The sequence below is a fragment of the Lithobates pipiens genome, unplaced genomic scaffold (genome assembly GCF_037356315.1).
Source record: "Lithobates pipiens isolate NorthernLeopardFrog02 unplaced genomic scaffold, aLitPip1_a1.2 Scaffold_23, whole genome shotgun sequence".
In the NCBI taxonomy this organism is placed as follows: Eukaryota; Metazoa; Chordata; class Amphibia; order Anura; family Ranidae; genus Lithobates; species Lithobates pipiens.
In genome coordinates this window covers 218,401,477-218,545,655 of record NW_027507785.1, presented here as the reverse complement: position 1 = coordinate 218,545,655, position 144,179 = coordinate 218,401,477, and positions in this window count along the sequence as shown.

Sequence of the window (144,179 nt, the reverse complement as noted above, 5' to 3'; positions counted from 1 at the left end):
CCAATACACTGCAATGCAACCTTCGGCCGTGTAAATCCTTTCTGAGCATGCGCCATACTTAGTCCGTCCAACTAGCCTACTCACGAGCGGACTGTCCGCTGAAACCAAAGTTGGACGGACAATATTACGGAAATTCCGAAAGACTTAGTCCACCAGACTGTCCGCTGAAAAAGTCAGCTGAAGCCCACACACGAGCGGACTGTCCGCTGAAACACGTTTCAGCGGACTAAGTTGGACAGACAGTCCGCCCGTGTGTACGCGGCCTAAGACTGGATCTCCTGGACCTTCCTCTAAGGAAGAGAAACACCACCCTGATCCGTGTTGAATTGTACTCCTAAATACTCCAACATTTGGGTCGGATGCATCTGGCTCTTCCAATAGTTGAACAACCAAGCGAAAACAAGCTTGTGTTTGCAGGTGAAATTCACATGAAGTAGAAGGAGCTCATTTGATGGACCCAGAAGTAGCATGTCAACTAGATAATGGAATATTTGCACTCCCTTGACCCTGAAAGTCACGACGACAGCAGACAGTAGCTTTGAGAACATTCTCAGAGCCGTGCAGAGACTGAATGGGAGACATTAAAAGTGAAAATGAGAGCCTTCCACGGAAAACCTGAGAAAGCGATGCTGAGATGCATCTATGGAAACAAGAAGATATGCATCCGCCAAATCGATGGAAACCATCCTGTCTCCTAAGTCCACAATGGAAATGATCATTTCCCCTGACTCCATTTTGAATGGTGGAACCTTCATGAAAGAATTCAGGACTTTGAGGCCAAAAAACTTGTCTGAAACCCCCTGAAGCCTTTGGGACCAAAAACAGAGGGGACCATACTCTTTGACCCAATTCGTGCCTTGAAACCGGAAGGATGGCCTATATAGTCTCTCAAATATCTGTAGGAAGCCCAGTTTCTATGAACAAGGTCTGATGGGGCCTTGTTCTGAACTCGAGACAATAATTCAATCCAGGCATCCTGTAATTTGACTACCCAAACCCCCCCCGAATTAGGCTAGTCTTGCTCCTACTTGAGAGGGTTAAGTGGAGACACCTTCAGAAGGACTTATTTGAAGCCTTAGAAGCTTCGTTGGCCCTGGGCTTGGAAAGTTGAACCGGCTCCCTTCCATGAAAAACTGTCTGTAAGTACTGGCCTCGCTGGACCCTACTTTAGATATGTTGTTAAACAGAAAAGGGATGCTGTTGTCTTTTTCTCTTCTGCAGGATTAGGCTAGATCTGCCACCAGAAACCCGCTGAATTACTGATTCTAAGTCTTCCTGAAGAGTATCTTCCCGTTGAATGGAATTGAACTGTGCTTGGAAGCCTTATCAGCCGACCAATGCTTCAACCATAAGGCTCTGCGTCTGTGATGGACTGAGCCATTATCTTTGCTGTGAATGAATGAATGAATAATTTGTATAGCACACAACGCGAACTGAATCGCCTCATAAATCGCTGTCACCTTTTGAACCGGCTCCCTGACCTGGTCAACAGCCACTTCAGCCACAAACTCTAGAGCAGTCCTGAAAATTGCAAAGGAGAAGAACTGCCACGTCCCAGACTTTCATCTGGACATCCATCCACCAGCTCCGCTACCCACAGCCTAAGGCTGGACTCAGACTAATGCACTCTCCCTGCATTCCGCAGATCCGCACCACCGAACATGCCCCATAGGAGACCATGGTAAATCAGCGGTAGCGCAAAACGGCAAAAAGCACCAAACACGCACAGGTGCGAATCCAACCCAAGTGCTGCTGCCACAGAAGTGAGCACTACCGCCAGCCTGCAGGCTGCTTCGGCCAAACTATACAACCTATTTAGGTCTGAGTTTTTATTCTGCGATCCATAGGATCCCTAAAGGAGACCGAATCCTCCAACGGAAGCGGAATGTGGCAGGCGAATCTAGGTAATGAAGCATCCATCTTAGGCATAGTGTCCCAAGGGTTACAGCTTCGAAACTCTATTATGCACATTCCCAGGCCCCGCCCAGTCACTTTAATTTCAGAAATGAATGGGAAGGAAGGTAAAGATTTCTTTAAATACGGGTAGTATCTCTGCTGTTTCTTTGAGGCCTCCACCAAGGGGGGAACCAGTGCAAAAATGAAACGTATGCGATTCCGAGACCATCTCAGCCAGATGGATCTGAATCGCTATTGACGTCAAAGTTAAAACGTACTGAAAACACATGATCTGAATCTGCAAATGCTGAAGGTACAGCAGGATGAGCAGGATTCCTTGAAACACTGCTCAACCCTTCATTGACTGTGTGCTTAATGTAGGATTTAACCTGGCGTGCATTCGCAGCATTGTCCTGAGCCGCCTCCTTGAAGCAAGATGCACACCCACTTTCCTCTGATGACCTCAACTGAGCAAGCCCAACAGGATCTTTCTTCTGCCTGGGCCATCAATGAAGACCTATCTGAAGAAGAGGACCTTCTCTGTCTGCATTCAGATTTCCTCTTTCTAGAGGCTTTCTGATGTCTTGACCTCTCCTGGCTCAGGTCCGAGCGATTAAAGTGAGGTAAGGGCGAGGGAGATCTGGAATGCTGTGACAACAGGCCTAGCCTTTTTACTCCTTTGAGGCTGGAATGCTGATGAGGAACCTCTTTTCGTGCGTTTAGCTCACACTGGGCCCTTCTCTCTGTAAAACAGAGGATGTGCTCTCTTTTAAATAAACAAATAAATAAAATAAATAAATAAAATAAACGTCTCCATCTGAATCTTCAGTGCTAAGGCAGCTAGGCAGGTAGGCAAAACTCCCCAGATCTATAAAGGCACAGGATAATAAAAACACTCTGACAGACAAGTAACACAGCAGTAAGAAATGAGAGGCTTGGAAATCAGGCTTACCAGAGCAGAGTAGCAGATTGATCAGCTGGAGACTGAGATTAGCCCTAGAGTACAGAGCCTGCTGCAAATCAGCAGTGAACATTCTGGTGTTTGCAAGGTAATTCAAGAGGAAGCTACCTCTGACCTCACCTGCTCAACTGAGATTCCTGAAAGGAATACATGTGGAGGTGGTGAACTACAAGACACAGCGAGCCAAATCACTGCCTGAACACACAAAACATGGAAGGAGAGAGTGCCAACACCTGCCTAACGAAGGTATATACAGTCATTTATACTGCCAGTGACCTTTGCCAGTAATACAGTCATTTATACTGTACCTTTTTATCCCAGCACCAAGGGAACCCACCTCCTCAGGAGATTTACTGCCTCTATGGGGGAGGGGGGGGGGGTCTTCTGATACAGGAGAAGCTGAACCCGAACAGGATGGATGGTGGATGGAGAAAAATAAATAAATAAATAAAAATAAATAAATAAAAAACAAAATAAATAACTAAACTTTAAAAGGCATCCGGAGCGAGGACGAAAAAAGAACACTGGTGTGGGCAGACAGCCGCCCTTTATGGGCTAGGAAAAAGGTGGTCCTGGAGGGGTCAGAGGTGGGGCGGAGCTGACCAATAGTAGGCTGACATGGGGAGGTCCAAGAAATATATATATATTTCTTTTTTTTTTTAAATAAGACATGAGTGATGTGCACTATGCAAGTTTTTCTCTTTAAATGTTTTTTCTCTCCATTGATAGCTTTGTGGGTAATACTGGGTTCAAAGATCAAAAGGATGGATGGTGCATGGATTAATAGACATCCTGCCTAACCATATTCATATGTGTACATTGGCCTTTTTAATGTCTTGAGGTCTTTAATGTGGCAGGTAGGGATGAGCTTCGAGTTCGAGTCGAACTCATGTTCGACTCTAACATTGCCTGTTTGGCTGTTCAGCGAACAGTGAACAATTTGGGCTGTTCACGGCAAATTCGAAAATCCGGAACACCCTATACAAGTCTATGGGAGAAATCTAAAGTGCTAATTTTAAAGGCTAATATGAAAGTTACTGTCCTAAAAAGTGTTTGGGGACCCCGGTCCTGCCCCAGGGGACATGGATCAATGCAAAAAAAAGTTTTAAAAATATACTTTTTTTCAGGAGCAGTGATTTTAATAATGATTAACGTGAAACAATAAAAGTGTAATATTCCTTTAAATTTCATACCTGGGGGGTGTCTATAGTATGCCTGTGTTGGGGCGCATGTTTCCCGTGCATAGAACTGTCCCTGCACAAAGTGTCATTTCGCAAGGAAAAAAAATCTTTTAAAATCACTTTCCATTGTCGGCTCCCGTAACACAGATATGGATATTTAGGGGGACCCCCACGTCAATTTTTTTTTAAATTTGACACGGGGTTCCCCTTAATATCCATACTAGACCTGAAGGGCCTGGTAATTGAATTTAGGGGAACCCCCACGCTTTTTTTTTTTTTTATCAATGAATGAATTGTCGGCTAATACAGAGAACACTCATTGAGTGTTCTCTGTATTACGGGAGCCGACAATGGAAAGTGATTTTAAAATACTTTTTTTCCTTGCGAAATGACACTTTGTGCAGGGACAGTTCTAAGCACGGGAAACATGCGCCCCTTCACATGCATACTATAGACACCCCCCAGGTACGAAATTTTAAGGAATATTACACTTTTATTGTTTCACTTTAATCATTATTAAAATCACTGCTCCTGAAAAAACGTCAGTTTTTAAAACTTTTTTTTGCATTGATCCATGTCCCCTGGGGCAGGACCCAGGTCCCCAAAAACTTTTTAGGACAGTAACTTGCATATTGCCTTTAAAATTAGCACTTTAGATTGTGAATGTTCAAGTCCCATAGACTTTAATAGGGTTCTAAAGTTCACACGAAGTTTAGGTCTGTTCACAGGTTCTGGTGCGAACTGAACAGGGGGGTGTTCGGCTCATCCTTAGTGGCAGGTGTGAGGTTCAGTTAAAAGGATGTTGTACTGCCTGCACCAGCGGACATTTGAAGTGTTGCATTGTATAATTGTTGGTTTATTAGAAGTGTATATATAACTTAAGTGCTGACTGCTGGATATGAAGGATATAGATTAGTGCAGGACATCTTTGTTTTTGTTTTTATATCAATCATGATGAAAGTGATGGTTGTAACATTAGGTATGCATTTTGAACATTTTAGTAGTAACTTCAAAGTGAATGTATGGCTAAAACTACATTTTTGTTTTTAGATAGCATAGGTAAGACCTAAAACTCCTATAAGTTAAATTTTTGCTTCATGTGTCCTGCTGAGAAGATTTCCCTTTACCCTCTGTTCTGGAGATGATTTATTTCCTGTGTCCTGCTGAGGAGATTTCCCTTTACCCTCTGTTCTGGAGATGCAACAAGAACTTATAAGGAATCTCCCCAGAGTGAGGGGAAATTCTGTCTTAGAGAACTGTCACAGGAACAAGTGTTCCTATTTGTGAATTTCCACCCATCTTTTACTTTCATGTCTCTAAAATCTAGGATTTCCAATTACTTTCTGTCAGACAATGAAAGGGGTAAATCTCCCCAGCAGGACACAGGAAGCAGGACAATTCTATACAGTTCTACTTTTACATACACTTTAATAGGACATACATAATCTTATACATTTTTTATATATTTTTTTTGGTGTTGTGTATATAACTGAAGTTAAAATGTATGAACACAGCTAAATGAGTCATCAAGTCTATTTTTTCACACAAGGCCATATGGAGCTTAAATTAGAATGATATAGTTTAAAAGAACATTAGCGCTTGTTTACTGTTGGATTCAAAGGACAGTACATATAAGCAAATTGGTTTTACTGCCCCCAGACTGCCCACCTTGAAATAACATGGTGGCTGGAAGAAGATGTATATATGCCACAGGTGGGATGCTTTGCTTCAAAACCATGGCAAAAATTAATCATACCCATTCTAAAGTCTGAAAATTGCATACTTAAGCAGGCCATACACTGCTAGACTAGACTGTTTGGTTGATTTTCTAGTGGGGTCAAAGTGAAGATTTTTTTCTACCATGGTAATGAGAAAAATAGAAGGAGCAGGACAAAAAATTCTTATCAAATGAAATTTTAGCTGTGAACATGATTTTTATTCAGGAAAATTCATACATATTGAATGTGCACTTTCTTGGCACAAAATTAAATTTTTTATATGCGTGGGATTACATTGAATGTCACAACCCACAACCTTCCTGTACCAACCGCAGGGGTCCTCGCACTATCAGCATATCAGTCCTTGGCACTCTTGTTGGTGGCCTATGTCCTGTGGCACCCCCGTGTGAGTATAGTGAGGCCTCTAGCACATGCCTGATGGCATCCTCATATCAAAATGACAGCACTGTTATAGACAGCAATTTCATCGCTTCCACCACACCCTCTGGAGGTCATTTCCTGTTTAAACACTATAAAGCTGAGAGGTTTCAGAAAGAGAGTGCTCAGTTGTTTTAGAGCTACCCACGGTGTATACCTGTTCCTTGCCATGTGATATCGCTACCTGACCTTTGCTATTTTTATTGACTCTGATCCTTTGCTGCCTGCCCTGACTTTCTGCTACATTTGACTTTGATTATTGGACTTTCCCTTTTGTACCATGTTTTGGGAAACTGTGCTGGATTCACCTCTTGAGTATCCTTATCCACGGTGTGTACCCCTGCTGTTGGGCTCCCATAACCAAACACTGGCATTGAAGCAACAAGTCTGGATATAATTTTAGGGCTTTCAAACAAAATTAGTTGATGCTTTTATAACATCAAATTGTCTTGCAAAATATTTTTTAGAATTTCTGTACAAATCTTCAAACAAATCTCTACTGGTGTATGCCCAGTTTTAAATCCAAACCCCATTCTTTGGAGGTGGGGGATAGGTTGGGGATCTTGAAAATCAATTTGGGCCATTTTCACGGTTAATAGGCAAGGGTTGTAAAAGAAAGTGTATCAGACATGGTATAAGTACCAGACATTTCACTACTGCACATGATTATCCACTTAAGCCCTGGACTTAAGCTTCCTAAAGACTTTTTACAATTTGGCACTGTGCTGCTTTAACTGGTAATTGTGCGGTCATGTAATGATGTACCCAAACAAAGTTTGTGTCCTTTTTTCCCCACAAATAGAGCTTTCTTTTGATGGTATTTGATTGCCTCTGTGATTTTTATTTTTTGCGATATAAACGGAAAAATACTGAAAATTTTGAAACAATTATATTTTCTATTTTGTTATAAGAAAAATTCAATAAACTCAATTTTAGTCATACATTTAGGCCAAAATGTATTCAGCCACATGTCTTTGGTAAAACAAAGTTAAGCGTATATTTATTGGTTTTCGCAAAAGTTATAGCGTCTACAAAATAGGGTACATTTTCTGTCATTTACACAGCTTTTAGTTTATGACTGACTATCTCATTTCTTGAGGTGCTCATTTTCTTGAGGTGCTAAAATGGCAGGGCAGTACAAAACATAAAAAAGCAATTTTTTATGTTTTATTCGAATTTGTGATCACATGTTGTTTTTATGTCATGGCTTTTATGACCCTTCCTAAATAAACCCAATGGTTACCGTCTGACCTGCACCATTTGGAGCCTTTTTCTTTTCTTTCTTTTGAATACTCACCGCACTTGGGGTAGCACCCCAATGTGAACAACTGGACCCTGTCAATCCGGGAGACGCATGTTCCAGCCTCCAATATTGGAAGTCTGTGCAAGTTGGAGACAGCGTGGTGATCCATGAGAACTATCATCAACCCATAACACCGGATTGGCATTACTTGGGATTACAAGCGTAGTTGACCCACTGTCATACGACAGATGAGTCCACTCTCTCTGGTAAGAGTATTTATTTATTCTTTTTGAAGTCACTTCAGACAAGCTGTTATTCCCGGTCCAACCGAATTGTGCATTATCCGATCCTCTTGTTGGGAAGACCGACACTGTTATTTGTCCATTATTCAACACATATGGACTGTTTTCTCTGGGACTCACATTTTAAGCCACTAATATTCACTTGTAGTTGCGTGTTTTTATACACATGTTGTGTACCAAGCGAACTAATATTTATACTTTTGTTCACCAATTTTTTTATATTTTGTCATTAGTATGTGGTATAGTATTGGTTTCATTACTAATACTTCTTAAATATTCCTTTTTCTTTACTCACTCACCTAGCGCTACACTATTTGTTTCCTTATTTTCACTGAACTTTGTTTGTTTGAGTGTCAGCTGCTGTTTGTTTCCTTTAGCTATAGCGCAGTGTTTTCCCTTTAAAACCCCAAGAAAATTGCTGAGAGGCATTTTGTGCCCATTGAATATTTTTTTTTCCCCAAGTGATTGAATAATGACAAAAAATTTTTTTTACAAAAAGTTGGCACTAAATTATATATTGCTCACACATGCCATGGTTATATGTGGAATTGCACCCCAAAATACATTTTGCTACTTTTCCTGAGCACGGGGATACCACGTGCGTGGGACTTTTTGGGAGCCTAGGCACGTACGGGGCCCAGAAAAGCAAGCAGTGCCTTCAGGATTTCTAAGAGCGTACATTTTTGATCTCACGCCTCACTACCTATCACAGTTTTGAAGGCCATAAAATGGCAAGATGGCACAAATCCCCCCCAAATGATCCCATTTTGGAAAGTAGACACCTCAAGCTATTTGCTGAGAGGCATGTTAAGTCCATGGAATATTTTATATTTTGACACAAGTTGCGGGAAAATGACAACCTTTTTTTTTTGCACAAAATTGTCACTAAATTATATATTGCTCAAACATGCCAGGGGCATATGTGGAATTACACCCCAAAATACATTCTGTTGCTTCTCCTGAGTATGGAGATACCACATGTGTGGGATTTTTTGGGAGCCTAGCCACGTACGGGGCCCCCGAAACCCAAGCATCACCCTCAGCATTTCTAAGGGCGTACATTTTTGATGTCACTCCTCACTACCTATCACAGTTTTGAAGGCCATAAAATGCCAAGATGGCACAAAACCTCCCCAAATTACCCCATTTTGGAAAGTAGACACCCCATGCTATTAGCTGAGAGGCATGTTGAGTCCATGGACTATTTTATATTTTGACACAAGTTGCAGGAAAATTACAAACTTTTTTTTGCACAAAGTTGTCACTAAATGATATATTGCTCAAACATGCCATGGGCATATGTGGATTTATACCCCAAAATACATTCTGCTGCTTCTATTGAGTATGGGGATACCACATGTGTGGGTCTTTTTGGGAGCCTAGCAGCGTACAGGGCCCCTGAAAACCAATCACCGCTTTCAGGATTTCTAAGGGTGTAAATTTTTTATTTCACTCCTCACTACTTATCACAGTTTTGAAGGCCATAAAATGCCACGATAGCACAAAACCACCCCAAATGACCCAATTTTGGAAAGTAGATACCCCAATCTATTTGCTGAGAAGCATGGTGAGTATTTTACAGCTCTAATTTGTTTTTGAAAATGAAGAAAGAAAAGAAAAATGCATTTTTTTCAATCTTCAAAACTTTGTGACAAAAAGCAAGATCTGCAAAATACTCACCAAATAGCTTGGGGTGTTTACTTTCCAAAATGGGTCATTTGGGGGGGTTGTGCAATCTGAGCATTCCATGGCCTTCGAAACTGCGATAGGCAGTGAGGAGTGATTCAAAAATTTACACTCTTAGAAAGCCTGAAGGAGTTGCTTGGTTTTTGGGGTCCTGTACATGGCTAGGTTCCCAAAAAGTCTCACAAATGTGGTATCTCCGTACTCAGGAGAAGCAACAGAATGTATTTTGGGGTGTAATTCCACATATGCCCATGGCATGTTTAAGCAATATATCATTTAGTGACAACTTTTTGCAAAGAAAAAAAAATGGTCCTTTTCCCGCAACTTGTGTCAAAATATAAAATATTCCATGGACTCAACATGCCTCTCAGTAAATAGCTTGGGGTGCCTACGTTCCAAAATTGGGTCATGGGGGGGGGGGGGGGGGTTGGACTGTCCTGGCATTTTATGCACAGCATTTAGAAGCTTATGTCACACATCACCCACTCTTCTAACCACTTGAAAACAAAGCCCTTTCTGACACTTTTTGTTTAGATGAAAAATTATATATTTTTGCCAAAAAATTACTTTTAAACTAAAAGGCACAGAGCAGCAATTTGCCTTTCTAGTTCTGCTCCTATGTCCTTTTATTCCCGCTTTTCAGTTAGTCGCGCCATGTCCTTGCCAACTGGCTGTAAGGTGTTGGTGAAAAAAAATTTGCAGCTATCCCCAGGGCTGGCCCACAGACCAGTGCTTCTGCAGAAGTGGACGAACATGTTTTTGTCCAAATCACCCCTGTAAAACAAATGATAAAACAAGTGTGTACTGCTGCTGTGTTTGTACACCAAATAGTGTAAAAAAGAGAAATAAACATAACAAAACGGTGATTTCACGTAATGAAAATAAAAATACATATAATAAATGTACAATAAAGTCTTGATTAAAAAGTCTTTTGTGCTGTGTCTTTATTCACCCACGTGCTTCTAATAAAATTAAATAAATAAGCCTGCTCCTTTCCATCATTTCCTCTGCAAATACTCCACACTCACAGGACCAATTTGAGTCCTTGTATAAAACAAGAGACTCAAAATGCGCTTGTTGATGGTACCATACACTAATGGGATTAAAGGAAGCCTGAATCATAATACAGCCAGCAAAGGTGCCAATGGTTATTGTTTTCAAGACCACTTCAACCAGTCCCACTTTGCCAACCCTCATGCAACAATATTAAAAAGAAAAGAAAAAGCCTCCAATTGTGTAAAACTGTTTATTTGCATCAAAGGTGGTTAAAAATTGCACTTCCAGAGTTAAAAGAAGTAAACCATTCACTGTGTACTACACGTTCTGATTATACACAGTAAATCATTTACTTCCTTTAACCTTGTAAGTGCAATTGTTAGCCACCTTTGATGCAAATAAAGCTATGGGAGGCTTCTCCTTTTCTTTTTAATATTGCTGCCATGAGGGTTTAGAGCTTAGGAAATGAGATGTAGATCACACTGGACTGACTCAATCAGTCACTGCTGTAGGCTATGTAGGGTGTGTGCAGAAGGAAAGAGTTGGTTTCCAGAGGTTTGTGCCCCATGGAGGTAAAGGTGGTGGTGAGCCCTATTAGGGCCTGGGCTGCTACCTCAGGGTACGGCCTTGTGGCTGACTCCGCGTTTGCTTGGAAAGAACTGAAAGTAAAGGAATATCCTGTAAATGCAGGAATTAAAGATGTTTTATTTGAAGTCTCAGGAATAAAATTAGGAGAACACGTTTCGGGAGACTAATGATTCCCCTTCATCGGGGCTACCAATAAAAGTTGTTAAAAAAATGGTCCTGTTGGGGGGTGCCTTTGGCATATAAATCAGACCAATAGAGGTCCAAATGAGATTCTCAATGCTGCCTCTGAACACATAGTCAGCGTTTGGAAATATATCAGTCCGATCTATGTGCCAATTTTTTTAACAACTTTTATTAGCAGCCCTGATGAAGGGGAGTCCTTAGTCCCCCGAAACACGTTGTCCTCATTTTACTGCTGAAACTTCAAATAAAACATCTTTAATACCTGCATTTACTGGATACCAGGCGCTCTTTTACCTTCACTTCTTTGCTCTGAGAGGACCGATTAAAGGTGAAGTAGGACCGTTTGAAGCAGTCTTGAAAACATTATCCCTTGGCACCTTTGTTGGCTGTATGATGATAAAGGCTTCCTTTCTTCCATAACCCATTGGTGTATGGTCAGATTAAGGAGCGCATTTTGGCTTTCTATTTTTATACAAAAAGTCAAATTGGTCCAGTGAGTGTAGAGTGTTTGCAGAGGACACAGTGGAAAGGAACATATTTATTTATTTTATAGAAGCACATGAGTGAATAAGGATACTGCACATTCCATGAGGCGATCTGGCTGGGATGTGAATAAAGGCTATATATACTTCAATGGTGGGCATGCCAATTAACCTCCAGGTCACCAGAACTATTGTCCCCATTGGAAGATTCACCCTCTATTACTTTTCTGCTAACAACATCAAATTTTGGCTTTTCTTTTACTTTCACTTTCAATGATACTGGTAAACAGGATATATATATATATATATATATATATATATATATATATATATATATATATATATATATATATATATACAGTGCTGTGAAAAAGTATTTGGCACCTTACAGATTTTTTATTTTTTTTTGCATATTTCTCACACTGTATTTATTGGCGTATAACACTCACTTTTTCACAATAAAAATCGGGTGCAAATAGCAGGTGCGTGTTATACGCCAATACTTCAATTTTTTCAATTGTCCTCGGAAGGGACAAGGAGAGGGGCGTGGCGAGCACCTTCAGATTACATACAGTGAGAATCTCCTGTTTACTTGGCGGCCTCTGTAATAGGAAGTTCCGTCTCCCGGGCCACCATTGGACCACTGTTCTGTCTATCATAGGAGATTCTCACTGAATGTAATCTGTCAGCGCTCATCCTGCCCCCCTCCTTATCCCCTCTGGGCTGCAGATGGGCATCGATCAGGCTGCATTGATGGCAATGGTGAGGCTGCTGCATTGATGGTAATGGTGAGGCTTCTGCATTGATGGCAATGGTGAAGGTGCTGCATTGATGGCAATGGCGAGGCTGCATTTATGTGGACTGATGAGGCTGCATTGATAGCAATGGTGAGGCTGCAGATGGGCACTGACCCTTATTTTGCTTCAAAGTTCCTTATTTAAAATGTAAGTTTTTTTTCCTGAAACTTCCCTCTTAAAATGAATGTGCGTGCTATACACCTGTGCGTGTTATACGCCAATAAATACGGTAAATGATTCAGATCATCTAAAAAAAATTTTTTATTACACAAAGATAACCCAAGTAAATCCAAGATGCCGTTTTTAAATTATTATTGCATTTTTAAGGGAAAAAAGCTGTTCAAACCTGCCTGGCCCTATGGGAAAAAGTAATTGCCCCTTCCCATGCTATGAACAGTGATTAACCACAATTTTTTGGAAAGATGAGTTAAATTTCACTTGCCACACCCAGGCCTGATTACTGCCAGACCTGTTGAATCAAGAAATCACATAAATAGAAGCTGTCTGACAAAGTGAAGCATGCTAAAAGATCACAAAAAGCCACACATCATGCCAAATCTAAAAAAAAATTAAGAGCAGATTACAAAGAAAGTAATGTTCATGTATCAGTCTAGGAAAGGTTTCAAAGCCATTTCTAAGGCTTTAGAACTCCAGTGAACTATGGGGAGAGCCATTATCCACAAACGGAGATAACTTGGAACAGTGGTGAACCTTCCTAGGAGTGGCCTACAAAAATGACTCCAAGAGCATGATGACGACTCATCCAGGAGGTCATAAAAGAACCCAGAACAACATCTAAAGAACTACAGGCATCACTTGCCTCAGGTAAGATCAGTGTTAATGATTCAACAATAAGTAAGAGACTGGACAAAAATGGCATCCATGGGAGAGTTCCAAGGCCAAAGCCATTGCTGACCAAAAAGAACACAAAGGCTCATCTCACATTTACCAAAAAACATTGTGATTATCCCTAAGACTTTTAGACAAATATTCTTTTAGACAAAAATGTAACTTTTTGGAAAGTGTGTGTCCCGTTACATTTGAAATAAAACAAATACAGCATTTTAAAACAAAAACATCATACCAACAGTCAGACATGGTTATGGTAGCGTGATGGTCTAGGGCTGCTTTGCAGCTTCAGGACCTGAACGAATTACCATAATTAAGGGAACCGTGAATTCTGAGCTCTACCAGAAAATCTTAAAGGAGAATGTCCGGCCCTCAGTTTGTGACCTCAAGCTCAAGTGCACTTGGGTTATCCAGCAGGACAATGATCCGAAATACAATAGCAAGTCCACCTCCAAATGGTTCAAACAAAGCAAAATTTAGGTTTTGGAGTGGCCTAGTCAAAGCCTGGACTTAAATCCAATTGAGATGCTGTATCATGACCTTACACAGGCTGTTAATGCTGGAAAACCCTCCAATATGGCTGAATTAAAACAATTCTGCAAAGAAGAGTGGGTCAAAATTGCTCCACAGCAATGTGAAAGACTCATTGCCAGTTATCGCAAACACTTGATTGCAGATGTTGACGCCAAGGGTGGCACAACCAGTTATTAGGTTTAGGGGGCAATTACTTTTTCACACAAACCTAGGCAGGTTTGGGCAGCTTTTCTGCCTTAATAAATGAAACCATCATTTAAAAGCTGCATTTTCTATTTACTCTGGTTATCTTTCTTTGTGTAATAATACAATTTGTTTGATGATCTGAGTCATTTAAGTGTGACAAATATGCAAAAAAAGAAAAAAATCAGAAAGGGGCAAATACTTTTTTCACAACATTGTACATATTTTTTTTTTTTTCCAGAGAGCAACACGATTATCCTGGGAGCCCCGGATCCCTTGAGTAGTGTCAATTTTATGACATTTAGATTAACAATTTTGCAAAAAGGTTTATGTAGGGACTATGGAGCCCTCACATGGTCAAATAACAGAACAACGGACACTCCAATAAGCTAATGTAGAACATATATTAAAAAATAAGAAATTTGACTATCTCCTGCCACCATCAATATGGTATAAGCATTAATACACTCCCCCTGCACCCCAGAGCATGCACCTGGGAGGATAAGACTGGCCAGGATGAGAACCAAGCTTAGTGGAATTAACCTTGTATGGATCAGACCAAAAAAATAATCATGCTTACAGTCTCCCAGACACAAAAGACAGCCATATACTTCTCTAGAGTCCACTCCTACCTTCTGGAAAGCTAAAACAATAAATGTTGCTAGAAATAGCCAGTGGAGTCTGGCATACTCCAAAAAATAAAACTGAAAAGCATGAAAATAACTAGTGATCAGTAAAGCTAACAAACAAACCATACAAATGTGTACCTCCACTGCCTGCCTTCCATTTGCCTTCAGAACTTTAGACCATTATTGCCTGTACACACAGACTCTAGTATTTATCATCCTATTTTTTTCAACTGTCTTTCCTGGTGTTTATCATTATTACACATCTTTATGGTTTTGATTGACACTTTACTCATGATTGCCACTAGTGATTTTTGTGCTTTTCAATTTTTTTTTTTCCAGGCACAAAACAGCACATAGATACACATATATATATAAAAAAAAAACTTACATCAGTTCATTACTTGATGTCTTACAATGCAAATCTGAGGATAGCAATGTGATACAAATTCTAACATATAAATTTAACACTGTACTAAAAAAAAAGTCTTATAGGACATCATTCAGGCCAGGAAACTGTGTAGCCTTAAGGGTATAGAAACAACAGGCTTTTCATTGCACTATATTGTGATTCAGTGCAAAAAAGAAATGAATGATAGGTCAAAGTTATGTTTCAGACCTAGATGTCTACAGTTAGGGCTGGATATATGTCCACTATCAATAGCATACATGTGATCGTATATCCACCTTCCAAATTGGCATTTGGATTTACCAATGTAGAAGGCATCACATCAACAGACTTGTTGTGCCCCACTGTATGTGAACCTGTACCTTGGGAGTAAAGAAGCATGAACTATTTGCCAACAAATCCCTCTCAATACACCTGTGCCACATATTATTGTGGCACAGGTATATGGATGACATGCTCATGCTCTGGACAGAGATCTTGAATGAACTCAATCAACTTCTGTCATTGATTGCATTGAAATGATGATGATGCCCCTAAGTGAAGGTCATTCATTCTATCTAATGCCCTACCTTTAAGCCCTTTCACTTCACTTCTTGTGGCCCCATTGGTTTTGTATATTTGATGTCATGCCGGCATGGGACCTTCTACATTGGCATATCCAAACGCCAATTCAGAAAGTGGATATACAATCATTTGTATATTATTGATAGTGAAAGTATTTCAATCCCAATCTGTAGCCCTCCATGTTATTTCCCCTAAAACAGCGGCTGAACTTGGCTCTCATTCTGACTGGTCCTTCCCCAGGGGGACAAATGGCAGGAGCCTAGCTAATAAAATGGAGGAACTGAAGCTGCTGACACAGGAGGAGTTATTTCCACTTCATGGGAATATCAGAAACGTAATTTGGCAGCTCACACAACTATCTGGCAACTATCCAGGGTATTCCTTGTATTGAAGGGAGATAGAGGGTAGAAGAGGGGGAGGGGTGTGCCTGTTTTTTTAATAATAATTTACTGGTGAATGTGAGGGACAATATTGCAAATGGGGCAAGGAGGGAGGTGGAGTCCCTATGGGTAGAACTTCAAAAAGAAGAAACAAGTGGAAAAATAATAGTCGGGGAATCCTACAGGCCCCCTATCCTTAAGGATGAGGAGAAGTAGGATTATTTATCACAGGTAGAAATAGTGTTGCGGCAGGTAACATGATCGTAATGGGGAACTTCAGCTATTTAGATATTGACCGGGCAGAAGGAACTGCTCACTCATTCAAAGCTCATCATAACTTAGATGTCTTACAGGACAACTTTAAATGCCAACTGGTGGATGCCCTAAGTGGAAATAATGCATTGCTAGACCCATTAAATACAAATGACACAGATCTGATGGTGGATATGGAAAAAAATGGGCAACTTGGGATCCAGTGATCACAGGATAATTATTGTATTTATCGGCGTATAACACACACTTTTTTCCCCTTAAAATCAGGGGGAGATCAGGGGTGCGTGTTATACGCCGATCCCCGCTGTTTCTAACCCTTCCGGGTATTTTCGGCCGCACTCAGCCGTTCTCGGCTATCATAGGCCATTCTCGGCTATTTTCGGCTGTTCTCGGATGTTCTCGGCTATTTTCGGCCACACTTGTCCATTCTCAGCAGCTTTTGGAAAGCCAAAAGCCGCTGAGAACAGCTGAGTGTGGCCAAAAATAGCCGAGAGTGCCCGAAAATAGCCAAGAACGGCCGAGTGCAGCTGAAAATACACAAAAGCCGCCGAGAACGGCCGATAACTACCGAGCGCCGCCGAGATACACAGGACATCCGCTCTGTATCTCAGCTGCAAATGACTGACAAGGCTGCAATGGACGGCTGCAAATGACTGACAAGGCTGCAATGCAAGGCTGCAAATGACACTGAAGTCTGCATTGATGGGCTTTTAAATGTAAGTTTTTTTCCTTAACTTCCCTCCTAAAAGTTTTTCTCTTTTAAATTTCCTCCTAAACTTGGGGTGCGTGTTATACGTCGGGGCGTTTTATATGCTGATAAATACAGTGCATTCAGTATAAATCATAGGAAAAGGAGGCACATGGGTAGTGCAAGAACACTAAATTTCAAAAAGGCCAACTTTTCTTTTTTTTTTCAATTTCTTTATTGATTTTTTATGTATCAAATATATAGGACATTTTTCAGCACAATAACAATTTACATTTATTTAAATCCCTAATCCCGCCCCCCATCCTCTTTTTTCCTACCTTTTGTTACTGGTCTTATCCCGTTTCTCCCTGTCTCTCCCCTTCCACTGCTCCCATCACTTCTGCATATCTCCTTGTCTGCTTAAATTCTATCCAAACTTTCCACTTATTTTCAAATCCTTCCATTTCCTCTTCTACACTACATCTTAAGTATTCCATGTTATATATATCTTTTATTTCTTTACACCAACTTCCCATAGTGGGGCTTTCCAATTCTTGCCACTGTCAAGGTATTAAACTTTTGGCTGTGTTCATCAGATGGGGTACCAATTTTCTCTTATATTGTTTTGTTGATAATTTAACCCCATGAAATAAACACCTACAAGGTTCCTCTGGTATTAGTTAGTAATCTCCTTTATCACCTGCAACACCTCTTTCCAGTATTTTACATTTTTGGGGTATTTCTAACATATGTGGGCCATGGTTCCCATAGCACTGCACCCCCACCAACAAAGCTGTGATACCCCACTTTGGTATTTGTGTGCTATATCTGGTGTTATATACCAACATGATATACATTTATAGTTAATTTCTATAGTATTACTATCATTGCCATACTATGTACCATCTTCAGTATTTTCCACAGATGTAGATCTTCCTCTAGCTTTCCCAGTTCTTTTTCTCATTTTACTATGAACGGCGGTATTTCTAGCCCCTTCACTCCCACAAGTATTTTATATATCCGAGAGATCCCATTCTTTGTACTTGCCACTGAGCATAAACGCTTAAATGGCAGTAGGTTCTCCCCGGATTCTATTGGTTGTGGCAGTGTTGTAACAAAATGTTTCAGCTGGGAGTACCTCTATCACCATTAACTCTTTTTTTGTGTTTTAATCCCTGTGGTGTGTGTATTTTCCCTTTTTCCATGTCTTTTAATTGTGCATTTTCTTTTTTTTATCTATTCCCCAAACCATTTCCCTTTCCCATTTTCCCATTTTTCCTGTATGTGCATATAATCCCATATACTGCAAATACTTTCTGTGTTATTTTGTGTGTATTCTCTCTCAGTTCTCTAAATTGTGGTGGTATCAGTAAAATCTTCCCCAGTGGTTCATTGATAGTGTTTTCCAATTTCACCCATCTTTTTCTTTATTATTTTTAAGGATAAGCCGAACACTCCCGGGTTTGGTTCGCCCCAGAACTTGTGAACAGGCAAACAATTTGGACAAACACACAAACACTGTTAAATTCTATGGGACACGAACATGAAAAAGTGCTAATTTTAAAGGCTTATATGCAAGTTATTGTCATAAAAAGTGTATGGGGACCCGAGTTCTGCCCCAGGAGACATGTATCAATGTAAAAAAAAGTTTTAAAAATGGATGTTTTTTCGCGAGCAGTGATTTTAATAATGCTTAAAGTGAAACAATAAAAGTGAAATATTCCTTTAAATATTGTGCCTGGGGGGTGTCTATAGTATGCCTGTAAAGTGGCACAGTTTTCCCATGTTTAGAACAGTACCACAGCAAAATTACATTCTAAAGGAAAAAAGTCATTTAAAACTGATCCCGGCTGTAATGAATTGTCGGGTCTCAGCACTATAGATAATACTGAAAAAACTAAAATGGGGTCCCCCAGTCCATTACCAGACCCAAAGGGTCTGGTGTGAACATTAAGGGGAACCCCTAATCAAAAATACAATTACGTGATTGATATTAAGGGGACCCTGTGCCAAATTTTAAAAAAATGGTGTAGGGGCCCCCCAAAATCCATATCAGACCCTTATCCGAGCACACAACCTGGCAGGCCACAGGAAAAGAGGGGGAGAAGAGATTAACCCTCCCTCCTGGACCATACCAAGCCACATGCTCTATACATGGGGAGGGTGCTTTGGAGTAGCCCCCCAAAGCATCTTGTCCCCATGTTGATGGGGACAAGGGCCTCACCCCCACAACCCTTGCCCGGTGGTTGTGGGGTCTGCAGGCAGGGGGCTTATCAGAATCTGGAAGCCCCCTTTAACAAGGGGACCCCCAGATCCCATTATATTACATTACAATTACATTGTACCCCTACCATTTCACAAAAAAGTGTTAAAAATAGTAAAGAAGAATGGACACACTTTGGGACAAGTCCTTTATTAAAAAATAAAAAAATAAGAATGTCCTGTGATGTAGATCCACAGCGCCCAACAAACCAAAAAAATGAAAAAAAAAGCTGCAACAGCTCCGCCTCCATTGGAGGCTCCCACCGAGTGATGCTTCTTCTGGGTGACAGTTGTTATATAGCTGAGGACGGGGCCACCCAGTGATGTAAACGGGTGACCTCGCCCCCCCTCTGATGCTATGTGACATCAGAGGAAGGTAGGGTCGTCCGTTTACATCACCGAGTGGCCCCACCCTCAGCTATATAAAAGCTGTCATTGATAAAAAGCATCACTCTGCCTCCAAGGGAGCCTCCCTTGGAGACGGAGCTGTTGTGGTTTTTTCTTTTTTAGGCTTGCCGGGTAGTGTGACATGGTTCTACATTGCGGGACATTTTATTTATTTATTTTTTAAATAAAGGACTTATCTCAAAGTGTCATTTTTACTATCTTTGACACTTTTTTGTGAAATGGTAGGGGTTCAATGTACCGTTACCAATTCACATGGGGGGAGGCCGGGATCTGCGGGCCCCCTTGTTAACTTCCTTGCGACGATATACGTCGGCAGAAGGGCTCGTACAGGCAGAATCACGTACCTGTATGTTGATCTTTAAGAGGCAGGCCGCGGCAAGCTCCGTGAGTCGGGTCATGGGTCCCGTGGACTCGATCGGGGATACCCGTGATTGCCTCACGGGGAGGAAGAACAGGGAGATGCTAATGTAAACAAGCATCTCCCATTATAATTAGTGACAGTGTCACTGATCTCTGCTCCCTGTGATCGGAGCAGAGATCAGTGACATGTCACACACAGCCACACCCCCCACAGTTAGAAACAGGACACACTTAACCCCTACACTGCCATCTAGTGGTTAACCCATTCACTGCCAGTGTCATTGACATAGGAATCAGTGCATTTGTATAGCACTGGTTGCTGTATAAATGACAATGGTCCCAAAAATGTGTCAAAAATGTCTGATGTCACCCTAATGTCGCAGTTACGATAAAAATTGCTGATCGCTGCCATTTAAAAAAAATAAAAATGCCATAAAACTATCCCCTATTTTGTAAACGCTATAACTTTTGCGCAAACCAATCAATAATCGCTTATTGCGATTTTTTTACCAATAATATGTAGAAGAAAACTAAATGGCCTAAACTGAGGAAAAAAATTTTTTTTTAGATATTTTTGGGGGATATTTATTATAGCAAAATGTAAAAAATATGCGTCTTTTTCGAAATTGATGCTTTTTTTGTTTATAGCGCAAAAAATAAAAACCGCAGGGGTGATCAAATACCACCAACAGAAAGCACTATTTGTGGGAGAAAAAGGAGGCCAATTTTGTTTGGGAGCCACGTCGCACGACTGCGCAATTGTCAGTTAAAGTGACAGTTCTGAATCGCAAAAAGAGCTCTGGTCAGGAAGGGGGTAAATTCTTTGGGGGCTGGAGTGGTTAAAGGGGGCTTCCAGATTCCGATAAGCCCCCGCCCGCAGACCCCCACAACCACCAGGCAAGTGTTGTGGGGATAAGGCCCTTGTCCCCATCAACATGGGGACAAGGTGCTTTGGGGGGCTACTCCAAAGCACCCTCCCCATGTTGGGGGCATGTGGCCTGATACAGTTCAGGGGGGCGCTCTCTCACCCCCTCTTTTCCTGCAGCCTGCCAGGTTGCGTGTTCGGATAAGGGTCTGGTATGTATTTTGGGGGGGCCCCTACGCCATCTTTTCTTTTAATTTGGCGCAGGGTTCCCCTTAATATCCATACCAGACCTGAAGTTTTTGAAGTCTGGTACACCTAGTCCCCCTTGCAATTTATCCTTGTTCAAGACCAAGAGACTAATGCCCCATACACACGATCAGAAATTATGTCAGAAAAAACGTGGATGTTTTTTTCCAACAGAATTCCACTCAAGCTTAGATGCATACACACGGTCACACAAAAGTTCTCTGAACTTTCGACCGTCAAGAACGCGGTGAAGTACAACACTACAATGAGCCGAGAAAATTAAGTTCAATGCTTCCAAGCATGCGTCAAATTGTCTCTGAGAATGATTTTTTTGAGCATCCGAATTACATAAAAACGAGCGCATTTTCAGATAGGAACTTTTTCCGACCGAAAAATAGAGAACCTGCTCTTAGTCTTTTGCTGGCTGGGATTCTGCCAGCAAAAGTCTGATGGAGCATACACACGATCGAAATTTCTGACCAAAAGCTCACATCTGACTTTTGCTGGCAGAATTTCTGATCATGTGTATGGGGCATTATTCTTGGCTTCTTTCTCTGCCATATAAACCTTAATATTATAGTTTTTAATGTCTTAAAATAAACCTGTGGGAGAGGGATTGGTAAAATTTGCATCTTATACATAATCTTGGGCAATATTATAGGTATAATGAGATTTATTCTTCCTATCCAGGAAAGATTGTTTTATTTATTTCTGTTTTTATTTAGTTCAATAGCGGGATGACATTTATTTGATATATTGTCCCCATAGAAGGTGCTATTTTTACTCATAGGTATTTTAGTTCTGTTTTTCTCCATGTAAATGGGAACTCTTGTTTCAAAATCTGCTCATCCTCTTTCCTCACATTGATGTTCAGGATCTCTGATTTAGAGGGATTAATTTTAAGATTTCTACATAAGATTTTAATAGCTTCATCAGGTTGAGCAATGTTACCCTGGGCCTGTCTACGTAGAACAATATATACTCAGCATAAGCAGCTATTTTATGCTTTTTGTCACCTATCTCAATTCCCCATATGTCTGGGTTCCTTCTAATCCCTGCTAAGAGCGGTTCCAGTGACAGTACAATCAATAAAGGGGACAAGGGGCACCCTTGTCTTGTTCCGTTATACATCTCAAAAGGTAATGATGATATCCCATTGATCTTTACTTTAGCTGTAAGGTGATTATATAATGCCTTAATCTAGTGGCTCATCTTTGGGCCTACTCCCATTGCCTCCAGCGTATTCATCATAAATCCCCAGTCTACCCCATCAAACACTATTTTTTGGCGAGAGGAATAGTCCTGGGGATCTACCTTATTTCGTTATCTGTAGCAACAGTAGTGTTATTACCCCATTATCTCGCCCTTCTCTAGTTGGAATAAATCTGAATTGGTCAGCATAGCATTTGTTCATTACAACTTTCATCCTACTGGCCAACACTTTAGCAAATAGCTTTGTGTCTGCATTTGATAGTAAGATGAGTCTATAACTTGAGCATAGGGTGATATCCTTTCCTTCTTTTGGAATAACAGTAATTGTGGCCATTAAAGCTTCCCTTCTCATTTCCCAACTTGTTCCTATCCCATTCATATAAGAGCATCATTTTGGAATTAGGATTTCCTTTTACTTTTTATAATAGTATATTGTGAGCCCATCTGGGCCTGGGCTTTTCCCAGATGCTGTTTTTTTAGGGCTCGGCTGACCTTTCTTTTATTATAGGTTCTTCAAGGGCACCTTGTTTATCTTCTGGAATTTTATTTAGTCTTGCTTTCTTTAATAAATCTTTTATTTTTTCTACCCCCTCATTTCAGAGTCCTGTTTTCCCCTCTGTTTTACTGAGTACAATTCCCTATAGTATTTCTGAAATACTCCTGCTATTTCTGCTGTTGTATATACCATTTCCCGGGTGCTATTCTGTATTTTCTCTATATAATTTGCATTTGTTTTCTCCTTTTTTAATACTTTAGCTAAATACTAAATACCTCTCCTTCTTAAATCTATTATAGATTATATAGATCTTTCGTGTTTCCTGTTCCATTAAATCTTTTAGTTCGGTCCCCTTTTAGAACAGCATAATATACTTCCAGTTCATCTCCCTTTTATGCTGCTGTTCTAATTCATACATTTCTTTTGTTAATACTTCCATTTGCCTTATTCTCTCCTTTTTTTGGCTCACATATCCCAACAGAATAACTCTTATATTGGCCTTATGGGCCTCCCACAGCGTGGCTTCTGTTATTTCTCTGGTATAATTTATTCTGAAGTATTGCTCTAATTCTTTTTTTTTCCTGTTCTCAGCTTCTTTATCCTGGATAAGTTCTTCATTTAATCTCCATATATTTAACCTATTTTGGACACCGGATATCCTCATTTTTTGATCATTACTGGGGAATGGTCTGAAAAGGTTGTTACTTCAATATTTGTACTAATCACTGACTCCAATAACCTATGCTCGATCATTAAATAGTCAGTTCTTGATTATGTCCCGTGCACAGGGTGTGGAATGTATAGTCTCATGTTTTAGGATGCTGTACTCTCCATAAAGCTATCATTTGATTGTAATGTAACTTCTTTTTTATCATCTTTAGTTGTACATTTCCAGTTCCCTCTAGTTGGGACGTATGATCCATCTTAGGTTCCATACAGAAGTTAAAATCTTGTGTCGTGATTACTCCTCCCTAGTGATGGACGAACTTCCGACGGGACGTTTCGCGAACGCGAACGCGGCCGATGGTTCATGAACCAGAACATTTCGCGGCGGGCCCCATTGACTTCAATGGGAGGCGAACTTTGCAAACCTACAGGTCAAATTTGCAGCCACAAAATAATTAATAGCTGTGCAAACATAGTCCCACCACATGGTCAATGACATAAAACATGTATGAGGTGAATCTGGGATCGACAACTACAAGCATTCTTTTTTTTATATGGGAAATTGTTGTGACAATTCAGGACTGTGGAGCGCATGAAGGCAATGGAGGAGAGGGAAGGTCAGGGACCAGGGTAGGCAAAGAAGAGGGTGCAGGAGATGATCACCAGCAGCTTGACATACAGCAATGACACCTGCACCGTGATAGAGTCATCTGACACCAGCACCGTGATAGAGAGCACTGACATCAGCAGCGTGACATAAAGCACTAACACCAGCACCGTGATAGAGAGCACTGACATCAGCAGCGTGACATAAAGCACTAACACCAGCACAGTGATATACAGCACTGACAGCAGCACCATGATAGAGAGCACTGACATCAGCAGCGTGACATACAGCAATGACACCTGCACCGGGATAGAGTGATCTGACAACAGCACCGTGATAGAGAGCACTGACATCAGCAGCGTGACATAAAGCACTAACACCAGCAACGTGATATACAGCACTAACAGCAGCACCGTGATAGAGTACTGACATCAGCACTGTGATATACAGCACTGACACCTGCACCGTAAGCAGCCCCAGGAGGAAGTCAGCATAGCACAGGGATGGTGGGAGCCCCTCATAATGAGCATAGCACAGGGATGGTGGGAGCCCCTCATAATGAGCATAGCACAGGGATGGTGGGAGCCCCTCATAATGAGCATAGCACAGGGATGGTGGGAGCCCCTCATAATATGCACAGCAGAGGTACAGCCCCAGGAGGAAGTCAGCACAGCACAGGGATGGTGGGAGCCCCTCATAATAAGCAGCACCAGGAGGATGTCAGCATAGCACAGGGATGGTGGGAGCCCCTCATAATAAGCAGCCCCAGGAGGAAGTCAGCACAGCACAGGGATGGTGGGAGCCCCTCATAATAAGCAGCCCTAGGAGGAAGTCAGCACAGCACAGGGATGGTGGGAGCCCCTCATAATAAGCATAGCACAGGGATGGTGGGAGCCCCTCATAATAAGCAGCCCCAGGAGGAAGTCAGCACAGGGATGGTGGGAGCCCCTCATAATAAGCAGCCCCAGGAGGATGTCAGCACAGGACAGGGATGGTGGGAGCCCCTCACAATAAGCATAGCACAGGGATGGTGGGAGCCCCTCATAATAAGCAACCCCAGGAGGAAGTCAGCACAGCACACGGATGGTGGGAGCCCCTCATAATAAGCAGCCCCAGGAGGAAGTCAGCACAGCACAGGGATGGTGGGAGCCCCTCATAATAAGCAGCCCCAGGAGGAAGTCAACACAGCACAGGGATGGTGGGAGCCCCTCATAATAAGCATAGCACAGGGATGGTGGGAGCCCCTCATAATAAGCAGCCCCAGGAGGAAGTCAGCACAGCACAGGGACGGTGGGAGCTCCTCATGATAAGCAGCCCCAGGAGGAAGTCAGCACAGCACAGGAATGGTGGGAGCCCCTCATAATAAGCATAGCACAGGGATGGTGGGAGCCCCTCATAATATGCACAGCAGAGGTACAGCCCCAGGAGGAAATCAGCACAGCACAGGGATGGTGGGAGCCCCTCATAATAAGCAGACCCAGGAGGAAGTCAGCACAGAACAGGGATGGTGGGAGCCCCTCATAATAAGCAGCCCCAGTAGAAATATGACACCGCTCAACCTCTTCAAAGAGGAGGGTATGGGCATATAGTACGGTGTGCTTTTTTTGGATAAGGGAGTGAGCCAAATGAAGAAAGAAGGTCTGTGTGCTCGATTAAAAAAATTGTTTATAGACATATACATGGTCTACTGGTCACATGTGTTGAATTCCTCCGAGATCCATGCCTCATTAATTTTTAGAAATGTGAGGTAGTTAACACTGTCGTGAGCTAGGCGAGTACGCTTATCGGTCACGATCCCCCCCTGCTGCACTGAACGTCCTTTCGGACAGGACACTGGACGAGGGGCAAGCCAACAGTTCGATTGCAAATTGGGCAAGCTCTGGCCAGAGGTCAAGCCTGCCCACCCAGTAGTCCAGGGGTTCATCACTCCTCAGAGCGTCCACATCGGCCATTAACCCGATGTAGTCAGACACCTGACGGTCTAGGCATTCCCTTATGCTGGATCCGGATGACACCTGTCGATGGGTCGGCTGAAAGAATGACCTCATATCCGAAGTCACCAACACATCTTCAAACTGGCCTCTTCTTGCAGGCGCTGTTGGATTGGTACCCGCAACTCCTTCTCTGGGAGTGGGAATTGCTCCTCTGCCAGCGCACGCAAAAGCAAAATGCCGCATTTCTCGAAGCAAGGCCTGGAAGTGCTGCATTCTGACAGCCCTCTGTGACGGCGGTAGCATTTCTGCTATTTTGTGTTTGTACCGGGGGTCTAAGTACGTTGCCACCCAGTACTGGTCCTTGACCCTTATGCTTTTATATATATTAAAACACTGGAGCATGAAGGCCCCCATTTGCACTAAACTGGAAGTGGTGTGGTGGCCTGGCTCCTGCTCATCATCCAGGATAATGTCGTCCTCTTCATTCTCCTCTCCCCATCCACGCACAACAACAGGGGTCCCAGAAAGGTTTAAAGCATGCTCTTCTTGCTCCTCCTCATCCGCCCTGGCACCATCCTCCTCTGACTCCTCTTCAGACTCCTGTTGTTGACTTGTCTCAGATAGAGTAGCCCCCCCTGGGAATTCATCCAGCATTGCGACTTCCTCATCTTCCCGCTCCTGCTCCTCCACAGCTTGATCAATGACACGACGCAATGCACGCTCCATAAAGAAGGCATAAGGTACCATGTCACTGATGGCGCCATGGCTGCGACTGACCAGTTTGGTGATCTCCTCAAATGGCCGCAGAAGTCTGCATGCGTCGCGCATGAGCAGCCACTGGCGCGGTGAAAAAAAACCCAGCTCCCCAGAACCTGTTCTGTCGCAGAGTTCATACAGGTAGACGTTAACTGCACGTTTCTGCTGGAGCAGCCTATCAAGCATATAGAAGGTTGAGTTCCATTGCATCGGGCAATCGCAAATAAGACGTCTCACCGGCAGATTGTGTCGCCGCTGAATGTCAGCAAGGCGAGCCATGGCCGTGTAAGATCTTCTGAAATGGGCCGAGATTTTCCTTGCCTGCCACAAGATGTTCTGGACCCCAGGGTATTTGACAACGAATCGCTGCACGACCAAGTTTAAGACGTGTGCCATGCATGGCACGTGCGTGACTTTGCCCTGTTTCAATGCGCTAAGCAGATTGAATAAGCAGCCCCAGGAGGAAGTCAGCACAGTACAGGGATGGTGGGAGCCCCTCATAATAAGCAGCCCCAGGAGGAAGTCAGCACAGCACAGGGATGGTGGGAGCCCCTCATAATAAGCAGCCCCAGGAGGAAGTCAGCACAGCACAGGGATGGTGGGAGCCCCTCATAATAAGCATAGCACAGGGATGGTGGGAGCCCCTCATAATAAGCAGCCCCAGGAGGAAGTCAGCACAGCACAGGGATGGTGGGAGCCCCTCATAATAAGCAGCCCCAGGAGGAAGTCAGCACAGCACAGGGATGGTGGGAGCCCCTCATAATAAGCATAGCACAGGGATGGTGGGAGCCCCTCATAATAAGCAGCCCCAGGAGGAAGTCAGCACAGCACAGGGATGGTGGGAGCCCCTCATAATAAGCAGCCCCAGGAGGAAGTCAGCACAGCACAGGGATGGTGGGAGCCCCTCATAATAAGCAGCCCCAGGAGGAAGTCAACACAGCACAGGGATGGTGGGAGCCCCTCATAATAAGCATAGCACAGGGATGGTGGGAGCCCCTCATAATAAGCAGCCCCAGGAGGAAGTCAGCACAGCACAGGGACGGTGGGAGCTCCTCATGATAAGCAGCCCCAGGAGGAAGTCAGCACAGCACAGGAATGGTGGGAGCCCCTCATAACAAGCATGTCCCATGGCCACGTGCTGATGACAATGCACCGCGTCCACGACCAGCACTGTTGTCTCTAGACACAGAGCCTGCTTGCCCTCTTTTATCGGCTTGCGCCTGTCTGCCTCTCCTTGCTGGCCTTCCAGACATGGTAATGGCCTGAAGGGAGTTGGGTAAAACAGTAGTTGGGTAGTTTATATTGTGCTGGAGGCACACAACACCCACTAACTCCTGCAGATGCCTTTTTTATAGAACAGCAGAGATAAAGGGGTATATACAGATGTATACTGTGCTGTGCTGGAAGCACACACAACTTCCAATAACTCCTGCAGATGACAATTGGGCCCAAATAGAGAACAGCTATGTAGGTGGATTATAGCGGTATGTACTGGGTACAGAGCACGCAGACAGCACGCACTATCTCCTAACACTACTGACTGCAAGCTCTATTATTAAAGATGGACCACTAGCTATATAGGTGAGGTGAATATCACGGTGTATACTGCGGACAGGGCACGCAAACAATAACCAGAAAACAGCAGAGTTAAAGGGGTATATACAGATGTATACTGTGCTGTGCTGGAAGCACACACAACTTCCAATAACTCCTGCAGATGACAATTGGGCCCAAATAGAGAACAGCTATGTAGGTGGATTATAGCGGTATGTACTGGGTACAGAGCACGCAGACAGCACACACTATCTCCTAACACTACTGACTGCAAGCTCTATTATTAAAGCTAGATCACTAGCTATATAGGTGAGGTGAATATAGTGGTGTATACTGCGGTCAGGGCACAGACAATAACCACTACACAAGAGCAAGATAGGAAATCAGCCAAAAACGATTGGTGTGTAACTGTGTTGAAGGTACACAGAACACCCACTGCTTCAGATGCCAACACACTACACGAGGCCGCCTCAAAGGCGGCCTTATATAGTGTGGGGCGTGCACTACACAGCCTGAGCTATGATTGGCCACAGGCAGGACGCCCGTGGCCAATCATGGCTCTCCTCGCTACTGGCGCTGCGATTGGCCAAGCATGCGGGGTCACAGTGCATGCTTGGCCAATCATGAGCCAGCAATGCACTGCGCCATCGCAGTGCATTGTGGGCCACACGAATTTTGCCGCGAACGGCCCAAACGTTCGGAATTCGCCGAACGCCGAACGACCAATGTTCGTGTCAAACGTACGTTCGACTCGAACACGAAGCTCATCCCTAGTTGTGTGTGACTGATTAGCAGACTGTACATCAGTCCCTATACTGATGAAGGACTGCTGCAGTATAGGGCAGCGGTCAGCAGTAGTGCACCTCAACCCTATGTATTGTGGACCTATACCAGTCCTTATAGAATAGCAGACTGTACCTCACTCAACCCTATGTTCTGTAGCACCCTAGACCTTACCAGTCCTTATAAGGACCTTTGTGGAACAAGTAGGTTGTGAATGATTAGCAGACTGCAGCAGAAGGGCAGCAGTCAAGTATAATATTCTTTCTATATTTGGAAGAAAGAATATTATACGTGTACAAGCCTATTACCATACCACTGATACCAGTCCTGAAAATAAACTTTGTGGACCTAATATAGTAACAGCTACTGATTAAACTTACCCTCACTGCCTCACACACAGCTTCCTGTCTGTCCCTATATAAACTGACAAAACAGAGGCTGCTGGAACAATAACTGGTTACTGGAATAGCACTTTTGTTGACCTGATAGTAACAGCTAATGATTAAACTGACTCTCCCTGCAGCACACACCGTCCTGTCCCTTTCTCTAAACTGACAAAAGACACTCAGGCTGCTGCAAAAATCACTAGCACAGCACTGCCTCAAACCTATATCCTGAACTACACCTAACACCTATACCAGTCCTGAAAAGAACTTTTGTGTACCAAATAGCTAGCGATTTGGGTCACTGCAATCTCTCCCTGCTCCACACAGCAACCTCTCCCTATAGTGACAGAAGAAAGAATGTAAAATGGCCGCCGGATCGGGTGTATTTATAAGTTAGGGGGAATGTCCAAGTGTCCATGTGCTGTAATGTCTCAATTGGCTGTCCTGTACCCCATGATGGATGTGTCATCATAGGTCAAAGTTCTTTTACACAGAAAACACGGAAGTCCGCCGGGCGAACGGCGGCAATAGTCCGCCGATCGGGCGAATCACGAACAGCCGAAATTCACCGTGAAACGACCGCCGGGCGAACCGTTCGGCCATCACTACTCCTCCCTTCTTAAATTCCATTAATCTCTCCATAACTATTTTAAGATATTTTATTGGGTTTTTGTTGGCACAGTAGATATTTGCTAAAGTGCATCCCATATCACATAGCTTTCCCCTCAGGAACAAATAGCAACCTTCATGGTCTACCATCCTTTCCTCCAGGGAAAACCTCACTCCTCTGGAAAACCCAGTGGCTACTTCCTTTGCCCATTTTGTTGTAGAATCATCATTTTGGGAAATCTTTTGAGTTTAGTTTTATTTTTGTTTCATGGGAGATATGTGTCTCCTGCAAGAAGACTACCTCTGCAGCATATCTTTTACTCTCTCTTAGTATGTTCTGTCTCTTTATAGGTATGTTTAGCCCGTGCACATTATACATTAAAACATGTAGTGTGTTCATGTTTGCTCCTTGCACTACCCTCTCCTATTTCTGTCTTCTTCATTCAGCTCTACCACTGAGTCAGAATGGTTATATCTGATTGTTAGAGATATTTGCCTTGGTGGGCATACTGTGAGCAAAGAGGAGTTGACAGGTCCATGGTAGATCTTTTTTAACTTGTGAGAGGTTTTTTTTCTCCCCCTCCACCTTTAGGGGATTTTTGGTTGACCCATGACCAATGGATCAAAGGCTATCCCTCCCACTCCTGCCCCCCCATTCTCTCCCCTTGAGGTTGAGCTCTGTTTTTGCACCCCAGCTAGAGCCTTTTCCCCTTCTACTTAAGGGTACACTTAGGGCCCGCTTTACTCCCCATATCATGTTTTCTATTCATTACTTTCTTTCTTTTCCTCCCTGCCCTATGTTTTTTCCTATGTTTTTTTCTTTGTTGATGCTGTCTTCTTCTTTGGGACCAGGTAACATTGTTATTGTTCATCAGTATTTGTTGTTTTTTCTTGTACTTCCCACCAACCTGAAATCTCCAGGGTTGGCATATCCATTTTTTTACAAAATCTTTCTGTTTCCTCTGGGAACCTTAAAGTTGCTGAACGACCCCACTTTCGCCCTAATAGGCAAGCTGGGAAACCCCAAGAGTACTGGATATTATGAGTTTTAATTTGTTCAAGTAGAGGTTTGAGTACTCTTCTCCTTGCCAAAGTTTCTAATGTCAGGTCTGGGGATATCTGTAGTACAGTTTCTTCATATTTTACAGGATGTTTGGCTTTTAAACCTTCCCAAATCTGTTCTATGTCTTCTCTCTGGATTTCCCCAGCCATGTCTACAGGTTTTCTAATTATGTGTATTCTTTCAAACTTTATTTTTTTGGTTGTTGCTCTTCTCAGCAGTGGGCCTAATACTTTATCCATTTTATCTTGCAAATCTTCTTCGTATTTCGGGTAAACCCTGGATTCTTATATTTTTCCTTCTGTTGCGGTTTCCCTGATCTTCAACTTCATACATTAGAATCCCCTGTTCCCTCTGTACCCTTTTCATCTGTTCTTTAAGTTCTTTTATTTCTACTGCTTGTATATCCATTTTTTTCCTCTGTTTCTTCTCTTTTTTTAGTATTTGATTCAGATCTCCATGTAAAATTGCCATATATCCTTTTAAGGATTGTTCCAATCTTAGAAACATATCTGCCACTTCACTTTGAGTTGGAAGTTGAGTTGGAAGTGTTTTTTTTTATTCTTTGTACTTCCTCATTTTCTTCCTCATATTCTTCGTTTACCTGCAAAGAGCTATTTGCTCCCATGGATTGTCTGCTTTGCCCATTCTTAATAGTTCCGTCTGTCTGTTTATTCTTAGTCCGCAGCAGTGTTGGCCCGTCCATAGGGGTGCCACAACCCCCCCCCCCCCCCCCAGCTATTCTTATTTTAATTAATTAATTAATTTTAAAAAAAAATGGTCACTTTAAGAGTGACCAGGCATCGGACACATGGCAGTCTATGGGAAGCTTCCCAGCTTGCAATCAGCTGATTGCAAGCTGGGAAGCTGATTTGCCCATGTTTAGGGAGGGTTTAGGGTACAAATGGTGCGCCCTGAACACTTCCCACTCTACACTCATTTGTCCCTTTGGCTCCTTGTCTGTGTTTGATTGGTGTGGATTGGAGGATGGTGGGCGGTGCTTTTTGCGGCATCACTTCTGTCTTCCCGGCCATCACTTACTATGCTGTGTGTTGGACTGGTGTGGACTGTGTGTGTGGACCAGGTGCAGGGGATGGAGGAACAGGAACAAGCTCCATTAAGGATGGTCAGCTGAAATCAGAGTACTGGCAGTCTGTCAGTCACGCTGCTGCTCTTTCCCCCGCCCCACTCCCGGCAGACTGCTTCGGCTGGACATCTCTCCTGTGCATGCAGTAATTCATGGCAGGCAGCTACTATGTGGGACTCTTCCTGACTTGTGATAAGAAGAAAATGGGTGAGTTTCACAGCAACAGGCTTTGTTTTAAAATTTGTCAAAATGGGCATTCAGGCAGTGAAGAAGTTACCAAACATTAACTGTATGGGAGGGGAGAGAGAATATAGTCTGTGAGGGAGGGGGAGAACAGCATGCCAACTCCAACACAACACATTACAGGGTAATTCATACTCACTGACTCAGGTGCTAATATAACTAATGTGAGTGCTGCTGGATCCCCTCCACCTCTGTATATAGTGTGCTGTGTGTATAGTGTTCTCTGTGTATAGTGTGTTCTGTGTATAATTCGCTCTGTGTATAGTGTTCTCTGTGTAAAGTGTGTGCTCTGTTTATAGAGTTATTTGTGTATAGTGTTCTCTGTGTATAGTGTGCTCTGTGTATAGTGCTCTCTGTGTATAGTGTGCGTTCTCTGTCTATAGTGTGCTCTGTATAGTGTTCTCTGTGTATAGTGTGTGCTCTCTGTATATAGTACGCTCTGTATAGTGTTCTCTGAATAGTGTGCACTCTGTGTATAATATACAGTGTCACTCTGTGTATATTGTGTGTGTGCTCTATGTATAATATACAATGTGTGCTCTGTGTACAATATACAATGTGTGCTGTGTATAATATGCAATGTATGCTCTGTGTATTATAGTGTGTGTGCTCTATGTATAATATACAATGTGTGCTCTGTGTATAATATGCAATGAGTGTTCTGTGTATAATATACAGTGTGCGCTCTGTGTATAGTGTGTGTCTGCTCTGTGTATGATATGCATTGTGTGCTCTGTGTATAATATACAATGTGTTCTCTGTGTACAGTGTGTGTGCAGAGAAAAAAAGAAAAAAGTGAACACCTAAAGGCTATTTCCCAAAACTGTTTATTGATTAAATACAAATATTACCACATCAGAGGCATGCATGTGGAAGCAGGCAGTCTCCACTATAGATTGCATGCGCCCCCCATAATCACCACCCTCTAACTTCCACATCCCTACCCTCTCATGAAACCAAATCCCCAAAAAATTGATATGTTATCCACCCCTAATAATTCCCTGACCCCTAATGATGTTAACTAGAGCCTCCACTAGGAGCTGGGACAGCCCGACTGGGACTACCGCGGATAACTCCCCAGATGTTGCCCCTGATTTGCACCTGCACCCTACCAAATATTCCAAAATAGGTACCAGTCCATGTGACCTCCTGTGAATCCATACGGGGCGGACTTTACATCTTATAGCCACAATGGGTGAATGTAATAAGCACCCCAGCAAATGGAATTCCATGAAAAGTTGCTTCAAATCACTAAACCACAAATTTACAGTGTCTGTCCTATCCCAACTCAGTGGGTAACAATGAATCTCTGTATGCCCTATATCAGAGCCGTGAGTTGGAGCTCATATGGCCATTCACTGTAGATAAAGATGTTATGTTCACACTCTTGGTTGATTATACTCTGCTAATTCAACAATGTAGCACTTCAGATCATAGAGTCAGTGAGGAGCTTTTAGCTCAAAGACACAATTGATGTTATTCATGTAGCATATCCACAGGTTCATTACTCCGATCCGGCCAGTGCAAAAGCTGGTTCCCAGCACTTCGGGTACCCTTGAAGCAGCTGCCAATATGATCAGTTTGTAATATCTTGTGAATGATTACTCACTCTCCCTCTTCCTCCAATTCCCCTCATGTAGATTTAAAGCCTCCACTTCCAGGGTCAGGTATCTGCTGGCTGTGTAAAGCTGTGTGAAACTGAAGCAGCAGAACCGTATATTAGGTAGCTGATACTGCACAGCTGATTCCTCTGTGAATGCCCAATCACACACAGCTCCCATGCTGAATAATAGTTTCATGGGAAGGACGGAGGTTATTCCTAAGATCTGTGTGGTCTGTTCAATCCAGCAGACATGCTGAGTAGCAAAGAGTGGAATGAAGTTGTAGTAAAGCTGTAGGCAGGCAATCAGCAAGGTTGCATGAAAAAGTTCTACTGGAAATAATTTGGTTCAGAGTCACTATAGAACTCTTAAACAGCTATGTAGGCAGGACATGCGGTGCTTCAGGTGATGGGGGAGAGTCCGTTCCTATGTCTGGTCTATCTACATGTTACGTTTATGCCCCCCAGAACTTCATCAGGACATGCTAGTAGATGACAGACACAGGAACGGCATGCAAGCAGAGCTAGCAGAATATTAGCATGCATAAAAAGAGTATTTACTCAACAGATAAAACTATAATACTGACACTTTCTGAAATTCGAGTTCGGCCACATCTGGAGTAGGCTGTCCAGTTCTGGTCACCAATCCTCGGAAAGGATCTGCTGGAGCTGGAGAGAGTCCAGAGAAGGGCAACAAAGTTAATAAGGGGACTGGAGGACATCAGTTATGAGGAATGAATACAAACATTAAACTTATTCTTCCCTATCCCCCATTATCAGCAGCAGTCTATATGCTTTCTTTATTCCAGGTAAATCTATTGTGAAAAGGGCTGCTGAGAGCCCTGCCCTTTTATTTTATTTTAATCATTTTTCTTTCTAAACCACATGACCAATGTTCAAAGGTCAGAAATTACATTTGATCGCTGGTACGCAAAACTGTGAACCTGTTGGGTTCACGTCCAAATCCATGCTAGACCCAAAGCTCAGCCATAATATTAAACAAAGGGAATTCTTATTCAAAGTGAGACTTCTGTTTTATTGAGAAAAAAAAATCTATTTTTTTGTCTTTTTCTTTAAAGGTACTATTAGTGGAAATATATTAAAGTGGGATTATTAGAGACATTGAAATTACCTCTAGGCAGGGTTTAATTTAGACATCACACTGCCCTGAATGTTGATACTGTTTTGAAAAAGCTGTCATGCGATTATTATTATTATTTTATTCAAAACTATTTTTTTAACCACCAAAAAATAGAAAGCAGAGATGGCTTTACGTTTGTTGAACTATAGTTAGTCTTCTGTCTCCTTTCAAAATCCCCTGCAACATTTTCCCCCAACAGTTGTCTTGCTGAGTTTAGACACAAATATCCAGAGGTGGCCAGAAGAAGAAAACAAAATAAGAAAAACAAATTTACCACTTTGTATATTTTGAGGTTTGATCCAGATTCTTGTAACACTGTAGATCCTAGGTACTGGCCCACAAGGGTAATTATGGTTAATACAACTCTACTTCTGGAGGTGCTTTTTTTTCACATTTTTTTTGTGTAAGGAAAGGGGCAATATTGACCAAGTTACTGGTCAGACCTATTGTCTATGCATAGCTTCCTGCCAAACCACAAAACATAATTTCTCTGCCTATTATAACTATTTAACAAACCCCAAAGCATTTTTGTTAGACCCTTTTTTCTATGTTGGTCATTGTCAGGGTGTTTTTTGTAAGAAAATAGGTGCAGGTTCTTACCCCCCCCCCCCCCAATCCCCACCAGTACAGAGCTTTCTTCCCAACCTCCCTCCCTAGCATAGAGCCCACCCAAAAGTACAGGGTTCTTTCCCAAACCGTCCCTTTCTCCAGTACAGAGCACCTCTCCCAACTCCTTTTCCCCTTCCCAGTATAAAATGGCACAGAGGAGGGCTGCAGTTTAAGAGCAGTTTTTATTTAACTGAGAGTGCCAGGGAGAAGCCTTCAGTGTCATCAAGGGCGAGGAGAAGTCACTGCTGTGAGGCCCATCTCCTCCTTTGTGTTATATGGACAGAGAGAGTTTTGTGCATGAACCATTGTGAAGGGCATGCTGTCACTGGTAAAAAAGTGACAAGCCAGTGAGCACAGGGCAGTACCAAATGTTGTGGTATAGTGTACCACCATGTTCCAGCCTTTTAAATCTGCAGCTTTCATTAAAAGATACTTGGTGATCCTGCAATCAAGGTCATTGGTGGGTAAAAAACAGTCTTCCAAATGTGCTACTGGGCTTTCTTGTTCAAATATTTGATTAATGACAAGAATTAAAGATATATAATCATAAATATGTCACATTTAAGAAATAGACTGACATAATGAAATTCAGCCAGTCAAGAAAATGGGTAACAAAGATAACAATCTGTACAACAATGAAAGACAACGGGGTTTTCATATTAGAAGCATAGCTGGTTCAGAATATTAAACAAAGAGAGTCTAAGATGTAAAATAAACCAATAAAATAACAATAGAACTTATATAAAGGTACCGAAGTGTAACTATAGGTAGAGTCCCATGGGGGTAATTAGTCTGATGTTAGTTTAGGAGATAGACTTCTGATAGACAGGGGCCTATCTGGATTGTAGGGTGTAGATGGTAACATACAAAGGCTTCAGTACTTAGAGGAAACAAAAAGGACATGTAATGAGTTGTACGAAATTAAGTAGGAAAGGATGGGTTGAAAGAAGAAAGTAAGGAAGGGAAAGCGAATGAATGATCCCAGGGTGAGACTGGGTTTACCAAAAAGTGTTATCAGGCTTATGCTATATGTAGATCAATTGCCAAATAGGAAAATTACAATGCGGGGTCAAAATTAGGTGATAGAAAATTTGTTACCCGAGGGTCTCAGGATTTCTTAAATTTGGCTTCTTTATTCAGAAGCACAATTTCTATCTTAGCGTGGATTATTGCTTGTGTAACGCTATTTTGGTGCTACTGGGTTCTCACTCTGTCACATGAACACCTTGTTGAGTCTATGGGTGGCCATGCGGACACAAAGTACACACACATGGTTGTTACATTCAGAAGGCCAGTCCAAAACTAGAATTTGAAGCTGATGTTGGAGCAAATGCTTGACTGATGAAGGCTGGAGAAGTATTTTATTAAAAGATAGCAATTGTTTAAGATACACATTGCTTTACCAAACTAAATCATCTAAGGATTTAGCTCTACTTTAAAAGTTGGGTTATGCTTATGACTTATTATACTGTTGCTGCAAGCAACATTCCTCCCATTGTTCAGTATTGTTCAGTTACAACACCTCATGTGTTTGTTTATTCCTTCCTTGTGTCTTGAGATGAAGTCACCTGAGGCGTGTTTTACTCCTTCCAGCATTTAACACATCAAAATAACTATCACATCAAATGATTTCCTTTACAATCCAAGACTCTATGCCTTAATTCAACATTGATCTGTTTTCTTTCTGTATTTAGGGATGATTTAAATTCTATTTAAGCAATTACAATAAAGTTCTTTTTAAATGCAAAAAATCAACCCTTAACCATTGTAGATACAATCTGAACTGATATTTTTTCTGTTTTCAAGGATTAATAGCCAAACAGTGACATATCTCATTTTTTGTCCTTTTAGTAAAAGCAATATGCTAATTATCTGTACATCTGTCATAACCAAAGTCAGCAATATTAAACAAGCTGTGTTTTCTCTTTAACTGTGTGATCCCTTGTTTTCTGATCTGCGTCTTCATCGATAGCTAGGAATGATTTTAGTACACAGTTTTTAGCCCTGTTGCTATGGAAACCCACTGAGGTGCAGAGATGATTGCTACTTATGATTTCTGCCTAGCATTGTTTTTGAATGCTCCATATTAATCACATCACAGGGATTAGGTATTGTCATAGGAAATAAAATGTAAGAAAGAATCTTATTGTCATTTCTCATTGCTACAGCTATCATTGGGTCACAGCAAATCTCAGCTTATTTGAAGTTGTCTTTGTGTGTATGGCAATTTTATTGCCGCTATTTCTTTTGACAGAGGGTATTACTTTGTATTCTCTAAAATAATTTTCTTCCCCCCGATGAAATGGTTATGATATTGATTATTTGTCTTTATATAAAGGTTTATTAGCTCTTGTTCCTTAGATCTTGATATCCTATTTTTCATCCGCAAATTATGGCATTGAAAACGTTTATGACAAACGAAACCTGCAATAAGTTATGTTTTCCACTAGACGGAGGTATGGTCAAAATCAGCACTGATTAATATATGTATTTTTTTGTTTTTTGTCACTCCAAAAATTTGTGGTCCATATGGTTACTTTTAGACTGAAGCCGGCACTGTATTTTTTGCAGAATAAGAGCAATTATACATAACTATTAAAGGGAACAGGTGTGTGTTCCTGAGGTGGACTTTGGTATATATGTTCTGTAGGATCACCCTGTAGAACTCTTCTTGTGAACCTAGGTATCTTTCTGATGATAATCCCCAGGTCATAAGTTAGTGAACTCTTGACAAGAGTTTGTGTAACTGTTACATGATTCTAATCATAAGAGCGCAGGAGCAGAATGGTGTAGGTTAAGTTTAAGGGTCCTTTGTCATTGGGAGCCACAGAATGAAATTCTGCAAAGTGCTTACTTTGCACAATGCTGCTTGCTATCAAACACTGGCTATAGACCCTGTCTGAATTGACACTTTTGTTCCGATTTCTTCTATGACCTACCCTAATGAAACCCCCACTTGGCAGTGTGATTAAGAACTCGCGTTGACTGGTGTTGCTTTCCTGCCTTTACATTTCACCTTTGAGAACATGTTACATGATCCACCTGTAGCAATACCCCCATGAGGGCTGCTAATAGACTCTGTACCCCACTAAAAGTGCAAGTGTCCCTCTCGCTACTGTGGGCACAGTAAATGACTAGTGGCAAGTGATAGATAGTGTAATTGATGCAGCAAAATCGAAAAGTGTATCACAACACACCAAAAAACTATAAATAGTATATAACGTGATCTTGCGCAACAAACTATGCTAGGAACAATTGAGGTAAAAAAATCCCAACATATAAAACCCATGACTAGGGTAGCCAGATACCTTACTACCCAATGCCCAAACATGCATTTTCACTTATCCTACTCAATACTATATATAAAAAAGACACTGACACCTGCTGGATGAAAATAGCCTGTCCGGCCTTTTTTAAAAAAAAACACATGTACTTTATTCAAGATTTTAACCTATTAATACACATAACCATTATTATGACTATGTATCTAAACCAACCAACTATCCAGCTTATTAATTGCAGATCCCTGACGACCACCATTATTTGAGCCTGAAGTCCCATTTTGTTGGCATTTGTCCCCAGCCAACCGACCCCAGACCCCCAACTTATTAACCCGTCAGTCTGGCCAACCGCCAGCCTAACCGGGAGGACTGCATACCTATGATGGGCCCTAACTTCCTCAATACCTCAACGTAACTGGGTAACTGTTGTATGTGCTGTCAAGGAACATCTGCCAACCCTCCAGTAGCCAGGACACTAACGAGCCACCCTACCCACCCCTACATAGGGCGGGCGGGCAGAGAACTTCTCTCCTATCCTGCTGACTCCAGACTGCTGACCTACAGACCTCCCCCTACCACCAGAACACCTATACTCCTCCCATCAGAGCATGACTCCAACAAGGTAAGTTCCTATGTTACTAACCACACCTCTAACTATTTCACAGTAAGACTTGCACCCTGTCATGTCTGTACTCTGCCTACACTATGTTGCAGCTAAGTGCATGTCTTATATGTGTATCCACATAAAATGGATAATGGGTCAAGAAACAAATAAATCAATGTGCAAAACAGCAATGGGTCCAGAACAAAATAAATTAATGGGCAAAATAGTAATAAAGTGTTCATAGGTATATCTCAATTGATGAGTGAAATAATGGGTCAAAAAAGCAGATAAATCCAAGTGCAAAATTGCAATAAAGTGTCGGTAGGTATATTCCAAGTTCCAACAGGAGGCACCATCTCTTATGCTGGACTCTAATGTCCAACGAAAGGGATGTAGCTAAATTAATACAACGCCACTGGCATATTTTGAAAAACGATAAGGACCTCAAGAATATTTTACCGGATCACCCAAATATTGTCTACGGAAGAGCACCCACCATTAGAGACCTGATTGTAAAAGTAGTGGAACCACCACCCAAACCAGCATACACGTTCCTTGATGGAAAGGGATTTTATCCCCGTAGAAACTGTTATGCCTGCCGGCATTCAAAAAAATTTCTGAAAAAAAGAAAGGAATTTGTGGCCACTAATACAGGCCAGCCACATATCATTTGTAATTTTATTAGTTTTCACACTGAGGGAGTAGTATATGTACTCCAGTGTAGCTGTAACTTACAATATGTTGGCAGAATCAAGAGAGCCCTGAAAGTAAGAATACAGGAACATGTACAGAACATAACAAATGGCTTCACTAAACACAATGTATCGAAGCATTTTGCACTAAAACACAATAAAGATCTATCCCAGCTTCAATTTTGGGGTATAGAAAAATATAAAAAAGCATGGACAGGAAGCCACAAAATTAGAACAATAAGTCAGAAAGAATCAAGGTGGATATACACTATGCATACACTTACAACTGTGGGTATGAACGTAGAATTCGACTGTTTCCTGAGTAATTTTTAATTATTTTTTTATTAAGTATTTTATCATTATTTTTATTCTTAGTTATCCTGAAATATTTACTAATGAACATTTACCATGTTTTTCATTTAGTTTATTTAAAATTTATTTTAACATATTAGATTACCGGATCATTCACTTAGAGACTTTTTATATTATTCAAAGATTGTACATGGGTGCCCGTTTTGCGTGGCTTGTGCTGTGTGGCTAGATCGGCATATGTGGCTTAGCCCCCGTTTTGTTATCATTATTTTTATAAGCCTACTACAACATAGAGCATAAAGGACCCAAATTTAACCTTATTAGAATATATACAATCGGAATTAGGGATGAGCCGAACACCCCCCGGTTTGGTTCGCACCAGAACTTTCGAACGGACCCCAAATTCGAACGAACTTTAGAACCCCATTGAAGTCTATGGGACTCAAACATTTGAAATGAAAAGTGCTAATTTTAACGGCTAATATGCAAGATACTGTCCTAAAAAGGGTTTGGGGACCTGGCTCCTGCCCCAGGGGACATGGGTCAATGCCTAAAATGTTTTTAAAAATGGCCGTTTTGGCGGGAGCACTGATTTTAATGACGATTAAAGTGAAAAAAAAAAGTGAAATATTCCTTTAAATATGGTGCCTGGGGGGTGTCTGTAGTATGCCTGTGAAGTGCCACGTGTTTCCCGTGTTTAGAACAGTCCCTGCACAAAATGACATTTAACGGAAATAACACCATTTAAAACTGCTTGCGGTTTTAATGTTATATCTGGTTCCTGCAATATGGTTGAAAATCATTGAGAAAAATGGCATGGGTAGCCCTCCCTGCCCATTACCAGCCCCTTTAGGTCTTGTACGCATATTAAGGGGAACCCCGTACCCATATTAAAAAAAGGAAATGCGTGTGGCCCCCAGGCCCTATATACTCAGAACAGCAGTATACAGGCGGTGAAAACAAGACAGGGACTGTGTAGGTTTGTTGTGTTAAGTTGAATCTGTTTGTAATTTTCAACTGGTACATTTTTAAAGTGTAGCTCCAGTCAAAAAAACTATTTTTAAGCTTTTTGGAAAACATAGGGAAGGGTTATCACCCCTGTATAATTTCTTTTGTCGTCCATCTTTTTTCATCTCACTTGCTGTTGTCTCCTTCCGTTTGCAAGTAGGAGATGTTTGTAAATTGGATGTTTGAAAGTAGGGGCCTGCCCTGTATGCTCTGCAGAAATGGCGGAACAAGGTGTTGGTTTTGCCACAACATTGTAAGCCCTCAAAGTGACTCTTGGTGGGCGCTGGAGCACCCTGCTGTGAACGATTATATCAAGAATTGTAATTACATGCCATTGTTGAACAGTGGTAGAAAAATTGAACTTTGGTGGTTGTGGTGCTGGTGCCACAACACTATAAGTCCTCATCGTTACTCTGGGTGGGCACAGGAAGGGGCCCTCCTGTGAAATATTATATCAAGAATTGTAATTACATGTCCCTGTTAAACAGGGGCAGAAAAATTTGGCCTTAGGCACTGCTGCTGGTGCCACCACACTGCAACCTCTTCCATATACTCTAGTTTTATTGCAGGAATTAGCCCTGCTGCAAAGTATTGCATCAAAAATTGTAATTAAACACCCCTGTTAAACAGGGGCAGAAAAATTAGGCCTTAGGCACTGGTGCTGGTGCCACCACACTGCAACCTCTGCCATATACTCTAGTTTTATTGCAGGAATTAGCCCTGCTGCAAAGCATTGCATCAAAAATTGTAATTAAACGCCCCTGTTAAACAGGGGCAGAAAAATTGGGCCTTAGGCACTGGTGCTGGTGCCACCACACTGCAACCTCTGCCATATACTCTAGTTTTATTGCAGGAATTAGCCCTGCTGCAAAGCATTGCATCAAAAATTGTAATTAAACGCCCCTGTTAAACAGGGGCAGAAAAATTGGGCCTTAGGCACTGGTGCTGGTGCCACCACACTGCAACCTCTGCCATATACTCTAGTTTTATTGCAGGAATTAGCCCTGCTGCAAAGCATTGCATCAAAAATTGTTCTTAAACGCCCCTGTTAAACAGGGGCAGAAAAATTGGGCCTTAGGCACTGGTGCTGGTGCCACCACACTGCAACCTCTCCCATATACTCTTGTTTGATTGCAGGAATTAGCCCTGCTGCAAAGCATTGCATCAAAAATTGTACTTAAACGCCCCTGTTAAACAGGGGCAGAAAAATTGGACTGATGGCATCAACCAGAACCAGAAATGTTCTTCCAACATATCAGCGGAGGAGGAAGAGGATAGACAATCAACATAACAGGACAGTCACTCAGCATCAGCATAGGCAGTCTTGAAGGGATGTGATATTTCAAAAAAAATTATTCTGTTACATCAGCTTCAGGTGCTTGGTAGCTGTGGGTGATCCAAGACTGATTCATCTTGATGAAGGTCAGTCGATCAACTGATTCGGTGGACAGGCGCACCCTGTGATCGGTAACAAAGCCACCAGCAGCACTGAAGGTGCGTTCCGAAAGAACGCTGGATGCAGGACAGGCCAGTAGCTCAATTGCATACTGTGCAAGCTCTGGCCAGTGATCCATCCTCAAGACCCAGTAAGCCAGAGGATTTTCGGTGGGAAAGGTGTCCAAGTCTGACCTTGCCCCTAGGTATTCCTGCACCATGTAAATCAGACGCTGGCGATGGTTGCTGGAACCGATCATACCTTGGGGCTGCGGACTAAAAAATTGTCTGAAAGCATCAGTCAGACGGCCACCTTCTCCACCGCTCCTTCTGACCGATGCCTCAGCAACACGTTGTCCAGGACCAGGAGTTTGTAACCTCCCAGTCTCTGGGAACGCGTTGCACAGAGCTTTCTGCAAGGCCTCCCGGAGATGTCTCATCCTCTGCTCCCTCTGCGATGGCAAGATAAGGTCGGCAACCTTACCCTTGTACCGTGGATCAAGGAGAGTGGCCAGCCAGTAATGGTCCCTCTCCTTGATCCGAAGAATACGAGGATCCTTCCGCAGGCTTTGCAAGATCAGGGAGGCCATGCAGCGTAGGTTAGCTGAGGCATTCGGTCCGGAGTCCTCTGGGTCACTAAGGACAACATGATCCGCAGCTACCTCCTCCCAGCCACGTACAAGTCCACGTGTTTCTTGGGACTGTAAATCATCCCTACAAGACTGCTGCTGCTGATGCTGAGTGCCAGCCTCCACCTCCATGCTGACACATTCATCCTCCTCCTCCTCTTCCTCCTCCTCATCCTCTTCCTGTGTGATGGGTGGCACAGCAGGAACACTGTCTGGATAAAGGGGGCCTTGAGAGGCAAGGAAGTCCTCCTCTTCCTGCCTCTGTTCTGCCTCATGTGCCCTGTCCATTATTCCACGCAGCGTATGCTCCAAGAGGTGGACAAGAGGTACAGTGTCACTGATGCATGCACTGTCACTGCTCACCATCCTTGTGGCCTCCTCAAACGGTGACAGGACAGTGCATGCATCCCTGATCATGCCCCACTGGCGTGGTGAGAAAAAACCAAGCTCCCCTGACCCTGTCCTGGTGCCATAGTCGCACAGGTACTCATTGATGGCCCTCTGCTGCGTGTGCAGCCGCTGCAGCATGGCCAATGTTGAGTTCCATCTGGTGGGCATGCCACATATAAGGCGGTTCTTGGGCAGGTTCAACTCCTTTTGGAGCTCAGCCAGCCGAGCACAGGCATTAAATGATCGGCGGAAATGCACACAGACTTTCCTGGCCTGCTTCAGGACATCCTGTAAGCCGGGGTACCTGCCCAAGAACCGCTGCACATCCAGGTTAAGGACGTGAGCTACGCAGGGCACATGGGTCAGTTGTCCCTGTCGGAGGGCGGAGAGGAAGTTGGTGCCATTGTCACAAACCACCATTCCTGGCTTAAGCTGGCGTGGCGTCAACCACCTCTCGGCCTGCCCCTGCAGAGTTGACATAACATCCGCCCCAGTGTGGCTCCTGTCCCCCAAACAAACCAGCGCAAGCACGGCATGGCATTGTTTTGCCTGCGTACTTGCGTAGCCCCTGGAACGCCTACGAAGCACCACTGGTTCTGAGAACAGAGCACTGGAAGAGGCCATGGAGGAAGAAGAAGAGGAGGGGGTGGAGGAGAGAGGTGTGTCACAACCAATAGTAGCATTTTGGAGGCGTGGTGGCGGAACAACCTCCAACACTACTGCACCTTGTCCTGCATCCTTCCCAGCTGCCAGAAGAGTGACCCAATGGGCCGTGAAAGACAGGTAACGTCCCTGTCCATGCCTGCTGGACCATGAGTCAGCGGTAATATGCACCTTACCGCTGACCGCCCTGTCCAGCGAGGCAAGGACATTGCCTTCCACATGCCGGTAGAGAGCCGGAATCGCCTTCCGTGAGAAAAAGTGGCGTTTGGGGACCTGCCACTGAGGAACCGCACATTGTACAAACTCACGGAAGAGGGCCGAGTCTACCAACTGAAAAGGCAGCAGTTGAAGTGCTAGCAATTTAGACAAGCTAGCATTCAACCGCTGGGCATGTGGATGGCTGGGAGTGAACTTGTTCCGCCGGTCCAGCAGCTGGGGCAGGGACATTTGCCTGCTATAATCGGACGTGGGTGTACCGCTAGCAGAGTTCCCGGAAGCACTTGGCTGTGACACACCTAATTCTACACCTTCATTCCTCTCAGAGCAGGTTTCAGAGAGGACTGAAGGTCTAGTGGGGTTGGAGATGCCAGCTGATGAGGAGCAAGGAGAGGTCCGCTTTGTTCTTTGGTGTGGGTCTTTGAGGTACGCTTGCCAACGAGCTGCATGGCAGGTCAACATATGTCTGGTCAAGCATGTGGTGCCCAAGCGGCTGATGTTTTGGCCACGTGAGATACGCTTGAGACATATGTTGCAAATAGCAGCGGTGCAATCTGATGCACTCGTCTCAAAAAAGGCCCACACCAAAGAACTTTTAGAATAACGCGCAGAGGCAGCGCTCTGCACAGGCGGAGCTCTGCGGTGTGATTCAGTCGGTGTGCTGCCCCTAAGCTGGCCCCCGGAGGGCATCCTGCCTCGTTGGACATGTGCCTCCTCCTCCTCCTCCCTCCTTCCAGGCACCCACGTGGAGTCAGTGCCCTCATCATCCCCTCCCTCTTCATCGCTGTAGCAAACCTGGCAGTATGCTGCAGCTTGTGGAACATGACTGCCAGATTGCTGTCCTTCTTGAGCATCCCCTCTCTCTGCGCTCACGCTACTGCCTTCCTCTAGCTGAGTGTCATCATCAGAGCCCACAAAACACTGGGCATCCTCCTGGAGCATGTACCCAACACTGTGCTCAAAGAGTTCAGGAGACTCCTCAGGAGGACGTGGTGGGTCTAGGGAAGGAGTCACTGATGATGACATTGAGAGGAGGGAAGATGATGCGTTGGCAGCTGCTTTGCTAGTACCCTGAGACTGGGTGAGAGAGGATGAGGAGGATGAAGAGGGCTTGGTCATCCACTCTACCAAGTCGTTGGCATGTTGCGGTTCAACATGTCCAGCTGCCGAAAAGAAGGACAAGCGTGTCCCATGGCCACGTGCTGATGACAATGCACCGCGTCCACGACCAGCACTGTTGTCTCTAGACACAGAGCCTGCTTGCCCTCTTTTATCGGCTCGCGCCTGTCTGCCTCTCCCTGCTGGCCTTCCAGACATGGTAATGGCCTGAAGGGAGTTGGGTAAAAAAGCAGTTGGGTAGTGTATATTGTGCTAGAGGCACACAACACCCACTAACTCCTGCAGATGCCTTTATTATAGAACACCAGAGATAAGGGGGTATATACAGATGTATACTGTGCTGTGCTGGAGGCACACACAACTTCCAATAACTCCTGCAGATGGCAAGTGGGCTCAAATAGAGAACAGCTATGTAGGTGGATATAGCGGTATGTACTGGGTACAGAGCACGCAGACAGCATGCACTATCTCCTAACACTACTGACTGCAAGTTATATTATAAAAGATGGATCACTAGCTATATAGGTGAGGTGAATATAGCAGTGTATACTGCGGTCAGGGCACGCAGACAATAACCAGAGAACACCAGAGATAAAGGGGTATATACAGATGTATACTGTGCTGTGCTGGAGGCACACACAACTTCCAATAACTCCTGCAGATGGCAAGTGGGCTCAAATAGAGAACAGCTATGTAGGTGGATATAGCGGTATGTACTGGGTACAGAGCACGCAGACAGCACGCACTATCTCCTAACACTACTGACTGCAAGCTCTATTATAAAAGATAGATCACTAGCTATATAGGTGAGGTGAATATAGCGGTGTATACTGCGGTCAGGGCACGCAGACAATAACCACTACACAACAGCAAGATCGAAAATCGTCCGAAAACGATCGGTGTGTACTGTGTTGAAGGTACACAGAACACCCACTGCTTCAGACGCCAACACACTACACAAGGCCGCCACGCTGGCGGCCTTATATAGTGTGGGGCGTGCACTACACAGCCTGAGCTATGATTGGCCACAGGCATCCTGCCTGTGGCCAATCATGGCTCTCCTCGCTGCTGGCGCTGCGATTGGCCAAGCATGCGGGGTCACAGTGCATGCTTGGCCAATCATGAGCCAGCAATGCACTGCGCCATCGCAGTGCATATGTTTGAAAGAAGTACCCATAGAAGATAGTTGAGACCATTGATATTTATGGATGCCATTGATCTATATATTTAAGGTGAGAGGTTCTGGGAGACCTTAGGATTATAAGGCCGCGTACACACGGGCGGACTGTTCGCCTAACTTTGTCCGCTGAACAGTGTTTGGGCGGACAGTCCGCTCGTGTGTGGGCTTTCAGCGGACAGTTTCAGCGGACAGTTTGACGGACAAGGTTTTTCGGAATTTCCGAAAAACTGTCCGCTGAAACCTTGTTTCAGCGAACAGTCTGCTCGTGTGTAGGCTTGTTCGTCAAACAAAGTTCCGCGCATGCTCAGAAAGGATTTTCACGCCGAAAGTTATAATGCAGTGTATAGGACGTCGTATTTTTCGTCCCGTCGTACGTGCCGTTCACGTCATCGCGCACGGTTTCAGCAAACTGTTCGTCCGTCGTGTGTGGCCATGTCCGTCCATGCTAATTTTGAGCGGACTGTTTGCCGAAACTGTTTGACGGACAAAGTTGGGCGAACAGTCCCCGCGTGTGTACGCGGCCTAAGGCTATCTGCGGAATTACTTTAATTTTATTTTACACTGCAATGGTAATTTTGTTTTTCATTAATTGAGATATACCTGCGGACACTTTATTGCAATTTTGCACATGGATTTATCTGCTTTTTGACCCATTATTTCAATCATCAATTGAGATATACCTACAGACACTTAACTGCTATTTTGCACATTCATTTATTTGTTTCTTGACCCATTATCCATTTTATGTGGATACACATAAATGTGGGTTTTATATGTTGTTGTTTTTTTACCTCAATTGTTCCTAGCATAGTTTGTTGCGCAAGATCAGTTTATATACTCTGTACCCCACTGATTACCTTGACTCTGCAAATCCTCCATTACCTCTGATACCCTGGGTTCAGTCATCTTACCAACTGTATTAACAAGGAGGAACTCACAAAATATTAATGAAACAGTTTGTTTGTTTACTGAATTAGTAACACAGAAATAAGTCAACACTGTAAGATAATAAAAAGGCACACTTACAAACACTATATCTGTATTTATGAAAAAAACAATATAGTGGTCTGAAGTTCCTTCAACTGTACATTAATACAGATATTAACACAGTTACAGACACATAAATGTGGGTTTTATATGTTGTTGTTTTTTTACCTCAATTGTTCCTAGCATAGTTTGTTGCGCAAGATCAGTTTATATACTCTGTACCCCACTGATTACCTTGACTCTGCAAATCCTCCATTACCTCTGATACCCTGGGTTCAGTCATCTTACCAACTGTATTAATAAGGAGGAACTCACAAAATATTAATGAAACAGTTTGTTTGTTTACTGAATTAGTAACACAGAAATAAGTCAACACTGTAAGATAATAAAAAGGCACACTTACAAACACTATATCTGTATTTATGAAAAAAACAATATAGTGGTCTGAAGTTCCTTCAACTGTACATTAATACAGATATTAACACAGTTACAGACACCTATGTGAACAGGTCAGCAGGAGGGTAGAGAACTGGCACCGTGAACTTTCACCGTATCTTCTGTGTCAAGCTCCTCCCTTCTGTCTCCTCAACCCATAGGCCATTAAAACATGTACAACATAAAGAAATCAATATTCAGACTATTATATTCAAATTGTCTGGCTCTATTTAAATGAAGTCCCATGAAATTAAAGCAGATAAGAAAAAGAATAGCAAAAGGTAAAAGGGTATTCCTTGAAATCCAGATGTCTTCAGCTGGCTTTGTTGTATTGCAGTTAAGGTAGTCCTTGATAATAGGGTATCACAAATTTGACAGAACTTTAAGGTATATTTTTATATTGCAACTATCTCTTATATGATCCTAATGGTGTTATCCAGTGTAGCTACAAGAATCAATAATGTGAACGAGGCATAGATGTCTGCTCTCAGTGTTCATTATAGCATAAGAACTGACTTCCAGTGAAACTACAAGCAGAACTGTGTGAATGATGTCTGAAAGCAGTGTCTTATAACAACAAGATGGGCTATGCCCACTCACCACACTGGAACTCAGATACAGCTGGCAACAATGTAGGTAATGAAGGAGACTCTATCAGGAACTCTCTCTGTATCCTGGCTCTGGGAAATGGCGCCCGCTGCACCACACTGCGGCCCACTTGGATCGGAAGTGCAGGCGTCTCTGGATGACCTGGAACACCCTCCAGTCCACTGCACGGAAGATGCGATGCTGTCTACAGAGTCTAATTGTGGGAACAAAATTATAAAAATTTTGTTTGGGTACAGTGTAGCATGACCATGCAATTGTCATTTAAAAAGTGACAGCGCTGAAAGCTGAAAATTGGCTTGGGCAGGAAGGGGGGAAGTGCCTGGTATTGAAGTGGTTAAAGGAGAAGTATGGCTAAAGCTCTTTTGAGCATACTTTTCCTGTGCTTCACACTTGTTCTGTACTCTTGTGCTAAAGTCCGCTGTTGGCTGATGTCACTCAGCATGTCCAGGCACTGAATAGATTCCATTTCTGGAGAGGCTAGATTTGCCTCTCAGAGCACTGCTAAGAGCCTGGGCCAGCTGCTCTCATCCCTTCCACAAGACAGTGCTCCAGTGAGCACTGGAGAGTCAGAGCAGAGAGCTGCTGACTGACATTCACTCGATTCTCAGTCTTAGCCCTTGTACACACGGTCGGAGAATCCGTCGGAATGTGTCCTACCGGACCATGTTGGCGGATAATCCGACTGTGTGTGGTATGCATCGGACTGATTCCGTCGGAATATCCGTCGGACCAAATTTTCCAACATGTTGGAAATATTTTCCGACAAACTGGTCCGATCGCACATACTCCGATCATGTGTAGCCTACTCCGACGGACAAGGTGCCACGCATGCTCACATTCAAATTCCGACACGGAAGCGCTCGTTCAGGTAAAACTACTGCTCGTAAGCGATATAGCACATTTGTTACGCTGTAATGTTAAAAATTCTTTCATCAAGCGCATTCTCTTGTTCTTTACAATGCTGCAAGAACGAACTTCTTTTGATGCTCATAGTCACACACACTTCTCCCGAACGTATTTCATTAATCTTTTTTAACCATTTCAGCAATACAATTTTAGTTTGCATCACATCTACACATTTTTAGATTTTGTTTATTCTTTTTTGGATGTTTTTTTATTTTTAATTCCTAAAAATCTCCTTTAAAGACACTTTGCTAATTTCTCCTTTTTTTGGGGGTGTTTTTTGTGTGTAAACTTACCACAACAACATTATTTTATTTTTTATCTTTGGTTTTTCTTTTTTAATCTACAGGAGGTTGTTCAGTGTTGGTACCCCTTGTTATTTATTTAAATTTGTATTTTTGAAATGTACCTGCCTGCTCACAAATAAACTGGCCTTTTGGAAGGAAAACACATACGCAAGTATTTCTTCAAACAAAAAAAAACTTTATTTCGGTGTCAGTAACAGATAAAGAGGGAAGCAGCAATGTTGAAACTGGGGAGATTAGCGAAGCCTTTGGCCCCCAGGGCACACATCAACTATTTTAACGCAAAAATTGGTGGCCTGAGGAATACATGTCTGAGGGAGAGAAGTCTGGTCCTGAAGTCCATGAAACCCGGAACAGCAGCAGATGACATCTATGTTCCCAGGCTGTGGTACTACAACAGGCTGCATCTTCTGTCAGACCAGACTGAACCCAGGTCATCACTCTCTGGTCTTCCTTCCACGCTTCCTTCCAGGCTTTGGCTGTGGTGCTGGAGGTGTGGCAGAAGGAGGAGGAGAAGGAGGAGCAGGGGCATGGGCCAAATCACACAAGTGTGTTTCTGGTGTCATTTGGCCTAACAGACCCTTGTGGAGGGTGTTGAGAATAACCTCCTCACACAAGATCTGTTACCCCTGCTCCATTTTATCAAGCTTGCACGCAACCATGGTGGCAAAGGCCTCTTGGTCGGTGGGTTTTGCTTTGAGTGCCGCAGAAGCCTCACCAATCAGCCTCAGGGCTGTCTCCTCAACATCCCCCCCCCTTTCTCGCCCTTTTGCGTGGAAGGCGGAGGGGAGGGACCTGGCATTCAGTGAGGCTCCTTTGGCTGCCCACCGCCTGGCTGCAGCTTACCCCCACCTCCTCCTGGCTGCCACTTTCCACAGCCACCTCCTGGCTGCTGCATTCCACACCCTCTTGTTCCTGGCTGAGTTCTTCCTGTGTATGAAAAAGGGACATAGTTTGAGTTTTTGGTTCATCAAACACACGCAATTTTCACATCAACACTGTTGCAAATTGTTAACCAATAGAAAAGACTATCATTCTGAGCCCAGCATTTTTCTTTCTTGTCCCAAAGGTTTTGGCCACTACTGTCTATTGATATGTGAAACACTTTCTAAAATCAGCAATTAGTGAGCAAAAATCAAGTTAACATCATTAATTTTGACTCCAAAAATATGTGCAACAATACTATACCTGGCTCAAGCTGGGCTCCCACAGTTCTTCCTGAGTGGAAGGCCCAGGTTGGGCGTCGGAAGACTCATCGGGTGTGGAATGGAGCATAGAAGGATGCGTGGAAGGAAGGGTAGAGAGGGATTCCCTGACATCAGCCTGGTCTGCCAGAAAATGCATCCTGTCATAATACCACAGGGTGGGGACATAAACGTCATCTGCTGAAGCTCCAGATTGCACGGACTTCAGCACCTTGCTCCTCTCCCTCATATATGTACTCCTGAGGCTACCAACTTTATTTTTTAAATATTTGATGTCTGCCCTGGGGACCACCGGCTTCACAAACTCAACCAGTTGCAACATTGTTGCCTGCCTCTTTTGTCTGTTACTATATAGTGGGTGTGTTGCTTGCCACAGGATGGGCATGTCTCTGTATTTATCGATGAAGAGAGGGAGGAAGCTATGGTCATTGAAGCCGTCCATAATCTCTGCAAGACACAACACAAGACAAACCCTAATGTCAGTCTAAACTCCACTAATGCAGGCCTCAATCTAGAAGCAGTGTAGCCTAGTGATGTACCAAGTTCAAAATTTTACCTTAGTTTGCACGTTCGTCGCGTCAGCTTCTCCCTCTGTTCACCAATCGTATGGACAACACACGCGTGTTGCGTTTTATATACAGTGCGCATGCGTGAAACTCCGCCCACCCCTGACGTTCTTTTCAGACTATTCCCCGCCCCTTCGCTTCCGGCGCAGTGGGGAGAGCACATGGCGGAGAGAACACAGGTGCGCACTAATAATAGTTCCACTAACGAGGAGGAGGGTGAGGAAAGCCTGGAGCCTGAAACGTCCCGATCCAGAAAGACAAGATTTAAGGCCTCAAATATGTCTTTTGGAGAGATGTTGGAGCTGGTCGACATATTGAACAGGACCGACTATGATGGGAAGTATGGACCTTACCCAAACTCAAATATCAGAAAGGCCAAGATCATGAATAAAGTTGTGAAGAGTCTTCATAAGAATTTTGGGGTACACCGATCCATGGATCAACTGAGAAAACGTTGGTCAGACCTGAAACTGAGGGAGCACGAGCAGTACCTAAGGTTCAAGCGTGTTCTTGACAAAAGTAAGTAGTTGTCGTGTGTTCATATGATTATTATTGCTTGCATACTGCTCCATGTGCTTTGATTTCATGTTGTGCATTTTAAAATGGCCACTTTCAAGTTCATGGTTTCATTCATTCGTAGGAAACATCGTTCTTCCGGTAAGTATTCCAGCTGAACACAGTGTCCCCAATAATGTTATGACCTTGAAGCTCGGCAAAAATAAACAATTGGACAACACTTCCAAACAATGTTTCATATTGTTAATTCTGCCCATTGTGTGCTAATTCTTTATTTTTTTCCATTCTCATAGGGAAGAGAAGACTCGGCAAGTCACACCAGGGACCACACCCCTCCCAAAGAAGGCCAACTTCCAAAAGCAGAAACAGAGGAGCAGGAGGAGGAGGAGGAGAAGAAGGAGAGATCGTGGAGGTTGGGCAAATTGTCACCACAACAGGTGAGTGTCAGAGAACACAGCTTCCGGTAAGCTCATCAATGTATGTCACCATATTTTTATTACATGGTGTTTTTTTTGCTTTGTTTTGTAGGTGATGTGGAAGAAGATTCCCGTTTTACCAGTGAAAGTGCCCAGATCCAGATTGGGGAGATAATGGGGTGCAATCGGGATTTGGAAAATATCCTGCAAAACATCAATGATGTTAAAAATAAAATGAAGAACATCATTGATGTTTTGGGGAGAGTGTGAAAAACACCAAAAACTAGAACTAGATATTTTTGCTATTTTAAAAACAAAATGTTGTATTTCTCAAAATTACAAATTTGGAAGATGCACAGAGTGTGTAAACATGCGCTATCTCCCTTCATGGGGGATCAATGTACGTGTTTTGTGTAAAGTGTCTGAGATGAAGGGGTTGCAGCCCCAAAGCATGTACATTGATCCCCCACGATGGGAGATAGCACATGTTGACACACTGTGTGTATCTTCCAAATTTGTTATTTTCAGGGGTGACACCCCATGTGATGAAGGCAATATCAGCCCAGTTTGTACATACTCATGTCTGATATTGTCTTCACTTTTCAAAGTTGAACTTTGTAAGTTCCTGTGTTCTGTATTTTACGGTTTGATACATGCCTGTTTACCCAAAAACAACAAGTAAACCAAATTTTGATTAAACTCTGTTTTTGAAAGACACTATTTCTTGGTTTGTTGTAAAAACTTTTTCGAAACGCACATGTGAATGTGCTTGGATTAAAAACTTTAATTATGAACAATGTGTGGCTTCCTTTTTCATTGCACCAAAAATGTATTTGGAGTAAAATTTTAGTTTGTGCTGAGGAGTGTGATTTACTAAAGGCAACTCCACTTTGCACTCCAAGTGCAGTTTCAGGTGTACTTTTGTAGTGCACTTGTAGTGCATAGTGGATGTGCCTTTAGTAAAAAAAACACCCACAGTGAGGTGTAAATTTTGACAATCATGCCATTTTCCTGCCATGGTGCAGAAAATGAGCACGATTTTGGTCAGTAATGCACTACATACATTAGTTACAAAAACAAGGTGTGTGTGTAGCAGACCCACAACATAATAACATTATCTGAAGAAGAGACTGTCCCCTCATTTTGCTCTGAACTTGGGTTTGCACTGTTGGTGAAAAAGGCACAACTTTAAAAAACCGAATTATACCTAGGAGACACCTAAAACCAAGCCAAGCAGTAAATGAAGGAGTTTCAGATAAACATTTATTCTTAAAATGCCACTCAGACATTGCCTGGCATATCAATGGCCTCCCTACCCACAAAGTAGTCCATGTATTGTGTTCTAACCTCACGGGCGCTTTGGGGGGGCAAGCCAGGATGAGCATGTTCAAGGCCCGTGAGGTTATCTTCATTTTCCAGCAAGTCTGCTTCTTGTTGGCCAACTGAGACTGCATAGTTCACAGAAACTTTTTTCATAAAACTGTGCAGAACACAGCATGCCAGCACTATGTGATTCAGTTTGTATTCCGCCATGTGAATAGGCGTAAGAAAAAGGCAGAACCGGCTGGCCAGTATACCAAAAGTGTTCTCCACCACTCTTCGTGCTCTGGACAGGCGGAAATTAAAAATCCTCTGGTCTGGGGTGAGGGTCCTCATGGGGAAAGGCCGCATCAGATGGTTCGCCAGGGCAAACGCCTCATCCGCGACAAAGACGAACGGGAGTCCTTCCTGATTCTCCTCTGGGGGTGGCAAGCCCAGACTGCCACTCTGGAGACGCCAGTAGAACTCCGTCTGTGAGAACACTCCACCATCCGACATCCGTCCATTTTGCCCCACATCCACATACAAAAAGTCATATGTCGCAGACACCACCGCCAACATCACGATACTATGAAACCCCTTATAATTATAATAGTACTACCCCGAGTTGGGTGGTGGGATGATGCGGACGTGCTTCCCATCTATTGCTCCTCCACAATTGGGAAAGTCCCAATGACTGGCAAAGTGGGAGGCCACAGTCTGCCATTCCTGTGGCGTTGAAGGACACTGTGGAGTGAAACAAGAACAAAAATTTGTAATTTGACAAATCAACATTGCAAGCAGATTAGACACCAACATTTTTGGTCAAAATTAGTCAAACATTTTGGGAACTGAGTATTTAAAGCCTAAAGTCTAATGTCCCCTTATGAGAGTCATCACCCCCCCATCCCTCCCCCATATCCCCCATCTGATGGGCCCTTGCTAAAAAATGAGGGGGGGTGTTTAGGACAGGTAACCATCTCCACTTGATTAAGAACTGAATGGCTAAATAATGTGTGCTACTTTGGGAAGCCCCTCCTTAGTTACACTATTGGCAGCCCACCAGACAGGTAAGAAGTGTCATAATAACAAACAGGAACCAAAATGGAAGCACTTTTCGACATTCTGCTATTATATATCCAGATAATTAATAGGTTAAAAAATAAAATAATAGCATTTGAAAGTATTGAGGCAGGCCCTTGCACTACATGCTTAGGTGAATTCATCCATAAATGTGATCATTAAAAAGGTAGGTATAGTGTGTATTGGGTTTGGTAAAGTCAGTAGATAGAGGATTGCTATCAGCTGAGCTAGCAGTTGGGGGGAGGGGGTTCCTAATGAGTTTGGCACAACCCCAAAAAAAAATGTCACTCTGCATGAATTGAAGCACACACATAACATTTGAAGACATTTTAGGGGGTGTTTAGGCGAAAGGAATACTATGGAGCTGGCAAAAGACATTGGTAAGTGACTAGACTATAGTTTTATGGGCCAAGAAGAGCATGGTGGGGAAGTTAGTGAGGCAAATATGCCTGAGGACAAAGGGGCAGAGCATATGAATTAGAGCATATTGCAATGATGGTAATTAGGGAATGAGGAAAGAAATGCAAGACATCAGCGAGCATGAAATACATAGAATGTGATGTTAAAGGATAAAACTTACCTTCATATAGTCCTTCTGCAGGACCCGAATGATGGCAGAACAGGTCTCTGGAATAATGATCCCCAGAGCCTGGGGGGAGATGCCTGTAGAGAACTTGAGGTCCTGAAGGCTTCTCCCAGTCGCCAAGTAGCGCAACGTGGCGATGAGCCTCTGCTCCGGAGTGATGGCTTGCCGCATGCAGGTATCCTGCCTGGTGATATAAGGGGTCAGCAAAGCCAGCAGACGGTGAAAAACGGGGTCCGTCATCCGGAGATAATTCCTGAAATCATCAGGATTATTCTCCCGGATCTCACGGAGCAAAGGCATGTGCGAGAACTGGTCACGCTGGCGCAACCAATTCTTGGTCCACAAACGCCTCCCGTCCCTGTTCATGGACTGGGCTTGTGTCAAAGTAAGAACCCCAACACGAAGCCCCTGCACAGCACAAACTCTACGACGAGTACGTAGACGACACATGGTTTGAAAACGGACACCAGAAAGCACCGATAAACAGCAAGGCCTGAAAGAACGGACCTGAATAGCAGAAGCAAGCAGACAATAAAAAATGCCTTTCAAAGCATACTATACCAAGATATAGTCCACAATGATCAACAAATACTTACTGACTGCAGGCACTGATTATCAGATACGCAAAGACAAGCACAAACCGAAGAGCAGTAGCAATCTGAATCACAAATCTGAAAAGCGCGAATCGTCTCTCACCAAACTTCTACTAACACGAGATCAGCAGAAAGAAGCCCAAAGGGTGCCAGACGTGGTGCTGAACTTCCCTTTCTAGTCCCGCCGTACACGGCTTACGTCACCGCGTTCTTGGCAACCGCAAAATCTGACAACTTGGTCCGACCGTGTGTATGCAACAGTTTCGGACACAATCCGTCAGACAAAATCCGACGGATTTGGTTGGCAGAATGTCCGACCGTGTGTACAGGGGCTTAGAGGTGGAGATGGACAGATGCTGCATCCACCTAGGTTAATATGTATGTTTGTTTTGTTTAAATCCCGTACCTCTCTTTAAATTTGAGATCTGAGTAATCAAATGCACCCAGATTTCACAGACCATCTAACAGGTTGAGTAGGGGGAGCAGAAGCATTAGTCCACCTGAAGCTTGCTTTTCCAATTATAGGCAGATATAAATCTGTTGTGTGGTTGTAAAAAAAGTTTCTTACTATATCAGCAAGTGTCATTTTACACAGAAGTTTTTTTTAGGATATATCTCTTATGGTTTTTTTTTGTTTTTGTTTTTAGAGGTAAGAGTATGTCTTATATTTAAAATCTTCAATTGGTTGCTAACCAAAACGCTATGTGTACAAAACCACTAATCATTATCTGTTCAAATGCTGCATTTACTATTTAAATTAAAAAAAATGCATTTCAATCTCAAATGCGAGTTTGAGATAAAAGGCTACAGTTCAAATGCATCTCAATAGGACATTCTGTGTCCAAGGACTTGCTGTGCAGTGTAAAGCAGGTCAACTGCAGCCTCTGAACTGCCACATGTGCTGCTTAATTAAAGTCATTTGGGTTTTGCTGACCTGCTTTTGACGAGCATTCCAAATGCATGTTAAAGGATAAATTCCCTTTTAAAAAATAAATAAATAAATGCACATTTTTTTAAGGTAGAGAAATATACATTTAAATTATTATTATTTTTTTTGTAGGAGCATGGAAAGCATTGCCCCCACAATGAACGGATCATGGGTGCCATGTAGGGTTGCAACCTTTTAAACCTGAACACATAAGAATTACACAGGTTCTGAGGCTAATTTAATGCAGATAAGGCACCACGTGAGATTAATTAACACCTTAATCAGCCACAGAACCTGTGTAATTCATATGTATTTGGTTTTAAAGGGATGAGGTGGCAACCCTAGTGCCATGCAGGACTCCTACAGACTGTCAGTGTAAGTTGTCTGCCCATACATCATATGGGCAGGCAGTTTCATAAAGACAGAGAGACTCAATGAACTACTAGAGTGCTCAACAGTACCCTGGTAAGTCATTGAGATCTACAAGCTGACAGCCACAAAATCGTTACATCAGTACTTGTAGTTCATTGATTCACAAGGATTTGTACAGCAATGATACGGTCATGTGGACAGGGTCCCCACATGGCCGCACTCTTTTCAAATAGTAACAGCAGTTAGGGGAGACGATCCCCAGCCCGCTGTCACAGGGAGTGTGAGGAAGAGGCTGCAGGATCGAAAACATGTTACATGTTTCACCCTAAAAATGGGTGTGTAGCCAGGAGTTGGCTATTATGCCTGCAATTCAGAGACATTTTTTTGCTGCTGTGTTAATAATGTGGGGTTGGCTCCCTCTAGTGTTTGCTGGACTTTATGTGTCATGTCCTTTTCTTGTGACAAAATTCAGAGCAAAGCATCATGGAATGTGTAGTTCAGAATGCTGACGTTTCAATGCCAGCAGGACTGATTTGAAATACAATTAACATAATGCTGAGTGGACAGAACAGATAACACTATTAGGATCATATGAGACGAAGTTACAATATAACAAGAATACTGTAAGTTCTACCAAATTTGTTATACCCTATACCCTATTATCAAGGATTACCTTAGTTACAACACAACAACCCACATGGCCGCACTCTTTTCAAATAGTAACAGCAGTTAGGGGAGACGATCCCCAGCCCGCTGTCACAGGGAGTGTGAGGAAGAGGCTGCAGGATCGAAAACATGTTACATGTTTCACCCTAAAAATGGATGTGTAGCCAGGAGCTGGCTATTATGCCTGCAATTCAGAGACATTTTTTTGCTGCTGTGTTAATAATGTGGGGTTGGCTCCCTCTAGTGTTTGCTGGACTTTATGTGTCATGTCCTTTTCTTGTGACAAAATTCAGAGCAAAGCATCATGGAATGTGCAGTTCAGAATGCTGACGTTTCAATGCCAACAGGACTGATTTGAAATACAATTAACATAATGCTGAGTGGACAGAACAGATAACACTATTAGGATCATATGAGACGAAGTTACAATATAACAAGAATACTGTAAGTTCTACCAAATTTGTTATACCCTATACCCTATTATCAAGGATTACCTTAGTTACAACACAACAACCCACATGGCCGCACTCTTTTCAAATAGTAACAGCAGTTAGGGGAGACGATCCCCAGCCCGCTGTCACAGGGAGTGTGAGGAAGAGGCTGCAGGATCGAAAACATGTTACATGTTTCACCCTAAAAATGGGTGTGTAGCCAGGAGTTGGCTATTATGCCTGCAATTCAGAGACATTTTTTTGCTGCTGTGTTAATAATGTGGGGTTGGCTCCCTCTAGTGTTTGCTGGACTTTATGTGTCATGTCCTTTTCTTGTGACAAAATTCAGAGCAAAGCATCATGGAATGTGTAGTTCAGAATGCTGACGTTTCAATGCCAGCAGGACTGATTTGAAATACAATTAACATAATGCTGAGTGGACAGAACAGATAACACTATTAGGATCATATGAGACGAAGTTACAATATAACAAGAATACTGTAAGTTCTACCAAATTTGTTATACCCTATACCCTATTATCAAGGATTACCTTAGTTACAACACAACAAAGCTAGCTGAAGACATCTGGATTTCAAGGAATACTCTTTTACCACTTGTTATCCTTTTTCTCGTCTGCTTTAATTTCATCAGACTTCCTTTAGGGAGCCAGACAATTTGGTTATAATAGTCTGCACATTGTTTTTTTTATGTTGTGCAAGTTTAATGGCCTATGGGTTGAGGAGACAGAAGGGAGGAGCTTGACACAGCAGATACAGTGATAGCTCACTACCCTCCTCCTGACCTGTTCACATAGGTGTCTGTGATTGGGTTAATACCTGTGTTCATTTACAGCTGAAGGAACTTTGGATCACTATATTTCCTTTTTCATGAATACAGATATAGTGTTTGTAAGTGTCTTTTTATTATCTTACAGTGTTGAGATATAATTATTTATGTGTTACTAATACAGTAAACAAATTTGAACTGTTTCATTAATATTGTGTAAGGCCGCGTACACACGCGCGGACTGTTCACCCAACTTTGTCCGTCCAACAGTTTCGGCAAACAGTCCGCTCAAACTTAGCATGGACGGACATGGCCACACACGACGGACGAACAGTTTGCTGAAACCGTGCGCGATGACGTGAACGGCACGTACGACGGGACGAAAAATACGACGTCCTATACACTGCATTATAGCTTTCGGCGTGAAAATCCTTTCTGAGCATGCGCGCAACTTTGTTTGACGAACAAGCCTACACACGAGCGGACTGTTCGCTGAAACAAGGTTTCAGCGGACAGTTTTACGGAATTTCCGAAAAACCTTGTCCGTCCAACTGTCCGCTGAAACTGTCCGCTGAAAGCCCACACACGAGCGGACTGTCCGCCCAAACACTGTTCAGCGGACAAAGTTGGGCGAACAGTCCGCCCGTGTGTACGCGGCCTTAGTCTCTCCTTATTAATAAAGTTGGTAATGTGACTGAACCCAATGGAGGATTTGCAGAGTTGAGGTAATTTGTGGGTTACAGAGTCAATTAGCATCACTCATGGGGGTACCACTACATTTGGAGGTCCCACCGAGATACCCCATCTGGGACACTCAAGCAAATCAGATGACGTGTCCAGTGTAGAAGAGAAAATGGATCCTGTCACCACTGTTGACTGGGGCCAAGAACATGGGAGCCGATTGGAGCTAACCACAGTTTTAAAACTGCCAGGAGTCTGGTGGTTCAACAAGGAGGTGTGACAGCTTATGAGAAAGGCTGTTCCAGAACAAGGGTCCTACCTCTTAGCCCTTGTACACACGGTCGGACAAAGACATTCCAACAACAAAATCCATCGGATTTTGTCCGAAACTGGTGTTGCATACATACGGTCGGACAAAGTTGTCAGAAAATCCGATTGTTCGTAACGTGATGACGTAATTTAGTTACGACGGGACTGTGTTCAGGCTAGTAGCCAATAGCTTTGGTCTATGGATTTGATCTGAGCATGCGTGGCACTTTGTCCTATCAGAATTCTCTACAAATGATCGGACAAAGTCCGATCGGATCATGTTGCTGGAAAATTTTATAGCCCAGCTTTAAAACTTCGTCGGTCGGATATTCCAACGGAAACAGTCCAATGGAGCCCACACATGGTTGGATTATCCGACAACACGGTCTGATCGGACATTTTCCATTGTAATGTCCTACCGTGTCGAGGGCTAAGACTTAAAATACGAGTATGATGATGATTGTATGTATGTTCTCTTGGATTGACAGGAGAGTATTCCAGCTGAGTTTCAGAGTGTAGTAAGTCTGGCAGAAGGCCTTGATGGTCAAGTGATCCCATTGCAGTCAGCAGGTGATCTGGATGAAGACCCTTCACAGTTGCAATGAGAGAGTCTAGTTGCAGACGGCTCAACCACAGGTAGTATGATGCCTAGAATGCCCCCAGCTTCATTCTACATGGATATAAGTCGATTGGTTGAGAGCCTGATAAAGAGTTATGCCATCTTTGCTAATCAGGGGTATCGAAAGCTGCAATTCTTCTCAGGCTGTGTTCCCACCCCAAGCGGGGAAGAAGAGTTTGACAGTTGAAATGATCAAGCCATGCAAGCAATAGAGGATTGGAATGTGTCCAAAGCAGTAAAGAGACAAAGGATCGGTGAAAGCATCCAGAATCCAGCAGTGCCTCACTTCTTGTCAGAGGCACTGAGCTCAATGAACAGCTTGAAGTCGTGGACGAATGGTAAAGTACCATTGGTCCCAGCTGTCCTATAAAAATGCTGCAGCGGAGGCACGCCTCTCAGTGCAGTTTCCTAGAAGGGGCATGTGTCTACAAGACAAATGCTCCCTTCCAGCCCAGCCCCCTTAACTACAAGGAAAAAAAGTGTTTATGGGTATAAGATTTACCCACAATCCCATGTTTTTCTCACACAGTTAAGAGGGAACAACTGATTCTGTTGAAAAGGTACTGTTATATTCAAGCTAAATCATAGATTTATATGCTATATGTTATAACATAATAATTTATTGTTTATTTATTTACTGTCAAATTACCATTTGGAAGTTATAGCTTCAAACTTCAGTAATTTGTCCATTAAGCTACCTGCTTGAGTATAGATTTTAAAAATACAGTAAATTACCTTAAAAACAATATATAATAATTATTATTATTATACTTATGGTAATTAACCCATTGCCACCCAGGCTAATTCTGACACTTCTCTCCTACATGAAAAAACCTTATTTATTTTTGCTAGAAAATTATTCTGAACCCCCAAACAATATATTGTTTTAGCGGATACCCTAGGGAACAAAATGGTGATTGTTGCAACTTTTTATATCACATGGTATTTGCGCAGCAACTTGTATTAAACCCCTTCTTGTATAAAAAAAACACGGGGGCGCATGCGCGGAGTCTTTTCAGCTTGATGCACTGGATTAGAGCTCTGTGACTTTGGAGAATACACCGCCCAACAGTAGCGCAACCCGCCGCTCCGCTGGGTCACTACAACAGTGACAAACACCCGTGAACACCCAGAACTGACCGTAATGGTATAGGGCGGTTCCAAGCATAAAGCAAAAGCTGAATCCATCAGGGACACTCTCTTCATGGCATCTGCCAAGATGGCGATGGCACCAGCCCCCGCCTCCTGTTCAGAGACATTACAGGTGCCGCACACCCCCCTGCACTCCCGGCCTGAGACTTCACATGAGGGTGAGTGAGTTACTGAACTCGGGTCTGTCCCTGTCCTTACAATCTGACAACCCACCACCCAATCTCATCGCACAGATTGAAAGGATGCTCACAAAAGCCCTGCAGCATGCCTCTGACACTATTACTGAGCGGCTGACCTGTGAGACCAGAGACCTAGGATGCCGCACCTCAGGGCTAGAACAGAAAACCGATGAGCTGGAAAACCACACACACCACCATTCCGAGAAACTAGAAGCCCTGCATGAGGAAAACCTCTCCCTACAGTCTCGTCTGGAAGACATCGAAAATAGGGCCAGGCGTTCCAACTTACACATACGTGATATCCCTGAGACAATCACAGATTTACAGTACACCATTACAGCATTATTCCAGGAACTGGTACCCTCAATTCATATAGAATGCCTTGAACTAGATAAGATCCATTGCACTCTGGCCCACTGTACTGAAAATGGCCCCCCTCATGACATAGTCATGAAGCTCCCTTTTTTTTGTACTAAGAAACAATTGCTGACAGCGTCACATCAGAGAATTGCTTGTGTTCCAGGGCAACTATTACCAGATCTTCCATGACCTTTCTCAAGTAACGCTGATGAAACAGAAAGCCATAAAACCTCTCCTTCAGTTTTTCCATAAACAACTCTTTTCCTACCGGTGGGGCTTTCCGTTCTCCATCCGTTTTTCATATAAAGAATCATCCTACCAGTGCAAGTCAGTTGAGGATCTCCAATCAACATTCCAAGGCCTTCACCTGATGGTTCAAGACCCTGTCGCTATGGGATCCCGCCGCAGGTCTGCCTCTCAATCCCCAAAGAAACACTCAGCCTCCTCTGGCCGGACAGATACCTCGAGTATCCACAAACATGGAAGATTTGCCTTGCATGTTCCTAACCTTGAAGACTCCATGGACTGGCTGTCTACCCACAAGCTGATGCCACTCCCCACTCAGATCTCTTGGATCATCCACATAGGACTTCAACCCTAATGTAACTATACCCTGCATCCACGGGACTTACTTCTTTACTCAGTAAAGGGTTTGTGGTTCTTATTGTCCATTTGCCTGAGTCACCATGTTCAATTCTGAACAGGTTGCCTCATGCTACAAGCCTTGAGGCACTTAGTTTCACAGTCCCTGCTAGTTAATCATCATTTTTTTATTTTATTTTTTTTGCCTTGGTTATGGGTTCTTTTCCCTCCTACCAAGCTTACTGCCTGGGCTTGGTTGATCGTTATTTATCCCTAGCCTAGGTAGAAAGCATTACCCTGACCTTGATGGCTTTATGCTTGTTCACGGAATATGGCTGGATGCCTAAAACGGCACCCTACTTTGTTGCTGTTGCCCTTTTTCAGCTATGTTTTAGGTGACCCATTACAATTTCCTGGGTCTCCTACCACATCCCTTCATAGGGCTCCGCAAATTCACATATTTACCTATCCGATTAAGAGGGTGGTGAATTCTTCGGATAATGTGCACTGCTGCCCACACTAAGTCCACGACTATCCTATTTGGACTTCTCACGGACCCATCTTTGACCTAGGTAGTCACTTTTTCTGTCTAACCAGGGGACAACTTTCCCTACCCTACTGTGACACACAGGTCTTTTTTTTCTCCCTCTCTAGCTCCCTCCTCTCCCCCCCCATCCCTCCTTTTGACCTCTGCTGCAGTCCCTTCCCCACCTGCTGTTTCCCTCCTACCCCTGCACCTCCTCCCCATACCTCCCTCCAAAGGACATGATGTCAGACCTCAGGTTTCCTATCTAACCTGGTATTTAGACCCCCTCTGTTAGGGGCAGGGCCCCACTGAACGTGCTAACGCTTAATGTTCAGGGTCTCAACACCCCCAATAAATGCACCAAGGCTTTTCGACCATTTGCTTCCGCTAAGGCATATTTGTTTACAAGAGACGCACTTTACAGCCCCTGCCACACTCAAATTTTTCGGCCACCAATACCCTCAAGTATTTACAGCTTCCTCTAAAAAGGAGGGGGGTGCTCATTGCTTTCCACCATACTACCCCTTTCACTCTCCTGGAGGTGATCACGGACCCGGAAATGACGCTACCTTATCCTGACCAGTCAGCTACTCGATAGAGAAGTTACCATTGTCTCTTACTATGCTCCCAATAAATGCATCTCATTTCTTTCTCATCTGCTAAATGTAGTTGAATCACATAAAAGGGGCACCCTCCTAATCTGGGGCAATTCCAACCAGGTTGTATAACCATTCCTCGATAAATCTCCAGTCCCTTCCACGCCAAGACACACCCGTCTCCATTTCCAATGACTCTTAAACCAATTCTCACTCTTATGCCCTGAACACATGGTCGGACATTCTGATGACAAAATCCATCAGATTTTTTCAGACGGATTTTGGCCCAAACTTGTCTTGCATACACATGGTCACACAAAGTTGTCGGAAAATCTGATCGTTCAGAACGAGGTGACGTAAAACACGTATGACGGGACTATAAAGAGGGCAGTAGCCAATAGCTATTGTCTTGTAATTTATTCTGAGCATGCGTGGCACTTTGTGTGTCGGAATTTTCTACACACAAGCGGAATTTAAATGATCGGATTTTGTTATCGGAAAATTTTATATCCAGATCTCAAACTTTGTGTGTCGGAAATTCCGACAGAAAAAGTCAGATGGAGCCCACACACGATCAGAATTTCCGACAACACAATCCAATCGCACATTTTCTGTCATAAAGTCTGACCATGTGTACAGGGCATTAGACACCTGGAGAGAACAAAACCCTGCATGGCGCCAATACACCCACTATTCACATCCACATAAAGTATTCTCTCATATAGACCACATCTTACTAACATTTGGCTCCTCCCCCCTACTCCTGGCCTCTTCTATCATCCCATACACTTGGAAAGACCATAGTGCGGTTCTTGTGTCATTCTCCTCTCTCATCCCTAGATCAACCCACCTAGTATATTAATGATAGTACTCTGGCTAACCCTACCCATAGCATGGACATTGAAAAAGCCTCCCACCTGCGCAAGGAGAAACATGCCCAACACCAGCTCCTGGAGTGTACCTTCTTTAGAGTTTCAGCAACTTTTCAATCCTGTCCCTCTTCTGCTAATCAAAATGATCTAGAAAAGGCACGCCTAGAATTAGACCTTTTTTTGACAGAAGAGGCAGAAAAAAACCCAATGAAAATCTAGGCACACCTTATATATGAAGGCAAACAAACCTGACTCCTTCTTGGCCCGAGCACTCCATAGAGCTGAACAAAGCCATCAAAGCCCCAAAGCCATCAGGCTTAAATTATCTGCTAATTCATATTCCAGCAACCCCCTAAAAATTATTAAGGAGTTCCGCAGAAGACTCACTGACCTTTATCGAGACCCCAAAACCTTTGACCAGGCCCAGGCGGACTCCCTCCTCTCCTCCCTACAAATGCCTGTTCCCAACTCTGAGCGTCGTGAAAACCTTGATAGGCCAATCACAACGGATGAAATACTCTTAGCAATCAAATCTCTAAAGCTGCACAAACACACAGGTCCGGGTGGCCAACCCGTGACCTACTACAAGAAGTTTGCTGATACTCTCTCCCCCCTCCTACTGGAGGCATATAACTCCCTCTTAAATGGCCACTCCTTCCGCACTGAATCCCTAACAGCTGCTATCTCCATGATCCTCAAACCCCATACGGATGATTTGGTCTGGTCTAACTTTAGACCCATTTCAATCCTAAACCTGGATGTTAAAATTCTGACAAAGATCCTGTCCACCCATCCCTACATCAGCTCCTTAATACACAGAGACCAGGTTGGGTTCATCCCTTCTCGACAAGCAGGTGACAACTTTCGACGTGCAACACTTCTGTCTCACGCTGCTCGCACATGCCACATCCCATCTTGCTTCATCTCCCTAGACATTCGTAAGGCCTTTGACACACTTTCATGGCCTTACTTGAACTTCATCTTACGCCAATGGGGGTTTGGTGAGCACTTTATACAGTGTACTTCAGCTTTGTACTCGAACCCCAAAGCCTTTGTCTCATATGCTGGCTTTCCATCAGATCATTTCCCCATAGAGCGGGGTACTAGGCAGGGCTGCCCACTCTCACCACTGCTCTTCGCCCTGGCTATTGAGCCCCTAGCCCTCCTTTTCCTCTCGAATCCCAGCATCCGTGGCCTAGAACTGGGGGGATACCCGCATAAGCTCTGCCTTTTTGCAGACAAAATTCTTATTTTCATGTCCTTCCCCCTGATCTCAGCCCCCAACTTGTTAGACACACTCTAGTTTTGGCTGAATTTCTGGCCTTGTAGTCAACCCCCAGAAAGCAACAGCTCTTAACATATACATGCTGCACTCTCTCGAATCCCACCTCAGTGAGGTTCTCCCCTTTATTTGGGCTGCTAAACATATCCCCTATCTAGGCATCAAGCTAAGCATCAATCCCTCTGACCTATATACTGCTAACTACCCCCATGCTTTTTCACATCCCATCCCTAATGACTAAATGGTCCCCGCTACCAATCTCCTGGATGGGCCAAATCACTGTTGTGAAGATGTCCACCCTTCCGAAACTTCTCTACCTATTCCGACTACTCTCCATCATGATACCCTCACATTACTTGCAAATTCTGCAGTGCCACATTTCCTCCTTTATCTGGAACAAACTGAGACTTTGTATACCTCTAAGATAAGGACTGCTTAGGTGTACCTAACTTTTTGAAATACTACCATGTGGCACAGCTAGCTCAGCTTCGGAAAAATCATGCTACCACAAAAACCCCGCTATGGGTGGCCATAGAGTCGGTAGACTGTGATCTTCTCTCAACAGCCAATCTCCTCTGGCTGGCTCCTACCCATCGCAGATCCATCACCAACCCAATTACGATACATGGCCTCTTCCTCTTGGATAGACTTAAGAGGCGATTTGGCCTCCCATCCCCCCATAACCCCTTACTCTCGTTTCTCCGTAACCCCTCCTTTTACCAAGCTTGGTCATCTTGGGCCTCCTTTTCAGCCTGGTCTGGAGCTGGCCTCCTTAGGGAACATCAATTCTTTGCATCTATCTCCTTCAAACCCTTCCAGACACTCTGTGAGACGGACAACATTCCCTCCTCTTCCGATTTCTACAAACCAAGCATTTCTTTACACCATATAACCCCTCTGATCCCTCAAACTTAGGTTTTACTCCCTTTGAATGGGTGTGTAACTCCGACCCACATAGGCAAGGTATACAAGGTATAATATCAGAGCTTGCCTTCCTAGTGGCCTCTGGTAAAACACAACCCCCAGCCTACGTTAGCAGATGGGAAAGAGATCTTAACCTTACACTTGACTGCGCAGAGTGGTCCTCTATTTAGTAGGCGACTAAATCTTCCTCCCCAAACATTGCCGTCTTGGAAACTAACTATAAGGTGCTAACCAGGTGGTACTTGGTCCTCTCCAGGATACACAAATTCCTCCCACAATACCCATCGCAGGGCTTCCGAGGCTGCGGTATAGATGGTACCCAACTTCACATATGGTGGAATTGCCCTTTAGCACAAGCCTTCTGGTTGGAGATTTTCTCAATGCTATCAAAAATGTTTACTACAGCCCTAGCACCTGATCCAACTGTTGCCCTCCTTAATAAAAAACCCAAGGCCTTGACCTATCGTCAGTTTAAGCTACTGCTAAATGTCACAACAGCTGCCAAACAGACCATAGCAAAAGCCTGGAAATCCCCCTCTCTATGTGTACTCGCAACCAAGCATAGAATCATCCAAGTGATGATCCATGCTAAAATTGAAGCAACACTATTGGAGAAAGTTCCTAAATGCGAGAAGCTCTGGAGCCCTTGGGTGACCAATTTCTTACCCCCGGGCTTCGATGAAACCCTGTTATGCCCATAGCTCTAATGCCATGCTCTCTTCATCTACCAACACACCCCCTTCCCTCCCTTTCCCTCCCTCCCATCTCCTCTTCCTCCACTATCCCATTTCCCTTCCCTTCTCCCCCCCTTTTTTTTACATCCCCCCCACCCCTGCTCGGGAATATTTGTTAAGCTACCCTCCATATGTGCCAACATCTTCTACCATAACTTATAGTCTCCCAAACATCATGTGTTCATTACAAATCTCCTCTATCTGTGAACCTCATTGCTATCCCCAGATTTCACGATTGGGGATAACACAGAGATTCAAGGCTACACCCCCCCCCCCCCCAAATTCCGCACCCCCTGTAGTTAACATGTTCCACGCCCACATCGGACTCATTCACCTTGATGTAACTTCAATAAGGGAAACCCTCTTTGCCTTCCCTTATTTCTCCCTCTGAGATGTTTTTCGACAGTTAACTAATGTCATCTTAGGCCTGCTTTATGCCAAAGACCCTGACAGTGTCACACTCACCTCTATGCGGAAATCTTTTGATCTTTTCATTTTATTTGTTCGAATTAACTGCTCCAATATTGCACATATTGTCGTCCCCTCATGACGCAGTTTGCTCCCAGTTGGGTGCCTAAGGGGGCTAGATAATATCAGCAGTCTCTCATCACCTGTACCTTTCCATGCATTACCAATTATTGGCATTACTGATTGTACATTATACTTATTCTTCCTGTTAACCTTGTAAAACTTCAATAAAATGTTAAACAAGAAAAAAAAAAAAGAAAAAAACAGCAGCATGCTTTTGTTTTGTATCACCTGTCATCATGGGGTAAAAAATAAAATAAAATTAGCTCTTTATAGTACAAAAAGAGCAGATAATCACTACTGTAAGGGGTTCATTTAGACTGTGAAACAGTGAAAGTAATAATATATATTACTTAAATCATATACTGTTGTATATAATAATAAATACACCCAGAAGTAGGATATATGGGCTTTATAACTAGTAGTTGGACATGAAGCTATATGAAGGGTGGAAGGGAGATATAAATATTTTATATTAAAGTAGTACTTAAAATCTGAGACTTTTTTTTTTCATGGATATCATTTTAAATATAATGCACAATACTGGTAAACATTTATTGTAAATGTAAGGGCCGGTTCACACTGCGACGCGAGGCGAGGCGACACGGCTCGCCTCGCCTCGCTCCCGCAAGTCGCCCCCATTCAGTGCTATGGAACCGTTCTGAGAGGAGCGACTCGAGTCGCTCCGACTCAGAAAAAAGGTTCCTGTACTACTTCGGGGCGACTTCGGGGGCGACTTGCATTGACTTCTATGCAGAAGTCCTCTGCAAGTCGCCGCTGAGGTCCGTGCAGGTCGCGGCGAGGCAAGTCGGAGACGCCTCGCCGCGCATCGCTGTGTGAACCGGCCCAAAATGTAATGCCTTCTATTACCTCCAGTCTATCAGCCTCCACCTTCTCTGGGTTCAAATGCTGATCTTCCCTGCACACAGTCCTTAAAGTATTTTTTTTTATAAACAACAAACATATGATACTTACCTGCTCTGTATAATGGTTTTGCACAGAGCAGCCCTGAGTCTCCTCTTCTGGGGTTTCCCCACCGACTCTTCTGGCTCCTCCTGCCTTCCGAGTGCCCCAATAGAAAGCTGAAAAGTGTAATATACAGTGCCCCTATAGCAAGGTAAAAAATACTTCTGCCTTTAGAACCAGTCACTTCCTGCCAGGACTACATGTCCCATGAGGCATTGCCCCTTTACAAATTCACATTCACAAGTTCTCAGGCACTTACTTACATGTATGGATGGTGTACTAAGCTGTATGTGTGCTTCACTGTATTTCCTGATATGTAGACAAATAATGCATTCTGTATGCAGGCCACCTAATCGTCTGGCCGATTAATCAATTATGTAAATAGTTGTTGATGATTAATCAATTAGTTGTTTCTGCCCCCTATGGTTTAGTAAGTCAGTCCACCACCCGCTCTGCATGCTGTGGCTGGATAGCACCGGCAACATCACTAAACAGTGGAAATGGTGCCCTGCCTGAGGACAGACCACCTTTGCCTGTGGACACATACGCTGCTGGCCCCCTCACAGAGCCTCTCCTTGTTGGCCTCCCAGACATGATGGGCGGGAGTTATTACCAAAATTATAGAGGCTGGGAAATGTCTACTTGGATGCACTTTAATCAATGAAAAGTGGTGTTTGGTGCACTTTAACTTGTGTACTCACTGACACACTTCAGTTTACTGCAGTAAAAGTGCACTAATGCAATTTAATATACTGCAGTAAAAGTGCACTAATGCAATTTAATATACTGCAGTAAAACTGCACTGACGCACTTCAGTATACCGCAGTAAAACGGCACTGATGCACTTCAGTATACTGCAGTAAAACTGCACTAACGTACTTCAATATACTGCCATGAAGTGCACTAACGCATTGCAATATACTGCCATAAAGGTGCACTGAGGCACTTCAGTATACTGCTGTAAAAGTGCACTAAGGCACTTCAATATACTGCAGTAAAAGCCCACTAACGCAATTCAATATACTGCAGTAAAACTGCACTAACACACTTCAATATACTGCCGTAAAAACTAAACTAACGCACTTCAATATACTGCTGTAAAAGTGCAGTAACACACTTCAATATACTGCTGTAAAAGTGCACTAATGCAGTTCAATTTACTGCAGTACACATGCACTAACACAGTTCAATATACTGCAGTAAATGTGCACTAATGCAGTTCAATATACTGCAGTAAAGGGGCACTTATGCACTTCAATATGCTGCAGTAAATGTGCACTAACACAGTTCAATATACTGCAGTAAACATGCATGAATGCAGTTCAATATACTGCAGTAAACGTGCGCTAACTCACCTCAATATACTGCAGTAAACCTGCTTGGGCTGAAAACCTTCGTCCAACTCTAGTGTTTGTTTATATCTATCCAAAATTATGGTCATTGATAATGCCTTAAAGATCAACAGATCTAATGATTCAGAGGATTGGATACTGACATTTGATTCAAATGGCAGATATTTTCATTTAATCTAGAATGTATTAGACTAGTATAGACACCCAAAGGTTATGTAATGACCAAGATTCATTGGGAATCCCATTTTTACTGATTTGTTGGAGATCTGTAAGTTACGTAGTAGAGTGCAAACTCACCAGGTAAATTCATAAGGGGCCCAAATAATCCCTTTACCAATTTAGTATTAGGGATACATTTTCCTGGTTTTGATGGTTTTATGATGGTTAAAAGTTTGTGATGTGATGGTTAAAAGTTTGATCAGCATCAAACTTTTAACCATCACAATTCATCCCAATCCAGGTTGAACCCTGGTTTGGGAGAACTGATCCACTTTTCACTTGTCATGAGCTAAAATAATTACTGAAAAACAAAGCCAGTGACACCTGTGGCAAAAATACATTTTTAATACTTACTCTCAATGCCAGTTGACATGATTTGGCTATCGTATACAAATAGTTTCTGATAGGGCACTGCAAGCTATACCGTCAACTCCAAATGGAAAGTAAGCCTAATAAAAACTCAGAACATACTCATAGGATCCTAACAACAAGCTGGTCTTGGTATGTCTGAAAATGCACAGGAAGTCTATGGCTGGAATAAACAAAGTCCCAGCTTACTTCTCCCACAATTTTAAGCAGGTTTAGGTTAGACATGTGCAGAGTAAAATATTTCGTTTCGGAATTTCGTTTTCGTCCGAAAACTTAATTTATTTAGTTACTCCCGAAATTCGTTTTTATTTATTTCGTTTTTCGTTCAAAAATTGCATTCGTCCGAAAATCCACATGAATTACGGTCGAATCTGTCTTGGAAGGCTTATGGTGTCTGTCGAATGTATAAAGAAGATTCGACGGAGCTAACTATATAGCATACTTTAGAACCCTATTAAAGTCTATGGGACTCCAACGTTCAAAATCTAAAGTGCTAATTTTAAAGGCTAATTTGCAAGTTACTGTCCTAAAAAGTGTTTGGGGACCCGGGTCCTGCCCCAGGGGACATGTATCAATGCAAAAAAAAGTTTTAAAAACAGCCGTTTTTTCGGGAGCAGTGATTTTAATAATGATTAAAGTGAAACAATAAAAGTGTAATATTCCTTTAAATTTCGTAGGGGGGGGGGTTGTCTATAGTGTGCCTGTGAAGGGGCGCATGTTTCCCGTGCTTAGAACTGTCCCTGCACAAAGTGTCATTTATGCAGGAAAAAAAGTCCTTTAAAATCACTCGCAGCTATTATGAATTGTCGGCTCCGTAATACAGAGAACACTCATTGAAAGTCATTGATAAAAAAATAAAAAAATAAATAAATAAAAAAGCGTGGGGGTCCCCCAAATTCAATTACCAGGCCCTTCAGGTCTGGTATGGATATTAAGGGGAACCCTGCCTCAAATTTAAGAAAAAATTTGACGTGGGGTTCCCCCTAAATATCCATAACCAGACCCTTCAGGTCTGGTATGGATATTAAGGGGAACCCCGCGTCAAATTTTAAAAAAAATTGACGTGGGGTTCCCCCTAAAAATCCATGCCAGACCCCTTATCCGAGCACGCAACCTGGCAGGCCGCAGGAAAAGAGGGGGGGACGAGAGAGCGGCCCCCCCTCCCTCCTGAACCGTACCAGGCCACATGCCCTCAACATTGGGAGGATGCTTTGGGGGTCCGTGACCCCTCAAAGCACCTTGTCCCCATGTTGATGAGGACAAGGGCCTCATCCCCACAACCCTGGCCGGTGGTTGTGGAGGTCTGCGGGCGGGGGGCTTATCAGAATCTGGAAGCCCCCTTTAACAAGGGGACCCCCAGATCCCGCCCCCCCCCTGTTTGAAATAGTAAGGGGGTACAAAAGTACCCCTACCATTTCACAAAGAAAGTGTAAAAAATGGTTAAATAAAACAAACACACTTTTGAAAAATTCCTTTATTAAAAATAAAAAAATAAAAAAAAGATTCCAGCGGTGGTAATCCACTCTTGCTATCCAGCGACAGACGATCATCTCTCCAGCGATGTCTCATGTCATCCAGCGCAGCGAATACATCCTTCTTCTGTCTCCTCCACGGAGACACTGCAGGCATTCCGGCGGCTGACGTTTCTTATATACGGAGGGCGGGGCCACCTGTCACCTGACCCCGCCCCCCTCTGACGCAAGGGGAAACCCGGGGTTCCCCGTGACGTATGGGTGACCCCGCCCCCCTCTGATGTAACAGAAACCTGCCTGTGTTACATCAGAGGGGTGCGGGTCACCCCTACGTCACAGGGAACCCCGGGTTTCCCCTTGCGTCAGAGGGGGGCGGGGTCAGGTGACGGGTGGCCCCGCCCTCAGTATATAAGAAACGTCAGCCGCCGGAATGCCTGCAGTGTCTCCGTGGAGGAGACAGAAGAAGGATGGATCGCTGCGCTGGATGACATGAGACATCGCTGGAGAGATGATCGTCCGTCGCTGGATAGCAAGAGTGGATTACCGCCGCTGGAATCTTTTTTTTATTTTTAATAAAGGAATTTTTCAAAAGTGTGTTTGTTTTATTTAACCATTTTTTACACTTTCTTTGTGAAATGGTAGGGGTACTTTTGTACCCCATTACCATTTCAAACAGGGGGGGGGCGGGATCTGGGGGTCCCCTTGTTAAAGGGGGCTTCCAGATTCTGATAAGCCCCCCGCCCGCAGACCTCCACAACCACCGGCCAGGGTTGTGGGGATGAGGCCCTTGTCCTCATCAACATGGGGACAAGGTGCTTTGAGGGGTCACAGACCCCCAAAGCATCCTCCCAATGTTGAGGGCATGTGGCCTGGTACGGTTCAGGAGGGAGGGGGGGCCGCTCTCTCGTCCCCCCCTCTTTTCCTGTGGCCTGCCAGGTTGCGTGCTCGGATAAAGGGTCTGGTATGGATTTTTAGGGGGAACCCCACATCAATTTTTTTTTAAATTTGATGCGGGGTTCCCCTTAATATCCATACCAGACCTGAAGGGTCTGGTTATGGATATTTAGGGGGAACCCCACGTCAAATTTTTTCTTAAATTTGAGGCAGGGTTCCCCTTAATATCCATACCAGACCTGAAGGGCCTGGTAATTGAATTTGGGGGACCCCCACGCTTTTTTATTTATTTATTTATTTATTTTTTTATCAATGACTTTCAATGAGTGTTCTCTGTATTACGGAGCCGACAATTCATAATAGCTGCGAGTGATTTTAAAGGACTTTTTTTCCTGCATAAATGACACTTTGTGCAGGGACAATTCTAAGCACGGGAAACATGCGCCCCTTCACAGGCATACTATAGACAACCCCCCCCCTACGAAATTTAAAGGAATATTACACTTTTATTGTTTCACTTTAATCATTATTAAAATCACTGCTCCCGAAAAAACGGCCGTTTTTAAAACTTTTTTTTGCATTGATACATGTCCCCTGGGGCAGGACCCGGGTCCCCAAACACTTTTTAGGACAGTAACTTGCAGAATCTTTTCTCTCTGTCAAATCTTTTTTCTCTGTCGAATATTTTCTCTATATAATCTTGGACTAATAGAGGTAAGGTTAGGCACATTCGACCACAGGTTCTATAGACACAGATTGTTGTCAGAGTCATGTCGAATCTCCTATTCTATATCGAACTGTTGTAACAATGAAAACGAAAATAAAGCATTTATTTATGTCGTATCTTTCGTTTTTCGGATTTTGTGCTTTCGTTATCGTCTGTCAAAATGAAAATAGCTGAAATTCGGACGAAAATGCATTCGGACGAAAACGAATGCACATGTCTAGTTTAGGTATGTATACATGGATTGATGGAGCGATGGACAAATAAGTCTTTGGGTAAGACTGCATTTTCAGAAAGTTACAACACACACTTCAACTAAAGCAGTTACATGCCTGGTGAGAACATTTCATGAATCAAGGGACAACTGGCGATAAAATACACTATAATAGACAAAATCCGTGACCATTAATTTTTTTTTTTTGTGATGGTACTTTTTTAAACTTAATTGTTTGATTTTAGGCTGCTGCTCTTATCTAATTTCATACTTCAACTTTTCTTATAATTGCTATTTCATTATACTCCCAAAACCCTTGTCTAAGCATTACAGTGTAACAGGCATCTAAAATTTTGCATTTATACATTTTTGCTTCTATAATTCTTTAGAATCAGTAAACCGTAGATTGTTTTGAAGTTGCATAAGATAAGTTTTCTTTCAAAAGAAGTCATAAGAAGTGTGAAACAGATGTATGACTTGACCCCAGCATTCAATCAAATGCATTTATTTGAATGTAAAGGGAGTGACAATGCTTTAACACCTTCTCTGATAGATGCTGGCCCTACAACAACAACATGCCAAGGGCTCTGCTGCAATATCAATTCATCCCTGCAGCGCATATGCCATTTCTTAAAAATAAGACTTCATTGTTGATTTGAAATTCAAGGCAGTGAAACAAATATGAACTAGTGCAAATCAATTTACCGTGTGGTTCGTAGACAAAATGTGCATTGCTGCCTTGATTGTTCCCAAAGCTTCAATGAAAATCTAAACATCATATTTTAAATGGATATGTGCATTAATATACTGAACAGTAATAGGCAAAATGAATGTTAAAATGTTAACTGCTGAATTGAAATGCTTGGCTTTATTCATCATGGGTTATTCCAGCAGACATATGAGATGGAAATATTTTATATGAAGAAATAGACTGACACTGAAAACAAATGCATAAATGTTTTACACTGGTTAGCTAGCAACAACTCATTTTAATATGTTTGAGGATCAAGAATAAACATACATTTTTCTGGTTATGTTCATATACTCAGACTTGCATTTGAATCTTGTATAAAGTGGACTATGGTACAGTAAAGCCACGTACACACGGGCGGACTGTCTGTCCAACTTAGTCCGCCGAAACACATTTCAGCGGACAGTCCGCTCGTGTGTGGGCTTCAGCTGACTTTTTCAGCGTACAGTCTGGCGGACTAAGTCTTTCGGAATTTCCGTAATATTGTCCGTCCAACTTTGGTTTCAGCGGACAGTCCGCTCGTGAGTAGGCTAGTTGGACGGACTAAGTATGGCGCATGCTCAGAAAGGATTTACATGGCGAAAGGTTGCATTGCTGTGTATTGGACTTCCGATTTCTAGTCCCGTCGTACGCGCTGTACACGTCATCGCGCAAGCTTTCAACGGACTGTTTGTTCATCGTGTGTGGTCAAGTCCGTTCATTCGAAAGTAGGACGGACTGTCTGTCGGATTGTCTGACGGACTTAGTTGGCCAGACAGTCTGCCCGTGTGTACGCGGCTTAAGTTGTTAAGTGATTGACATTTAAACTTTGCAGCTTAGAGTCCTATGTTGCCATGAAGGGTGGCAACTGCATGGACATGTATATTCTTTAGCAGTTGAAAGATGTCTGTTTATGCTTGACTAATGTATAACATATATGCATAGTGTTACAACCTATAAACTACACCCCTTATCATTACCTATTAAATAAAAACCATACAACTTCTGGAGTAAAATAGGCCATAGGAGCCATTAACTTTTATTAACAAAAACTGTGTAAATATCAAAAATAGATATCTCTTTTAAATAATGTAAACAAATAACATACAACATTCCTGATGACTATCAGCTCCTTCTAGTGTTGGTCTTTGCAGGTCCACCAATCAGAAACCATCTGAAACCAAAGTCGACATTGCGGTCCCTCTGACGTGGGTTATTAGGCCTCAAGCCGACATACTGACTCAAAGACACCTACCTGCCGCAGTGCCCCCATACCCAATTTCCAGCTAACCTTAGTTAGTTGGGTTACCACCCTCAGGACCTATACCACTACCAGATCCTGACTCTGCATTCCGAACTCTTTTCCTTCACCCGCAAACACCAAACACCAGCCACAGCGACTAAGGGAAAACCCCTTTACCCTTGGGAGCCCCTCCACACCCTAAATGCTCTCTGTGCACCATCCTGGATCCCCAGGGTCCAGAGATCAATTCCCACATCATTAAGGTGAATGTCATCCCCTTTTAGATATCGCCATGTCTCCACCTCCAACTCCATGTGCCTCACTCCTATTCCCCCATTGTCTACCACAAACTTGCTAATGGCCCTATTTATCTTTCTTCTGGCCCGGTTAACCCCCTCCACTGATCTGGCCATCCTTCGCGATGTGCGAGCCACCATGCCAGACCAAACTATTTTCATGCCCGGGAAAGGACATGCGTAACCGCAGCAAATCAGCCTTCATATCCCACGTGATGACCAACATTGACCTGGCCCCTAGATCATTGCCACCCACATGTAAAATTAGGACGTTGGGTGGTTTGTCCCTTCTGGGCGCTGACTTGAAAATTCCTTGACCGCCTCCGCCGAGCAAATAGGAGATCCCTGTAATGAATAAACATGCACCATCTTGCCTCTACCCAACTGATCTGTTTTGGATTTTCGTAGCAGTATGGATACCCCGTCTTCCTTACAATGCACATCCTGGAACCTAATTCCCCCTGGTGTTTTCTTAGATGGACTTACCTATTCCCCGATCCTAAAGGCCCCAAAGAAGGCCAACAAAAAGGACACCCTGAACAGTTCAACTTCATAGCCTGAAGAGCATACCCCCGCCAACTTCTCCAACTAGCCCCTAAGTACCTGGAACGACACCGGTCGCCTGGCATCTTTTTTATTCCCCGTCCTCCTGTAACCTTTCAGGGCTTGATGGACCCAGAAATCTTTTGTAAAGTCAGGCAGTCCCTGCCATTTAACCTTGTGGGTCCTCCCCTATCCCTTAGGCGAAGGACCACCATTCCTGCCATACTTTACCATATGCTGTCCACGTAGACTCACCGACTTCTTGATCCACTCAGAGATTCATCCAATGCAATCCTCCACAACCAGTCAGCACAAGGAACTCCGTGTTGCTCCTCTGCGGGCGCCAACTCTCGGAACCTGTCCCACTGAAAGCGAGATAATGCATCAGCAATCACATTGTCAACACCTGGCAAATGAACTGCATGAGTAAACACGTTCAATCGCAGGCAGCGCAACACTAAATGTTGCAGCAGCTTTATCACCGGGGGGGATGAAGCAGATACTCTATTGATTACCTGCACCACCCCAATGTTATCGCCATGAAAACGCACCTTCCGGTCCCTAAAGGATGCACCCCATAGCTCCACTGCCAGAACCACTGGAAATAATTCCTGCAGCACCAAGTTCTTCGAGAACCCTGCAGATATCCAGGACTGTGGCCATGTGCCCGTGCTCCATTGTCCCTGAAAGAAAGCTCCAAACCCCAAAACCCCAGCTGCATCCGTAAACAATTCCAGATCGAAATTGCTCACTGGACCCCCATCCACAGTGTTCTCCCATTAAATGATTCCAAGAAGTGATGCCAAATCCTTAAATCCTCCCTATGGACTCTGAGTAGCCGCACAAAATGCTTGGGCGACACAACCCCTGCTGTGCTTGCCGGCAGCCGTCGGCAAAAAGCCCTACCCATTGGCAATAGAGGCAAAGTTGAGCTTCCCCAATAGTGATTGAAGAACCCTCAGCTGAACCTTGCGTTTACCTAGAGCATCCTGAATCCCTTTTTTGAAGTCCTCCAATTTGTCCTCCGGTAGCCTGCATTCCATGTTCTCTGAGTCCAACACTAACACTATCCCCAGGAACGTAATCACCTTCCTGGGCCCCTCAGTCTTGTCCGGTGCCAGAGGTATGCCAAAACGCTCAGCGATGTGTTCCACCGTCGCTAGCAGCAATCCACAGACCCTGGAATCAGGCGGTCCCATGCAGAGGAAGTCATCCAAATAATGGATAACCGAGTTTACCCCTGCTACATCCCCAACCACCCATTCCACGAAAGAGCTAAACGTCTCAAATAGGGCATATGAAGCAGCCCATGGAAAGGCATCGATCAACGTAAAATTTGTTGTCCCAATGATACCTCAACAGATGAAAACTTTCCAGATGAACAGAGAGCAGTCGAAACGCTAGCTCAATGTCAGTCTTTGCCATCAACGCTCCCCTGCAGATAATGGCGCACCCATCTTAATTCTGCATCAAAGGACGTGTAGCTTACAGTAAACTCTTCTGGATTGATGGCATTGTTAACTGACCCCCCTTTTGGGAATGACAGGTGATGAATCAGCCTATATTTATTCGGTTCCTTCTTTGGTACCACACCCAACGGAGAAACCACCAAATCCGGCAATGGGGCGACCGCAAATGGTCCCCACATCCGCCCCAGTTGTACTTCCTTACGTAGTTTTGCAGAAACTACATACGAATGTAGCAAGGCTGACCTAAGATTCCGAGGTATAGGAGGAACTATTTCCAATGACCCCGGTATCCTGAAGCCTTCCATAAAACCCCTTTCTAGTAGGCGAGCCGTGTTCCCATCCGGATACCTACTGAGAAACGCCCACATCCTTTCCACCATCACCGGCATTCCCCCTCTTGTGCGCAGAATCTCAGGACATACCTTTCCCTTTAAGCAACGAGAGGGTGTGTTCCCCCACAACTGGAACACTCGTGTTTAAACCTACAAGATCCCCCGAATTTGCAAGATCCCTCATTATACTGCCAACACGTCCCCTTTTTCTTATTGGCTGATTGTCCGGGGGCAGAAGATCCACTGGCCCCTTCCCGAAAAAACTGGCCCAGGGCCCTCGCCGACATCATGAGACGCATCCACAGGCTGATATGCTTGTGGTCCCACCTCAGTGACGGATGAACAGCTCTTCTCTGGCTGAACTGCTTGTCGTACCACAGCCATGCGGATCCCCCATAGACTCAATAAGCTTCCCCTACGGAATCCATGTAGCAAAAGAGAGCCAAATAATGTTCAGCGTTCTTTTCCCCAATGACACTTGCATGATGGCAAATGCTTGCAACCAAATTGCAAATGTCCTGGGTATTAACCTATACCTCCTTTTTTCCTCGCCATCCTTTTTGGTGTCATCTGGCTTGATTCTATCAAGATTACATTTTTCTAAGGGGAGTAGATAAAATATCTCCACATACTCACCCTTCCAAATTTTCTTCTGGACTTCTGGCTTCAGATGCGCCCCCAGCGGCCCTTCAAAACAGATGTACACCTCGCATTTTGATGAGTCTGCTAAGCGAACAATGTCCTGCCTGCTCGCAGGCTCAGCCGTATCTGAAGGCTTAGGAGGTGCTTGTGATTCCTGCCCCACCAAACCTTGTGCTGCCGTCGCAGCCATCCCAGTCAAGCTGCTCCGCTCCCCTGCTTCTCCTGGGACTTTTCCTGTCCCTTCCACCGCGGGGACCCAAGCAGCTGCTGGACTGGTGGCGGACTTTTCCTGCTTCTCGAACCTGCCCACCAGCTCCTTGATGCCCTCCAGGAACCCCTGCAGACCACTCTAGACCCAGACAGCCCCCCTGCCCCCGGGCCTGCCTCTGCGGGCACATCCGCACTCAGCCTCTTCCCGTTCTAAAAGCCAGCATTCGCCACCGCACCTACTACTGGGCCTGCATCCACCCTGGCGGACACCCCCCTGCCATTAGTGAATAACGGGTACTCACCGCGCTGCACGGGATCGATCCCACCAGCCGACCTCTCCGGATCCCTCGTGGGGACTTGTCTCCTGGGAGCTTCTTCTTCAGATCCGGACAGCTCGGCCTCCGACCTTTGCCCAGACCTCGGGTCCTCCTCTGCAGACAGCCCACCAGGGGACACGGCCCTGGCTGCCAAGGGTAAAACAGCATACCCCCTCGAGGACATTGAGGTTGCTTTAGCCGGGCCGGTGTGGTCCCCCCCAGCCCTGTCGGACACCTTTGCTCCCAATGACCTGCTGCTCTGTCCATCCTCCACTGGCATGGAAGCCCAGGCCGTGGAGGAAGAAGGGCCCGCCACCGTCTTTCCCTGTGGGCAGACCACCAGGGGAGGGGCCCGCCTGTGTTTCTTCTGTCCTGGTGCTATGCCTCTGAGCCCTGCTTGAGCCTCCTTCTGAACTGCTCCTCGGACCCTGCCGCATGGGTGATGGACTCCTCTGCTTCCTCCCGCTCTTCCTAGCTGCCCGCTTTGCCGGGGGGCCCGACTGAGCCCTCCCCGGACTATCTGGCCGTGTCCTCTCCCTTCCTGGGGGTTCAGGGGAAAATCTAGATGGCGGCCAAGACTGCCATGTGCACGCCCCCCCCCCCCCTCCCGCCATCCGCGGGTGTAACCGCCGGCCGTTCTAATAAGCTTTCTAGGAACTGTTCAAGCCACAGTGTACCCCTCGTGGCCACTTCCCCCCGCGGGCGGGCAATTAAATCTTCCACGGCCGCTATTAATTTCAGGAGCTCAGGGGATGTGCGGGGTTTCACTTCCTTGTACCAAAAACCCCTCCCTGCACTAACTTCCAGCCAATCCCCAACCCTTTTACAAATAGTCACTGCATTCACCACTGACTGCAATGTTTACACAGTCATGCCAGAAACCAATCAGCTTCCAGGTTTTATTGTCAAAGCTTACTTGAGCAAGATGAATTTAGAAGCTGATTGGCTACCATGCACATCTGTGTTAGATTCAGAATGCTCCAGTTGTAGTAAATCTCCCCCATAGTCCAAAAACTCCCAAATGAGGTCCAGCCTTCAGTTAACATACAGGTGCAACGCACTGTATGTCTTCTTACTGCCTCTGTGCAGATCATTATTTTAAAAGCAGATATTCTCCCCATGTCTAATCCATTCCATTAAAGTCTCTTTAGCCAGATAAATTATTTTATACTTGTTGTCACATACCTAGATGGGGAGCCTGGGATTACAAAGACAGCCTCTTTAACTGAGCCAGTCCAAGCACCCCTGGGTTGAAGAACAGGAAGCACAGGGATTATTAAAAAATAACATGAATGGATGAACTTGGAAATGCTGTCAACAAGCAGCTAGATATGACGGGGATGTGGGTCACTGATGAGAGCAGATCAGAAACAGGCGAGGATCAGAAACATCTGAAGGCAAAATTACTGATCTCATAAGTAGAGCCAAAAATATCTCACACACACACACGCCTACAAGTACATCACAAGACGAATGTGATTACGTGTGCTCCTGCACCGAGATACAGGACTATGCATGCACAGATGCTCATGTTAGAATCTAGTTATGCAGATTTGTTCAGTCTGCCTTCCTCCCCTCTGCTTTCTTTTCCTGTAGTCCACCTTTAATCCCACCCAGTGCTCCAGAATTCCACACCACCATCCTCTTTAGTGTCATGAGTGGCCAGCTTCTTTTTCCTGATTTTCAGAGTCAACCCTCTATTAAATTCCCTGCCAGAACTTGTGCATTCGTTATTCATGAAAGAGGTAGAAACATCTCTAGAATGAGTTCCAGAAATCTTGTGAGAACCTGCAGGTAGAATTAGAGGCTGGAAAGACACTGGTGATGTTGTGTTCCCAGAAGGTGATTGGAAGGCGCTGGTTACGTCACCAATGTCTAAGCAAATCAGCTGGGGAGCAGAAATTCTGGAAAAAACATTCTAAATAGTTTTTGAGTACTTTTAGGCAGCCTTTAGTAACAGGTCCATAGATTTAAATAGTGTGGCTGATGATTGTTTTTCAGATAAAAAAGGTCCACGTTATGTTTAAGCGTGGCCTAGATTGTATTGGTGTCTTTATCAGTGATCCTATTTATGTGTGTTTTCCTCTGAGTGGTCTGCTTTCCCCAGACAATAAAAACACATGCTGGTAGAATGACTGGCTATTAATGTTGATACTAACGTGTAGGGTTGAGCCCGATGTTCGAGTTGAGCATCGGGTGTTCGCCCGTTGTGCAAATCTCTAACATTATGGGGTGTTCGAGGGAAATTTGGGTGCCGTGGAATGCCCCATAATGCACTGCAAGATAGCGGTGCATTGATGTCTGATGATTGGCCAAAGCATGCACCTGACTTCCTTTGGCCAATCACAGCGTGCTCTGCTGTGAGAGAATTGATTGTCCAAAGGCAGGGTGCCTTTAGCCAACCATGGCTCAGGGGGTTAAGTCCACGTCCCACACTATATAAGGCTACTTACACGACAGCCGTATATAGTATTTATGAATGAGAGAAGTTAGCTAGAGGCAGGTTAGTTAGTTATTGGCGTGCAGGCAGTATATATATATATATATATAAAACCACTTAAGGACCAGGCCTCTTTTTCAGATTTGGTGTTTACATGTTTAAAACATTTTTTTTTGCTAGAAAATTACTTAGAACCCCCAAACATTTTATATTGTTTTTTTTCTAACACCCTAGAGAATAAAATGGCGGTCATTGAAATACTTTTTTTCACACCGTATTTGTGCAGCGGTCTTACAAGCGCACTTTTTTTGGAAAAAATTCACTTTTTTTAATAAAAAAATAAGACAGCAGTAAAATTAGCCCAATTTTTTTTTATATTGTGAAAGATAATGATACGTCAAGTAAATTTATACCCAACATGTCACGCTTCAAAATGGCGCCCGCTCGTGGAATGGCGTCAAACTTTTAGCCTCAAAAATCTCCATAAGCTTAATTAAAAAAATTCTACAGGTTGCATTTTTTGAGTTACAGAGGAGGTCTAGGGCTAGAATTATTGCACTCGCTCTACCGATCGTGGCGATACCTCACATGTGTGGTTTGACCACCGTTTTCATGTGCAGGCGCTACTCACGTATGCGCTCGCTTCTGTGCGCAAGCTCGTCGCGACGGGGTGTTTTTAAAAACCATTTTTTTTTCTTATTTATTTTAAGTGATTTTATTTATTTTTACACTGTTTAAAAAAAAAAAATGGATCACTTTTATTCTTATTAGAAGGAATGTAAACATCCCTTGTAATAGAAAAAAGCATGACAGGTCCTCTTAAATATGAGATCTGGGGTCAAAAAGTCCTCAGATCTCATATTTGGACTAAAATGCGAAAAAAAAGAAAAGAAGAAATGACATTTAAATAAAATATACCTTTAAGAGGTATGGGCGGAAGTGACGTTTTGACGTCGCTTCCGCTCTCCTATGGTATAGAGACGAGTGGGGGCCATCTTAGCCTCACTCGTCTCCATACCCAGCTAGCAAAAGGACCCGATCGCCTCCGCCGCTACCGACGGCTCCGGTAAGCGGCGGAAGGTGTGGGAGGGTGGCGGGAGGGGGGGTGGCACCTCTCCCGCCGCCGATAGCGGTGATCTCGCGGTGAATCTGCCGCGGAGACAACCGATATCGTACAGACGACCGGCGCCTGAAGAGATGAATATCTCGGTTGTGGCAGCAGCTGCTGCCGTTACAGAGATATCCCTCTTCAAAAATAGGACGTACATCGTCGTGCGCTGGTCGTTAAGTGGATATATATATATATCTATATATATATATAGATATATATATATATATAGATATATATATAGTGTAGTCAGTGTAATGTAGACTATATATACAGTGCAGGCAGTGTATTAATATATATATATATATATATACCATGTAGTATATATATATATATATATATATATATATATATATATATATATATATATATGTGACATCAGCAGGTGGCCCTGCCCTTACCCATTCAATGGGGGGCACCCTTGTTAAAGGGGGCTTCCAGATTCCGATAAGCCCAGCCGCCTGCAGACCCTGACAACCAATGGTCAGGGTTGTTGCAATGAGGCCCTTGTACCCATCAACATGGGGACAAGGTGCTTTGGGGGGACCCCTAAAGCACCCTCCCCATGTTGAGGGTAAGCTGCATGGTATGGATCAGGAGGGGGGTGCTCACTTGTCCCCCCTTTCCTGGGCTACCAGGCTGCTTGTTCGGATAAGGGTCCGGTATGGATTTTCGGGGGACCCCATGTTATTTTATTTAAAAAAATTGGCATGGAGTTCCCCTTAAAAACCACACCAGACCCAAAGGGCCTGGTATGGATTTTCGGAGGTACCCCATGCAGTTTTTTTTTATTTTTTTTATTTTGCAGTATGAATGAATGAATGAATGAATGAAATACTTGTATAGCGCACAATGCGAACTGAATCGCCTCTAGGCGCTGTGGCGAGCTTTGATCATCTGCTAAAAGAGGAAGGTCTTGAGTTTTTTCCTAAAAGCCAGGTGATTTTCTTCCAGGCGGATGTTGATTGGTAGAGCATTCCATAGCCGAGGCCCTTGGACAGCGAATCCCCGATCCCCCTTGGATTTATACCGGGCTTTGGGCACGAGGAGGAGGTTTTTGTTGGCTGATCGAAGACTGCGGTTTGGTGTGTAATGATTTATTTTCTCCATTAGGTATTGCGGAGCTTCTCTATGCACGCATTTGTGGGTGAGGCAAAGGGTCTTGAACGTGATCCGATTTTTTACGGTTAGCCAATGTAAGCTCCTCAGCGAAGGAGAGATGGATTCCCAGGGTTTTTTCCTGTTATCAGCCTTGCCGCCGTGTTTTGGATCAAGTAGAGTTCCCCTTAGTATCCATACCAGACCCAAAGGGTTTTCTCGATTTTTTTATCTATATTGCCGGGATACGGCAATACATTACAGCCGCAGCAATTTTAAGTTAAATTTTTTCCTTTAGAAATGTAATTTTGCTGCGGCACAGTAAAGCACATGAGACAGATGTGCCACTTTACAGGCAGACTAAGGGGACCCCCATGCACAATATTTAAAGGAATATTTAATTTTTATTGTAAATACACAAATCCGATTCTTTCAGGGGAGTAGAGATAGATTGTGTGTTCATACTAAGATCGTACTAAGTATGAACACCAATCTCTCTCTCCTACTAGATAGTTCCATCCCCCCTACAGTTAGAACACACCTAGGGAACACCGTTAACCCCTTGATAGCCCCCTAGTGTTAATCCCTTCCCTGCCAGTGACATTTATACAGTAATCAGTGCATTTTTATAGCACTGATCGCTGTATAATTGTCAATGGTCCCAAAAATGTGTCAAAAGTGTCAATTTTTTCGGCCGCAATTCCTGCTAAAAATCACTTTACTAGTAAAAAAAAAAAATGATAAAAATGCCATAAATCTATCTTTTATTTTGTAGACGCTATAAACCAATCAATATACACTTATTGCGTTTTTTTCTACCAAAAATATGTAGAAGAATACATATCGACCTAAAGTGAGGAAAAAACTCAACTGATAAAAAATGTGGGGTATTTATTATAGCAAAAAGTAAAAGATATTGGGGGTTATTTACGAAAGGCAAATCCACTTTGTACTACAAGTGCAAACTACAAGTGCAACGTGCACTTGAAATTGCACTGAAAGTGCACTTGGAAGTGCAGTCACTGTAAATCTGAGGGGAAGATCTGAAATGAGGGAAGCTCTGCTGATTTTATCATCCAATCATGTGCAAGCTAAAATGCTGTTTTTTTTATTTTTCTTGCATGCCCCCCTCAGATCTACAGTGACTGCACTTCCAAGTGCACTTTCAGTGCAATTCCAAGTGCACTTTGCACTTGTAGTTTGCACTTGTAGTGCAAAGTGGCGTTTAGTAAATAACCCCCATTGTGTTTTAAAAAAAATAGTTGCCCTTCTTTTGTTTATAGCACAAAAAATAAAAACCGCAGAGGTGATCAAATACCACCAACAGAAAACTACTTCAACAACTTCAACAAGTTCTCAAGACTTTGAACTGCTGAGGTAATGTTAAAATAACCGTCATATACTTTTCTGAACATAGGAAACGATTGGCTGCTTAGATTAGATAGAGATATCTTCAGCTGTTTTGTCCACGTTCCCATGGTCTTCTGTGTGCCTTCCTGGTCGGGTATTGAGATCTGCCCATCTACACGTTCCAGGTGATACCAACAGGAGAATCACAGGCGCATTTGACCCACTGCCGTATGGTATGTGTGTCCACCACCGCTGGTAAGCATATCCTATCGTATGTTTATGGTGGCTTGGAATTTGAGTGACACACTCCTGTCTGCATCAGAGTTCAAGAAGGGAGACTCCCATGAACTTTTTTCACAATTTTTATTAATTGTTATATGTAGTCACAGCACCTATGGGGTTGCTTTTGGGTGACTCCGTATTTCACTTTTTGCACACTTTTCTACACATTTATGTGTATGGTTTTCACCTTATTATCATGTATATATGTATGTGTTATTATTATTAAGTGCTACACATTTTTGTTTCACGTGCTTGTTTGGTTTTGTTTGTTTGAGTGTTAGCAGCTTAATTTTTCACTTATTTTATGTTTAGCGCAGTAATTTCCCCCTTCTTTTGGCAAAACAGAGTACACTTGTGTTTGTTGTTTTATATTTATAACCTAACAGTGTAACAGAAGTAATAGCGTGATTGAGCATTTTTGAGAAAGTGAAGGAAGGTTTGTCTGACGGCAAAACAAACGCTGATTACCCACACAGAGGAGCAGTCTGGTGACTGTAGGATTACCATTGGAGAGTGAAAGTTGATCCATTGTGGTGGACACAAGGAGTGATTTGTCTGGTGGAGGTGTGCACTAGATATTGGTCCTTTTGAGGACAAACACACACAGAGGTGATTGTTTTGGAAGCATTGACACCAATGAACTGTTTTTCTCAAATTTTTTGACATTTTATTTATTTATTTATTTTTTATCATGAAATGTTTAATATCAATTTTGTCTGCACTTTACATAATGAGACACAGCGCTGCACTATTTAGAAATCAACCTTCATACACAGCTTGTTCTGAAAGCTAGCTGTGCTGCTGCTGGGCAGGATTGAATGGATCACAGTTAGAATTCAACCCTGTCAGTTAAATATGCCAACCAGTGTTAAAAGGGAGAGTCCCACCCCTCAGATCCCGCCCTTCATCCCTCCTAATTCATTTATATATGAAGTGAATGCCTTCATATTACCCTCCCATAACCCTACCTCTGTAGTCTTGCAGTAAGTCATTATTCTTTGGCGTGCTGCAAAACAGGAATGACACATTTACACCTGTTTTGCAGACTGAAGAGGGATCTGCATTGGGATCACTATTTAAAGAGGATTTGACAGGCGGTGAGAAGGAGTTGTATCACCTCTTCATCACCTATTTTAACCCCCTGAATGCTGCCGTACTATACTGCAAACAGGCACATTGTGCGCAATTGCAGTGTGGCTCCAATCATTAGAATTGGTTGTGTCTGGCAGGCAGTAGTGCCCACCAAGCACAAAATGAGTTATAGTTCCCACCACAGCCATGAAGCAAAGTATCACAGTCGTGGCATGTGTTCATCCCCAGCCACTGCCCCTTCTGTTAAAGGGGGAGTAGTTAGGGGATGGTAAAACCTTGTGGTTGTGCTGAATTTTACACCATTATTTTAAACAAGCCCTAAGCCTGAAATGATTCTAGTATGGTAGTGATCCCTTGCATCTAAGGCCCCATTCACACTTTGTGTAGTAGCAGTGAACATTTCTGCTTGCAATAATTTTAGTGTGTGTACAACAACCATAGAATTGTGTGTGACTAAATATAGTTTTGTGTGTGTTGTGTGTGCAAACACTATATACACACATTACAAATCGTGCCTTCAAAAATGGCAAATTTCTGCTTCTCTGAGATCATAGCAGAAAAACCATGATCACGTGATCAGTCTTACATTTGTATGCTCTTTGTAGTTAGAATAGCACATTTCTCTGCCAAGAGATGCTTTGTAAGGTTGAACATTCTGCTGTACAGCACTGTGCTCACTGCAGAGAGGAATGGAGTGTGATTGTTGAGAGCAGATTTCCAATACTCTCTTTCCACCACCCACATGAAGGCCCAGAAACACCCACAGTAACCCTAAGACCCACCCACATAAACTCCCAGAACTAGTACAAGTGACTCCCATAGCCTGCCCTAAAACTACAGAGACTCAAAGGAACATGGGACATGTAGTATCAGAACTGGTAAAGGAAGGAAACAAGACGTCAGAGAACTCTGAAATTCAGTCAGGAGAAGGAGTGACATCACAGACACAGAAACCTGCTGTATACAGTAAGTTACACACAATCTGATACTGGGGTTGTGAACGTGATTCATTTACATTCCATTTCATCTGTTGTTTTGGGGAGGAAAAGCTGGAGTTCTGCTTTAAATATATTTGTTATTATTTTTATCATTCATCCCCAGACTTATGTTTGAGTAGATATGAGGATCTTCTCCAGTGCAGCTTCATGAACTACATATTGGGAAATAGTGTAGTTTATGAAGTAAGGAACTTTGGGAGTTTAATAAAGGAAGAGTATATTACAAAGTAGCCACAGAGAAGAATGAGACTAACTAGTTGGACACAAAGAAGGAGAAGGACAGTGGTTATGGAGACTGATGACAGAAAATACTAAGTGCAGTGGAAGAGGCAGAGAGTGCAGAACGTAGGGTATCCCCAGAGCAAGAGGAGGCTGGAGACTGGGCCCAGAGGAGGAGGAAAGTAGGTTTGCAAGAGGAAATGGATGACAAAAAACACTGGGTGGAGAAGAAAGAGAGAGCAGACGGCGGGAGAGAGTGCCCATAACAGGAGGAGACTGGAGACTTGGCCCAGAGAAGAAGGAAAGTAGGTTTGAAAGTGCAGATGGGTGACAGAAAACACTGAGTGCAGTGGAAGAGAAAGAGAGCGCAGACTAGAGAGTGTGCTGAAAAGATTGGACCAGAAATCTGGCCAAGGGGAGGAAAATAGTAGCTTACAGACCACTTTGACCTACAGGTAAGCCTAGATTAAGGCTTACCTGTGGGTCCATGAAATATCTCCTATACCTACACGGTTTAGGAGATATTTGCAAAAAGACAGGCACCGCTGTCTACGGTGCATGAGCCACAGACAGCAGCGAGCAGGCGCACCTAGCATGCCGCTGCTAACGGCGATATGCCGCTAGTGGCGGCTCCCATGCGCAGTGACATCATCACTGCTCCGGCGCTGTGAGATTAAGCTTTACCTTTGCAGGGAGACAAAGAGGAAGTAAACCTATCAGGGTTTACTTCCTCTTTAACCACTTGCTTACTGGGCACTTAAACCCCCCTCCTGCCCAGACCAATTTTCAGCTTTCAGCGCTGATGCACTTTGAATGACAATTGCGCGGGCATACAACACTGTACCCAAATGAAATTTTTATAATTTTTTTCCCACAAATAGAGCTTCCTTTTGGTGGTATTTAATTACAGCTGGGAGTTAAACAAACAAAAAAAATGCAAAAAAAAAATAATCATGTTTAATAGTTTGTTATAAAATTTTGCAAACAGGTCATTTTTCTCCTTCATTGAAGTGCGCTGATGAGGCGGCACTGATAGGCTGCATTGGTGGGCACTGATAGGCTGCACTGGTGGGCACTGATAGGCATAGTTAAGGCGGCACTAATAGGCACAGATAAGGTGGCACCGATAGGCACAGATAAGGCAGTACTGATGAGCACAGAGAAGGCGGCACTGATGGGCAAAGATGGACACAGATAAGATGGCACGGATGGGTGGCACGGATGGGTGGCATGGATGGGTGGCACTAAGGGGCACTGATAGGTACCACTGATAGATGGGACTGATGGGCACTGATAGGTGGCACTGATAGGTGGCTCTGATAGGTGGCACTGCTGGGCACTGATGGGTGGCACTGATGGGCACTGGTAGATGACACTGATGGGCACGAATATGTGGCACTTGGGTGCAGCACCGTTGTTGAGGCAGATTGTGGGCGCTGATGGGTGGCACTGTGGGCACTGATGGGTGGCACTGTGGGCACTGCTGGGTGGCACTGTGGGCACTGCTGGGTGGCACTGATGGGGGGGCACTTATTTTTTAATAAGGTGGCACTGGCAGGGGGCATTTGGGCACTGGCAGGGGGCAGGTGGGCACTGGTAGGGCTGGCCGTGATTGGGACATCAGGCCGTGATCGGCTCTTTTTTTTCTCCTCGGCTATAGCGCGGGTCTCAAGTGGTTAAAGCAGGAGACAAAAGACAGAAAACACTGGGTGCAATGGAGGATATAGAGAGTGGGGACTGAAGAGTATGTTCAGGATACGAAGAGACTGGAAAGTTGCAACAGAAGAGGGAATAAAAAGAAGGAAAGAAAAAAAAACGAATATTGAACAATAAATAAAAATTGACCATAAACATTACAGGTTCCTTTTAATAGTTAATATTTGGAAGGCTAAGCAACTCTGAACAGTAGAATTTATAGAAATGTTTTTCTTTGGACCAGAACTCCTAGTGCCTTAAAATATTCTGAAACTGCATTGAACGTTATTTTTCCTGGTTTTCTATACCCTTATTATGTAAAAACATCCATGATATGTGACATATTCACCCTGCATTTCTCATTTAATACTTTCCCTTGGAAAATATTTATTTTTGTGTTTTTTGTGGAAGAAATGTCGAGAACAAAATGATTTATGTAGTAACAAACGGATGCTTGCAAAATCAAAGCAGCTAAATTTGTCTCCTGTACAAACATGTTGACTGGGTTCATTAGTCAGCTTTGCCCAAATACGCACTGAGCTCAGCAGAGCATATTAAGCTCATGTAAGGAAAGCTAAAAACACGAGGCAGCTCTATTTGCTTTTTAAATAGAATGCCTGGTTTCACTAGCAATGTCCTGAGACCTCCAGGAGGTGTTGTTCACTGGCAGTGTATCCAGGTCTACAATAAATACAGTCTAATAAGTCCCTGGCACAGGTCCATAAAGTGGTTGCATTTGACTGCATAATTTGTCTTTTGAGCACTCCTTGAATTACAGGGCCAACTCTTGTTGAGAGGTTGATTATTTACATTTTAAATCAACATTGTGCTAAATGATGCAAACGTATTCTTTTATATTAATGAAAACACATGTACAATTGGGAACATGACAGACTGTTGTTATTTTGTTATATTTCTTGTCATTTTATGGCACTTCACTTTACAGGGTAATTTGTTATTTTTTTTGTTACATGTTTTCTTTATTATATTCAGAGCTTAAAAAAAATATATGTATATATATATATATATATATATATATATATATATATATATATATATATATATATATATAGACACCCCTGATGATGTTAGCTGTGATGAAACGAGCATAGGGCCGTTTTGCACATACACGCAAGTGCAAATCGCTTTTTTGAAGATTAGCAGAGCCTTTTTTATCTTTTTATCCTTGCAAGGAACGCTTTTATGCGTTGTGAACCTGTTGGTACCTTTTTTGAATAAATTAGTCAAAGGTATCTCTGCACTATAGGAGTCTTTTTTTCTCCTCATAACTTTTTGCGAAAATCCATTGGATGACCACATCCCACTGGTGGAAGGAAACGTCCATTGATGCGCAGTGATCGTCTCCTGACAAAAGCGCCTTTGAAACCACTTTCCACAGATGTTGGCCGGCTACCTGTGAGGACAGTCGGTGGTGCTTCAACAGCAAGCCTGCTGTTCTACTAAACCTTAAAAAAAATTAAACCTGAACAAGGGTGGTCGCTGGCTTTTTGGTAAGCCTCCATTGCTTATTCCTAGGTGACAGGCTGCACTAGTGGTGGAAACATATTATTTGGATTTTGATTGTGAACACTTCTTTGTTAGATTATTTCACCCATGAACTGTTTTTGCGTTTGATACACGTGTTTGTTGCTCATGGATTGATCATAACACATATGGACTATTATGATTTTTTTTTCTTTTTTTATGATTTGTTTTTTTTGATTACTTAATTATTTAGAACACTCCTTTGTATAATCACGGTTTTTATTCATAATCACTTGCATTATTAGTTTATTACCCAGCACTGCACTTTTTGTCTATTTAATAATAAAAATGCCCCCTATTTTGTGGACACTATAACTTTTGCGCAAAACCAATCAATATACGCTTATTGTGATTTTTTCACCAAAAATATGTAGAAGAATATATATCGGCCTAAACTGAGGAAAAAAATAGTTTTTTAATATATTTTAGGGGGATATTTATTTAGAATTGTTTTGTTTATAGTGCAAAAAATAAAAACCGCAGAGATGATCAAATACCACTAAAATAAAGCTCTATTTGTGGGGAAAAAAGGACATCAATTTTGTTTGGGTGCAATGTTGCATGACCGTGCAATTGTCAGTTAAATCAATGCAGTGCCGAATCGCAAAAAGTGCTCTGGTCAGGAAGGCGGTAAAAACTTCCTCTAGCTTAAGAAATAAAAGTAAAACTATAGGCAAAACTTATTTTTTTAAATTTTGGATTGAGTAAGGGAGGGTGATAACCCATGTCAGATTTTTTTTTGCAATTTGTGTCCCATAGCTAAATAGTAAGTGAGAGGAAATCTCAGCAAATTAGGACAATTCCTTAGGGACCTCGAGGCCACCATAATTAGGGGCAACCCAAATTTTGAAATTTTTTATTCCTTTCACCTAACGGGGGGCACAGACAGCAATAAAATCTGACAGGGGTTCTAATCGCTCTGCATTCTATCCAAAACTAAAACTAAAAAAAGTTTTGCCTTTGGTTAAACTTTAAGCAGATCTCTTAAGTATATTCAACAATATCTATTTTTAAAAATACTGCGCAAACATCTCAAGCGTTTGTTCAGCTGTCGTGAATAATTCCATAATTTGCCTAATGAATGTTTTTCCTAAGATCATCAACTTCATCTAGTAGCCATAATGTGGTATTTTCCTGGTTGAGATATTTTAGGAAAATATTGCATTATGGCTACAATATGCCTTAAAAACAGAAAATTCACAACAAAACAAATGAGGAACAAATGGTCAAAAACTGGAGTCAATATCTGTGACCTAACTGTAATGTTCCGCACAAACGATCGGATTTTCCGACAACAAATGTTGGATGTGACCTTCTTCGCTGAAAGTCCGACTGTGTGTATGCTCCATCGAACATTTGTTGTTGGACTTTCTGTCAACAAATGTTGGCTAGCAGGTTCTCAAATTTTCCCCCAACAAAATGTTGTTATCGGAATTTCCGAGCGTGTGTACACCAGTCCGACACACAAAAGTTCACGCATGCTCGGAATCAAGCAGAAGGAGCCGCACTGGCTATTGTACATCACCACGTTCCCACATTCTTAATTGCTGCCCAACATTTGTGTGACTGTGTGTATACAAGACAAGTTTGAGCCAACATCCTTCGAACAAAAATCCACGGTTTTGTTGGCGGAAAGTCTGATCATTTGAACAGGGCATAAGACATCGGCTAAAGGAAATGGGATTTACATACAGAAAACCCAAGCGAAAACCATCATTAACACCTAAACAAAGAAAAAAAGGTTACAGTGGGCTGAAGAAAAGCAATCATGGACTGTGGATGACTGGATGAAAGTAACATTCAGCGATGAATCAGGAATCTGCATTGGGCAGGGTGATGATGCAGGAAGTTTTGTTTGGTGCAGTTCCAATGAAATGTATGAAGACGACTGCCTGAAGGAAACATGAACATTTTTGCAGTTTTTGATAATATGGGGTTGCATGTCAGGTAAAGGTACGGGGGAGATGACCGTCATTAAATCTTCAAAAATGCACAAGTTTTTATTGAGATTTTGGACACTTTTCTTATTCCAGCAATTGAAAGGATGTTTGGTAATGATGACCTCATTTTACAGGATGATAATGCATCTTTCCATAGGGCAAAAGCCATGAAAACATTACTTCAAGAAAGACATATAATGTCAATGGCATGGCATGCAAATAGTCCGGACCTCAATTTAATTGAAAATCTATGGTGGAAATTAAAGGAAATGATCCATGACAAGGCTCCAACCTACAAAGTTGATCTGGCAACTCCAAGAAGAGAACATTGGAGCCAAATTGATGAAGAATACTGTTTGTCGATAGTTAAACCCATGCCTCAGAGAATTCAAGCTGTTATAAAAGTCCCAGGTGGTGCAACAAAGTACTAGTGGTGTACTGTAGTGTTTGTTTTCATGATTCCATAATATTTTCCTCAAAATTGAGTGATTCCATATTTTTTTCATCTGCTTGATCTGCAAAAATAGTTGCAATTGACTACAGTTTTCTTTCTTTTTTCTTTTTTTTTTTAAGTGTTTCTTAAAGCCAGATGGTTGGAATGGTAAATTAAAATAGTTTTGAGGCATGTCTGTGATTCGTTTTTTTTCTACAAAATTAAGCAATACAATGAACATTTTACAATAGTGGTGATTCCATAATTTTTTGGCAGGGGTTGTAGGTGGAGCTAATGATCATAGGAAATAAAGATATTGGGTAGTATATAGGATTATTTTGTGACAGCTGAACAAATTCTGGAGACATTTATACAACAAATATTTTTAAGAATCTATCCCTTTATCTTAACTACTATGTATATTAGCAAGCAATTTTATTAAGAGGAGGGCTATGTTATTATGCCACTATTGGATTTAAAAGCCAAGGCACAATCTAGCTGTTTGACAAAACCCCTCAATAAAAGTAGTTTCTATGATCTTAGCTTTAGTAACAACAAAAGTACAGCAAAATTAGCAAATTGTTCAGTAGGTTATTTGAAGAGTGCATTATTTGCTTGCAATATGATCATCATATTACATTTAATCATATTTATATGGTAAACAATGAGCTCTTGTAATGTTGTAAAAGGTCGCTCTCTCTGTTAAACAGTTTACATGTTAAGTGACCTTTTAATATCAGCCTCATTTAATATTCATTGTTCTAGCATTAAGATGTAATAAATATTCAACAGCTATCAGTAGCATCCAAAATTGTTGAAAACAGAGAAATACTAAGTTCTGTGGACCTGTTTAGTAACTTCGTAAGTCTATATGAATAAATTCCTGACATGTCACACTATATAGCAGTGATGGCAAACCTTGGCACCCCAGATGTTTTAGAACTACATTTCCCATGATGCTCATACACTCTGCAGTGTAGATGAGCATCATGGGAAATGTAGTTCCAAAACATCTGGGGTGCCAAGGTTTGCCATCACTGTTATATAGCAAAAGCTTTTTTTTTCTGTTTTTCCAAAAAAAGCTCTACTTTTCATCATTCTCGAGCAGTAACTGAGCTTCTGTTAATTGGCTTTGCCTAGGCTCATGTGATGTCATTAGTCCTCTTCAAAAGGGATTCATTTATTCCTCTTTTCCAGTGATCAGACTGCAACATCATTAAAGTGGTTGTAAACCCTTACAAACCACTTTGACCTACAGGTAAGCCTAGATTAAGGCTTACCTGTAGGTCCAAGAAATATCTCCTAAACCTGTATAGTTTAGGAGATATTTGCCCGAAAACAGGCACTGCTGTCTACAGCGCATGCGCCGTAGACAGCAGCGCGCAGGCGCACTGAGCGCGGCATTCTCAACGACGGAGCTGCCACGCGTGTCGGCTCCCGTGCGCATGCGCGGGAGTGACGTCATCGCGGCTTCGCCGAATGACAGCGGCGGAGCTGCGAGACCCCACCAAGAAGATGGATGCGGCGGACTACAAGGGACAGCATAGTAGTCCATTATGCTTTGCCTTTGCAGGGAATGAAAGAGGAAGTAAACTCATCAGGGTTTACTTCCTCTTTAAAGGGTATGTAAACCCTTGTCAGCTGATATCTTTCTATTTTACACTGTTCCTACTAACCCCTAAGGACTTCAGAACCTCGCCCCTCTATATCGCAGAGAAGAGGGCAGGATAATCACCTGAAAATAAAAGGAAAAATCACAAGCAACCACCACATCTAAGGCTCAGTTTTCACTGTCACGACCTGAAAGTCAAGCGACTCACAGTGCGACTTTGCCAGGTGACTTCAGTGTGACTTGATGCCCCTTTGAAGCAACTTTAAAGCAACTTCAGAGAATGCCTGGGTAATCTTCCTGTAATATCAGATCTAAATTACTTTTTATTAAGATGAGGATATGACTTGGAGGCGACTTCCATTGATGTCTGTGGGCAAAAGTCGGATAGATGTCGTCCTAAAGTAGTACAGGAACCCAGTCGGTCGGGTCAGGGAAGGCCTCTGGCTCGAATCACATGCTTCAAAAAAACAACCCCCTGATTGGAGTCCGGTGCCCTGCATGTAGATCAGAGGGCTGGATGCATGGATGGGGGGGGCGGCACCCCTAATGGACGAACCGCCACTCCAGGAACCTTTTCTAATGACAGAGTGACTTCAGTAGTGCTAATTAAGACAGCTCTCATTGACTAAAATGGGATTTAATTTAATTTGTCATGCTACTTGGGGTTTCACAAGTCATCTCCCAATTCTCGGCAGTGTGAACCGAAACTGAGAACTGCGTTTAGATATGTTTGAAAATGTATGTAAACCCCAAAACAAAAATTTTATATATTCTGAAGCCTACCTGCCCTTAGATGTGGTAGTTACATTTGTTTTCCTTTTCCAGGCTTCTTTTTGTTTATGTTCACCTGGTGGTTCTGCCAGTAACACACATCTAGTTCTAGGATGACAGTGCTCGCTTACCCTCCTGTATCAGGACAGCAGAAATAGGATGGTACTAAAAGATTATGTCCCTATTTTCTTCCATATAACAGAAAGGGGTGCCCAAATTGTTTGCCTATTCACTAATTGGTGGGGGTTGATACCATCCCTTACTATTGCACAAAACTAAAACTGTATTTTACTCTAATGGGAATTTAAAAGCAACCAAAATTTGATTCTTTAAATAAAATATCAATTTTTGTTTACATATTTGTAGCGATACCCCCACAGGAGTTGCTTAAGATAGTTCAGTGCGTTACTCTGCCTCTCAACCCCAATAACAGCCTCAACCCCCTCTGGCACACCTGCCAATAGTGTAAGTGCAATGTACAGTGAGAAACACACACATTATGATAAAACACAGAAAATGTATTTACTACAATATTTCTGTGGAAGAATAACAGACAGTAACAATATAAATTCAAATAATCAACTAGAGAACAATAACTGAGATTAAGAGAAATATAGCTCCCAATCCTATAATCGAACTGCTCTCAGGGGATTTCAAACCTGGGAATGGCCCCAAGAGCAGAGGCACACTTAAATAGCAAACATAGCACAATATGGCACTTTAAATTGGATTGGCTTCCTCTACTCAGGTTAGCTCTATGAGTCCAGGCAGGAGGAGAGCAGAAGAATGATTCCCTTGGTGTCAGGCATCTCTCTCCTGTCCCCTGACACCACAGACCCAACCTTAAACACTCTATACAAGTCAGCAGGTAATGGCTTAACATCTTAGATAAACTGTCCCACACCCTCAATGCATATACAGAGCCCTGAATATGTATGGGTGCGGATCCATGTGGCACTAGTAGTTTCAGTCCTTTTGAAGAGATGATAATATTTGGTGTCTTCAGCTAGCCACTTTCGTTGGTGCACTTAAACTCCTGAATAACAGGGCCAAACAACACAACTGACCCAGATTATCAAGTGAAACAGGCAGGGTTTTGCTCAACAAGGTGAGAAGATAATAATGTCTGTATACAGTGTTAAGAAATAGATAGCCTTATCATTTATCCTGTGGTACTACAAGGGTAATCAAGACGTCTACCAGCAATGATGTCTGTATACAGCGTTAATGTAACTCCTTCTATGGTACAGTGTTCCCTTTCCCTGCAGATGGGCAAAAATTGCACTTTCACCAAATCCTGCAATCAAGGCCCAAACTAATGTCCTGGAACAAACAGGCTCTCTTGGCAACCCGACTGGTCACTTCACACTGGCACGATTCACCGTTGGGTGGAGATGTGCCTTAATATTCACCTGGGATCCCCGCCTCTCAGGCTGGATGTCCCAATTGGCGATGGAGGCCAGAATCGCACTGGGAGGTAATCTGAGAGACAGCATCTCTCCCTCAGGTCTGTTCTCTTTACTCCCTCATTGCTGACTGCCTTTTTCTCCAGACACAAAATGGAGTCTTTTACTTTCCTGTCAGTAGAGCATCCTGGGCTTTTTGTAGTTCCTTCTTGAATACCAGGCTATAAAGCCCCTTTGTGAGGGAACTGTATATCCCAGGATCCATTGCAGCTGCTTCCTGCAGCTCAGGACAGTCTCTCTCGCTGGTTGCTGTAACTGTGCCTTTAATTGGCTTTCTTCTTCCTGCCAATGGGGCACAGGGGGAGGCTACAGAGTAGTTCTGTGTGTGTGTGATGAGAGGGAGGGGTGAAACGCCATTGCAGACATGACAGTCAACTCTCCCTCTCTCAGGCTGGAAAGCCTGTGTACATCAATTTGGCCAGCTTGGTGGGGTCGTAGGAGAATGAGACAGCCGCTACATATCCATAAAATATACACTGATTAAAATCCATAATACAAAGTTTTTAGTGTCATTATTTTACATGCAACATGCTTATCACATCAAAATGGTACACCCAGAACCGGTATCCACTGTAAAATCATACAAATTTGATTGACAGTTGAGTCTATATACTAGGAAATCTGACATGTTTCATATTTGTTAAGTTAATTTATTTTCTTTAGGGCTAGTGTACCACATCTGATATACAGAACACCATTGAAGATATATTGACAATATAAACGCCACAAACACCATCTTGTGACTAAGAACCAAATGCCCTATCATGATTTATCAAAGAAGCCGATCATTCAGAAGGACATAGAAAGGGATGATCAGAGACCGCACGGGCCCATAAACAGGAAGCTGTTACCAAACATTATATAATAAATTAGGAGATCAATGCAAACATTAGGTACACCACCCCCTGAAAGTCTAGTCACCAAACATAATGTAAATAAATCAAGAGATCAATGCAAACAGTAATTATATCCCACCCTGCAAGTCTTAAGAGGATTTCTATTGTTAAAGGGACACTAAAGTTTTTTTTTTTTTTTATAACAAATATATCATACTTACCTCCACTGTGCAGCTCCTTTTGCACAGAGTGGCCCCAAACCTGCTCTTCTGGGGTCCCTCGGCGGCTCTCTCGGCTCCTCCTTGCATCAGATAAGCCCCTGGGAGAAGCGATCTCCCAGGGGGTACCTTGCGGGCACGCTCCCAATTCCACAATTCGGAGTCCATAGACGCTGAATGCAGGACTCAGCTCCGCCTCTCTGCGGAGAGTAAAACGGGCTGGGGGGGCGATCATAGACAGGTGTTTTTTCACCTTAATGCATAGGATGCATTAAGGTAAAAAACACAAAACTTTAGTGTCCCTTTAAGGATGGATGGAGTCTATATGGGAAATGCAATCTCTACATAATTTCAGTATTCACATTAATACATTAGTAATTCATAAAACCATCTACCGCTCCTTTTATCCCCCATATTTCCTTATGCACCTGCACCATATGATTTACCCCCAGGAACAATAATATGTTGTTTACTTATACCCTATTTTAGGATAGCTTAGTATGGCATGTCCAAGTAATGGCAGCAAGATGTCTCCCCTCAGAGTGTCTCCAAAAAGATAAGCTCTAAAACTAGTATAAATTATGGGCAGTACAATCAATTAACCAATACCCATGCTGGGAACTAGTTACTCTTATCCTCCTGCATGGCGAAACAAAATGATGCCTGCTCCATGCGATATCTGTTGTTCCAGTGTATAGCACATGTGCGGCATGTTGATTTCATGCTGGGAATGCACTTCCGGTTCCAGCCAACCTTCATTTTCAGAAAGCGTCTGATGTCACTTCTGGAAAATGTCACTGACAGGAAGCTGCATAATGGTACCGCTCTGATTGTCTTTTAGGGAGGGATGGAGATGTATGCAAAAGGTGGATGGTTGTTTAAATTACTACTTTAACAAAAACTTGTTTAATGAATTTTAAGTCATAAATTCAAAAATTCGGAAATTCGAAAATCCTAAGATTCGTAAATTTGTAAATTTGAAATTCAAAAATCGTAAATAATAGCTAACTAATAATAACTTAACTATTACTAACTATTAAATTATAGGTATTGGAATTTCCTTTCAAATTTAGCTTTCAGTTAATGTAACGAATGCAAATTTATTCAAAGTTACAAATTATCCAAAATAACGAATTGCGTATCTAAAGAAATAGAACATAACAAATTAATAACAATAAATAACAATAATAATACAAAAAACAAACGAAACTAAAACAAACACATTTTTTGGCAGTGCACATGTCTAATAAATTCATAGAAATTGGAAATATTCATACACATGATATTTGTGATAAAAATACATGATTTTGAACAGATGGAAATTCATAAGTACAATATACATAACGATCCCCAAATTTCTGTAGACATTCAATTTACCTCTGTAGACTCCATCCATATTACCACTTTAACAGTAGAATTCCCCTTAAGACTTTTGGGGGAGAATGTACTTAATGTTTGCATTGATTCCCTGATTTATTATATTATGTTTGATCATCTGAATTAATATTATTATAATATGTTTGGTGACAGTTTCCTGTTTATGGGCTTGTGTGGTCTCTGTGCACCATTACTATGTACCTTTGAATGATCGGCTTCTGTGATAAATCATGAAATGACATTTGGTTCTTAGTCACAAAATGATGTTTGAACATGTGCAGTTAGTTGATTGACAAGTTGTAATGATTTATGATAAACAAAATTGTGAATATATCTTTTGTAGTGCTACCCTCATAGGAGCCACTTGTGAAAAGGAATCCCCCACCCTGCACAGCCAGGCACACAGGATTTCCAAACCACCCTTGAGTCAGGAAACAGTCCAGCAACTTTGTTTGTTTTGTCTATTAGGGGTATTAAACTTGGATAGGGATAGAGGTAATATGGGATACCCACTTGACTTTTCAGAGAAGAAACTCTTCAGGGGCACAACTATATACAGTCTATATATACACTCCTCTTCTGCCTCCTGCACAAATCTTGCTTGCGGGAACACTCAAGCCCCGCTGTAATTGGATTAGAGGGCAGTCGGTTGTAAATGAATATTGGAGTCCGTTTATACCTGGCCCATAAAGTAAAGTGGCCTCTCTCCCTGTCTGTTCTGCAGAAACTGAGCATAAATGGACCTGTCATCCTCCTACTCTGCTCCTCTGCTAACGAAAAAAGATTTCTCCCTGTGTGAAAGGGGCCTTAGGGTTTACACACCCTTTGCAGCAGGGGGCTGATCTGTTTAAAATATACTGTATGTAAACTCAGCCAGAAAATGCACAGATATCATGTTTTATATCTGTGTCATACTAACCATAGAAAATACCTAAACAAAGAGGTCGCCATCCTTCTTGAGAGAAGGCAATATGTGTTGACATGCATTTTAGACATTTAGCTTTTAAAGATCCTAAATGTGAATTTAACGGCAAAACGCAGGTTGACACATAAAAATGCACACTTTTTTTTACGCAGCACAACACCAAGTGTGTGGTAAAAGGCCCTCTTGAGACTAGGGATAAATTAACCAATCTCCAACACTTAGAGTTGACACGCCACCCCATTAATGGAGAGGCGGCACCAACATTGACCAGAGGGGAAATTGTGTATTTAATATACAAGCACACTTGCAATGGAGACTGGAAAAAAATATATAAAATATTATATGAACGTTCTGTTGTGTTGGGAAAGACACAAAGATCATTTTGGTTAGACATTACCTCCTGTTGGTCCTCATTAATTCCAAATACATTTCACATGCACATTGTCACAATCCCTAGCAATCCCGTAACCCATTAAATAGCTGTCATTTATCACTGGCAATGTTGGCTCTTCCAATCACAGCAGGGGGGACCTGCATGCCACACACTCCCCGCAACACTTCCTCTGCATCTGATTGGCCAGTGACAACACACTCCCAACCTGCATGTCTGTTGCCAGGCCACTGGTCTGGCTCTGGCAGGAACACCTTTCATTGCTTTAATTGGCCTGCAGTTCCTCCAGCCCATTGATTAAACTGCACAAATCCAGGCCTCTAATACTAGCGAGTTGCTCTGTCACAGTGTCTAGCTTATGCTACTGTCTGCCACACTACATGACCTTTGCCAGCCCCTGAATTACAATATTGGCTCCTGCCTGCCCTGGTCTTTGCCTTCCTCTGGGTTATGCCATTTTCTTGCCCCCCCCCCTACATTCTGAGACAAACAAAAAAATAGCAGGGAGGCTCAAAATCAGTTTAATGCAGCAGATCATGCAGCAATTGAAATTGGTTGCCAGAGATTGCAGCCTATCCTTACCACTCACTGATTGGTTGCGAGAGAATACAGCAGATCACTACTGTTCACTGATTGATTATTACAGGTTACTGCATACCATTACTGCTCACTGATTGGTTGCGAGAGAATACAGCAGATCACTACTGTTCACTGATTGATTGTTACAGGTTACTGCATACCATTACTGCTCACTGATTGGGTTGCTAAAGGTTACTGCACACCATTACCACTCACTGATTGAGTTTCAAAAGTTACTGCGCACATTACCAGTCACTGATTGGGTTGCTAGAGGTTACTGCATACCATTACCACTAACTGATTGGGTTGCTAGAGGTTACTGCTCACTGATTGGGTTGCTAGAGGTTAATTTACACCATTACCTCTCACTGATTGGGTTGTTAGACTTTAATGCATATCATCACCGCTCACTGATTGGGTTGCTAGAAGTTACTGCACACCATCACTGCTCACTGATTGGGTTGCTGAACATTACTGCACACCATTACCACTCACCGATTGGGTTGCTAGAGGTTACTGCACAACATTACCGTTCACTGATTGGGTTGTTAGAAGTTATTGCACATCATCACTTCTCACCCATTGGTTGCTAGAAGTTACCGCACACTCATTCCTGTAACTCACTCACAGTGTCCCCCCACTGTAAGCTCCTCCAGTCCAGCTACTGCTTTATCAATCCACCCTCCTCCACCGCTGACAGGAGAAGGGGGAAGGAGAACAATCACAGCCTGCTCTATGTCTTTCATCTTAGCCCTGCTGATTGGGATTGTGTAAACTAACACAACAAAATCAGGACTTATCCTTGTACATTTCTCAGAAAAACATATCCCCGTGCCTGGCTGTTTCTAGGGTGACCACTAACACTTCTCAAACGTTGTCAAGAATTCCAGGCTGTAGTCTCAACTTAGGCCTCTTTCTTTGTCTGAGATGTAGCAAGTACATGGAAGTGCTGATTTTTACTATGGTTTTAAAGTGATAGTAAACCCTGGAATTTTGTTTTTACCTACAGGTAAGATTATAATAAAGCTTACTTGTAGGTAAAAATGGTATCTCCTAAGCGTGCACCATTTAGGAATGGTATACTCCAGCATGCACTCTGAAGGAACAGCATACTCATGAATCTGCTTTTGCCTACCAAATAAATGCAGCCACACGGACTACAGTGTGGCAACTAAATTTAACTGTCAAAAACACAACTATTACTAACTTATCTAATCCTAGCACCTAACTAGGAGAGTGCTACATCAGCATTATATGACTGTCTAAGAGCTAGCACTGATACATATTTGTTCTTCAGCTTGCCCCGTACTGATCCTGCTATTTCATCAGTAGGTAAAGAAGAGTTCCAGCCTGTCAAAAAATAAAAATAAATACTGTAGCTTCTGACTTTTACTTTAAGGACACTTACCTTAAGGTATCCCGCGATATCGGCACCCCTAGCCATTTCGTCCATTGTTTGTGGGTACAGGCACCGGCATTTTCACTAGGGATGAGCTTTGAGTTCGAGTCAAACTCATGTTCAACTCGAACATTGCCTGTTCACCCGTTCGCGGAACAGCGAACAATTTGGGGTGTTTGCGGCAAATACGAAAAGCCACGGAACACCCTGTAAAAGTCTATGGGAGAAATCTAAAGTGCTAATTTTAAAGGCTTATATGCAAATTATTGTCATAAAAAGGGTTTGGGGACCTGGGTCCTGCCCCAGGGGACATGTATCAATGCAAAAAGTTTTAAAAATGGACGTTTTTTCAGGAGCAGTGATTTTTTTTATTTTTTATTTATTTATTCTTTATTTTCAAAATTATCAAACATTATCTCTCCTTTACAAAAAATTCCATCTATACAACAAAATCTCTGTTAAGTATCCTCTTTAACCCAATCTCTCCCTCCCTCCTCCCACCCCTCTCTCACTCTATCCTTCCAATATTGTATCTCACTAACATTCGAGCAACTTCAGGTAGTTTTCAGTTTTTCAAAATTGCAGCCATTTGACTTAAATATCGTCTCTTCGATATTTCTTATCCTTTCCAATCTTACTACCCATTCCTTCATTGTAGGGGTTTCCTGAGTTTTCCGTCTTCGCGGAATCAATGCTTTAGCAGAGTTCAATAGGCAAGGGACCAGGGACTGTCCATACTCTCTCTCTACCTCTTCTGTGTTATGGAATAAGCACACCCATGTGTCCCTCCTAATCCTTTCTCCCGTTACGTTGAAACTTGCTTCTATTATTTTCCCCCAGTATGTCTGTATTTTAGGGCATTCCCACCACCCGTGTGCGAAAGATCCCACCACCGAACATCCTCTCCAGCATGTTAAGGGGTTCTCTTTGCTAATTTTATTTCCTTGCTGTGGGGTTATATACCACCTAGCCAAGAGTTTGTATGACATCTCTCTTGTTTGTGAGTCCTACCGAGTAAGTTCGTCTCATTATCCTATTGCTCTGTTCATTGTTACTTAGAGAACCTATTTCTCTTTCCCGCTTCCCTAGATAATCAGGGCATTTATGTTCCACTGCTTCTATCAGAATTTTATATATTTTTGATGTCCTTTTTTCAAGGCTTTGACGGCTCACTAGTAGTTTTTCTAGAGGTCTAAGTTGCTCCTTTCCCCTCAATGGCTGTGGCAAGGACTGGGTGAAATAGTGTAATTGTGAATATCTCCATTTACCTAGTGTTTTATGTCCCCATTTCCCTATAATTTCTTCATATGTGCATAATCTATTTCCTACCATAACCTCCTGTAATCTAATACTGTCTTTCATGGCCCACTTACTGAAATATATGTATTCCTCTTGCCCTGGTCTAAAAAATATGTTATCCAGAAGCAGAATTAATGGTGAATTGTGTACCCAATCATACCTCTTATTTATTGTATCCCAGACCCGAAGTGCACTTTTTGCCAGTATACTTGTGTTCACCCCTAATTCTCTATATTTTGCTGGTATCCATATTAATTCTCCTACATTCTTTGTGCTTAACTTAATTTCTAATTCCACCCAGTCCTTGCCTTTTTCATTGTGAATCCAATCCGTAGCTCGTGATATCATAATGGCCTCATAATACTTTTTAAAGTCGGGTACTGCCAAGCCTCCTCTCTCTTTTCCTCTAGTCATGATGCTAAACACCACCCTCGCCGCTTTTCCCCTCCATATAAATCTTCTGATCATAGTTTTTAATTTGTTTAAGTACACTTGTGGTAATAAGATAGGAACCATTTGACATGTGTATGTAAATATTGGTAAGATAAACATCCTAACTACATTTATTCTCCCCATCCATGAGAGAGCTCTATATTGGATCTTACCTAGATGCTGCTTAATTTTATTCAGAAGGGGGATATAGTTAGCCTCAAACAAGCCTCACATTTTTACTGTCAATTTTATTCCCAGATAGCCTAATTCTTTTGGGCACCATCTAAAAGGCAGTTTAACCTGAAGTGCATTCTGTTCATTTACCGATAAATTTAGATTTAATATCTCAGACTTGTTCACTTTGAAATTGGAGAGTTTCCCAAATTTTAAGAGTTCCTTCATTACCTCCGGGATAGAAATCCTAGGGTTAGACATATATAACTGAAGGTCGTCTGCAAAAGCGGCAGTCTTATACTCTCTCCCTTTCACCCTTATTCCCTGGATATCTTGATTTTTCCTGATAGCTGCCAGGAGGGGTTCTAATGTCATTATAAATAAAAGCGGGGAGAGTGGGCATCCCTGTCTCGTCCCGTTGAAAAGCTCAAGGGGGCAGGACAGGGTCCCATTAATTCTTATTCTGGCTTCGGGCTGATAATAAAGAGCTTCTATCCATCCTTTCATCCTTTCTCCTATTCCACAATGTCTCAATGTTTCAAAAAGGAACCCCCAACTGACCCTGTCAAATGCTTTTTCAGCATCTATTGACATGAGTACAGTGGGGGTGCCCTGCCTGATTGCTTCCTGCATTAACATAGTGGTTTTCAAAACAATATCCCTCCCCTCTCTCCCTTGGATAAATCCCACCTGATCCTTCTGTATCCAATCTGGCACATAGGGCCTCAATCGTTCTGCAATGATTTTTGAGAACAGTTTTATATCTGAATTCAATAGGGAGATTGGTCTATAGCTTTTAACTGCCATTTGATCCTTTGCCTCCTTCAAGATTAATGCTATATGTGCCAGCAATATTTCTTCTCTAAATTTGCCCCCATTCCCCACTTCATTAAAATACTCGCACAATTTTGGAGCAAGTTGTTTTTGTAATTTCTTATAATATAGGATCGGGAACCCGTCGGGGCCAGGGCATCCTCCCGCAGCTGTGTTTTTAATTGCTCTCTCCACTTCCTCAATCGAGATGGGGGCTTCTAATGAGTCCATTTCTTCTTGCGTAGCCCTGTGCAGATCTAACCCCCTCAAATAATCCCTAATTTCCTCTCGGGTCCCACTCTCCCCACTATGTCCTATGTTATAGAGGGCACTGTAATATGTATAAAACGTATCCACTATCTTCTCCGGCAGGTTTTGTACTTCCCCTTTCCTATCTCTTGCTTTTGGGATAAAAGTTCTACTCTTTTTTTCCTTCACCCTCCTGGCCAACCATTTACCTGATTTATTTCCCCATAGATATCTTTCATTGTCAAGAATATAATAAGCGGCCTTCCTCTCCTGCTCTAAGCAATCCTCCAGCTCTCTCTTCTTCATTATTAGTTCCTGACTCTCCGGGATCCCCCTTGGTCTCCTACTCTGTTCCAGTTTCTGTATTTCCTCATACAATAACGTTTTCCTTTTTTCCCTCTCCTTCTTTTTCCCTGCTCCAATCCCGATTAATACGCCTCTTATTACTACTTTGTGTGATTCCCATAGTACTGGGATGGAGATTCCTGGGGTGTCATTCAATCTGAAGAATTGTTCCACCTCCTGTTCAATCCTACTTACTGATTCCTTATCCTCTAACAGTGATTCGTTAAGACTCCAGTTTGTCCCCGGTCTACAGACTTCCCCCATCTCCAGTTGAATTTTTACTGGTGCGTGATCTGAAACCCTTATTGATTTTATTTCGGCTTTCCTCAGTGCTGACAAAAACTGGTGGTCTAAAAAGATATAATCTATTCTGGAGAAAGAGCCATGGACCGGGGAGAAACAGGTATAGTCCCTGTCCCTTGGGTGGAGTGCCCTCCAGGCGTCTTGCAGCTGGTAAATGGCTAAGGCCTTTAAGAACGTTCTCTGTTTATAGTTAAGGGGCCCACTCCCTCCCTCTGTAACATTTTTTTTAGCACCCATATTCCAATTAAAGTCTCCTGCTAATATCAATTTACCCTCCTTAAAATCTTCTATTTTTTTAACACATTCATTAGGAAATTATCAGAGTTCTTATTCGGAGCATAAACATTTACAATTGTACATTTCATGTTTAATAATATACCTTTTACACACAGGTACCTTCCCTCTGGGTCCACTAGTCGCTCTTCTAATTCAAATCTCATTGCTCTACCAAAGCCAATCGCCACTCCTCTGGAATAAGAGGAAGGGGAATCCCCATAAATCCACACGGGGAAATCCACTGAGTTTAATCTAATACCTGAAGTGTGTGTTATGTGTGTCTCCTGAAGGCAGTGAAGCAGTGATTTTAATAATGCTTAAAGTAAAACAATAAAAGTGTAATATTCCTTTAAATTTTCGTACCTAGGGGGTGTGTATAGTATGTCTGTAAAGGGGCACATGTTTCCCGTGCTTAGAACTGTCCCTGCACAAAGTGTCATTTCTGCAGGAAAAAGGTAATTTAAAAGCACTTGCAGAGAACAGTCATTGAAAGTCATTGATAAAAAGTTAAAAAAATGCATGGAGTTCCCCCCAAATTCAATTACCAGGCCCTTCAGGTCTGTTATGGATATTAAGGGGAAGCCCGTGTCAAATAAAAAAAAAAATGACGTGGGGTTCCCCCAAATATCCATACCAGACCCTTTATCCGAGCACGCAACCTGGCAGACCACAGGAAAAGAGGGGGAGGAGAGAGCCATGCAATTATCAATCGGGGTGAACTGATGCCTACAGAAAAGATCATTTCAATCATTTTGAATAATGTCCTTTCCACTAAGTCATCTCTTCCTACTTATACCACAGACTAACCCAAGGTCCTCAGCCCTGCTCCTCTCCTCTCAAAAATGTCTAAGAAAAATGCAGAGACTCTATTCATACTAAGGAGGAAATATCCATTTCATCTTGAACTGTCCCAAAAAGCTGGAAAACACCAGCATGTAAAGGAGTCTTTGACTGCCCCTCTAGGCAATTCTCTGTTAGGCCCAGGTAAGAACAAACATTTTTTTCCAGGATCCCTCATGTGTTAAGTCTCATTTCCATTATCTATCTGCCCTTACAGACACATTGATAAAGTGCTTGTTCTAAGTTTCTAGATTCCTCTAGCCCCCTTGAACTATTCCTTCGCTGTCATAGAATAGACAGTTCTCTTTTGTCCTTGGGCATCATCATCCTGAGCACTTCTCCCATTACGTTTACCATCTAGGCCCTACACCAAAAATCTATGCTTGATTGCTTCCCCTGCTTATGCTCTCAGCCTGGTTTAACCTTAGCTTAAGTAACATAACCCATAGACTGGGCCTCAGGTGACATTATTTCTTTGTCTAAGGATTGTTCCGCTTAAGGCATGTCAAGCATGGCCAAACTTCCTACTTCTTCCCTTCCATTTGGCTACACCCCAGATAGCAAGCAATTGTGCTGCACATTTGAAAATGACTTGCTAAGCTATTGCTAGACTTGGCAAACTTCACAAGTTTGTTGCACAAAAACCGGAAGTCCCCATTCCTTGACTCCAGATCAACTTTCTTTGCAAACATTCTGCAAGTTCGCCGCAAGTTCTGGTTCAGTTATGTTGTGCAATATTCATCCCACCACAGGGGTCAGGGTGGCTGAATTTGCATGCTGTAGACTTACAGAGGTCTTGCTGTAGACTCACCACTGTAACTTTGCTCTTGCTAGAGACTTGCCACACTAATTTGTTACAAATTGTAAAAGTGTCAATTAGAACTTGTGCTTCAAGTGCTCTGCAAGCGTACAACTTGCCAGTGAAAATGTGCAGCAAGTTAACAAGCCTTACAATTCAACACTGCCACAAAGTTATCCTTGCTATCTGGGACAGACTTCAAAGACATGTGTTCAGAAAAATCATGGTTCTCCCACCTCACCAACCGTACATCTTCCCTAACTGCTCTTGGCTGCTGTAAAGTGAAAATCTGCTACAGGGAACATCAAGAAATGTTAAATGTGCCTAACCAAATAATTTTTTTTTAATTCCTCCAGAAAATAGCAGTGTACTTACTAATATGTAAGTGCAGCTAGCCACTCATGTGCCTACAGCCTTATAACTGTATATATACAGTATGAGATATATTACACTACTGTGCTTCTCACTGTTCTCCATGTTGTGGTCTCTGAGATGCATAAGATACCCCTCCCCCCCCCCCACACACACACACACACACACACGTGAAAAAACAGTAATGGGGAAAGATCAAGCAAGCAGACAAAGCATGAAGGCAATACAAGTGACTATGCCCTCTGCTTGCCTTTTTTTTTTTTTTGTACAGTTTCAATAGTTCAGATATCATAGGATGAATTTAGTGCAACTCAGCATCCGTTTATAAGTGAAAGAGATTGCTGCTGTAGTCCTCACAGTATAATTTTACAATGTATATCAAACATTGTTATCATTCTGCATCTCTCTAAGAGTAAATAGGATTTTTTGGTTCCAAATTTACTGAGCAAATGCAATGTCACACATGTGATTAAACAGAAAAACTGAAGGAGGGTACCTGCATAAATAGCTATAGATCACATTTTAATATACCAGATAATATTAAGCTTGTTTTTCTCCTAAAACACCTAAGACAAACTGCAACAATAGCAAAGTGCAAGCCTCCTTTTACAGTTGCCATTTCTTAGATTGCCTGGTATGTGTTATCTTATTGTTCAGTTTTATTAAGAATGTATTTTTCCCTTGCCAAGAAATTTTGAAAACACTGCCTAGCATGTAATGGGATATAAGTTAATTTCCGTGTCTGTAGGACTCATATCTCTCAACACCTGAGTTCAAACTGCTGCTAAATCCAACACTGATAAGACTCTAAAGCAGCAGCCTCTATTCAGCTAGGCAAGTATTGCAAAACCCATGTATAAAACTAAAGACTTTATTAGTTTTCCTAAGTCACAGAAGTAAGCTCTCTGCATCCTAAAGGGATGCAGGAGATAAGGTAGTACTATTATGTAGCCCCTTCTCTGAAATAGGGGTTTAAGCTTTGATAATTACACTGAAATTGTAAATAGGAACGAAATGATAAGAAAGGAAAACTTGGAAAGAATTAACCGACAAGGCAGATTTGGCTTGTAATAAAATATCTTGTAATGCAATTAAATTCCCTGAAAGATACTGTGGATAGCAGGCTTTCAAATATAGAATGTGGCTACTGTACCTTCTCAATGTCTCTCTGTCAGGACAATGCTTGTCCTAATCTGTAGTGTTCAGATCTGTCATTTAAAATATAACAACATATTGATTAGTAATGTTTAAGTTTAGACAAAATTGAAAAAAACAAAAACAAAATTCGCACAAGAGGCTAGACTAAAGCCGGCCATACATGGATCCAAAATTCAGCTGGTTCAGCAGGAACTAGATGAATTTAGAATCATGTATGGGCAGGGAGGTTGTACAGAAGTTAACCTACCAATTGACTTCTGTACAACTTCCCTGTCTGATTTTCCCCACTCAATCAGCATTGTAGGTTATAGCCTTCAACTCTGATCAGTGGATTCTGACAGTGGGGAAATCTCCCCACTGTCAGAAGCTTCTATGAATGAAAATCTATCTATGCATGGAGGGAGTGGTCTTCATATACAATATATAATACAATTACATTAGTTTAATGTAAATGTAAACCCTATACGAATGGGATTTAGCTTTCCAAAGTGCTATTTATCATAAACAATTTTAGTTTTTTAAATAGAAAACTTAATTGAAACTTTTTTAATCCTTTGTTGCATTTACAATTAGTGCATGCACTCCAGTGACAGTTGCATGATATTTTTAATGCCGCGTACACACAACCGGACTTTCCGGCAGACTAGGTCCGACGGTCTTCCCAATGGACTTTCGGCGGAGTTCCGATGGACTTTCCGAACGAACGGACTTGGCCACACATGAACGGACTAAGTCCGTTCGAAAGTCCATTCATTTTGAATGTGATGACATAAACGGGACTAAACAAGGAGGTTCAATAGCCAGTAGACAATAGCTGCCCTTGCATCCTATTTGGTCCCTCAGACTAGCACACAGACAAACGGTTTTCCCGATTTTAGTCTGTCGGAATTGAGTCAGATAGATTTGAAACATGTTCTATTTCTAGGTCCGTCAGATTATTTTTTTTGAAAAACTATCGGACTAGCCCACACGCGATCAGATTGTCCAACGGACTGATCCCGTCGGACCTAGTCTGCTGGGAAGTCCGGTCATGTGTACGCGGCATTAGCTTCCTTAAGGTGACAACAATGGATCATGTCTGGTTAAAGTGTGTTGAATTTGAAACTTGCAGGTTTCCATCAGAAGCTGTGTGACAGAATGAAAATATATGAAAACAAGATCTTAATGACAGGTTTGCCAGGCAATATCTTAATAAAAGCTGCAAAGTAAAAAATACTGAAAATGACTGTTGAATAAAGTGGTTGCAAACCCTCAGGTATACCCAGTAAAGTGAATAGTCTCAGATGATACACAGAGATAAAACAACTTCTCCTACATAAGTTTTACTAGTTTATCTGCTGTCTTTTCTTTTTTTCCTATCAAAAGTGCTGAATTTAAATAATATCCTTCTTCTTCTGTCTGGAGCATAGAAGAGGGGGCAGGGAGCTGCAGTTAGGCTAAGTTCACCCTGGCATGAAAAGCAGCCATTTGAGAGGCATTAAAAACAGCCCTCAAATACCTATGCAAATTATACAGTGGACAGCACACAGTGCTGTTCACACAATCAAAACATTAAACGTTAGCGTCTCATCGCTTTAAAATTCAGTCAGAAGCTGTTTGAAGCCTTACAATGCCACCCATTCAAGTCCATGGTAGCACTTTGCAAACGCTCTGGCAGGCAGTTGCGGGGCGTTAAGATTAGTTTCAAGAGAAGCAAAATGATACCCCAGCTCTACTGTCAATATGACGATCTATGAACTGTGGACTGGTGCTCTAGCCAGAAAGGCCCCAAAATGCAGTATTTGAATCAGAAAAGGGCTGGCGACTCAGATGCTCTTGAATAAAAGTATTTTAATTCATTACAAGGGTACACGGGTACAGGATACACTGATGCATTTCAGCTAAGAAGCCTTCATTAAAGCAATAAAGGACTTTTTTTCAAGAGCATCCGAGTCACCAGCCATTTTCTGATTCACGTTCAGATTAGTTAGTTCCCTGTAATGGAATAGGTGTTTGTGGAGCAGTTTTAACACACCTTAACGCTCAAAACTTTCCATAGGGCATTTGGGGAGCATTTTTAACTCGTCATTAATGCTTGTAAAATGTCAGTCTAATTTTCATACTAACACTGTAGGAGCGTTTGTTAAGAGTTAGAAATGTAGTCAAGTGTGAGCAAGCCCTTAGAGCTCTTTTACAGTGTGTGAGAGCTGATTGGAGGAAAGGGACACTCATCCCTTGGCACAGGAATGAAGGAAGGATGCATAGCTCTGTTGTGAATAGACAAGATGTGTGCTGAGCTCCCTCCCCCATCACCATTTTATCTCTGGTGTCAGAATAACTTATCATAAATGACACATACTGATAACACAGCAACAAACCACCAGAGAAATTACTCTTTTTTTTTTTTTGCTTTGGAGAGAGAAGGTAAACATTACAGAAATATGTGCTTAGTTCAGATTTCATGACTGAGGTTTACAACCATTTTAACATGTTAAAGCTTACATGAGAGTTTAGTGATTTGTTTTACATCTTCTTTTCTATTATTCCAAAACTATCTTTTAGGTAGCATATATTAACAAAAGTATCTTCTTATATATTTCTATTTTAGAATACAACATAGTAATCAAACACAAAGAAAACCAAAAAGCATCTACCTTCATATCTGCATTATGTGACTTTTTCCAGTTGCCACTATTATATGTTGTAAAGCCTTAAAAGTCTTGGATACTCGTCACGAGATGGAAGCTTTTATACAGCGTTTAGAACATGGTTTCCATAAGGAGATTCAATCTGTAAATAAAGAACTACAGGCAACTGGGAAGAAAATATCGGAAGTGGAACGTTCTGTAGATATATTGGGAGATAGTGTGCACCTACAGGAGCAGGGTATGGATGCCCAAGAGTCCCATATCTATACATTATTCCAACTATGGGAGGATCAAGACAACCGTAATAGAAGAAATAATATTAGGATAAGGGGACTACCAGAAACGGTCAGAAGTGAAGAGCTAGTTATAACAGTTAATCAAATTTTTACATCACTGTTGGGGAAACCAGAGGAATCTAATTTGGAACTTGATAGAGTACATCGGACAATGGGACCACGTAAATTAGATCCAGATAAACCAAGAGACATCATTTGCCGAGTGCATTTTTATAAGGATAAGGAGGAGATTATGAGAAGAGCAAGAGAGAAGGGACGAATTAATGTTAATGGAGCAAATATACAACTGTTACAAGATCTATGTCAATTCACTTTGGAGAAGAGGAAGGCGTTAAAGCCTCTATTAAAAATGTTGCAAGATCGTAACATTGTATATAGGTGGAATTTCCCCTTCCAACTACAAATTAAGAAAGACGGCAGGTGGTTAAATTTACGTGACCCATCCAATATTCCTGTTATACAATCTGCCTTAGGTTTGCCTGATCTCCCATTAATAATTTGGCCCCAGACTTATACACAGTTTAGGAGAACGGAATATCGGGAGGGTAATAGAATAAACCAAGTAGAAAACCCAAAGTCCAACCTGGCAGATTAATTAGCTATCTTAGTTCAATAATGGATTAAGAAGGGCAAAGTAATGTTTTTTTTTTTTTTTGTTTGTTTGATGGCCCATTACTTACCCTTCTCGTGATTCTATATACTTATTTTCTATACTTATTATGGTTTATGGCTGATTTATTGATTCATTTACTTGATCATGTTATACAATTTGTATTTTTTTTTTCCTATATCTCTATTCTTCTGCATTCTGTATTAATACTCTGTTTGTTTATGGATGCCCATAGTCACTGTGTAGAGACATCCTCTATGCTCTTCAAGTGTCCCCCTCTGTAGGAACACCGTCCCTCAGGTAGGGCTTGGTGTGTTTTTTTGGATTAAATTCCATACTTGGTGGGGTTTTATTTATTTTTTTTGTTTTTTTTTGGTAAATTAGTTAATGTTTTCCTGGGTAACTCAGGGATCGGGGAGAGGGAGCCTCTCCAATTTTAGTAAACTCAACTTTCAATTTTCTTTTTATATATATATATATATATATATATATATATATATATATATATATATATATATATATATATATATATATATATGTATATAGTTTTTTTTTTTTTTTTCTCTCTCTCTCTCCCTTATAACTCTATATGGCAGCAATTTTTTCCTCTCCAGCGTCACTGAAACTCTGTACTTACAATGTTAAAGGCCTCAATAATAAATCAAAAAGAGGCCAGATTTTATATAATTTACACAAAGCTAAGGTAGATATTATACTCCTTCAAGAGACCCACTTTCGAAGTGGTAATATTCCAGTGTGTTCACGTAAACATTATTCGCAATGGTTTCATAGTACTATGTCGAGTTCAAAAGCGAGAGGGGTTTCTATCGCTTTTCATAAACACTTACCAGTTCAGAATTTGGAATGTAAAGCTGACGTAAATGGAAGATACCTGTTTCTTAAAATCAAATTGTGGGATAAAATCTTCACAATTGCAAACTTCTATATTCCAAACCATGATGAAACTATGACAATCGTGCGTTATCTTAGTCTCTTAGCGGACTTTGCAGAAGGCACCGTTTTGGTGGGAGGAGATTTTAATCTAGCCTTGGACCCTATACTAGATACCTCAGCTGAACGATCGAATATTTCATACACTCGTTTGAGGGAACTCAAGAATAAACTTTTTGAACATAGGTTGATTGATCTGTGGCGGACCCTTAACCCTAAAGATCGCAATTATACATATTTTTCATCAGCACATAAAACATATAGCAGAATAGATTTTTTTTTAACTGGCCTGAAGGTGTTGGAATGGAACCCCTCTATAGAAATCGGATCATTTATTTGGTCAGACCATTCACCAGTATTCTTGACCATAACACCCCCCCCCCCCCCCCCCCCCAGACTCAGGGTACAAATTGGTTGTGGCGTCTTAATGACATACTTATGTTAGACCCAATATGTCATAAAGCAATTGTAGAGGCGATTGTTAATTTTATTTCTGATCATGAACAGGATGAAACCGCCCTACCCTTGAAATGGGAAGCCTTAAAGGCGGTAGTAAGAGGGGTGCTCATCCAACACGGTTCACGTCTTAAAAAAGAAAAATTCAAAATTATTGAAAATACCTTATTAAAACTTCATACTTTGGAAACTCTACATAAAGCCCATGGTTCTCCAGAAATACCAGCCAATATTTTCTCTATGAGGGTCTCATTATTACAGTTTTTCAAATCGTCCCAGAGTTCATATCAACAAAGACGAGCAGTGGGTAGATATAGATTTGAGAATAAGTGTGGGAAAATGTTGGCTGATATATTACATCCACGTCAATCACAGACTTTCATACCAAGTATAAAAAAAACATCGGGAGAATTGTCATCAGATCCACATGTGCTTCAACAAACTTTTAGGGAATATTTTTCGGCCCTTTATAACCTGACCCCTCCATTGATATTGGAGGATAAGGGAGCTTGAGAAAATATTATTAAAGAATATGTGCGGGAAAAACGCCATTCCGTCAATAGATGACGTCACTAAGGAATCTTCTCTTGAAGAATTATTGGAAGTAATGGCCGACAAATAAGAGTCCAGGCCCAGACGGATTTACACCTAAATTTTATAAAACTTTTAAGGAACATATAGCCCCATTTATGCTTCAAGTGTTTAATTCAATCTCTTTTAGTAATCAATTTTCAGCACAGACTTTAGAATCCCACATTACTTTGATTCCTAAACCAGAAAAAGATTTAACACTCTGCTCTAGTTACCGACCTATATCTCTGATTGGGGTAGATTTAAAGATATATGCTAAACTGATTGCGCTTCGTCTCCAATCACCTCTCCCAAGCTTAATACATACGCACCAGGTAGGATTTGTTCAAAGTAGAGAAGCACGTGATAACACGATCAAAACTTTCTTATTAATGAATTATGCACAGAGGGCTAAAGTATCAGTATGCCTTCTCTCAGTTGAATGCGGAAAAGGCATTTGACCGGGTGGGATGGCCTTTTCTCAAACATTCCCTAATGCAAATAGGACTAGGGCCTAATATACTTCATAAGATTATGGCACTTTACACTAAACCGACAGCTAGAATAAAGATTAATGGATCACTGACAACGAGTTTTAATATACAAAACGGTACCCGGCAGGGATGTCCGCTATCCCCTATGCTTTATGTTATAGTAATGGAATATTTAGTAACAGCTATTAGACGGAATCTTTCCATTTCTGGTATACAGATAAAGCAAAAGGAAATAAAATTGGCATTGTTTGCTGATGATCTATTACTTTATATCACTAATCCACATATTAGAATAAAGGTATAAGGTATTCTCGTGCCAAACTACGTGCCCTAAAATAAAATAAAAATAAATATAAAATTAAAATAAAAGCTATGGTTGCAGCAAAACACTGGTAGGGGTGATAACCCTCCCCAAAAAAATGATAGTAAGTAAGTAGTTGGTGTTGCGCTCCGAATAAACAGGAAAAAATAACAATATAGCTAAATAAACTAGCTGCAGTGCCTAAGTGTCAATAAATGGTATATAAATAAACTAGGTGCCTTAATAGACTCAGACAGTGTGTATATCCACTCAGGTGAAATAAATCAAGCTGTGCACCTAACCCAGTGCTAACAGTATCCAATCGAGTGCTATGTGCAGAATCAATAATCAAAAAAGATTCAATTGAAATACAACAGCGTGTAGCATAAATAAAGATTAAATTAAAAGGTAAAGGAAGGAAGCAGGAAGTCTGAGAACTTTAAAATTCAGCCAGGAGAAGGAGTGACAGCTCAGACACAGAAACCTGCTGTATACAGCAAAAGGAGCATCATTTTTGGGATCTCTGTGTGAGGACGATTGGGCGGTGGATACCACAGACGAAACGATCAGCGGGATGATTCCCTGATGTGCAGATACACCTAACCCAGAATCTTCCAGCAGCATTACTAACAGCCCATGGGGAGGACTGATGAGACTATCCATTCAGGCTCTTCACTTGCCGAGGTCTGGAACGCTATTGGAGAGTGAGGACACCGGAAGTGACGTCCGGAGTACGAGTGTGGCGCTCGTTCGTTTTTTAAACTGTACATTTTATGGCTTTTAAATGTGAGTACCCAGGACTTTGCTTACTGAATAAATAGATATTGTAATTACTTACTTCACTATTGGAGTGTTCCCCTTTCTTCCTTTTATGATAACTGCATATGCATGGTGACTGAGTGTCCAGAGAAAACTACTTATTGAGCCTATACCAGCGGATAGCAAGTGTTTATTGGAATGCTGTTTACCTTACAGCAGTAAGGTAAGGTAGTTATTGCACCTGGTGTGTGAACACAAGATTCACAGGAGCACCGGTGGAACGAGTCCCTTTTGTTTGGTCACACAGCTTATTGATTTATTTGGCACTGGATGGACTCACATTTTGCATGACTATATATAACTGTTGCTTGATGCGATACTTTAGAGCACATTCTGGATGTGCGTTTGGATTTTGATTATCAATTTTTTGCACTGTATGCACTTTGAATAAGATACACTGGATATTATTGCACTGTACCAAATTGTATTATTTAGTTTTTACAAGTCTTACCTTTTTGTATATTCTGTGTATTTTTTTATTTTATTTTTATTCTAATACTTTATTATATTATATAATTTTTTTTTAAAAAAATTATTTTTTTATTTTATTTTTATTTTTATTTTTATTATTTTTTCCTACCTCTATCTATTCATTGATTTTTTGATTTCACTTTAGTTTGTTATTTTATTTTTATTTTATTTTATTTAATCTTTATTTATGCTACACGCTGTTGTATTCCAATTGAATCTTTTTTGATTATTGATTCTGCACATAGCACTTGATTGGATACTGTTAGCACTGGGTTAGGTGCACAGCTTGATTTATTTCACCTGAGTGGATATACACACTGTCTGAGTCTATTAAGGCACCTAGTTTATTTATATACCATTTATTGACACTTAGGCACTGCAGCTAGTTTATTTAGCTATATTGTTATTTTTTCCTGTTTATTCGGAGCGCAACACCAACTACTTACTTACTTATAATCCACATATTGCACTACCTTCTATATTATCTAAATTCCAGCGGTTCGGGATATTGAGCAACTTTAAAATAAATGTATCTAAATCAGAAATCCTTAATGTGTCGCTTATACCTGAACAAGTTGCAATGCTGAGAGCTAATTTTTCTTAAGATTTGCTCTACAGCTCTAAAATATTTAGGTGTTAAAATTCCCCCAGACCCGAACCACTTATACACAATAAATTATGTTCCTCTCCTGCAACGTACTTTACAAGATTTAAAAAAGTATGATGTCAAGCAACATTCGTGGTTTGGGAGGATTAATATACAGTGGTGTGAAAAAGTGTTTGCCCCCTTCCTCATTTCCTGTTCCTTTGCATGTTTGTCACACTTAAGTGTTTCAGAACATCAAACCAATTTAAACAATAGTCAAGGACAACACAAGTAAACACAAAATGCAATTTGTAAATGAAGGTGTTTATTATTAAAGGTGAAAAAAAATCCAAACCATCATGGCCCTGTGTGAAAAAGTGATTGCCCCCTAAACCTAATAACTGGTTGGGCCACCCTTAGCAGCAACAACTGCAACCAAGCGTTTGCGATAACGTGCAATGAGGCTTTTACAGCGTCCTGGAGGAATTTTGGCCCACTCATCTTTGCAGAATTGTCCTAATTCAGTTACATTAGAGGGTTTTCGAGCATGAACGGCCTTTTTAAGGTCATACCACAACATCTCAATAGGATTCAGGTCAGGACTTTGGCTAGGCCACTCCAAAGTCTTCATTTTGTTTTTCTTCAGCCATTCGGTGGTGGACTTGCTGGTGTGTTTAGGATCATTGTCCTGCTACAGAACCCAAGTTCGTTTCAGCTTGAGTACACGAAGAGATGGTCGGACATTCTCCTTCAGGATCTCTTGGTAGACAGCAGAATTCATAGTTCCTTTTATCACGGCAAGTCTTCCAGGTCCTGAAGCAGCAAAACAGCCCCAGACCATCACACTACCACCACCATATTTTACTGTTGGTATAATGTTCTTTTTATGAAATGCAGTGTTCCTTCTACGCCAGATATACTTGGACACACACCTTCCAAAGAGTTCCACTTTTGTCTCATCGGTCCACAGAATGTTGTCCCAAAAGTCTTGGGGATCATCAAGATGTGTTGTGGAGAAATTGAGACGAGCTTTGATGTTCTTTTTGCTCAGCAGTGGTTTTCTCCTTGGAACTCTGCCATGCAGGCCATTTTTGCCCAGTCTTTTCCTGATGGTGGAGGCATGAACGCTGACCTTAACTGAGGCAAGTGAGGCCTGCAGTTCCTTGGACGTTGTTGTGGGGTCTTTTGTGACCTCTTGGATGAGTCGTCGCTGCGCTCTTGGGGTAATTTTGGGCGGCCGGCCACTCCTGGGAAGGTTCACCACTGTTCCATGTCTTCGCCATTTGTGGATAATGGCTCTCACTGTGGTTCGCTGGATTCCCAAAGCTTTGGAAATGGCTTTATAACCCTTTCCAGACTGATAGATCTCAATTACTTTCTTTCTCAATTGTTCCTGAATTTCTTTGATGTGTAGCTTTTAAGGATCTTCTGGTGGACCTTACTGTGTCAAGCAGCTCCTATTTAAGTGATGCCTTGATTGTGAACAGGTGTGGCAATAATCAGGCCTGGGTGTGGATAGAGAAATTGAACTCAGGTGTGGACAACCACAGTTATAGTATGTTTTAACAAGGGGGGCAATCACTTTTTCACACAGGGCCATGATGGTTTGGATTTTTTTTCACCTTTAATAATAAACACCTTCATTTACAAATTGCATTTTGTGTTTACTTGTGTTGTCCTTGACTATTGTTTAAATTGGTTTGATGTTCCGAAACACTTAAGTGTGACAAGCATGCAAAGGAACAGGAAATGAGGAAGGGGGCAAACACTTTTTCACACCACTGTATTAAAAATGGATATAATACCGCGATTTTTATATATTTTTCAAAACTATCCCTGTCTGTGTCCCTAGATCATTTTTTTCTACCTTACAATCGGCTTTCACAAAATTTATCTGGGGCCATAAAAAACCAAGATTACAAAAGAAATTATTATCACTACCAAAAACGAAAGGAGGTGCGGGTGCACCTGACCTGTATTATTACTATGTTTCGGCAGTCTTGACTAGACTGGGGGATTGGTTTTATTGTTCGGAAACTAAACAGTGGGTAAAATTAGAACAAGGGTTGAACCAATTAGATTTAAAGGTGTTGCCATGGGTAGATTTATCTGGTAGCAAGCTACATCGAGAGTTATTAGAGAATATGCCCTCTCTTACATCTCATCTGTTGAATATATGGGCTAAAACAGTTATACAATTGGGACTTTCTTCGTACGAAGCACCAATGACACCCCTATTTGGCAACCCTTCTTTTCCCCCGGGACTAAATAGGACAAGTTTTCCTATATGGAAAAGGGAATCTCATTATAGATTGAGCAATATTTTATGTCAGGGAACAGTTCCGTCTCTATTAAGCCTATTCCCTAGACAGTGTCCATCTTTCGTGCACATGTTGGAGCACCGGCAGTTACTCTCATTTTGGTATTCTATTCGTTCGAGTAAGTCCCTGGGTAGAGATTTAACTCAACTTGAAATTCTTTTGACACAAGATCAAAAACCAAAACACGTTTTATCAGCGCTCTACAAGATGTTGATAATTAAAAATCATCCGGAGCCCCCGGAATATATAAATAAATGGGCTAACGAGATTAATGTTCAAATTGAGGTTGGGGAATGGGAGAAGGCATTTAAGCTATCACATTGTCTATCACCGACAATTAAAGCACAAGAGACGAATTACAAGTTGCTCTCAAGATGGTATTGGAGCCCAGTGACACTACATCGTATATATCCAGAAAAAACGGATATATGTTGGCGATGCCATACAGAGAGGGGCTCATTGCTCCATATTTTGTGGAAATGCCCCCTAATTTTTTGTTTCTGGGAAAAGGTTATGCAACTATACACATTAGTTACTGGGGAGATAATCCCAAATACGCCACAAATTACCCTTCTATCTATGTTACCAGGAACATATAAAAATATCAAAAAGAAGCTTCTTGGGCACTGGTTGACTGCAGCAAGAACGGTGATACCGCGTCACTGGCAATCAACTCAGTCTCCTTCGATAAACGAATGGGCCTTAGAAATGGACAATATAGAGAGGATTGAGATATTTATAGCACAAGAATTAGATTCGTACGAAAGGTGCCTCCTGGTTTGGAACCCATGGAGGCAGTATAGGAAATTGGTTAAAAGCTGAAGGTAGAAGGAGGATAGTATGGTAGGAAAGACTATGCTGGAGGAGAGAAAAGGGGAAGGGATAGAGGGGAGGGGGAGGGGAAAGGGGGTGTGGGGCCCCCATCTCCGTGGTTTTTTTTTTTTCTTCTCTTTCTTTCTTCTTTTTCTTTTTCTTATGTGTGTTAAAGTACTTATGATATGTATTCACTATGTATGCAAGTAATGTATATGTTTGAAATTGTTTAAATATGTGTAATGCTTTACAATAACTTGAAATAAAATTAGAATTGGAATAAAAGTCTTGGATATATTGCAAGCTTTTATGTACAGTGCCTTGAAAAAGTATTCATACCCCTTGACATTTTCCACATTTTGTCATGTTACAGCCAAAAACATAAATGTATATAATTGTGATTTTATGTGATAGAGTAACACAAAGTGCCACATAATTGTGAAGTGGAAGGAAAATGATAAATGGTTTTCAATTTTTTTTACAAAAAAATATCTGAAAAGTGTGGCATGCATTTGTATTCAGCCCCCTAAGTCAATAGATTGTAAAATCACCTTTTGCTGCAATTACAGCGGCAAGTATTTTTGGGTATGTCTCTACCATCTTTGCACATCTAAAGAGTGAGATTTTTGTCCATTCTTCTTTGTAAAATAGCTCAAGCTCTGTTAGATCGAATAGAGAGCCTCTTTAAACAGTAATTTTCAAGTCCTGCCACAGATTCTCAATTGGATTTAGGTCTGTATTTTGACTGGGCCATTCTAACACATGAATATGCTTTGATCATAAAACATTAGCTCTGGCTTTATGTTTAGGGTCTTTGTCTTGCTGGAAGCTAAACCTCTGCCCCAGTCTCAAGTCTTTTGCAGACTCTAAAAGGGTTTTCTTCTAAGATTTCCCTGCATTTGCCTCCATCCATATTTCCATCAACTCTGACCAGCTTCCCTCTCCCTGCTGAAGAAAAGCATACCCACAACATGATTCTGCCATTACCATGTTTCACGGTGGGGATGGGGTGTTCAGGGTGATGTGCAGTGTTACATAGAGCACATTCTTCCCCATGTTTGCTGTGCCCCCCACATGGCTTCTTGCAAACTGCAAACAGGACTTCTTATGGCTTTCTTTCAAAAATGGCTATCTTCTTGCCACACTTGTTATAGGCCTCCCAGTGTTAATGAGGAGGTGGAGACTCAGCTGCTTGCACAGATGGAAAGGGCTGCAAGGGCTGGGACAGTAATAATATTGGGGGATTTTAACTGGAATAATTTTGACTGGGATAATGGTACTACTGGGACATTTGAAGGGCAAACATTTATAAACCTATCACAAGACAATTAATATGGTCCAGTTTATTAAGGCCTCCATCTAGGAATGACGCTTTACTGGAACTGGTAATCTCAAACCATGCAGAGCTTATTACCAATATTCATATAAAAGAACATTTAGGTAGCAATGACTATAACTATTTTCATTTAATGTTAGCTGTAAGCAACTAACACATATGGGAAAGATAAAAACATTTGACTTTAAGAGAGAACATTTTCCAAGGATGAGGAACTGCTCTCCAAGACTTAGACTGGGAGGGAATATTGGCATCAATGAACACAAAACAGAAATGGGAATTCTTTAAAAAGACTGTATGCAAACTCACTGTAAAGTATATTCCCATGGGTAATAAGTTTAAACAACTACAAATAAAACCTATGTGGGTCACGGCCAAAGTTAAAATGGCTATAAATAAAAAGAAAATAACTTAAAAAAATATAAAAATGAAGGAACACTATCATCGTTTGAATGCTACAAAGAATATAACAGAATATGAAAAAAGGAAATTGAGGATGCAAAAATCCAAAACGAACATCAGATTGCTAAAAATAGTAGGACAAAGCCAAATATTTTCTTCAAATATATTAATAGTAAAAAGGTCAAGTGTGAGTATGTAGGCCCTTTACAAAAAAGTTGGTGACTGGAGACAAAGAGAAGGCAAATGTAATTTCATTCAGAGTAAGAATCATTAACCACTACTCTCTGAATTCGTTTTTTTTAGCCAGTTTTCTATCCATTTGCAAATTGAGCTTTACAAGCCTTTAGACTTTACCTTACACATTAGTTGTGTGTGGGGAACTATTTCAAATGCTTTTTCAAAATCCAAGTATACCACGTCAACCAGCCACCTCTCTGTCCAAGGTTTTACTTACCTCCTCATAAAAAGAAATCAGGTTTATTTGACAACTTCCGTCTTTCAGGAATCCAGGCTATCTGTTGCTTAAAATATTTTTTTCCAGCAAGAACTCGTCTATGTGGTCTTTTATTAAACTCTCCAGTATCTTCCCGAATATAGAAGTTAAACTAATAGGTCTCTAATTACTTGGTAAAGACTTTTATCCCTTTTTAAATATGGGCACCACATTGGCCCTACACCAATCTAGTGGTACCATTGCAGTCTTTGAAATGACAGAGCACAATTCTTTTAGGATCTTGTAAAATCTTGTATATAGTCTCTTATCATCCCCTCCAAGAGTTTACATACTATTGATGTTTTATTATGGGCCCTTTTATTTTATTTTGGGCCCTTTCTAAATATTGGTGCTACATTGGCTTTTCTCCAATTAGCTGGTACCATTCCAGTCAGTAGACTGTCAGCAAAAATTAGGAATTCGTTTCCCTGGTCTAATTTTAATTCTGTCCTCTATTAACCATGGAGCTGCTTCCTGTGATGTGTCATGAGTATAAACACTACAGTTTCGGTTACTGAAGCCCCCCAATTCCCTCGTGAAGACTGAGGAGAAGAATAAATTCAATACCTTTGCCATCTTCCCATCCTTTGTATCCAAATGTCCTTCCTCATTCTTTATGGGGCCAATAAGGTCTGTCCTCCCTTTTTTACTGTTTACATACTTAAAGAATTTCTTTTGATTTTTTTTGCTCTCCTCCGCTATGTGTCTTTCATGTTCAATCTTAGCTGTGCTTATTGCACCCTTAGATTTCTTGTTGCATTCTTTATAAAGTCTGAATGCTGATGATGATCCATCGACCTTGTATTTTTTGAAGGCCAACTCCTTTGCTTTTATATGCATTTTTATATTGGAGTTAAGACATCCAGGATATTTGTTTGCTCTTTTAAATTTATTACCCAATGGGATGCATTGGCTAATGCCCTTATTTAATATGCTCTTAAAGCAAACCCACCTCTCCTCCGCGTTCTTTTTCCTAAGATTTTATCCCAATTTGTGCCTTCTATTAAGGTTCGTAGTTTAGGGAAGTTGGCTCTTTTGAAATTCAGTGTCTTTGTATTCCCCTTATGTTTCCTATTTGTGTGATTTATACGGAAGCCAATTGACCTTTGATCGCTTTTCTCTAAATTGCCCCATATTTCCACATCCGTAATTAGGTCTGTATTGTTAGTAATCAGTAGATCCAGTAACGCTTTATTTCTAGTTGTTGCCTCTACCATCTGACCCATAAAATTGTCCTGCAAGACATTTAGGAACTCATGAGCCTTAGATGAACATGTGGTTCCCCCCGCCCAGTCTATGTCTGGATAATTAAAATCCCTGAAAGGTCTGGTATAGATTTTGAAGGGGGCCCCTACGCCATTTTTTTTTAAATTGGCGCAGGGTTCCCCTTAATATCCATACCAGACCTGAAGGGCCTGGTATGGAATTTGGGGGGACCCCCACAATTTTTTTTTTACATTTTGTTTCGGGGTTCCCCTTAATATTCATACCAGACCCAAAGGGCCTGGTATGGATTTTGGGGACACCCCATGCCATTTTTTTCAATGACGTTTATCTGTATTGCCAAGACTCAACAAATCATTATAGCCGCGGGTAGTTTTAAATTACTTTTTTCCTTTAGAAATGTAATTTTGTACAGGGACTGTTGTAAACACGGAAAAAAATGTGCCACTTTACAGGCATACTATAGACACTCCCGAGGTATGAAATTTAAAGGAATGTTTCACTTTTATTGTTTCACTTTAAGCATTATCAAAATCACTGCTCCTGAAAAAACTGCCGCCTTTAAAACTTTTTTTTGCATTGAAACACCAAACACTTTCTATGAAAATAACGTGCATATTAACCCTTAAAATTAGCACTTTCTATTTTTCACATTCGTGTCCCATAGACTTTAACGGTCTTTAAAGTGTATTCCAACACATTTTTTGCCTGTTCGCATGTTGTGCTGCGAACTGAACCGGGGGTTGTTCAGCTCATCCCTAGTGTTGAGTTATTTACTTTAAGGTCATTATAGAGAGTGAGGGGGCACTCTTCACGTCTAGAGAAAAAAAGATTTAATCTCCAAATACAGTAAGGTTTCTTCACAGTAAGAGCTGTGAAAATGTGGACTAGACTCTCTCCAGAGGTGGTTCTGGCCAGCTCAGTAGATTGCTTTAAGAAAGGCCTGGACTCTTTCCTAAATGTACATATTATAACTGGGTACTAACATTTATAGTTAAAAATGATCCAGGGAAAATCCGATTGCCTCTCTGGGATCAGGAAGAAATTTTCACGGTACTACTTACAGTGAGCCCACAGGCGAGCAGGTGACCCGGGATCCCCAGGGATTCTCAGAGGTGCTCATGGCTTGAGCAAACTGTCACGGTACTACTTACAGTGAGCCAACAAGCGAGCAGGTGACATGGGATCCCCCAGAGCGTGGAGTCTAAGGGCCAGCCGGTATTCACCAAGGACCCCCTCATGAGGGTTTGGGCTTAGCTGCGTGCTGACCCCAGGTCACGACCCCTGGGTTCACCCTGCTCGCTATTGCTAGGCAAGTACCATAAGACACTGTTAGACAAGGATGGATGGATGAAGCAAAGGCCAGCCGGATAGTGAGCCAAGGTCAGGGTGGGCTGCAGACAACGTAATCAGAAAAAGCCGGGTCGGTACACAAGAGATCAGTTCACGAGAGGTCAGGTAAAACAGGTCACACAAAGTGAGCTCAGAAACAAATGCTGCTCAAGCAACCAGTAGCTGGTTTGAAAGGGATTTAAATAGAGACGCACATGAGGGGCTGAACAGGAAGTAGCAGGACGGAAACATATATTAGGCAACAGGTGAGGGGCGGTGACAGCCATAGCTGCAGAGTGCACAGAGCTGAACACCAGCTAGTGGAACAACAGGTGCCAGCTGACCTACAGCAGTAAAGGTGAGACAAAAATCAGCTCCGCAGCTGATCTGTGATAGGAATTTTTTTCCCCTGCTGTAGAAAATTGGATCCTGCTTTTCTGGGGGGGGGGGGGGGTGTTGCCTTCCTCTGGATCAACTTTGGGTATATTGGATTGTATCATATTTTTTTTATTTTTTATGGTTGAACTAGATGGAGGGTAGGGACAGCCTTCTGGGCAAAATAATGGTGATTGGGTACTTGACACTGGTGTTGTACAAGCCACAGACTTGCAAAAGTGGGATTATTCTGTGAGTTTTTTTTCCAAGCTGGCAATGAGAGTGTGGGTATGGTGGTGATTTGATGCTGCTTGAGACAGGTGAATGTAGGAAAATTCTGCAGAGGTTCAAGCCTTCACATAACCAACTGCAACATGGCCCCATGATCCTCTTCCCCACATGGCGTGGTGTATTCTAAGCTTCTGAAGCCCCTGTAGGACTTCCCTCCCTGCCTCTAGAGGCTGTAAAGGTTGTGGCAGATACAGCAAGAGGTTGTTGTGAAGGGGAAAAGTCTGTGTTTGCTAAAGCATGTGGTACCAAAATGGCTGGTACTTTTACAATGACTTCACCATTATACTGTCCACAATGGCTGCAGACCACTTTACTATTGATGGATTGGTGGCTGATATGTGGGGTAGGACCACCAGATGGATTAGTATGGCTTCTACCACAAGTACTTTTTTTAGGTTGCCCCTGCACCTAGGGAAGAGGTGTTGCCACCCGGGTCAGTCCAGAGCATTTGTTGCAGGCATCCAGGGGCGGTCCAGGATATCTAGCCTGAGAGGGGATATCAGGTGCATATACAGGCGCACCTGCACCATCAGCATGAGATGTTCCAGTGTGAGGTGACCAGTCTGGTTACCTGAAGAGCCTGCCTGTTCCAGGATGTTAGTTTAGGTGAGAGGATACATGTCCATTTGCAGGAAGCAAGGACACTGAAGGCAGGCAGCATTGCTTTTCTTTTGCCCACACTTGCTTGAACCTGGGTCACGTTTATTCCTTGTTGAACAGTCTCAGTTTGCACCTTGTGACCAGGATACTGTCAGTATACTGCAGTTACACTTTGCCAAGCATGAGATCTAAGTACGGGGTGGCTAGCCTTTGGACCCTTTCTACTGAGAACTCGGCAAGATTGGGGCATTTGGACGCATCCAGATCTGATCCGGATTGTGCAAGAAGAGGAGGCCATGTTGGAAAACAAGAAGTTAGAAGTAGATGTCAGAGTGGCCAGTGTTGATGATGGCAACCCAGAGGTCGAGTTCTTTAAGACTCAGCTGATGGAAAGGATTACCAGCTTGTTGGGACAAGTTGGTAAAGTTGCTAAAGTGGACACTACCGTCACCCTCCCCGATTATGCAAAGAAGCAGAATCATCAGATCTCAAGTCTGAGATAGCCACATTGAAGATGTAGGTATCCAAGATGATGGAAATGATAAACATGTTGGCAGTGAAATTCAACGAGTCATCCAGAGAGGGGGTTGCAAGGCCTTAATGTGCAACCGGCTTCATCTACCGCATGTGGAAAAGGGTCAATTACCCAAAACGTTTGGTTAAACTGTGGAGGTGTAAGCCCCTACCAGTGAGAATGTCCTAGTCCACCAAGGAGGACAGAAGGCTGGCATGGACAACAGAGAAGTGACTCAAGGATGGAGCGAAGGCCTGGGCCCTTTGCTGAATCTGCAAGGGAACAATGAAGGACACCTGCAGTTTATGCTGTTTTAGTAAGGAATGCCTAATGGCCTCCAAAATATCACTAGAAACAGCATTCTCATCACCGGAAGCGGACGGGAGCAAGAGTCCAATCAGGAAACCCTGCCAGTTCCGCAAAACTTCCCTCCAAGTTAATAGGCCATTTGTCTGTAATGCCTGTATTGGTGGAAGGACTCTACACAAGAGCCTAAATTATTGTATGATTCATTGAGGGTTGGACAGCCTCAGAACTCCGGCACACTGGCCATTGTGTATCCTCGGTTGCCAGGATCCACAGGAAATTTGCTAATCGTAGGGATCAACACAGATCTGGTGAAGCGGCTGTTAGCCCCTGTTGTCCCCGTATGGGATCCCTTATCCTCCCTGCCAGCAGGATGGTTAAAAGTCTCTCCCACTTACACAGTGGAGGAATAAGGACCTGTAGTAGGGGAGAAAGAAACTCATCTGCAGGAGGTAGAAAATGTCAAGCGAAAGGATGAGGGTAGCAGGCCTACCATGCCTGAGCGAAGGGCACAGAAAGGGCGAAGAGTTATGCATCATCTCAAGAGAACGACCAGTGACGTGTTGGGTGAGAGCTCTAAAAAAGTTATACTCACCCCTCAAGAAACTCTTGACATGCCCGACCTGTTTACCACAGCTTTGGTGAAGGGCGACCCTGACTCACCGTTTGGCACAACTGGCAGGGCCATCCCAATTAAGGTGGCTTATAGGCAGGACAACCTTCCTTCCTATGCTCATTGGTGGGAGGTTCCTCTGCCAGGTTCTTATGCAAATCAAAATTGTTTGTCTGTCTTGCCACTGTAAAATATTTGTGGCTATTATCTCTCATATAATACACTCTAAAGTTTATTTCAAGATAAAACCTGCCTCCTCCAACTCTTTTATATTGAAGCCCAAGCAAGCTGCTAACTTACTCTCCGCCAACTGAAAAATATTTGTGGCTTTTGGTTTTCAGATAATACACTCATTTTTATTGCAAGATAAAACCTACATTGTCTTTCTCTTTTTGCTGTTCTGTTCAAGTGATTGTAAAGTCAAACATGTTATACTTACCTTTGAAATGGTATTGCACAGGGCAGCCTGAATCCTCCTCTTCTCGGGTCCCTCTTCGCTGTTCCTGTCTGATCCCATATAAAACAAAGACAATTCCATAGCTCAATTCATCAACCAGTCTGCTGACCTGTCCCCTCCCTCCTGTTGAGTTCCCCCACAGGAGGAAGGTATTGGGGCACCCAAGCTGCAGCTCTGTGTGTCTATTCAGACACTGAGCTGCCGCTCTGCCCCACCCACTCTTTCTACTAATTGGCTAACAGACTTTTATTGACAGCCACGGGAGATAATGGTGCCGCTAATGTGTCTCAGCCAATCAGGAGGGAGAGTCCCGGACTCGTGCACATCGCTGGACAGAGATGAGGCTCAGGTAAGTACAGGGGGTGCTGGGAAGGCTACTACACACAGAAGGTGTTTTATCTTAATGCATAGAATGCATTAAGATTAAAAAACCTTCTGTCTTTGCAACTCCTTTAAGTGTTCGTGTACTGTCCTGACTCCTGACAAAAGTAAATTTTCAACTAAACACATACCTGAAATCTATATTTTTTATATTTTGAGAATAAGTGGGGATATGAGGATAGGGGGCATGTGCTGAATGTCTAGTTGCGGGTTTGAAGTGTTTTTGTGCATGCTGTGACATTTTATTCAAATTTTCAGACATTGTAGTATGGTACAGTGAAAAGGGAGTTTATAAACTATACTATTTGTTTTGCCACTGGTGTTGCCTTGCTCCTTACCCACAGCACGTGCTATGCTGAATAAGGAAGGGAGAGAGAGCAGTCACCTGGTCTTTTGGTAAAAGGACAAATATTTGTCCAAAATCTTGGCCTGACTGTACGCACATTAAGATTTTTCTATGTCTGTAGTATAATTTTATGTTTGTATTATCTGGGCTTTACATACAGTATGTAGCACTGAAGCTAAGAGAGCTCACAATTTTTGACTGAATAATATACTGTATGTAAATAGAGAGAGGGAGAGAGGAAGAGAGAGACAGAGACAGAGAGTATCAATCAGATGAAAATAGGGAAAATATAATAACTTTTTTTTGCACCAACTTTTCAGTAAGGGATAGCACATCTTTCTCAGGTCAGCCTTACATTATTACACTCTCTTCCATGTTGACCTTTGAGCACCTACTATATATATATATATACATATATTGAGAGATGAAATAAGTTTTTCTCTGAGTTTCTGTCCCAGATTTAGCCAAATTTCTCTTACCTGTCAGTAAGTGGTGTGGCCATGTTCTCTAATTAAAACCTAGCCTGTAAGTGGTACTTGAAAATAGCATCTGGCAGGCAAACTGTTTAATTGGCACTGTTAAAAAGAACTGTCTATTATACTTAAAATGATATAAAGTTTGAGAATCTGACCTGATATTAAATTTCTACCCCAAGAATCCATTGCTTACTTGCATGGAAAATAGACCATGACAGCCAAGTCATCACTTACACATGCTAAATTAGATCTCTTCCAAGTGTCTTGTAATGTTATTATTAGCACTCTAATACGCTGACATAAAATATGCTGGAGCAAGGAGATGGACTAAGGAAGTAATACAAGATGTCAGAGTACATTTTTATCACTTTAAATAAAACCTTAACATAAGAAAGTATCCATAACTTAGAGATTACAAACTGATATAGATACTGTATATATATATATATATATATATAGTGATATATACTCTATATAGATGTATACACATATAAAGTATATACTGGCTATATATATATATATATATATATATATAGAGAGAGAGAGAGAGAGAGAGAGAGAAAGAGAGAGTATTTCACAAAAGTGTGCACATCCCTCACATTTTTGTAAATATTTTATAATATCTTTTCATGTGACAACACTGAAAAAATTGTGTTGAGCTTGTATAACAGTGTCAATTTGCTGTCCCTTCAAAATAACTTAACACACAGTCATTAATGTCTAAACCGCTGGCAACAAAAGTGAGTACACCCCTAAGTGAAAATGTCCAAATTGGGACCAAAGTGGTAATATTTTGTGTGGCCACCATTATTTTCCAGCACTGCCTTAACCCTCTTGGTCATGGAGTTCACCAGAGTTTCACAGGTTGCTACTGGAGTCCTCTTCTACTCCTCCATGACGACATCACGGAGCTGGTGGATGTTAGAGACCTTGTGCTCCTCCACCTTCCATTTGAGAATGCCCCACAGATACTGTCACGTACCTTCTAGTAGCGAGCCCGGATTGCGGAAAGAGGCCTCCCTTACGACTCCCACTACCGGTTTCCTGGCAATGTAACAGGGAACACAGGAGTAAGGAGGGGTACAGGTGCCTGGCAGGATCAACAGATGAGTAGGATGGGTAGGTGAAGTTCAGTGGAGCAGGTAATCACAGCGAATGGATCAGCAGGTATTTTATAGCAGATAACACGGTTCAATGGAACAGGTAACTTGATGAAAAGCAGTGCAGGGAAGTAGGCAACTTGTAGCAGATGAACAGTGCAATATACACAGGTACTTGCAGCAGATGAACAGTTCAATATGAGCAGGCACTTGCAGCAGGTGAACAGTTCAATAAGACAAGTGACTTGAAGCAGATGAACAGCGCAATATAAGCAGGTACTTGCAGCAGGTGAACAGTTCAATACAAGCAGGTTACTTGTAGCAGATGACACAGTTCAATATAAGCAGGTTCACCTTTGGTCAAAGCAAGCCGGGTCGGATATCAGACTGGAAGCGAAGTACAAAGGAAACAGGCAGGAGAATCGTCACAACAAGCCGGGGTCGGGTGCAGGCAGATAGCAGATGGGTCACAGGCAGGCCGGGTCAAACAGGAACGAATACTACGTATCAGGTCTCACAGGTATAACGCTGTAGAGCAGACAGCAGAGACCATTATCAAGAGGCTAGTTTAAATAGGCCGTTTGGCGCCAACACGAACGCACGTACGCGACCGCGCACGTCCCCGCGCACGCGCACGTGCCCGCGCACACGCACCTGCGTACGAACCAGAAGACCTGGAGGTCAGTCTCTTCATGCGATTTTCATGACAGATACTCAATAGGGTTTAGGTCTGGAGACATGCTTGGCCAGTCCATCACCTTTACCCTCAGCTTCTTTAGCAAGGCAGTGGACCTTTTGGAGGTGAATATGGGGTCAATATCTTGTTGGAAAACTGCCATGCGGCCCAGTATCTGAAGGGAGATGATCAAGTTCTGATTCAGTATGTCACAGTATACGTTGGCATTCATGGTTCCTGAAATGGACTGTAGCTCCCCAGTGCCGGCAGCACTCATGTAGCCCTAGACCATGACACTCCCACCACCATGCTTGACTGTAGGCAAGACACACTTGTCTTTGTACACCTCACCTGGTTGCCGTCACACACTTGACACCATCTGAAACAAATAAGTTTATCTTGGTCTCATCAGACTACAGGACATTGTTCCAGTAATCCATGTCCATGTCTGCATGTCTTCAGCAAACTGTTTGCAGGCTTCCTTGTGCATCATATTTAGAAGAGGCTTCCTTCTGAGATGACAACTATGCAGACCAATATAAAGCAGTGTGCAGTGTATGGTCTGAGCACTGACAGGCTGATCCTCCACCCATTCAACCTCTACAGCAATGCTGGCAGCACTCATATGTCTATTGGATATGACTCTGAGCACGTGCACTCAACTTCTTTGGTCGACCATGGCGAGACCTGTTCTGAGTGGAACCTGTCCTGTTAAACCGCTATATAGTCTTGCCCAGCGTGCTGCCGCTCAGTTTCAGAATCTTGGCAATCTTCTTATAGCCTAGGCCATCTTTATGTAGGGGAACAATCCTTTTTTTTCAGATCCTCAGAAAGTTATTTGCCATGAGGAGCCATGTTGAACTTCCTGCTCCCCATTCACACCTGAGACTTTGTAACACTAACGAGTCACGTGACACTGGGGAGAGAAAAAAGCTAATTGGGCCCAATTTGGACATTTTCACTTAGGGGTGTACTCACTTTTGTTGCCAGTGGTTTAGACATTAATGGCTGTGTGTTGAGTTATTTTGAGGGGACAGCAAATTTACACTGTTATACAAGCTGTACACTCACTACTTTACATTGTAGCAAAGTGTAATTTATTAAGTGTTGTCACATGAAAAGATATAATAAAATATTTACAAAAATGTGAGGGATGTACTCACTTTTGTGAGATACTGTATATTGACATACAAGGTACTTTCATTTTCTCAAACAGCAGATAGCAATGATATTCTATAGATATGATGCCAACATTTATCTTTCATGCAACCATGGTAACAATTAATGTTCAGGATTCTTAAGGAAGAAGGGATGTTACAGAGCAGAAGAAAACAAAAGAAATAAAAAGCAAAAGCAAAGAAAGTGGAAAAGGAGGAAGGAAAAAAGAAGGAAGAAAGGAAGGATAGTAGAAAAGGATGGAAGAATAAGAAAAGAAGCAATAGAAAGAGGAAGGGAAAGATGGAAGGATAAGATAAAAAGTAATGGAAAAGGGAAAGGAAGGGTTTGAAAAGAAGCAATGGAAAAAAAGAAGGGAAGGAGAGAGGAGAAAGAAAACTAAAGAAGGTGAAGCTATACACCAAAATACTAATGAACAGGGAAAACCTGCACTTAATAGCTAGCTGGAGAAAACTCGGATTTCTAATATTAGGCCTGTAAAAGAAAATATTCAAATTAAAGGAAAAGATATAGACAGAAATGAAGTGAAGTGGGGGGAAGTTAAAGCCCCTAGGGGGCTGGTCTTTGGTTTATATGTGCCTAGTGTCCATTTATTATGGTTGCTTATTATCAATAAAGCTGTATCCCTCAATGGACAATCGAGTAAAACTGTTTCAATCAGGATTATTCTAATGAGATAACTCACATCTACTCCACCTTATTATCCAGAAGTGTAAAATGAAATGCCCAGCCAAGCATTTATGTTTATGGAAACATTGACCTACTGTGGTTTCTGAAGGTGTCCGGATCATGCCTGCATATTTAACTTATACTTTACAAATATGATCTCTTGAGGATATGAACTATTGCGTAGTCTGTATCCTTTGCCCTAGGCTGTAACTCTCCCTGAATTAAACACTTGGTTTACAGTAACCTTCTAATTGTGCAACTAATTATCAATCAAGTTTCACTTGCAATTTACCCAATGCAATTCAAAGTTAATTAACAGCATCTCTGCCTTCCCTACTCTTTACTATTTTCAGATGGATGCAAAATGGAACATACAAACAAAACTTCAATTACACTTAATAGCCGAAACTATTACAGAAATGGTTTCTGAAATACCTAAGAGAATTGACTGCAATAATTCATCTGAGAAAGTTCTGAATGTTAAGCAAATGCAACCACCCTCGGAGTTCTGCTTTAACCCCCCTAAGTCATTTTGGAGGAGATATTTAAATGCTGAAAGCTTCTAGGAATAGATTGGCCATTTCCCCTGGATATATGCAGCAGTTAAGCATTTTATCATGATGATCACAAATCCCTCTTTATCCTCCATTATCTTTTCAAACACGTCACTGCAAAGTGCATATGCTAAAATGAGATTTAGATACTTTAGCTAAGCTTTCAAGCTGAAAAGTATGGAGTGGCTTATGCACAATTGATTAATTTTATGCTGTCAATTTATCTGAAATATTATACACATTCAGCCTTTGCCATATCAAAAATGACCATAATAAAAATGGTTAGATTACAACTGAATATTTTTCCAGTGTAAATGAGAGGATTTCATCAACTCCCCACTGAATGAGTTGATCTTGAATTCTTGGCCACAATGAACATACTATATCATCACTCCATTATGCATTACGGTGAAGTGTTGATAGAAGAACTGTCAAAGTTATGGATCTACAGATGTAGACCCTCTAGCTACACTATAAAGGATACCAAAAAGAGATGGTAGGTATACCCATGAAGTGTACTCTGACAGCCGGTTCACAGTAAAGCAGGACACCACAGGGTAGATCATACCTGGGAATTGCACCTGCAGAGTTGGAGCCATGCTGAAGGACTCTGGGAAACAATGGTCCCTCTTAAAGCAGGTGACATGTGTTTCCCCAGGTTGCAAAGTCTAAGGACCAGCCAGTATTCACCAGAGATCTTTATGGGGAGATGGGCCTGCCTGTGTCCTTAAACTAGGTTGCAATCTCCAGGTTCACCCAGATACAAAAAGGTACCAGGAAGTAGGTCTGGAGAATTAAGATGCACTGCAGTTACAGTCTAGAGCAGTGATGGCGAACCTTGGCACCCCAGATGTTTTAAAACTACATTTCCCATGATGCTCATGCACTCTGCAGTGTAGTGGAGCATCATGGGAAATGTAGTTCCAAAACATCTGGGGTGCCAAGGTTCCCCATCACTGGTCTAGAGGATGGAGCTGGCTGTGGACACAGTAGGAAAGGTACAAGTCAGAGGTCAGGTCCTGCAGCAGACTCGGACAATCATAAACAATTCCAGGGAACGGGGCAGGCAGCAGGCTCATATGGCCTGGAACAAAATCAAAGGTCAGTACAGATAATGGACTCAGATAACCAGGAAACAAATACAGAGATCTGTACAGGGGTATACATGGAGCAAGGCAGGCTGGATAGCAGACAGGTAGCAATCTTAACAGCTAACTTGCCAAAGTGTTGCTCTGGAAGCAAGCTGAGATCTGCACTGAGCTTCAATACATAAGGCAAGAGAAGCAAAGTGTAATGCTTTGCATCGTGGCAAAAACGATTCTCCCTGTGACATTTGGCAGGCAGTTTCCACATTTGGAGGTTAAAACAGGCAGTGATTAGGTGACATAACACAAAAGTTATCCACTACAGATTGCTCTTCAGTAGGTGACTGAAGTGTAAATGAGTCCTTAATGTTTCTAGTCCAAGCTTTGATTTTGGCAAGATCAGACTGTCATCACATTGTTTGAAAAACCAACAGCTGCAGCAGTATTTTCTTAACAAAGGAAAAAAAAAGATATAGAGAAAGAGAGTGTCAGGGCCATATTTATACCCTATATTACCAAAAGTATTGGGATGCCTGCCTTTTTCACGCACATGAACATTAATATCACCCCAGTAGAGTTCAATATTGAGTTGGCCCATCCTTTGCAGCTATAACAGCTTCAACTCTTCTGGGAAGGCTGTCCAAAAGGTTTAGGGGTGTGCCTATGGGATTCTATGTTTGACCATTCTTCCAGAAGCGCATTTGTGAGGTCAGGCACTGATGTGGATGAGAAAGCCTCACATTCTCTGCTCTAACTCATTCCAAACGTGTTCTGTCAAGTTGAGGTCATGACTCTGTGCAGGCCAGTCAAGTTCCTCCATTCCAAACTTTCTTTATGGACCTTGTTTGTGCACTGGTTTGCAGTCATCTTGAAACAGGAAGGGGCCATCCCCAAACTGTTACCACAAAGTTGGGAGCATGAAATTGTCCAAAATGTCTTGGTATGCTATCGTCTTAAGATTTCCCTTCACTGGAACTAAGAGGGCAAGCCCAACCCATGAAAAACAACCCCACAACATAATCCTCCCATCCACCAAATGATTTGGACTAGTGCACAGGTCCCTAAAGACATGGACGAGCGAGTTTGGGGTGGAGGAAACTGACTGGCCTGCGCCTCAACTTGATAGAACACCTTTGAGATAAATTAGAGTGAAGGGTAACATAGTGTATGATCTGTCCTCTTAGGCCAAATGTTTTTACATCATAGCTGCAGAAAGCATTCCATGAGACGATGCAGAAAGACAGTTTTTCTATTTTTTTTCACCTAAAACTGACGACTGGAAGAGTATGGAAAATTGGCGTGTCTAGCAGGTCTGTCTTATGGATGCAGACCCAAATGATTAAACTATAAACACAAGTTACACTATTGTATTGTACTATTGTACTATGTACTATTGTACTATTGTCTAGTATTTGAACCTTTCAGAGGCATCCATGTTGTTTGTTTGTCACCTCTGTAAAGAAAACACAAATCACAGTTCTGAGGGAGAGGCTTTTTTACCCAGAACAAAGTGGAGATACTTTTCAGGCCTCCAGCAAGACTTTGACAATGGGTGATGTAATGATGAAGGTGTAATCCTCCATCTCCTTTAAAGCATATAGCAGACCTTTGCTTTTTGCTACATGTATACATTAAATCTAACGTACCAGTTTTTTATATATGAGCAGTTAATAAATATTTCAAATACATTTTATGGCATGATGATAAAACTAGTGTCTGTGCTCCTTTTTTCCTAGGTACCAGACAGCCAACAAAGGAATGACAGCAGCACAGATTGTACTACAGGTAAAAGACAATAAACCAGCTCATGAATAATGGTTCCTATCATCAAACCTGAAATAAGTGCAGAGATGAAAAAAAAATGGTATGTTTATCCCTTTAAAAAAAATGACTACAAAGGGTTTTTAACATATAGACTCAATTGTGTAAAACTCTGCGTACGTTGTAATGTACAGACAACACTCCCTTAGGCTGAGTTCACACATGCTGCGGCCGTGGCTCACAGCAAGGGGTCCGGTGCGACCCTGTTTACCGATTCAGGTGCGAATCAGGTGTGAATTTTTGCCTGAATTTGCACCTGACTCAGAACCAAAGAGTCACAGGACCCTTTCCAATTGCGAACTGCGGCCACCTTGGAGGTGTGTGAAATGGCTCCATTGTGAGCCGGGCTCACTTTCCTGTCATGTGAATTGGATGCGGGAATTCCCACAAATGTGAACCCTGCCTTACTCTTCTGAGTGTTAGACAATCAGTGCTTTCCATCAATCTTTTTCAACCATACAGCATATACAATATTTTGCAGCGCAAATAAATACTCCAAAAAGAACATCAAAGAACAACATTCATAATATGCATTATTAGTGCTTCAGAGTAGTGTTCCAGTGCTGCACCTCATTAAGAATGTATCTTTATATGCAAAAACAGTACCTAGATATCCTCTGAGATATGATGTGTATTATTCTCTGTAGACTGGACATATTTGAATATGTATATCTAATAGGAAAAAAATAAAATTACCACTAAAATTCACTAATTAGTACATGTGATAATGTGTGTATATTGAAAGCACCAAGTTGACTCGAGTATATTCCATTCCTCTCCAGATATTATAATTCATGACTTTGAAAATGTATTTACTTCCAGAAAATATGCTCAAATGTATTTACTTCCAGTTTCTCGTATGAAAATAAATTGAACACATTTGACATAAATATTATATAATAATTATAATATTTCCCTTAACTCAGAGTATTTTATTGTCATGAATAAGAGAGTGATGTTTAACATATTACATGTCAACTTGTGCGTTTGTTCTGTTTACTATCTTCTTGGCCTGCGGCATTATAAAGTGTCAACAAAGGCTTCTTGGCTCCAAAAGGCAGTATGTTCTTCCTGGCAAGACGATACACAGTATAATGCTGAAAATTAAGCAAGAGATTGTTTTTCTCATCAGTGTCCATCAATGGGATAAGTAGCAGGTGCACAGGCAAGCCTTTGCTTCTCTCCCTCTCTCTCCCTCTATTGACCCTTAAGGCTTGGGTTTGATTGACAGAATTGGTAATTAGCTTACAGACACGTGTAGCTTTATAAATACACTAGCGTGATTAATTTTTCCCCTATACTACTTGTCATCTATTTTGGGTTATGAAGATGCAGAGAAAGGGAAAAAGTCTGCTCAAGGCCAGATGCTCCCCTGTCTGCAGGTTTGAAATCCTTTTGAAATAGCCATCAGATGCCTCTTTCCCTCCCATAGGTTCAGTCACTGCTCACTACTCCCAGCTCTTTGTCATTATTTTTCTTTGCACAAACTTAGGAGATCTCCCAGTTCTATTTTGTAAGTAGAAATCATTTATATTTTACTTGCCATTCCCTTAGTGTAGGTCTGTCGGAAAAACGAGTTTCTAAATTGGTAGCACTGGGAAGTGTGTTGTTTGCTTGTTTACTACACATACCTAGAATGTTATTATTATGCTGGTAACATTTTTGTAAGGTTTTTTTTTTTAAATATCTCAGTCAAATCAAAATTAAAAAATAGATATAATGTATGTATTTACGATCAACACACTGTATATATTTAAAAATGTATGAACACACACAAAGCTACTCTTTGACCAACCAAAGTAACATACAGTTAAAAAGTTTGAACTGAGTTAACAAATAGGATGAACTGAGTTAACAAGTTTGTATTGGCAAAACTGTTGATCTAAAAGGATCAAGGCTCAGCTTGGATAAGATGGATTTGAAGACAGAGCACATCAGCTGGACCTAGTCAACTTTCTCTTTGGGCTCAATTCACAGAGAGTTAAATACCACATGAGTGTTTGTGTTAAAATAACTCATGCAGCATTTAGCTCAGGAACATTAAATTCACAAAAAAAATGCACATTAAATATGCATGAGTTTTTATTTTTATTTTGCAGTGTTTAAAGTGTGATTTTGCACATTATTACAACATCAGCATTACAACAGTACAAATCTGATATGATTTTGAGGGCCGTGCTCACAATTTATTTTTATTTTTTTGAGGGCCGTGCTCACAATTTATTAATATTTTTCAATTGGTTTATTACGTTTTTAGGAAGAAATTTAAAATTTTTAAAATTTAGTTAAATTAAATAACACGTGTGGAGATAAAGTTCAACGCATTAAGTAGATTAAGACATCCGCAGTAGTGTAGGCAAGGCACAAGCGGTAGGCAAGGGGAGAAGTTTCCCTATGGCCTAAGGGGTATACCCCTTTTTCCATGGTGACCATTTAAGTTCAAAGGCATGAAAGGATTTAGATTGCAAAGCCAGTGATTTGTCACATAAATAATGATGTTGGGTAACAAACACAACCTCTAACAGATTAGGGGTCAGGTTTTGTTTCCAATGTCTGGTTATGATCAATTTGGCAGATAGTAAAATATTAGCTACAATGCCCTGATAGCAGACAGGGAAGTTCACAATTTCAAGGCTGGATTATTCCAGTAACCTCGGAGATTAACTGAAAAGTTTTCTGCCAGAAGCTGCGAATGTTGTTACAATTCAAAAGGATGTGCATCAGCATACCAGAAGCACCACAATCATGCCAGCACTAGGGAGAGCTTGTGGGGAATATTTTGGCCAATCTGTGAGGGGTGAGGTACCATCTGTGTGAGATCTTTAGTGCTAGATCCCAATGGATCACACAGTGTGTAATAGAATAAGAGAAGTGAATGGCTTGTAGTCATTGAGTATCAGAGAAGTAGGATTTGAAATCTGTTTCTCAATTATTCATGGATTTTACTTTATAAAATATTTCTTATTTTGTAACAAGTTGTATATGGGGGATGTTCCCTTTGTGGATTTGAGAGGTGTTGGACAGGAACCAGTAGATGCGACATGCTGTAAAGTAGGCAAATAGCGGGAGATTAAATTTGGCAATAATAGCTTCAGGCGAGCTAGGTGAGCCACCCATTAAGATATCCTCAATGAGTACCGTATTTGTCCCAATCCCTAATAGGTAAATCTGGAATGAGATGTTCTAAAGTGTTGCGTGGATTGCAGAATAGTGATGTTGGAGTTGTTGGGATGATAGGTTTTAGGTTTGTGATCACTCTCCAGGCTGAAAATATTTAATGGCTTCCACAAATCAGCATAGAGTAGGGAGCAGAGATTGGATGAGTTATTAGGACTTTTCTCAACATCTAACCACAGTGGTTTTGCTGATTGAACCAGTTTCTTAAGCGATCTGCATGCACCACTATGTAGTAATCATTCCACTTTACCATACCCATGCCGCCAACTGTTCTGTGTTTTGTTCAAGAGGCATGTGAGCATTGAGCACTTTTCCCTTGCCAGATTAAGTTTCTCAAAAGTGAAGTTAAGGCTTTCATATACTGTATGTTTGTTTTATGGGTATGTGGAGAGATATGAAAATGTAAAGAATTTGAGAGAGAATATGCATTTTATTAGTGTCCAGTCTACCCACCCATGTGTTTGTAATTTGCATCCCCCAAGGATGTACATTCAGGAGTCATTGTAATCCTGAGATATGATATACCTTAATCAGCCCATGTATACGGCAAGGTATTTTTAAGTTTTGAGCCTATGGATTTGGGAATCCCTAGGTCCAGTATAAGAGATTTGGTATGATTAACTTTATAGTATGACATCTAGCTACATTCATTAGTAAGTACATGGGCCTGGGGGAGAGAAGTTAGGGGGTTTGTTAGCATTAGTATTATATCATCTGCAAACAGGCTGATGACATGATGTCTATCTCAGAAAGAAAATCCCGCTACCAGTGGGTCTGAGCGGTGTCTCTCAGGTGGCGATTCATTTATCAGGTTAAAAATTGTTGGTGGGAATCCCTGTCTAGTGCTGTTTGTTATAAAAAAAAAAGGTTTAGATAATAAGCTTGCCATATACACATGAGCCAACGGGGATGAATATAATGCTAGAATAGCAGATAGAATTGTACCTTGATTTGTGTAAAACAAGTGACATGTAACCCCAATGCACATGGTCGAACGCCTTTTCTGCATCTATAGAGAGCAGCAGAGAAGGCGCTCAACCTTTTTCAGGTTTGTGAACAACGTTCATTTGCACCAGATCTGTGGCTGCCTGGGAAAAACCCCATCTGATCTGGTTGTATCAGATTAGGTATCACTGCTTTTAGTCGTTGTGTCAAAATGTTAGCATATTATTTGATATCTGCATTTAGCAGAGAGATGGGTTGAAAATTGGCAGG